The sequence below is a fragment of the Boleophthalmus pectinirostris genome, unplaced genomic scaffold (assembly GCF_026225935.1).
Source record: "Boleophthalmus pectinirostris isolate CB_2022bp ecotype Guang Dong unplaced genomic scaffold, ASM2622593v1 HiC_scaffold_1, whole genome shotgun sequence".
Lineage (NCBI taxonomy): Eukaryota > Metazoa > Chordata > Actinopteri > Gobiiformes > Gobiidae > Boleophthalmus > Boleophthalmus pectinirostris.
The window spans coordinates 7,426,390-7,570,568 of record NW_026570970.1 but is presented as its reverse complement, the minus strand read 5'-3'; the positions used below and the strand labels follow the sequence as shown (position 1 = coordinate 7,570,568).

The 144,179-nt window shown below is 39.7% G+C and overlaps 2 protein-coding genes across 2 annotated transcripts; both read right to left on the bottom strand.

Moving 5' to 3' along the window:
* Window positions 1-31,913: 31,913 nt before the first annotated feature.
* efnb2a (ephrin-B2a) lies at window positions 31,914-94,212 on the bottom strand. The gene is made up of 6 exons (XM_055148644.1): window positions 94,077-94,212; window positions 93,303-93,665; window positions 72,505-72,788; window positions 48,955-49,047; window positions 43,830-43,940; window positions 31,914-36,733 (listed from the first exon to the last, which is right to left on the bottom strand). The coding sequence occupies exons 2-6, from the start codon at window positions 93,413-93,415 to the stop codon at window positions 36,336-36,338; spliced, it is 999 nt and encodes a 332-aa protein (XP_055004619.1). The 5' UTR covers window positions 93,416-93,665; window positions 94,077-94,212; the 3' UTR covers window positions 31,914-36,335.
* An 18,695-nt stretch (window positions 94,213-112,907) lies between these two features.
* On the bottom strand, window positions 112,908-127,411 carry LOC110158771 (arginine and glutamate-rich protein 1-B). Its single transcript, XM_020923290.2, has 4 exons — window positions 126,856-127,411; window positions 123,824-124,049; window positions 121,192-121,275; window positions 112,908-114,129 (listed from the first exon to the last, which is right to left on the bottom strand). The coding sequence occupies exons 1-4, from the start codon at window positions 127,185-127,187 to the stop codon at window positions 113,965-113,967; spliced, it is 807 nt and encodes a 268-aa protein (XP_020778949.1). The 5' UTR covers window positions 127,188-127,411; the 3' UTR covers window positions 112,908-113,964.
* Between the last annotated feature and the right edge of the window lie 16,768 nt (window positions 127,412-144,179).

The window sequence follows — 144,179 nt, the reverse complement described above, 5'->3', positions numbered from 1 at the left end:
TGTTTAATGTCACACTGTGGAACATTCCAGGCAGAGCGGTGAACACATCCGTAGAAACACGCACAAAAGTTACACAATGCAGCTTTAAAGATTGATTCTATTGAAATGAATGAGCAAATTACGTAAGATAACGATAATGAGCGATATGGGAAACTTGATATATTCCCGGAAATGACTGTATTCTAAAAACATTACGCTATATTTAACATTCCGAGTCATCCTCTTGAGTTTGTTTACAACTCACACGCACTCGCTGAATGTATCTCTAAACTCGTCGGACTAGTTAGCGGGGAGCAGTGGTGTGTCCGGACAAAAACCCGGACTTAACAAAGCCCTGAGTCAGGTCTACAGGGACTGCTCCCGATCCCACCAGAGCCAGGCCCGGTTTCACTCTGTCACTCTTCAGTCTCCGGTGACAGTGTGGAAAAGTATCTGTCCCGGGATCGGGGCCCCTCACCTGACCCGGGCTACACCCAGCTGCCCCGGGACGGCTAATGAGGCATGTGGCGGGTTTTCTGTGACGTGTGCGCGCCTGAGACCTGAGAGGGCACGCTCCAGCTGGTTTCTGTTCACCGAGCTGGATAAAACAGGTTTATACAAGTGTTTGATCTTTTATTATTCTATTATTGTTCATTTGTTTATTTATTTTTCTCCCAGTAATACTGTTACTATTTTTATTTATGCATTTATTTTAGTTATGTAACTTTTTTCATTGACTACTCTTTGATTTTTTTATTTACTTATTTATTTTTGGTCATTTTTGAATTTATATAAGCCTTTGTTAATACATGTCTATGTTTATTTATTTATTTTTTTGGTGCAGTAACTTTCTGGAGGTGGTACGTTTATAAAAAAAAAAAAAAAAAAAAAAAAAACATACTTAAAAAATTTTTTAATTTATATTTTATTTTTTGGCTGATAAGTTACTGTGGCTTTAATAAAATAAATTAAATGTTTACGAAAAGGGTGGGGGAAAAAAATCAAAATTTACTTTTTGAAATCTGCCAATCCAGACCAAATTAATAATAATAATAATAATAATAATAATAATAATAATAATAATAATAATAATAATAATAATGAATCTGATCTGATTTTATGCTTTATTTATTTATTTTTATGATTATTTATTCATGTACTCTTTTTTATTATTATTTTAAGGCTTCTGATTTGATCTTTTATTTATATATTATTAATTAATTAATTTATTTATTTATTTATTATTCTCATGATTATTTATTTATGTATTTATTTTTAATTTAATTATAATTTTAAAAATTCAGATTTTATCCTTTATTTATCTATTTATTATTATGATTATTTATTTACATTTTTTTTTATTTATTTTAAGACTTCTGATTTTATCCTTTATTTATTATTATGATTATATATTTATTTATGTATTTATTTATTTATTTATTTATTTTAATTTGAAGGTTTTAAAACAAACACACTAACTAAACTGTCCCACTGCTTGATGACGGACCTGCGCCGTGAAACTGCCCCAGTCCGGCCTCTGCCCCAGCTGCCCCGGGGCGGCTCCGGGTGCTTGTGACTCCTCTTCTGTGATGTGTGGATCCGTCCTCGCGGCAAAAGCACCGGTGGGTTTGTACGAGTTCGGTCTGGGATAACAAACGTGATCCATGAGATATGTATAAGAAGTGCACGGGGACACGCTGGTATTTGGGCCCCGGGGTCTGCGGAGCTTTCCACGCATTAACACCACGAGAACATGAGACGCTCTGAGGGAGTTAGCTCTGTGGAGGAGAGGGTCTGCAGATGTGGAGTGTTAGGGGGTTTGTGCATGTTTTAAAACGTCTCCTGTGGGTGTAAGAATTCATTCAGTTTTACAGTCAATATTATTTTAAAGTTATATGCACCAAAAATAATCAAACCCATTATTTGTGAAACCTAAAGTGCAATGTCCATCCATCCATTTTTTTCCACTTATCCAGGGCCGGGTCTTGGGCGCTGTGGTCTAAGCAGGGACTTCCAGACTTCCTTCACCCCAGACACTTCCTCCAGCTCCTCCACTGGGACCCCAAGATGTTCCCAGGCCAGCCCAGAGACATAGTCCCTTCGGTGTCCTGAATTTTCCCCAGCGCCTCCTTCTGGTCCAGGTAAAGTTCTGGTTCTGGTAAAGTGCAATGTATTATCTGTAAATACTCAAAGACTGTTTAAGATAATTACAAGCCACTACAATTTAAAAGGAACCTACATGTTCATTTAAAAAATAAATAAATACATTTTTTAAAAAGCGATTCAGAACCAAGGTTGTGGAACGAAGCATCACTGTGAAATACGTTAATTTTTGGAATAGTCTTGACAAAGATCTCAAAAGCATCAAGTACAATAATGAGATTTTAAAAATACATAAAAATAAAATCCAGTGTAATGTGTGTATGAAAAAAACAAAAAAAAAAGCTGTTGTGCATAAAAGATTTTTGTTTGCCACTGATTAATATTTGTGATTGAAATAAAATGTATTTTTATTTGTCACTATGTATTTATCAGTTTTTGGACATTTATCTGTCTTTTTTGAAATATATTATTATTGTTATATATATATATTTTATTTTATTTTAGCTATTATTATTATTATTATTATTATTATTATTATTATTTATTTATTTATTTATATTTTTATTTTTTTTTTGCTGGGGTTATTTTTGGGGGAAAAAAATACACAAATATGATGTTTGGTACACACACTTTGTCATTTGCTGTCAAAATGTATAAATAAAATTGTTTAAAAAAAAATAATAATAACATAAAATTTGTAAAAAAATAAAATAAAAAAAAAAAAAAGAAAGAAAGAAATGAAATGTACTGATGTGAAATTGAGTAACTCTCAGTGTTAATGTATTATCTAGAAAAACCAAAATGGGGCAGATAACAAAAGATGACTCTTCTTTTTGCTATTTTTCATTCATTTCTCAAATGTTTAATACTGTATTGGAACACTGTTCATGTCTTTTTATACTTTATGAATGAATAAATAAAGGAATAACATAGTGTCCAATGGGGATGTAACAATATCCAAATTTCTCTGAGCGATATTTTCAGGATACACATCTAACAAACTAATGAATATTCAACTTTCAATTAAAAATGCCTATTGGACTGAAATAGAGCAAAGGATCATGGTCTATGTAGTTCCTTTTGTTTCTTTTAGTTATTGCTGCGCCAAAACAATTAATATAAGTAAAGAGACTTGAGATTCGATATACTGTGATGGCCCAAGATATTATTAAGAGACTTTTGACAATACGATATGATGATTAAGGTTAACTACAATTTATTGTCTCCAGAGGGAAATGTGTCTTCTGTATTTGACCCATTCTTCCGTACTGCTCCATGTCCAGATCTTGAGCTATAGTCTTGGTCAGTACTTCCTTGGCTGGAGGACTGTACATGGGCAAGGCAAGGCAAGGCAAGTTTATTTGTATAGCACAGTTCATACACAAAGTCATTCAAAGTGCTTTACGGAATAAGACAGGCATTAAGCTCACAATGCAAACAAATCAAAACAAATAATCATCATAAAACTAACATTAAAGGAGAAGAGAGAGGAGTCATACGCAGGTAAACAGAACAGCTCTCAGCCTGGATTTAAACATAGTCAGAGTAGAGACTTTAGTAAAGGTTTTAGTGTCATAAAACTATCTACAGTGCAAGTTTTGGGTTAATGGGGTAAACCAGGAGCCAGGCTAGTGCCACCTAGTGCCTCCGCTCAATTTAATTTCTCTCCAGCAATTAGGTCAGGAGTCGGAATACATTAGACGGTTTGAAAGAACCCTGGAATTGTGAGTCCGAGCCCCAGCAAATCAGTGAAGAGCCATACATTCTGTGTACATTTAAAGCCAGAACAAAGAGAATGTTTGGTGAATTTAATCAAGGGGAAAGACGTTATTGTCCTTCTTCTTACGGGATTTGGGAAAAGCTTAATATGCCAGTTAGCCCATTAGAGGCGCATTACATAAGTCACAATCAAATAGCAGCAATTGGTTAAATAAAAAAAGTACCCGCCTACTGTCGAGAGAACGAATTCTAACACTCCACGAAGTGAAACCGGCTGATGAATCAGGCAAACCAGAGCTCCTGGATACAAGGAAAAACTGTGCACAGAAAGGAAGTCAAAATCAGAATCTTTTGGTCTTGTGTGAAACTGAAAACATTTTGGACACATGTTGGATCAACAATTGGACAAATAACTGGTTTCAGTATTAATCAAAATGTGATGACACTATACATTGGAGATGTACCAGATTTACCAAACAATGTCAGATATTTATTCAAAATCCTTTGTGCCTGTGCAAAAAAGGCAATTACACGTAAGTGGCTTCAACCAGATCCACCTACACTAGAAGACTGGTTAAAAATTGTTGAAGAGACTCATAAAATGGAACGTTTGACATACATGCTAAGGCTACAAGCTGATGTTTACTATGCAAGATGGGCTAAGTGGTCTAAATATCAGTGTGTTTAATTTAGTTAATAGATAGGGCTGCCACAGCTAAGTACTTACAAAAAAGAGCATTCCAGGGGAACATGTAAGAGTGTTGTGTGTACATTTATGTGTGTATATCATAAGTATAGGTGTACATATATATATTCCCTCCTTTTATGTAAGTGTGTGTGTATATATATAGTTATATATATGTATTTTCTCCCCATCTAAACATGTGTTAAATTCCTTGCCGACTGTACCTGTTTTGTTTTGTTATAGGAATGTTATTATATAAAATACTTAATAAAAATTAAGTGACAAAAAACAAAATCAGAATCTTTGTTTTGCAAGTCTCAAGTAAGTCTCAAGTCTATGACCACAAGTCCGAGTCAAGTCCCAGGTCAAATACAGGCAAGTCCAAGTTCAGTTGGTAGAGCATTCGACCACTGATCTGAAGGTTGGCGGTTTGATTCCAGCTCTCGACATAAACATCACAGGTTGAGCGGTCAGATCCACTGACCCACAGGTTGGCTGGTGTGATTCCAGCTCCCACAGATGAATGCTGTCGTTGTGTCCTTGGGCAACACACTTAACCCACCTTGCCAACAGTGTCTGCGTACACTGGAGTGTGAATGGGTGAGTGGTTCCTTGTTGTAAAGCGCTTTGAGTGTCTTGAAGGTGGAAAAGCGCTATAGAAAAATGTGACCATTTACCATAAGGTCAAGTCCAAGTCGTCTGCTTTGAGCTTCAAGTCATTTCAAGTCTTTAAACCAAAACACCAAATACGGCTTTGGTTTTCGCAGTTTATATGAATTTTAAGATAAATTGTACTTATAAAATCATTGTATATTTGTATATGAGTATTTATAACATATGTAGTAGTCGTAATAGTAAGAGTTGAATGTTATTTTTTTCTTTCTGTCTTGACCAGATCTTAGAGTGAATCATTACTGTCAGAATAGAAAGAATTCAGATTTAAAAGTGTTTCTCAAGTCTTCTCTAGTCACAGGCCTCAAATCCGAGTCAAGTCCCAAGTCACTGACCTTAAAGTCCAAGTCGAGTCCCAAGTCTTAGTCCATTTTATCAAGTCAAGTCTCAAGTCCTAAAAATAGTGACTCAAGTCTGAATCGAGTCCAAATCACGACCTCTGCCACACGTCTCACACTCTGGGTCACGAGGAAACGAGGTCCTACGTCCAAAATTCCGGACTGTCCCTTTAAGGTTATCTAAAAAAACAACCAAAAGAATCTTAAATCCTTCATACTTCATAAATTCATCCAATTCAAACTTCTCACCATTGCTGGAAGTCTCTCCCCAAACACCTCAGAGACTCATCCACACTCCCCGTGTTTCAAAAAGCCCTTGAAAACCCATTTGTTTACAACCAACTTTTGTTAACTTTCATATTTTTTTTGTTTACCTTTGTTGGTCTCTTCATGTAAAGCGTCTTTGAGTCTTGAAAAACGCTGTACAAGTGTTATGATTATTATTATTATTATTGTTAAAGTAGAGTCAAAATTGTCTTTTTATCCATGTCATAGTTGTTTCCCGTCACCATTTACACTCTCACAGTTGTATCTGGAGTCATTCGCGGAGGTTTGAGCAATCTTTAACCGCTTATTTTTTCACCTCCAATGATATACGCCCATTTTATTTTCTTAATCCATGATCCAACAGCGTCACGTAATCGTGTTTGCCAACTCTTTGAGATGACGTTCACGACGACGTCAGCTCCCATTGGGCACAGGAAAACGCAGAAGCAGAAGTTAACGGATTTATTTCTTTTATTAAGTCGCTTTAGATCGATATTCTGATTTAAAATGTCCATATTATAACATAAAAATCCAGAAATATCATAAATTATAAGCATAAGTTGTGTCTTCTTTAGGGTTATTCAAAGTGAAGTTATTATAGAGTTACCGACTTAAAATAATAAAAACATTTGGAAATAACTTTATGAAACTTGTATTTTGACATAAATCAGCAACATAATTACACAAAGACGAAACAAACCATCGATTACACAAAGAGGTTTTTTGTTTTTGTCAGAGATTCATGATAAAAAAAAAAAGTACAAATTGAATTATGTTCTCCCACCTCCACTGTGTTGTTTGGATTCCAGACTTAAGTGAATAAAGCAATAGAACACTTCACGTCACAGGAGGGACTCTGTGTGTTTGGGGTTACACGAGGTAGAACGGTTACTGCGTCCAAAAGAGTTCAAAGTACTGGACAGTTTATACGTTTGTCTAGAATGTTTCATAATACGGCATTAGACTCATCTGGTTTCTTTTTATTCACTTGTAGGTGTTGCTGCAGCTCAAAAACACCTTAATTGTATTTGTGTTTGACAAGATAATACAAGAGACAAACATGGACTTGTGAATATGCAGGATTGTAGCCAAAGATAATTTACAACCTTAGGCGACGTTTAAATGATGACGGTCTGAACAGAAGACGCAAAGGTGGTGTCGCGTCTTCACTTTTTATTCCGCGTTTAGACGAGTGTTTTCGGGAGGAAATCTGTGTGCATACGGTGACGGAAAAGTGTGTGGAATTCAATTGGGTTTGCATGCCAGGCGACTAGGTGGTGACGTATGTGACGTAAACGTGTACACGACGTGAGCAGACCTGACCAGAGTTTTGCGTCTTGGGCAGCATAGACGGAAACGCTACAGCAGAGCGTATTCAACTTTTCCACTCTGGAGGGTGGTTTCAGATTTTTGCGTTTTTAAATCCCAAAAAGGCCGTCACCGTCTAAACCAGGGGTGTCAAACTCATTTTGGTCCCGGGGCCGTATCCAATCTACTTTGATCCCAAAGGGGCCGGATCAGAAAACTCATGTCATATAAACCCCAAAAATAACAATAAGTTCAAATATTTGTGCAGAGAAACACAAATCTATTACAGAAATCTTTTTTAATTGATGAACTCTTTCTTTTATAAAATATTACAATATTATGAACAACCTGAAACTTTAAGGAAAATGCTATTTCAACACAATGTTTTAAGTTTAACTTATATGCAAATAGGAATAAGACTGTTTTTCTTGTAAAATCCTCCACTTCTCTCATTTTGGACATTTTGTTGATGAGGGTGTCACGGTCAACAGTCAAAACGATCGTCCTTTAAGAGCGTTTGGAAAGAGACAAGTCTTCATTTGTGCTGCTCTGGTGGGAGGGGCCACGTACAGAGACGCTGGAGACGCTGCTGTGCCAAGCAGCGCAGAAAATTAACAATATTTTAATAGAAAATATAATTAAAATATTTTAGTAGAAAATCAACCGAGGGCCAGATTAAAGGTCTTAAAGGGCTGGATCTGGCCCCCGGGCCGGATGTTTGACACCCGTAGTCTAAACGAAAAGCACTTCCGATAAAATATTTTGTCATTTTTACCTGCAAGTGTTCTCGTGTAAACAGGCACTTAGTCCCCAACTGGACCAAGGTCAGACACATGAATTTTTCCAATGATGATCCACCTCTCCACAGATCTGACCTGTAACATGGCTTTGTCCTGTCACTTAATTTTCTACATAATGGGTATGTACGTTTATGTTAAGTTTAATGCCATACTGTAAAAAAAAAATTAAAATCCAGGAAAAGCAATAGCATCTCTATGGAGACAAGCAGGTGGCAGAAAAATCACATAGTGTATCTTTAAATGCGCTGTACCTGATCTGTGAGGGGAAAAAAACCCCCCCAAAAAAACAGAACTAGATAAAAAAAAAACTGTCTGCAGTGGTCCAAAGTTCTTCCTCACTTACCCTGTGCATTCTGAGCATCCTTATTATTCACCGTGATGAGTTTATAAGCGCTTTTTACAACTTTCAGAGACCAGACTGGAGTTTTGCTGTGACTATAAAGCTAACAACTAGCAGGCTAACTCGCACGTCCTGATTATCGGACAATAAAACACCTTCTAATTAGACGTATGAGACATATTTTGACCTCGAGAGTTGCTTTTGAAATATATCTGTACTGGGGCAAGATAGGGCAAATTATCAGGTACACGCTCTTTAAAGTTGCATTGTGTAACTTCTAAGGTTGGAGGATCCGCTACTTGCTTGTTTCCATGGAGATGTGATTTCTTTGCCTGAAATGTTCCACAATAGGGTATTAAAGCTCAAAAATAATACAACATAATAAAAAATCAATGGCTTTTAACATTTGTGTGAAGAATTGTGTGGTTCTCTGACTGTCTTATTGATTTTATTTGCTATTTTTTTATTTTATTATTTTTTTAAAATTTATTTATTTTATATTTTTATGAATTTATTTATTTATTATAATTTTAAAACATTTATATTGTGGCTACTCTGTGCACCACTTTGAAGACCTTGCGTTGATAAAATGTGCTCTACAAATAAAGTTGAATTGGATTGGATAATAACAGGCTTGCTTCTCCATAGATCTGACTATTAACCTGTGTAAACTGCGAAGTTTATTTCCACACGGCGGAATAATTGAGGCAAAAATAGACAGTAATATCTCCATCAAAAGGTTACACAGTTCACATTTAAATTATGGAAATTTCCAAAGAATAAAATCACGTACAAGTTGTTTACGAAGGATTTGGGAGTAGCGTGATTAAAATAAAAACTATGTCCTGCCGTCACCGTGATAAGAAAATGATAATCTTTTCCGTCTTCTGGAGCGTTTCAGTGCGACACCGGTTTATGAGTAATATTGACTAATAAGGCCGAGGCAGAAGTGAGCGCGCCTGGAATGCCTCTCCATAGAAAAGTGCAGATTAGGGGATTTGCACAAGTCTAGTCCTTTGTTTTGGGTTCTGAGTCAACGGAGCGATCCTATTGGCCGACACGAAGCCCGGGGGCGGGGCTAGGAGGGCGAAAAGGAGCGGTGCGATGCAAAAGTAAAAGCTTGGATTAGTTTAGGTTTAGTTATGCTACATTTTACAGACTTGTTCTCAGTGGACTTTTTTTTTATTTATTTCAAGTTTAATTTTAAGATGAAATAATGACTTTTGTTATTACTGTTCTTGAACTTTGTGTTGCAACACTGTAATTTACCCATTGCAGGACAAATAAAGTTTTATCTTATCTTAGTAATAGTAGTAGGAGTAGTTGTAGTAGTATAATAGTAGTAGTAATGGTAGTAGTAGTTGTAGTAGTGGTAGCAGCAAGTAGTAGTAGTAGTAGTAGTAGTAGTAGTTGTTGTTGTTGTTGTAGTTGTAGTTGTAGTTATAGTAGATGTAGTATTAGTATTAGTAGTGGTAGTTGTAGCAGTTGTAGCAGTAGTAATAATAGTAGTAGTTGTAGTTGTAGTGGTAGTAGTAGTAGTTGTAGTAATAGTAACTTTGTAGTAGTAGTAGTAGTAGTAGTAGTAGTAGTAGTAGTAGTAGTAATAGTAATAGTAATTGTAGTAGTATTAGTAGTTGTTGTAGTGGTAGTAGTAGTAGTAGTAGTAATAGTAATTGTAGTAGTATTAGTGGTTGTTGTAGTGGTAGTAGTTGTAGTGTAGTATTAGTAGTAGTAGCAGTAGTAGTAGTAGTAGTAGTAGTAGTAATAGTAATTATAGTAGTATTAGTAGTTATTGTAGTGGTAGTAGTAGTAGTAGTAATAGTAATTGTAGTAGTATTAGTAGTAGTAGTACTAGTAGTAGTGGTAGTAGTTGTAGTGTAGTATTAGTAGTACTAGTAGTAGTAGTAGTAGTAGTAGTAGTAGTAGTAGTAGTAGTAATAGTAATTGTAGTAGTATTAGTAGTTGTTGTAGTGGTAGTAGTAGTAGTTGTTGTAGCAGTAGTTGTAGTAATAGTAATTGTAGTAGTAGTAGTAGTAGTAGTAGTAGTAATAGTAATTGTAGTAGTATTAGTAGTTGTAGTAGTAATAGTAGTAGTGGTAGTTGAAGAAGTAACAGTACAATAGTAGTAGTAGTAATAGTAGTTGTAGTTATAGTTGTAGTAGTAGAAGTAGTAATAATAGTACAGTAGTGTGACTAATAATAGTAGTATAGTACTAGTAGTAGTAGTAGTAGTAGTAGTAGTAGTAGTAGTAGTAGTAGCAATAGTATTTGCAATAGTCAGTTATGATTTGCAGTATTTATAAACCTCTGATTTCTGTTTTTTAGGTCAGATGGGAGTTAAAATATCCACTGATTCTAACACTAATGATCACTGTCGTTTTTCCAAATGATCCTCACAAAATCCAACCAAACACAAGAATTATCACAAAAAATTAACATTAAAAACCAAAAAACTAAAATTAAATCTCTATCCTAGTGTTGTCATGATACTCAAATTTCAGTACTAAGGGATAAACTCGATACTCAATACCGATTCCGATACCACAATAATAATAACAACGCTCTTTATCTCGTTTCAATACCAGTTTAAGTTTCCATTAATATCAGATTTACTTTTGACAAACCAAACCTAACCAAACATCTTATACTAGTTCAGATTTTCACGGTTTTGAGACTGTAAAAAGTCAGGTACATTGCTTTGTTTTTAAGTTATAGATAATTTCCACTGATAAAATCACATTCAAGTTGTTTATGGAGTATTTCAGAATGATTAATATGGAAAACATGTCTTCAAAATAATCCGGAAACTTGGGAGTGCAAAGTTTAGTTAAGTTTCAGTGTGTCACCGGGCGGTTTGTGAGTAATATTGACTAATAACAAAGCAGAAAACAGTCAACTGAAAAAAAAAAAAAAAATCTCTATCTTAGCTTAGTAATATTGATACCTGCTCAAATGAGTATCTAGTTTCGATACTAGTTTTAGTTTCGATTAATAGCTAAATTTACAATACTTTCGACAACCCTACCCTATCCAAACGTCTTATACAAGTTCTGTTTTTCACGTTTTTGAGACTGTAAAAATCAGGTACCGTATTTTTTGGACTATAAGGCGCACTTAAAATTTTGACACTCAAAAATCTGTAAAAATGTTTTAGTACGACTTTGGTAAACTACAAAAATAGACAAAAGAATTCAACATTATTGATATTGCGCCTTATAATCCGGTGCACTTTATAGTCCAAAAAATACGGTACGTTAGAGATAATTTTGTTGTTTATGAAGTATTTTAGCATGATTAATATGAAAAACATGACTTCAAAATATTTGTCTTTTCTGGAAACTTGGGAGTGCGAATTTCAGTTAAGTTTCAGTGTGTCACCATGCGGTTTGTGAGTAATATTGACTAACAACAAGGCAGAAAACAGTCAACAGAAAAAAAATAAAAATTAAAATCTTGATTGTAGTTATAGTTTCGATAGACAACTCTAATAAACATAGTTTCTGCTGAAGTACTCTCCATGTTTTCAAAGTTTATCGTCTTGTTTACTTTTTTCACTGAGGTAGTTTTGGCAGAGCTTGTGACTTGTGTTTTGTAAAGTCTTTTTATGTTTTTTTTTAAACTTTTCACACCTCAACTGATTAATGAAACTGTTCAGTTTTTTACCAAATTTGTACCATTTCACATTGCTCTTCATTGGACTTGCACGACTTGAACTGCAATAAATAACTGGAAAAATGTGGGTGTTCTAAAACTTTTGACGGTAGTGTATTTAAGATCTCCTTGGAGGAAATAAAAAACAAACTTAAATGATCCACCCACATTCACATTCATAATCCACATTAACCAAGACCCGGAGGCAATGCCGGGCGAATTACGCCACCATCTGCTGATGGATCGTCGATGCCTGGGGTTAGAGATCAGTCTCAAGTGTCGTCCGTTTGTTTCGCTTAATGCGCCTTATAATCCAGTGCACCTTATTGTCAGAAAAATATGGTATGTTAAGAGATAATTTAGTTGTTTATGGAGTATTTTGGCGTGATTAAAATGAAAAACTGTCTTCAAAATAATCTGGAAACTTGGGAGTGCGAATTTCCGTTAAGTTTCAGTGTAGGCGGTTTATGAGTAACATTGACTAAAATATTATCCATCTTAGTGTTGTCACGATATTAAATATTTGTGTGACCTTATATCTGTGTAATCCCTTCGTGGTCCAGGCAGGTTCCATCGTGGTCCATGTGCGTAAACAAGTCTATGTGTCTTAAACTTGTTCTGATAAACCTCAAGATCGTTCTAAAGACGTTCAGGAAAGGCTCATTTTTGTCCTCTGAATGTGACTTTTTTAGAGGTGCAAGAAGTACTCAATTGTGTTACTTAAGCAGATAAAAAAATACTGACATGAAAAACTATTTATTAAAAGTATTAAAATGCCTGTTTAAAAATGTATCTAAAGAGTTAAGTAGTGTTGTACTACTCGAGACCGGTCTTGGTCTTGAGACCGGCCTTGAGACTGTTTTTTTGCAGTCTTCGTCTCGTCTCGTACTCAACCGTGTTTGTCTCGGTATTGAACGAGCTTGGACTCGGTCTTGTCTCGGTCTTGAAGGATCTTGGACTCGGTCTTGTCTCAGTCTTGAAAGCACTTGGACTCGGTCTTGAAGAATCTTGGACTCAGTCTTGAAGGAGCTTGGACTCGGTCTTGTCTCGGTCTTGAAGGATCTTGGACTCAGTCTTTTCTGGGTCTTGAAGGGGCTTTGACTTGGTCTAGAAGGTGCTTGGACTTGGTCTTTTCTCAGTCTTGAAAGAACTTGGACTTGGTCTTGTTTCGGTCTTGCAGGCGCTTGGACTCGGTCTTGAAGACTCTTGTACTCAGTCTTATCTCGGTCTTGAAGGCGCTTGGATTCGATCTTGTCTCGGTCTTGAAGGAGTTTGGACTCGGTCTTGTCTCAGTCTCGAGGTCTGACACTGGATTGATATAAATATGGTATGTTAGAGATAATTTTGTTGTTTATGGAGTATTTTGGCATGATTAAAATGAAAAACATGTCTTCAAAATAATCTGGAAACTTGGGAGTGCGAATTTCCGTTAAGTTTCAGCGTAGGTGGTTTATGAGTAACATTGACTAACAAGGCCGAAAAATATCATCCATCTTAGTGTTGTCACGATATTAAATATTTGTGTGACCTTATATCTGTGTAATCCCTTCGTGGTCCAGGCAGGTTCCATCGTGGTCCATGGGCGTAAACGAGTCTATGTGTCTTAAACTTGTTCTGATAAACCTCAAGATCGTTCTAAAGACGTTCAGGAAAGGCTCATTTTTGTCCTCTGAATGTGACTTTTTTAGTGGTGCAAGAAGTACTCAGTTTTGTTACTTAAGCAGATAAAAAAAAAATACTCACATGAAAAACTATTTATTAAAAGTATTAAAATGTCTGTTTAAAAATGTATTTAAAGAGTTAAGTAGTGTGTAATAGTACTCAAGACTGAACTTGATCTCGAGACTGGCCTTAAGACTGTTTTTTTGCAATCTTCATCTCGTCTCGTACTCAACTATGTTTGGACTCGGTCTTGTCTCGATCTTGAAGGCGCTTGGACTCGGTGTTGAAGGCACTTGGACTTGGTCTTATCTTGGTCTTGAAGGAACTTGGACTCAGTCTTGTCTTGGTCTTAAAGGCACTTGGACTCAGTCTAAAAACACTGATGTAAATGTGCTAAAATAACTGTACAATACAAATAAACGTCTAAAAGTACAAAAATAATCTCAATTTGGTCTTGATGGGCTGTGGTCTCGGTCTTGTCTCCGTCTCGGCCTTTAAAAGTCTCGGTCTTGACCCTCAGAGGTCTTGGTCTTGAGACCGGCCTCGAGACTGTTTTTTTGTGATCTTCGTCATGTCTCGGATTCAACTGCATTTGGACTCGGTCTTGTCTCGGTTTTGAAGGATCTGTCTCGGTCTTGAAGGCGCGTGGACTCGGTTTTGTCTCGGTCTTGAAGGCGCTTGGACTCGGTCTTGTCTCGGTCTTAAAGGCGCTCGGACTCAGTCTTCTCTTAGTCTTGAAGGACCTTGGAGTTGGTCTTGTCTCGGTCTCGAGGTCTGACACTCGATAAGTGATAAAATGGAGATAGATTTATAAAAACATTGATAAATATATTTGCCAGAATAAATGTAAGGTCTTGGTCTTGAGACTGGCCTTGTGGTCTCTGTCTTGTCTCGGATTCAACTGTGTTTGGGCTCGGTCTTGTCTTAGTCTTTCAGGCGTTTGGAATCGATTTTGTCTCAGTCTCGAGGTCTGAAGCTTGACAAGTGATAAAACGGAGATAGATTTATAAAAACAGTGATATAAATGTGCCAAAATCACTGTAAAATACAAATAAATGTCTAAAATTACAAAGATGGTCTTGATTTGGTCTTAATGGGCCGTGGTCTCGGTCTTGTCTCGATCTCAGCCTTTAAAAGTCTCGGTCTTGTCTCAATCTTGGCTTTTAAAAGTCTCGGTCTTGTCTCGGTCTCGACCCTCAGAGGTCTCGGACAGGTCTCGGTCTCGATTAGTCCGGTAATACAACACTAGTATCTACTTTTGATCATTTTTAGCATCAGTTAACGCCCAAACTTTATCATTTTACGCCGTCAAATCTCCACAAAACAAGATAAACGTTGTCATTTTTCTCACAGTTTTCACATTCTAACACATTTGTTCCCTCTGGCTCTGCGGCGGGCGGTCGGGAGGGAGGGCGGTCGGGCGGGGTGGGAATGGAAACAGCTTTGTAGCACATTAGCTGAAGGTGTTGGCTGTGTTTACATACCTCCACGGCTCGCCAACGAAGCCCCGCCCCCTTCGCAAAGCCCCGCCCCTTCGCTCCTCCGCACGTCCCCGCCGCTTTTACCCCAGACGCTCAGCTATGTGTGGCCTCGGTCGCGGTGCATCACAGGAAAAAAAAAACCACTCCCGCTTCTTTAACAAACAAGCTACAACAGGAACGCTCAGCTACTGTGACTAAAAGTATTGTAGGATTTAATTAAGAGATTAAGACGAGTTTACGGCCTATTCACTCGTTTATTGAAAGTATTAGCAGGTTTTGTTATTGCAGCTGAATATGAAAAGAAATGATACCGTCTGGAACCAGTTGTGCAATGACCTGGCAGGTGTTTCAGACGAGTCACGTTGGACGCAAGTGTGAATTTTGACAAGAATTCTGAAGGTAGTTTTAGTCTAGATTAAAGCCGCATTGTGTAACTTTTCTGGTGGAGGGCCCGGTGGAGAGGTGATTGCTTTGTCTGGAATGTTTCCCAGTGTGGTATTAAAGATTTTTACATTCACGGAGACCAAATCAAAACAAGTTACAGGTCAGATCTGTGGAGAGGCTACCCCGCTCACAGTCAGAATGCTTGGGTTTTTTTTTTTTTTTTTGTTTTGTTGTTGTTGTTTTTGTTTTGTTTTTTTTGCTATGAAATCACCTAGGCAAAGCTATTTAAAGTCATACTGTGGAACATTCCAGGCAGCGCAATGACGTATCCATAGAAACAAGCAGGTTATATAGTTTTTCAAATTAAAACCAAAAGTAAGAAAACAACAACAACAAAAAATTTAACTTTTGATCCACAGATTTATAATAAAAACTGGAGATGCCGGACTTTTGCATCTCATGGACTGAACCAGGACCAAACCAGGACTAAACCAGGACTGAACCGGGACTAAATCAGGACTGAACCAGAACTAAACCAGGACTGAACCAGGACTAAACCAGGACTAAACCAAGACTAACCCAGGACTAAACCAGAAGGTATAAACCAGGACTGAACCAGGACTAAACCAGAACTGAACCAGGAATAAACCAGGACTAAATCAGGACTGAACCAGGACTAAACCAGGATAAACCAGGACTAAACCAGAACTGAACCAGGACTGAACCAGGTTGAACCAGGACTAAAACCAGGACTAAACCAGACTAACCCAGACTAAACCAGACTAAAACCAGGACTGAACCAGGACTAAACCAGAACTGAACCAGGACTAAACCAGGACTAAATCAGGACTGAACCAGGACTAAACCAGAACTGAGCCAGAACTGAACCAGGACTGAACCAGGACTGAACCAGGATTAAACCAGGACTAAACCAGAACTGAACCAGGACTGAACCAGGATTGAACCAGGACTAAACCAGGACTAAACCTGAACTAAACCTGGACTGAACCAGGACTAAACCAGACTTTAGATTTTAAAATAATCAGAAGCTTCCCCAGTGTTACAAAATATGATTATACCTTTATACAAATGAGCTAGACTCTCTCAGAACATGTGTTAAATAAAGTCAAACACCCTGCAGTCCCTGGAGGGTAACTGTGGGCCCCTCAGATGTTGTCCGGACATGACCCACGGCTCCAGTGACCACAGGCAAAACCATCATTATGGTCTGGAGCCACCAATCAGCCAAAGCCTCTGATAGTACATGTATTGTGTTCTTACTGTCCTCTCAGTACAATAATACACAACTATAAACATTCAGCAGCAGTGAAAGAAACAACCGACTTAGTAAGATAAGATAAGATAAGATATATATGTAAAACTCTTGTGAGCTTTTAACCACATTGTTACTTCCTCAAAAACAGACCTGCAGATGTGTTTTATTTCATTTACCCTTTATTATTATTAGTTTGTTTACATCTTCAACACTCAAAATGCCTTGTTCCACCTTGTGATGTCATGTAGAGGTAGTTTTCAAGTCAACAACTACATATGTTTTACCTTTAATTCAGTAGAGATTTGCAACTCCAGGGCTCCATCCATTTTCTTCCGCTTATCCAGGAGCAGCAGTTTAAGCAGAGACTCCCAAACTTCCTTCACCCCAGACACATCCTCCAGCTCTTCCAGGGGGACCCAGAGGCGTTCCCAGAGACAGAGTCCCTCCATCGTGTCCTGGGTCTTCCCTGGGGCCTCCTCCCAGTGGGACATACCCAGAACACCTCCTGAGGGAGGCGTCCAGGAGGTATCTGGGAACAGATCCCCGAGTCACCTCAACTGGCTCCTCTCGACGTGGAGGAGCAGCGGCTCTACTCGGAGCTCCTCCCTTGTGACTGAGCTCCTCACCCTGTCTCTAAGGGAGCGCCCAGCCACCCTGCGGAGGAAACTCGTTTCGAGCACTTGTATCCGCAATCTTGTCCTTTCGGTCACTACCCAGAGCTCATGACCATAGGTGAGAGTAGGAACGAAGACTGACCGGTAAATCAAGACCTTCGCCTTTAGGCACAACTCTCTCTTCACCACAACGGGCTGATACAGCGACCGCATCACTGCAGACGCTGCACCGATCCACCTGTCAATCTCATGCTCCATCCTCCCCTCACTCGTGAACAAGACCCCGAGATACTTGAACTCCTCCACTTGAGACAAGGACTCTCCACCCACCCAGAGAGGACAAGCCACCTTTTTCCGGTCGGACTTAGAAGAGCTGATCTTCATCCCAACCGCTTCACACTCGGCTGCAAACTGCCCCAGTGCACATTGCAGGTTTTGCTTGATGAAGCCAACAGGACAACATCATCTGCAAACAGCAGAGACGATCCTGTGGTCCCCAAACCGCACCCCCTCCCGCTCCTGACTGCGCCTAGAAATTCTGTCCGTAAATACAACAAACAGAACCAGTGACAAAAGGCAGCCCTTCACAATTCCAGGGCTAAATTATCCAAATTATTCTAGTGAAAAAGAGTTTAAAAACCCAGTGGAGCACATATATTACCACATGACATCACAAGTGTTTTTAAATATTTTAAATCTGCAGGGTTTGTGTGTTAAACTTGTGTGAATGAAACAAAACACAACTCCAGGTTTGTTTGTTTGTTTGTGATGAGAAAACAACATTACAACACAGATCAGAAAACAGAGTAATATGGGCCCTTTAAGTGATACTATTTTGAAGTAACAGTACTATTACTTGAGTACAACCACTGTGATTCACTTATAATTAAACAAGACACAAGTAACGTGACAAAATCTGAACACACGTAATTGGATTTAAATCTCCAAGAGCACATATATTACTCACGAAAATCCCAGCAAATTACTGAATGGAGAGAGCTTGTCCGAACCTGCACGTGAATGTACAGTAAGTGTGTGTTTACATGACAAAGGGCTTCATAAAGGAGGTGTCTTTCACAATAGTATTTAGGCGTGTACTTCGCCCTGAGCCTCTATAGTCTCCCATGTAGAGCGACGAGGAGGAGGAGGAGGAGGAGGCCAGTTCCCACCGTCGGACCCAGAGCTGTCGTAGTATCAGGTCCGGCTGGTATGTCTCATGTTTACACCCGTATGTATCCCAGCGTGCGTGTTTTAGCTGAGCCCAACAATGACGTCTTATGTTCGCCAAACACATATTTCACGAGTCGCGCCACAGGACAGCGGAGTGGAGTGTTTGTTTTGAGAAGGAAACCGATATAGATGGGTCGAGAGGAAAAAACATCTGGTAAAGAGTTTGGTTAGTTTAAAGCCGGTCCTCTCAAACAGTGGGGCAGTGGGGCGCGCCTCGATGCCAGGGCGGCGCGTGGGACTTCGGGGAACATGCTTTTTTTTTGGGCAGTGGCGCTCACATTGTCGCAGGGAGTATACACGCATCAAGAATCTCGGACTTCCGGTCCATCGCGCAATTCATACTGGGAAGGATTTTACGAAAAAGTGAACATCAAACCTCCATGTTTGTTTTCCAGGTGGGATGCGTATATTGTTAAAGCCGATCTTTTCAAGTCTTTTGAACCATATCGCTTTTTTTTCTGGTTCTGATATTGTCATATTTTAGTTTTGGGATTCGGACATCGTAATTGTGTGGTTGTTGGATCCTAACAGTGGAAAACAGCTCGAGAAATTTGTTTGCGAACTCCATAAATGCAAAAGGGAATTCAGATGTGTGTGACTCAAACCTCCGTTCAAACTGTTTCACTTCCCAACGGAATTGAAAAATAGTGAAAAGCGAAAGCAATGGGCAGTATAGACGCATCAAAAATCTTGGACTTCCGGTCATCGTGCAATTCATACTGGGAAGGATTTTCCGAAAAAGTAAACATCAAACCTCCGTGTTTGTTTTCCCAGTGGGATGCGTCTATTGACAAAGCCGATCTTTTCAAGTCTTTTGAACCATATCGCTTATGTTTCTGGGTTCTGATATTGTCATATTTTAGTTTTGGGATTCAGACATCGTAATTGTGTGGTTGTTGGAACAGCGGAAAACGGCTCGAGAAATTTGTTTGCGAACTCAGGGAATCAGATGTGTGCGACTGTAAACCTCTGTTCAAACTGTTTCTCTTCCCAACGGAATTGAAAAATAGTGAAAGGCGAAAGCGATGGGCAGGATTGATCCACAGTACGGACGAAAAAGTAAACTTTTGACTGCCTAAATCATCCCGAGTTTGCAGAGAACATTTTGTATGTGGAGCGACAACAAAGTGGGATCCCGTTTGTTCATCGAGAGGTGCAGAAGACAAACAGACTTCGCGGCACTTTCTTGTTCTTGTGGTTTTACAGCAACGTCACGTCTTGGTCTCTTTGCAGTGGAAGGTGTTTCTTGGTGAACAGCTGGTGCCTTTCGCTTTGGAAACAACATTATTACACACAAACTGCAATATAATGCGCTTTTTAAAGTTAAATTGACATGGTTTTCTCAAATAAAAGAAATTAAAAAGTAAAAGATGCATGAACCAGGACTGAACCAGGACTAAACCAGGGCTAAACCAGTATTAAACCAGGACTATATTAGGTCTAAACCAGGTCTAAACCAGGACTACATCAGGTCTAAACCAGGACTATATCAGGTCTAAACCAGGTCTAAACCAGGTCTAAACAGGTCTAAACCAGGTCTAAACCAGGTCTAAACCAGGCCTAAACCAGGACTATATCAGGTCTAAACCAGGTCTAAACAAGGACTAAACCAGGACTATATCAGGTCTAAACCAGGACTAAACCAGGTCTAAACCAGAACTATATCAGGTCTAAACCAGGTCTAAACCAGGTCTAAACAAGGACTAAACCAGGACTGAACCAGGACTAAACCAGGTCTAAACAAGGAGTAAACCAGGACAATATCAGGTCTAAACCAGGACTAAACCAGGCCTAAACCAGGACTATATCAGGTCTAAACCAGGTCTAAACAAGGACTAAACCAGGACTGAACCAGGACTAAACCAGAACTATATCAGGTCTAAACCAGGCCTAAACCAGGACTATATCAGGTCTAAACCAGGTCTAAACCAGGACTATATCAGGTCTAAACCAGGTCTAAACCAGGACTATATCAGGTCTAAACCAGGCCTAAACCATAACTAAACCAGGACTAAACCAGAACTGAACCAGGACTGAACCAGACCTTAGAATTTCAGATAATCAGAAGCTTCCCCAGTGTTACAAAATATGATTATACGTCTATGCAAATGACTTGGTTTTCTCAAATAAAATAAATTAAAAAGTAAAAGATGCACTGTGTAACTTTTGTGGTTAAGTTGTTCTTTACATGTTTGTCTCCATGGAGATGGTTTTGCTTTAGCCGGAATGTTTCATCTTAAACCTATAATTGAATCAGACACAACTTCAGTCGAGGAAATTCTGGCATTTCGTAACAAAAATTACACCATAAACGTGTTTACAAAATAAGATAAAACACCAGCACAAAGTCCCAAATCTTCTCGTAATGAGCACATGATAATTTAGTGGACTGCAATGTTACTCTAATGTGGTTTTAACTACAAATGGCCAATGAACGTAATCTAACCAAACCTTTCTCATTATTGAACCTGAATCAAGATACAAACCATCAGACAGTGTTGGGAAGGTGACTTTTAAAATGTATTTTAAAAGGTAAATGTTTGCAGTAGAGAAGCAAAGACTAGGAAATATTCTCATAAGATTTTGTCTGCTGAAAGACAATAAAAAAGTCCAGTCTTCACTTAAGCAAATTAAAAATATTATTGATAGAGAAATGTTTTTTATATGAGATCATTCCTTCAATTATGTCAACATTACTGTGAGGTGTCATACTGTTTAGTCCCGGTTTAGTCCTGGTGTTAGTTCTGGTTTAGTCCTGGTTTAGGCCTGGTTTAGTCCTGGTTTAGTCCTGGTTTAGACCTGGTTTAGTCCTGGTGTTAGTTCTGGTTTAGTCCTGGTTTAGTCTTGGTTTAGTCCTGGTTTAGTCCTGGTTTAAACCTGGTTTAGTCCTGGTTTTAGTCCTGGTTTCAGTCCTGCTTTTAGTCCTAGTTTAGTCTTGGTTTATTCCTGGTTTAGTCCTGGTTTAGACCTGGTTTAGTCCTGGTTTTAGTCCTGGTTTCAGTCCTGCTTTTAGTCCTAGTTTAGTCTTGGTTTAGTCCTGGTTTAGTCCTGGTTTAGACCTGGTTTAGTCCTGGTTTTAGTCCTGGTTTTAGTCCTGGTTTTAGTCCTGGTTTTAGTCCTGCTTTTACTCCTGGTTTAATCATGGTTTAGTCCTGGTGTTAGTTCTGGTTTAGTCCTGGTTTAGGCTTGGTTTAGTCCTGGTTTAGTCTTGGTTTAGTCCTGGTTTAGTCCTGGTTTAGACCTGGTTTAGTTCTGGTTTAGTCCTGGTTTAGTCCTGGTTTTAGTCCTGGTTTAGTCCTGGTTTAGTCCTGGTTTTAGTCCTGGTTTAGACCTGGTTTAGTCCTGGTTTTAGTCCTGGTTTTAGTCCTGGTTTTAGTCCTGGTTTTAGTCCTGCTTTTACTCCTGGTTTAATCATGGTTTAGTCCTGGTATAGTCCTGGTGTTAGTTCTGGTTTAGTCCTGGTTTAGGCTTGGTTTAGTCCTGGTTTAGTCCTGGTGTTACTTCTGGTTTAGTTCTGGTTTAGTCCTGGTGTTAGTTCTGGTTTAGACCTGGTTTAGTTCTGGTTTAGTCCTGGTGTCAGTTCTGGTTTAGAGGCGCACAGGAGGAAGCACGGTCTCTCTCTTCTTTAAATACAAAGTGATGTCTGAATTTCAAAAACACAGATGTGTTTTTACCTGTGCACTTCCGGCTCTGTTCTACTGGCTCCTCGACCTCGTCCAGTGTGTGACCGACGCCACCGATGTTAACATGACGTTTACATCGCTCTTATTGTGCGTGTTTTGTTTGGGTTTCCGGCAATGAGTGGAATTACCTAAATAATAATTTTTAAAAATGTGAAAACAGGAAAATACCACTGTGTAATCCATTTATTTCAACAAAGTAACTGTAATCCAATTACCACTCACTAAAACAGTAACTGTAACTGAATACAGTTACTCATAATTTGTACTCTGATTACAGAACTCCAGTACATGTAATCTGTTACTCCCCAACACTGCCAACAAACCAACTTTTTCAGCTTTTTTTATCGTGTTTCCTGGGTATATAAGGTCTGTATTGACTCAAAAAAGATCAATTTGAACTCGCAGAGATCTTTTTAGACACCTTTCGGTTTCGGTCCAGACACGCGATGTTCATTTTCTTCTATCTGTTAAGTTTTCTCTAGCTGTTACATCACCGAAATTTACAGAAAATCTCCATAAAAGGCGAAACAAGTTCAGTAGTAATATTATAATTTAACAAATTACTTTGAAATGACAGTAACAAGTGATAAATAATGCATTACAGTTTTGAAGTCACTTGCCCAACAGCAGTGTTGGGGAGTAACAGATTACATGTACCGGCGTTACTTAATCAGAGTACAAATTATGAGTAACTGTATTCAGTTACAGTTACTGTTTCAGTGAGTGGTAATTGGATTACAGTTGCTTTGTTGAAATAAATGGATTACATAGCGGTATTTTCCTGTTTTCACATTTTGAGCTAAACCAGGACTAAACCAGGACTAAACCAGGTCTAAACAATATGACGCCTAACAGTAGAGTTGACATAATTTAAGGCAGCAGTGATCTCATATAAAAATAATTTCTCTATCAATAATACTTTTAATTTGGTTCAGGAAAGACTGGACTTTTTTATTTTCTTTTAGCACATAAAACATCTTATGTTAAGATCCTCGTCTTTTCTTCTCTACTGTAAACAAATGTCTGTTCATCGAGACTTGGGCTCAACAGACAATTTGAAGAGAACAAACAAATATTTTCAGGATGTGGTCGCTACATTCATGTCGTTTAAAAAGCATGACAACATCAAGTAATCCAAAGTATTCAGATTACGTTACTCACTTTAAGTAATTTAATGAATTACGTTACAAACTACATTTTGGAGTCTGTAACCTGTAATCTGTAGGGGAATACATTTTAAAAGTCACCTTCCCAGCACTGCCCAACAGTGTTTATTATTAGTTTGTGTTCTGTTCCACATTGTGATGTCATGTAGTGGTAGTTTTCAGCTTTTTTTTTGCCTTTAAATCAGTCGAGTTTGCAAATTCCAGGACTGAAATGATCCAAATGATTCTAGTAAAGGTGTGTGGAGTTTATAAACACAATGGAGCACTTCCTGTATTACATTACACATGACATCACAAGGTGGAACAGAGTGTTTTTTTGTTTGAGAGATGAACTCCGCCTAAATCTGCAGGGCTTTTCTGCGTTAAACATTTGTGAATGAAACAAAACACAAGTCCAGGTCTGTTTTTGTGTTTCACCCCTGTGCCCCCACATGACTCTTAACGTAGTAAATGTCGCTCGTGTTTACTCACCTCTGCAAACTTTCAGGCACAAAAGCTGCGAGCCCGACCACGGCCTTTAGCACACGAACACTACGAAGACAAAAAAAAACATCACTAACATTTTCTCAGTTCGAACTATAGACTGTAAATGTATGGAGTAAGAAAGCTTTCCAAAATATCTGTGCGCATAGAATAGAAATCCGTGCATATTTGGCTGTAGTTGCGCATAAAATAAATATATGTAAACTCTCAAGTGAGTCCAGTCGTACATAAAATATATTGTGTGAATTTTATCCATCAGAATATGAATTGAAAAGTTACGACGTCAAGAATTACAATCACGAAATAAAAATTTACAATTACATTTTCATCAGTACGAATACGAATTCACAGACTGGATTTTACTGTCAAAAATACGTCATCACTTCACAGGCAATTCGTACAAGCGTTCAGTTCCCGAATTCAATGTGGCAAGACAAGACATTTTTACAATACATTTTAATTAACCCACATGTTGGTCGCTCTTGTAGCTCCTTGTTTTGCTATTACGCCGTTTTTACCCTCTGCTACAAACTTAAGCAGTGTTGATCTTGATCGATGTTTCTTCTGCTCGATAAATAATGTCTGTGAAGGCTTAAAAATGCAAAAATCTGAAACCACCCTCCAGAGTGGAAAAGTTGAATACACTCCGCCGTAGCGTTTCCGTCTACACTGCCCAAGACGCAAAACTCTGGTCAGATCTGCTCAAGCCACGTATACGTTTACGTCACATACATACAGTACACAGAAGCAAACATGTCGGATCATTTCCAATCGTCGGACCTTCATGGAGGCATCCCAACAACTTCAGCAAATTTTTGAGGAGACTGTGAGGAAGCTCGGCAGGAAGGTGATCAATGACCCAACCCATGTTCTTCACAGTCAGTTTGAGTTGATGCCATCAGGCAGAAGGTTCAGGGTCCCAAACTGTAAACTGAACAGATTCAAACATTCTTTTGTACCACTAGCTGTTAAACTGCTAAACTCAGATAGTGCAGTTAAAAAAATAATTATAAAAGGCTTAGGGATTGTGCAATCAAAACTGCACATAGGTGTAGGGAATGTGCAATTAAAGCTACACATAGGCTTAAGGAATGTGCAATAATTAATCTGCACATAGGCTTAGGGAATGTGCAATCAAAACTGCACATAGGCTTAGGGAATGTGCAATAATTATAACTAAAACTGCACATAGGCTTAGGGAATGTGCAATAATTAATAGAACAGAAGAATGCAAGGGTTTGCCTGTTAAGGATAATTGAAGGGTCCTGTTGGTGCATCACTCGTGGTCATACTGGTCTCATATTTACTTTGTTTTATGGTGTTTGTTTATGTGCTGCTTTGTGTTGTGTTGTCCTGTTTTTTTATCAAACATGTTACCCCCTGTCCCAAGACAAATTTCTCCCATGGGAGACAATAAAGGATTATCTTATCTTATCTTATCTTATCTTAACAAATGTGGAGAATCTGCAGAGATACTATTAGTGAACAGAGAAGGATCTGCAATCACCTCTGTCAAATTCTGGACGCACCAGTTCGTTGCAGGCGAGTCAGACGGATCTGGACGAGACCTGGAGAAGCAGTCGATGGTGGGACTTTGTGGAAGGAGGAGCTGATGAAAATGCGTGTCATGAAAACTTCCGTATGTCCAAAGACGCTATTGTTGCTTTAAGTAAAAACATACCCAATCGGTTCCTTTCGTTTCGGTTGCGTTATTCATACCCGTAGGTAAATTTGTTTTGCAGATTTAAGAAGCAGGTTCCACATTTCACATTTCATTCATTCACATTATGTGCAAAAAACACGTATAAAAACACAATTACAAAATAAAGTGTTACAGTGCTCCAGTGCAGAATGTTTTTTTCCATAAACCGAACCAATCGAATTCCACACACTTTTGCGTCACCGTATGCACGCAGATTTCCTCCAGAAAACGCTCGTCTAAACGCGGAAAAAAAAGTGAAGACGCGACGCCACTTTTTGCGTCTTCTCTTCAGACCGTCATCATATAAACGTACCCTTAAAATCTTCATGATACTGGTGTTTTTTTTCCACTATTCCGCTATTTCTAATATGGAACTAGACTTCAAATCCTTCTCTATAACTTCAGCCTCGATGAGCTTCATTTGACTGGCGCGAACTCTACGGGCGACGTCACACTCCCTTAGCCCACTTCTTCTTCTTGTATCTCTTCAAATTCCGCAACTATCCACTCTAGTTACACATTTCTCGTCATTTCTTCCGCTTCTCTGCTAAAAACCTGTGGCGAAGACGAGCCGCGATCCCCCCGCTCTTCCTCACAAACAATACAACGCAGTTAGCGATGATGAATATATGGCCACTGGGCGTAATATCTGCGATGCCAGCGCCGCGCCACGAACCCGGTAATGACAAAAAAATAAAATAAAATGTCGGATCTGGCAGGGTTTGTGGATTTCTAGTCGCAGCGTGGTCGGGTTACATCACTGCTGCCTTCAATTATGTCCACCCTACTGTTAGGTGTCATATTGTATTAGTTTTAGTCTTAGTTTAGTCCTGGTTTTAGACCTGGTTTTAGTTCTTGTTTTAGTCCTGGTTTAGTCCTGGTTTCAGTTCTCGTTTTAGTCCTAGTTTAGTCCTGGTTTTAGTTCTGGTTTTAGTTCTGGTTTTAATTCTAGTTTTAGTTCTGGTTTTAGTTTTGGTTTTAGTCCTAGTTTAGTCCGGGTTTAGTCCTGGTTTAATCCTGGTTTTAGTTCTAGTTTTAGTTCTAGTTTTAGTTCTGGTTTTAGTTCTGGTTTTAGTTTTGGTTTTAGTCCTGGTTTAGCCCTGCTTTAGTCCTGGTTTTAGTTCTGGTTTTAGTCCTAGGGTTTAGTCCGGGTTTAGTCCTGCTTTAGTCCTGGTTTTAGTTCTTGTTTTAGTCCTAGTTTAGTCCTGGTTTTAGTTCTTGTTTTAGTCCTGGTTTAGTCCTGGTTTAGTTCTGGTTTTAGTTCTGGTTTTAGTTTTGGTTTTAGTCCTAGTTTAGTCCGGGTTTAGTTCTGGTTTAGTCCTGGTTTAGTCCTGGTTTAGTCCTTGTTTAGTCCTTGTTTAGTCCTGGTTTAGTCCTGTTTTAGTCCTGGTTTAGTCCTGTTTAGTCCTGGTTCAGTCCTGTTTTAGTCCTGGTTTAGTCCTTGTTTAGTCTGGGTTTAGTCTTGGTTTAGTCTTGCTTTAGTCCTGGTTTTAGTTCTGGTTTTAGTCCTAATTTAGTCTGGGTTTAGTCCTGTTTTAGAGCTTGTTTAGACCTGGTTTAGTCCTGATTTAGTCCTGGTTTTAGTTCTGGTTTTAGTCCTAGTTTAGTCCAGGTTTAGTCCTGGTTTATCCCAAAATGAAACACTAAAACAGTAACTGTAGCTGAATACAGTTACTCTTGATTTGTACTCTGATTACTTAACTCCGGTACATGTAATCTGTTACTCCCCAACACTGACGGTGAGTAATGTCCAGAGAAAGCAGGTGTTGAGTTGAGTGAATGAGGTTTAAGAGGCGGAGAGTACAGGCCGGCGAGGTAAATTCTAGGGTGTGCTTGGTTTAAAAGCTGCAGTCTGTCATCGCAAAAGAGCCTCAAAGGTGTAATTTAAGTGCTAACCGCGAGCAACACCGCCGCCAGACAATAGACAGTGAGTGCTGCATACTTGGGTTCAGCTAATGTGGGAAAAGGTGGATTTATGCCGCAGTGTTAATGATGTCGTGGTGTCAGTACTTGTATTTGTAGAGTAAATTATTATTATAAATACTCCTGGTACTGTAATTGAGTAGATTGTGGGGGCAAATGTAGTTTTTTTTTTTTTGGTATAATTTAAACTTTTGCTGCTCTCTAAATCCCTAAAAACGCACTTTTACTCAACTACAATTTTGGTAGCAGTACTTGTACTTGTAATGGAGTATTTTAGTATTAATAGCCATGTAACTGTACTTTTACTGTAGTACAAACAGGGTGCAGTGGGCGTGGTACACAGGGGTACGCCGTCCACTTCTCCCGACATGAGATGTTGTTTGTTGTTGTTTGATAGCATTTATATAGCGCCTTTCAAGATACCCAAAGTGCTTTGCAGTTCATTATTCAGTCACTCCACACTCAGTGGTGGTAAACTACTACTGTAGCCACAGCTGCCCTGGGGCAGGCTGGCGGATGTATAAAAAAAATAACAAATGTAAAACTACAAGTTAAATGTCAAACTGGAGCTATTGGCAGTAATGAAAACAAACTGCATAGACTCATGAAATCTGCAGGGGTGTCCTATAGTGACCTGAGACATGAGGGACCAGGACTGAACCAGGACTGAACCAGGACTGGATCAGGGCTAAACCAGGACGGAGTGTTGGGTGACTGCAGGCAAAAGGACTAAGCTGCCGTGGCCCGATCAGGCTTTGCAGACACCCTGCTCCGCGGGCTCGGGGTTCTCTCTCTCTCTCAGTTCCAAGATTATTCCTGGTTGAGATCTGGTTTAGACCTGGTTTAGTCCTGGTCTAGTCTTGGTTTAGTCATGGTTCAGTCCTGGTTTAGTCCTGGTTCAGTCCTGGCTGAGTCTTGGTTTAGACCTGGTTTAGACCTGGTTTAGTCCTGGTTCAGTGCTAGTTTAGACCTGGATTAGTCCTGGTTCAGTGCTAGTTTAGACCTGGTTTAGTCCTGGTTTAGACCTGGTTCAGTCCTTGTTTAGTCCTGGTTTAGACCTGGATTAGTCCTGGTTTAGACGTGCTTGAGGGGGCACTAACCTCCCCTAGACTGGCCAATACACCCTCATAGCTCCTCCAGTGATATTTAACCCACTTTCATAGCACATCCAATTTTGACTAAAAATGGTCAAATGGCAACCAGAGTGTTCAAAAATCACAACAGGCCGCTGACTATACTTAAAACAGTGACTCAAACACGACAGGGGGTGGGGGGCACCCTCCTCTTTGCTCCCCCAAACAAAAATATCCGTCACCGCCCCTGGTTTTTGTCTCTTTCCAACACTGGATATTTAGTTTTAGTTTATATCAATGCAACACATGTAGAACGTAGCTTTGCAAAGCATAATTTACAATGTTTTGTTGGTTTAATTATGCAAATGGGGCTCGTAGTCGTCGCTCTCCTCGACTATCGATCAGTTTTGTTTGTACTGGTACAGACTGGAGGCTGTAGGTCACTTTTCTGCCGTACGCGCCGGTGTGCTGGGGCCAAAAACGCTGCTGTAAAAACAGGTGCGTGGTATTTTCTGTGGAGCGTCGTCCTGTACAACACTTTATCCTGTTTAAACACTGTGGCTGTGATGGTTGAGTGGCTCTCTCCGCCGTTAGCGTGTTAGCATTAGCTCTCGTGCCGCGGTGGTTGTGTTTGGCAGGTGGATCCGGGCCGGGTGCCTGCGTAAACGGGCCAGGCCGAGGGGCGAGGTCGGGCTACGGTTTCACTGTATCCCTGCCTGGGTGAAAGTAGATCCTTGAGCCAGAGTGTGAGAGGAACGCCCCGGTCTTTGTTCTGTTGGGCGTTCGGTGTTGTGCTCGTTTCACTTGTAAACTTCTGCTGTGCGCTGGTTTGACACGCTGTAAATTTGCAGATTTACCATATTTTCATACTATAGAGCGCTCTGGATTATAAGGTGCACTGTCATTGAACGGTCTATTTTCAAACTTTTTTCACAAATAAACCACCTGATTTTTAACGAAACACAACAGTTAGATAAGTCAGTCAAACTGTATTTAAGGCGTTCACAATAACTCTCAACTTTGTTCAATTGTAACAAGTAAAAAAAAACACTGTCTGAGACCCTAAATTGTTAGTGTATTTACAATAAGTCGTAATTGTTCAAACAGTTGGGCGATTACGGCGTCCAGCACGCCCACATCCCTCTCGTCATTATCCGAGTCAGTGTGGTTACTGTTCCCTGGCAGTTCAGTGATGATTCGGGTCTTGGTGAAAGCTCGGACCACAGTTGATACTGATCCTTTGCCCGGGCGTCCACGATCTGTCAGCAGATCGTGGCGTAAGTCGCTCGACGCTGTCTCTCTGTCTTGGTGAATGTGTGTTCTTCTTTCATCCACTGCTCCCACGCAGCTCACAATTTCACTTTATAACAGCCTTGAGTTTAAAGTTGGCGTTGTAAACGTGTCTCTTGACAGGTGCATTTTGATATTAAAAGGAATCACGGTATGTATTACTCCGCGATGCTCCTGACTACGGAAGCTGTAATGCTGCAAGTGGTGCGGCTTTGTAGTTTACTAAAGTCGTACTAAGACACCCCAATCATATATAAAGCGCTCTGGATTATAAGGCTCGCAGTTGCTTTTTGATGAAATTAAACGCTTTTAAGTGCGCCCTATAGTGCGGAAAATACGGAAATAAGGGTTAATACCACATAGTTATAATTCTTCTATACAGACTATTCCAAGTCTTTCCTCACTCTGAGCTGAGTTTAGCACATCAATCTGGATCCACTCACACGATCAGGAATGTCACGGAATGTCATGGTGAATACTTGAATCTTAGCAGAACAAGAGGAGAAATCTAACTTTTTTATATTCAAATGCAGAAAAGCTCAGACCTCTTTCCTGTCCACAAACACACAAATCGCTTCTGCACATTTTTCAAAAACAAAAGATGGATTCTCGTGAGTTTATGAACTCAGCGATTTACAGATGCACCAATCCAGGTGTTTCAATTCTAATACAGATGTTTATACTTTGGCTTGAAGTGTCTGAAGTATCTGCTGATACCTGATATCAGTGATACCAGGGCAGAGAGTGAAAATAGGATTTATTTCCTTTAAACACAAACAAATATTTTGAGATGTTTTGGGTCAGTAAATATTATTACACCAGTATATTGACCAAAATAGGAACTTGGCTGAACCGATCTCAGAAGCTGATATCTAAGGTTACCAACCAACCCTTGAAAAACCAAATCGTCCTGTATTCAGAAACAAAAATACGCGTCCCGTATTGAGCTGAAACGGGACGCACTTTGTCCTATATTACCATGAGAATCAAAGTAGTGTGTAGTTAATGAAATGGCACTTTTTAAGAAAGTTTACAGTAAACGGCTGTGGGGATTGGACTCCGAGCTCCACCTGGCCACAGGCTCCGAGCTCCGGTCTCTTTCTTCTCCTTCTTTCAGACGTCCCTGAGGTGTCCAGGTAGAGGCACCAATTTACCCAGATACCACTCGAAGAAAAATTGTGATTGGTCCATTTCATTCCATTATATTAACCCTTTGTTTCCCAAGAAATATTAGTCCAAGTTTATAACAATGATCTAGAAATTATTACTAGTGTTGTGTTTATTACTCACTGCATAAAAAATATTAAAACATATATTAGTAGTACAAAAATGTATTCTATATTTTTTGTGGGCCTTCACTGAACACCTTGAAAACTAAGGGTTCCCCTCTGTAACAAAGCAGCATGGACGACAGTGGCGCCGACTTTATGGTGTTTGAAATGGGATGCCCCGTCGAAATGAGCTACCTGCAGCCTAACGTAGGTATTCTGCCGCAAATCTAACACGCACATGTCCATGCTTACATGCTTACAAAACATACAACAAAACCAAAACACTTTTAAAACGTGACTTGTTACTCCACTTCTGCCTCCGGAGCTCAAATCAACAGCATTTAAACTGGAAGAGCACTTGGGGGGGTGCGAGTGCGCAGTAGCACTATGTAGCTCAAATCGACAGGACACCGGCCCTGCCAATGACGTGTACCTTATTTATTTTTCAGGGAGTTGGCAACCCCACCGATATCTGACCCACCAAAATGATCACTATCGCTCCAATATCCGATACCAGTGTTGCATCGCTGCATCTCTACTCATGATATTGTGAGAATTCATCTTTAAGGCCAAGTTGCATAAATACTGCAAACTTTACATCTTTATAATCTCTCTCTCGTCTTCTTTTCTCTTCATTATGATCACAGTTGTCAAAGTGAACTCGTGCAGTGATTCTGTATCTTTAAACCTATCCTACCTTGACTTACAGAAAAGCAGCTGTGACAAAAATAATAAAAACCCAGAGACAGTGGGTCCATAGGAAAAACATTTTATTGAAAAACATTTTTCAGTTTGTAACAGACTGGTGGAATGTGTGTCACTTTAGTTGAAACGAGCTGAATGACCAAACCATGTTCATGGTGTACAGCGGAGGGATGAGTGAAGGGGCGGGGCTACAGTCACCCGGCAACCAGAGCGGACCAATCAGAAAAAAAGAAAAACCCAAATGGACAAACAATGCAATTATAATACTGTGTTACTTACAAACTGGACTGAAATTAAAATAATGAATATAACAAACAAAAAGAAACTAATTTAATAAATATTTATGGTACACACTTATGGCACAAATATGCAGCAGTCGGCTTGGCAACTTTTCTCTCCATTTTTTAAACCAAATTACCATGGAAACAGTGCAAAAGGAAGGGGGCGTGGGAGGACACAAGCTTTCCATCGAGCGCTAGCTAAAATACATAGCAAAAAATTCAAATTTATACAAAACATCTTACCTTTAAGAGTTTATAAAAATGTTTTATTGGGTTCTGGTCAATATTTACATAAGCTATTTACCAAAAAAGTAGTTTATGCTCTGCTTTGAAGTGTAGTACTCCATTTTTCAGATTTTTTTGTTCAGCTTTCCTAAAAAGGTGAATAAGGCTATTGTAACAACCCAGGATCCATATACAATACAAACATTAATGTATTTACAGTCTCTTACCTACAGAAGTACGGTGCAAAATTACTGAGTCAAGTGACGAGGGCTGACCATACGAACAAGGCATTTTACCGAGGCCTGGGGTGCTTCTCCTAGCGCCGAGATTACACCCGCACGCCGCACTCTAAAAGTCGGTGGACGCAGCGGAAAGTGAAGCCAAAAGTCACACGTTTATCTTATCTTGGTGACGTTTTATGGTCCAGGTTACGTTAAAAGATTCTCGGCTGCCATCGCGAACCAGTCGCTTTAAAATTTCGCTTCGATTTTCAAGCCAGAGGTCGTTTTTGTCGTAACCGCATGCAGATTTGTTGATGGGGATGTAGCGTCTGATGCGGAATTCACCTCCAACGTGATTTACACTCAAAAAAATAAAATCATGCAGCTTCGACTCAAAACGTGCAGCTTCGTCTAAACGTTTCGCTGCGTCCACCGTCGTACAGCTGTCGGCGTCGCGGGGCGAGCTGACCAGCGGCTAAGAAAAGGACGCCAGATTCAAAGAAACTAATAAGATTGTCATATTCTGCCGCAGCAACTAAACAGCCATTTTGTTTTTTACCTTTTCAAAACCTGTTCACTTTTTCACAGTTTGAACTACGGCACGTTTTCCCAACAGAAGTACAGAAACCAAAACCAAGAAAAGAGTTAAATAAAACGACAAGACTGTGGCGTTCTTTGCTAGCTGTGTGAAGTTGTTACATCTTTCAGTGGTTAAGAACACTTTTCCATAGGTGTTTTTTTCTTAGAATTGATTACAAAAATAAATAAGAATTGCATATTTGCAGATTTTGTAACCTCTTAGAGGCACAAACCTCAGATCATACAAGGCTTGGCTTTTCGGTGATGCTCTTTATGAAGTAGATCTATGAGTAGGCGATTTCTGCTCGGGGCGCGGTGCAGGGACCCAAGCCGAAACGATGGGGGCGGAGACATGCACATATGAGTGAGGATGAGGAGAGGGGCATGATGGGAAATCCTTTGGGAGATGCTACACTGAGTGGGAGCGACCCTGCCCCAAGAAAAGAGTCCCGACTACTTCAGAGGGCTCAGTGGTGAAGAGATCAAATCGTCCAAGTTTGCATAATGTGCACTTATAATATAATATCCTTATTTCCTCCTCCACGCTGCCTGTGCTCTATGTGTCTATCATAAATAGAATCTGCTTGTTTTTTAGTATTTTTTTTTTCATCTTTGTAATGTTTTAAATGTACAACTATAAAAACGTAAAAGTCACAAATGGAGAAACGGTGAGGGGTGCGGTGCGGGCGGTGACATGTCCCTGTGCTTATTTCTTACAGAGCAGGAGGACACCAGTGTGAGGGGCCCCCGGGAGCCCTTTTTTCATCCCGTGTGGGGAGCAGTACCTCGGCTGGTTCTTCATCGCTTCATCACAAGAGAGTGCATGAGCAAAACTTCATGAATCCACACTGTATCACTGTAACTTCAAAACTATAAAATTACTCCATTGGTTTAAAAACACCCACATGTTGATCTAATCTGTGCTGATTGAAAATCTAATGTGTCAAAATAAGATTAGAACAATAAAAAGCTGTAGAAAGCAAGCTAAATTAATAAATGTTACAGATTAATTTGGAAACTCAAGATAGAATAGTTTTTGAAGCTCTAGGAAAACTCAATAAGGCAACATTTTACAATATATTTTTACGATAATGCGTCTATAATTGCAAGTTCTTATACATTTTTATTGTCTTTTTTTTTAATAATTTAATTTCAAAGCTAGTATTTGATTATCTACCAACAAATAATTTAAAAACAGAGTTAATAGTCTACACCAAAATGTTGATTTGATCGTGGTAAAACTAGCATTGTGAAATTACCGTATTTTTCGGACAAGAAGTCGCACTTTTTTCATGGTTTGGGTGTTTCCTGCGACTTATACTCCGGTGTGACTTATATATTAAAATTTTTCTGACTGACAGCCGCGAGAGGGTGCTCTGTATTGTGCTCCTGTACTACTGTCACTTCGCTCTACTGCGCATGTCTCCTGTAGAAAAAGCCGCTGTCCTGCTGCAAATGGTGAAATATTCAGCCGAAAACGGTAATCGAGCAGCAGAAAGAAAGTTTGGAGTGAGCGAGAAACTTGTGAGGGACTGACTGGAAGCGGGGATGGAGAACACAGTTTTACGCAACTTTCCTGGAAGTCACTGGATGGATGGACAAAGCCTGAACTTCAGTGACACAGAAGAGGAAGTGGCACTTTGTTTGGATCTATGATTCATCTACAGAGGTCGCGCAGAAGTGACACCGAGGATCAAGAATTCATTGGATTTAGTGATTTGGAGTGAGATCGTGAGTTTGGTAAACTTATGTTCTGTTGTTTATGCTATAATTATCTGAAGAACTGTTCATATTTTACATTAACATTTTAACGTCTATTCAGCCTGTTGTTCTCTGTTCTATTGTTTTTACTATAACTTGCCTTTCCAGATAAAATGTTGGTTCCTGGTCTCTGATTTTACAAAATGCATTTCCCCAAAAAGTGCGACTTATATATGTTTTTTTCCCTCTTCATTGCGCATTTTTTGGCTGATGCGACTTATAGTCCGGAAAATACGGTAATAAAAAGTGCGACTCCAGGACATAGTTTCGAGCATTGACTTAAAATAGCAATAATTTATTTAAAAATGTGAAAAAACGTCAAAATACAAATTATTACAAAATTTATCCGCAGATCATTTCAAAATCTGGGTGTCTTTACACAATAGAGTAAACATTAGTTACAATGTGGAGCTGTTACATAATACAGTGTTTTTATTTTATTTATTTTACATGCGTTGGTACTCCTCAGTAAGGCGAAATGACTTTTTGTCCCAGAACGTCGCCCCGTCGGGGAGTTTGACCCAGCCGGCTTTCCGTAGAGAGTGGGGGTACCGAAAAAGGGATTCAAAGTGCTGCTCTATGTTTAGTTCTAACCCCCGACTCGTCCTCGAAACCGCCTGGGCCGACCCTGACCTGCTTTCTTCCTCCGCCTCGTCCCCTCGTCCTAGCCACTGTTGGGTCATTTGTAGTTTTCTTAATGATATGACATAAAGGAAAACAAAATCAAAAAGTTGAACTACCGTGGAATATGGAAAGAGGAAAAAAAACAAACGACAAAATTAGTAAAATCCTGCTGCTAGAAAGTACAAAAGAGAGGGTTCTCAAAGTCCATGAACTTTCAAGTAACTTTTGGGAACAGATGCGTGGGAATGAGACGGTGAACTCCACGTTGAGATGCTGTTTATGAGTTTTTAAGGTGAGCGAATGGGTGGGCGAAGTGAATGGGTGAGTCAGTAAGGAAAGTCCCAGAGAGGATGGGGTGCGTGGGGTTCTCCTCTCCTCCGTTTTTAGCGAGAAAAATCCACAAAGTCTCTGGCTAGTGGGCTTTTTCGAAAGTAAGGAGGGCGGTCCATCCTCCTGTTTTTTTTTTTTTGCCAACCTCCTCCTCGATCCGTTTTGAGTCCCTTTTCCAAACAGTAGTCTCTCCGAAAACGTTCCAAACATTCTATAAAAATCCCGTTCCGTGTGTCCATCTACGCCACTTCCTGATAAAGCTCCTCCAAAATCGGCAGCCGCGGCGCACTAAAACCAAAAACGGGCTCGCGGTATGGGAAAAGAACATCAATCCCTGTCCTGCAATTCCCAAAAGCCCTACAGAGCAGCGTCGGAGGCGGCCTCAGCGACCGCCTTTTCGGACCTCGCCGAGACCAAATTTTGACGAGAAGAAGAGAAACATCAGGAGGAGAGGAGGAGGAGGAGTCGACTGAAGCTTTTCTTTTTTTCCCCCGTTTCGAGTTCTCGCTTCAGACTTTGTAGTAGATGTTCGCTGGGCTCTGCGGGGGCATCTCTTGGACTATGTAGACCGGATGCCCGTAATCCCCGCTGACCTTCTCGTAGTGCGGGCAGAACACGCTATCGGCAGTCCTGAGCGGTATGATGATGTCGCTGGGCTCCGAGCCGTTGTTGTTGCCGCCGCCGCGTTTGGGCGTGGGCAGGTTGCTGAGGGAGACGGTGGTGCCGTGCTGCGGCGAGTGCTTCCGGTGCCGCCGCCGGTACTTGAGCAGCAGCAGGACCAGCATGATGATGATGATGATGAAGATGACGCTGCCCGAGGCGATGCTGACCACGATGGCCACCTCCGAGCCCATGGTGCCGGACGATTTGCCGCCTGTCTCCACGTCACTCTCATGCGGTGCGGAATCTGGGGAACAAAGAGCGGTGAAACGTTAGAATACTGGTTTAGATCGTTCAATGTAAACCAACAGGTAAGAAAATGCCAGAAAATTAAAGGTGCACTGTAGTATTGTAATGAAGACCGCACTAATCGAGACCAAGACGTGTCCGCGACCACAGGGTCCCGAGGCCGAGACAAGACCAAGACTTTTTAAGGCTGAGACCGAGACAAGACCGACACCACCACGGCCCATCAAGATCAAATCGAGACCAAATCGAGACCATCTTTGTAATTTTTGACATTTATTCGTATTTTACAGTTATTTTGGCACATGCGTATCAATGTTTTTATAAATCTGTCTCCATTTTATCACTCGTCAGACCTCGAAACCGAGACGAGACCGAGTCCAAGCACCTTCAAAACCGAGACAAGACCGAGTCCAAACACGGTTGAGTTCAAGACGAGACCAAGACCTCAAAAAAACAGTCTCAAGGCCAGTCTCAAGACCAAGACCTATCTCGAATACTACGACTAGTGGACTGTGTAACTTTTCCGTGTAGATTTTAATGCTTTGCCTTGGATATTCCACTGTGTGGCATTAAACAAATTATCTCTCCAAAGAGGCAAGCGAATTTACAGGTCATATCTGAGGAAAAGTGACCCCGCTAACAAAAGGGCTATATGTTTGAGCACTACAAACCCCTATAATAAAAGGAATTCATGTTAGATAAGTTTAATACCACTCATGGAAACACTCCAGACAGTGAAATAACATCTTCATGGTAGCGGACCTCCAGAAAAGTTACACAGTGCACCTTTAACTCACGCAACAGTCCCAGAACATTGCTTCTCTGTTCACATTTAACCTAGAATTTGTCTCTTTGCACTTTCTCACACTGTATAATACTTCTTTGAATATTCCTGGAAATTTACCACATAAAAATGACACGGAAATCACTTTGGGCTTCATTCACACCTAACCCTTTTCTGGCAAAATGCAGGTAAATTATCAGGTCAGAGGGCGTGTGTACCTTCTACTTTCTTCACCACCACCAGCCGCTTGATCTCAAACGAAGATATTTTCACAAACAAACTCAGAATTCCCTTCGTTTTGAACCTGTATCCAGTCGCCAAAAGTTTACTCATTACTGGTCGACTGGTTTCACTTTATCAACACAACCAGACAAGGAGTAGAGAGTAAATAGTGAGATGTTTACGGTAACGGGGGTGGGAAAAAAAAAGAAAAAAGACACACGACTACTGAAAGAAGTGACGGAGTGAGATGTGACCGGGGTTTGTAATGCGGCGGGTGAATGAGCGGAGAAGAGGCACCCTTTTCCTTATTGGCTGGCGGTAAAAAAAGCAAAGGTGCATTGAACTGTGAGGAGCGCCAGAGTGAGACCTCCCCATTCAGAGCCGGTCTATAAAAGGTCAGGTTCGATCGGAGTCTATTCACATGCAGCCCGCGCCGAGAATCACCTTGACAAGGGCGATAGACAAAATGGCTTCTACTTGAATGAGACTTTTGAATGATTGAAAATAGAACTTCGGAGATTGTAATTAGGAACGCCGCGGAGAATGGATATTGTAGTCATATTTCTTTCTTTTTTTTTTTTTTTTTGTAATGTTTTTTTGCGATAAGAATGAAATTTTGACATTGTAAAAAGGTGTGGGAAGATGATTGAAAAGCAGATCATGAATGCTGTTTTGAAGATATGCAAAATTTTTATATTGTTTATACAAAAAAATGAAAATTGGAAACTGAAAATGGGATAAAGTTGTTGTAAACTTCCGAATAATGTGACATTTCTGTACATAATAATCCGTGTATCATTTGTTCATTCGTTTTTCAAAGTAAAACCAAAAATAAGAAAACGAAAAAACAACTATTTTCTTCATTATTTGTCTCCAAAACCAACTAAACCAGGACTAAACCGTTTTCAGCCCTGGTCTGGTGCCCAGTCTCAGTCCTGGTCCCAGTCCTGGTCTGGTCCCTGTCTGATCCCGGTCTCAATCACGGTCCGGTTCTGGTCTGATCCCGGCCTCCATCTTGGTATGGTCCTGGTCTGGTCCCGGTCTCAGTCCCGATCACAAAACAGTGTACGCGGGTGCACATCCCAACACTTAGTTCTGGTTTAGTCCTGTTTTAGTTCTATTTCAGTCCTGGTTCAGTCCTCTTTTAGTCCTGGTTCAATTGTGGTATAGTCTTGGGTTAGTCCTGGTTTAGTCCTTTATTAGTCCTGGTTTAGTCCTGTTTTCGTTCTGGTTCAGTCCTGGTTCAGTCCTGGTTTAGACCTGTTTTAGTCCTAATTTAGTCCTGGTTTAGTCCTGTTTCAGTCCTGTTTTAGTCCTGTTTTAGTCCTGGTTCAGTCTGACATCACAGTTTAAGTCACAGAACCAGGAAACATCTGTTATCCGTATTTTTCCCATTATTAATTTTAACACATAATCAAAAAATGAAAAAATGAATCATTATCCATTTTTTAATTTTGGTTTTGGAGACAAATAATGAAGAAAATTGTTGGTTTTATACAGAAAAACGAATCAATGAATGATACATGGACTCATAATATTATCTGAATATTTTACAAAAACACAGACAAGATATTAATTTTGGTCAATTAATTAAGCGGATTAATAAAAAATAGACGGGTTTGGCACGAGTTACGGCGGTGAATCTGACAGAAGGTATGTTTTGACCGGATTACAAGAGCAGCGAGATGGCAGGGCGCCGAAAATGGAAAACTATTTTGGTTGTTTACAAGGGGATTATGCAGCCTCAGACTCGGACCCCATATGCTCTCGCTACGGGCCCAAAATGAAGCCACAAATTGGGGGATAAAGATTAAATGAGAAAAAAGATCTGGACCAATCAAAACCTTGTCGCCGGGCAGATTAGAAAGAGTCAAATGAGCGACGTAAATTGGGACATTATCACTTTAAAACACGGTGAAATGCTTATTATTTTTTCTTCCACAGACTAGTTGGGGGTCCGTTATGCGCTTGTTTCTATGGATACGTAATTGCTCTGTCTGGAATGTTCCACAGTATGACTTTAAACAGCTCTACCTAATTATTTTAGGTAGTTTTATCGGTCGAAAATACCTACACAAAAGTTAAAACTTTCCAGAAAGATCAACAACATCTTCATGGAGAAAAGCATTTAACGGACCCTTCACCAGAAAAGTTACACAATGCATCTTTAAATGTAAAATTACTGTACCTAAACATGAAATTTCTTGTCGCGACCAATTGGGGGATAAAGATTAAATGAGAAAAAAGATCTGGACCAATCAAAACCTTGTCGCCGGGCAGATTAGAAAGAGTCAAATGAGCGACGTAAATTGGGACATTATCACTTTAAAACACGGTGAAATGCTTATTATTTTTTATTCTTTTGTGCTCACAGTCTCGTTGGGGGTCCGTTACTTGCTTGTTTCTACGGATACGTAATTGCTCTGTCTGAAATGTTCCACAGTATGACTTTAAACAGCTCTACCTAATTATTTTAGGTAGTTTTATCGGTCGAAAATACCTACACAAAAGTTAAAACTTTCCAGAAAGATCAACAACATCTTCATGGAGAAAAGCATTTAACGGACCCTTCACCAGAAAAGTTACACAATGCATCTTTAAATGTAAAATTACTGTACCTAAACCTGAAATTTCTTGTCGCGACCAATTGGGGGATAAAGATTAAATGAGAAAAAAGATCTGGACCAATCAAAACCTTGTCGCCGGGCAGATTAGAAAGAGTCAAATGAGCGACGTAAATTGGGACATTATCACTTTTAAAACACGGTGAAATGCTTATTATTTTTTCTTCTTTCATGCTCACAGACTAGTTGGGGGTCCGTTATGCGCTTGTTTCTATGGATACGTAATTGCTCTGTCTAGAATGTTCCACAGTATGACTTTAAACAGCTCTACCTTATAGTTATTCAATTAATTATCACTCAAAAATACCTATACAAAAGTTTAAACATTTCAGACAAATCAACAACATCTTCGTGGAGAAAAGCATTTGACGGACCCTCCACTAGAAAAGTTACACAATGCATCTTTAAATGTAAAACTACCTAAACCTGAAGTTTCTTGTCATGACCAATGCACGTTGTTGTGTTTTCGAGTACAGAAAATTGTGGAAAATGTTAACATTTTAACTCGTAATGACTGTAATGACGCACTATTTAAAAACCCACTACATTTTAAACTTTTCCTACTTGTCAACGTCTTTTTCGTTCAACGGTTTTCCATAAAAACGTGGGAACCGGTCACCGCTTTACTCAGGTCTGTGTGGTTAAGTTTATGGTGGTACAACTGTTTTTTCACTTGAATTTTAATCTAAAGTAATTTGTGGAGTATGTATTTAGTCAATCCGTGTGTCATTCGTTCATTTGTTTTTCAATATAAAACCGAAAATAAGAAAATGAAAAAACAACTATTTTCTTCATTATTTGTCTCCAAAACCAAAATGAAAAAAAAAAAAACGGACAATGATTCTTTTTTTTCAGTTTTTGATTTTGTGATTTTGAACTGTGATGCCAGACTTTTGCGCCGCATACGGACTGAACCAGGACTAAATCGTTTTCAGTCCTGGTCTGGTCTCAGTTTAAGTCCTGGTCTGGTCCAGATCTCAATCCTGGTCTGAGTCCTGGTCTCAGTCTCGGACCTGGTTTACTCCTGGTTTAGTCCTGGTTCAGATCTTGCAGACTTTTGCTCCACATACGGACTGAACCAGGACTGAACCAGGTCCGGGACCAGACCAGAACCAGACCGTGACTGAGACCAGGACTTAGACCGGGACCAGGACCAGGACTGAGACCGGGACTAAGATTGGGAACAGGACTAGGACTGAAACCGGGACCAGACCTGGACTGAGACCGGGACTGAGATTGGGAACAGGACTAGGACTGAAACCGGGACTGAGACCGGGACTGATGCTGGGACCATTCCAAGACCAGACCGTGATTGCGACCAGGACTGAGACCGGGACCAGACCGGGACTGAGACTGAGATCAGACCGTGACTGAGGCCAGGACATAGATCAGGACTGAGACCGGGAACAGGACTAGGACTGAGACTGGGACCAGACTAGGACTGAGACTGGGAGTGAGATCGGGACCAGACCAGGACTGAAAACAGTTTAGTCCTGGTTTAGCCCTGGTTCAGTCCGGCATCACAGTTTAAGTCACAGAAACGGGAAATGGCCATTATCCATTTTTTCCATTATTCATTTAAACACAAAATTGAAAAATGAAAAAAATGAACCATCTGTTTTTTTGTTTTTCTATTTTTGGTTTTATTTTGAAAAACGAATGAACGAACGATACAGGGATTGTAGTCATTTATAAGTCTAATTTTGTTATGCTGTAAGTAAATATAGTCCAGTTATTTATCTTTTTTGGTCGAGGGAAACCACTACTCACTTCTCCCCGGTGCCAAATTAGAAACCGGGAATCTAAAATCCGAGATAAGACCCTGTGTATCGTGGGTGGGTTGTGATTCTAGTGGAGGGGAGTCAGAACAAGTGGCTTTCTGTCCTGAGAGCGGCTCGTTAAAGAAAGATGGCGGACAGCGATCGGATCATTTTCCTGAAAATGTCACTTAAAGCGCCGCGTCGGGCCTGGAGCCGAGCCAGCGTCCTTGAGCTGAGCTGGAGATGCCTATCAGTTTTATGGGCAACATTCAATTACCTCCTTGATGAATCATGGACTCGCTGGCGATCCTGAATATTACACCTTACTGTTTTTTTATCTGGCTTTTTTTCAGTTTGAAAATTGTGAAAATGTTTTTAATATTAACTGCATTCTATATATAATTTTTTTGTATTATCATTTTTTTTTCCAACCTCTGTTATGTTTACCAATAAATGTGATCAAATCGAACCACATAATTTGTTTATTAAAGAGTATATAAAGAGTATTATTGTGGAAAATCTGACATTATATATTCTTTTTAGACATTTTGGTTTAATAATAGGACTGTTGTTGTTTTAACAGGTGTTTTAGCGTGTGTTTTAAAGTTTAAATATGACTAAAAGACGGTTACTTATTTTTTAAATTTTTAATTTTTTTCTTCAAAAGTTTAAATACGACTAAATACGAGTACTATTTTATTTATTTATTTATTTTTTTCTTCAAAAGATTAAATATGACTAAAATATGGTTACTTATTTATTTTTTTTCTTTATTTTTTTTCTTCAAAAGTTTAAATATGACTAAAATACGATTACATATTTATTTATTTTTATTTTTTTTTCTTCAAAAGATTAAATATGACTAAAATACAGTTACTTATTTATTTATTTTTATTTTTTTTCTTCAAAAGTTTAAATACGACTAAAATACAGTTACTTTTTTTTTTTTTTCCTTCAATTTTTTCTTCAAAAGTTTAAATACAACAAAATTACGGTTACTTACTTATTTATTTATTTTATCTTCAAAAGTTTAAATACGACTAAAATACGGTTACTTATTTATTGTTTTTCTTCAATTAATTATTGTAGCCCTACTTAGCAGTAACATTAATTCGATTTGCAAAACTATGAATACTGATTTTGTTAAATTTTAAAATTTTGTGACAGGCTTTATTACGTTTACCAATAAATGTGATCAAAACGTACGACATAATTTGTTTATTACAGAGTATATAAAGAGTATTGTTGTGGAAAATCTGAAATTATATATTCTTTTTTGACATTTTGGTTTAATAATGACAGTTTTTGTTTTAACACGTCTTTTAGAGTGTGTTTTAGAGTTTGTAGAGTCCAGTTAACGACTAAAATACGCTTTTTAATGTATTTTTTCTTCAATTAATTACTGTAGCCCTACTTGACAGTAACATAAATATCGATCAGGCGTTATAATTCCTTTGCAAAACTATGAATACTGATTTTCTGACAGACCCGAGTCCTTGAGCTGTTCAGTTTTATGGGCAACATTCAATTACCTCCTTGATGATTCACTGACTTTTTTTTCCTTATAACCACACACACACACACAGAGACAACCACCTCCTCACTGCAACAATGCTTTTCCAAAACAGCTTCCATAAATTCTGCTTCCAATTAGCTCGTTCCCAGGCTTTCTCGCGGTTGTAAATAGCAGGCGGCTGAGCTCACCTGGCTTCTCCAGCACGTCGTTGGTGTTTTTATGGGAAGTCTTGCCGTCCGTCTTGGGTGGGTACGGTACTCTGGTGGGGTTGTCTTTGGGTGAAATTGGGTCTGAGGGACCTGGAAGAGAAAGCAAAGTATTTTTATTTATTTATTTATTTATAAGGGAAGCCTCTTGAGCTGTAGCATCTCGTTTGTGAGGGGGTCCTAATACATTAACAAAAGCAGGATTTACAGAAGAGAAAGAAAAAACTAAACAGAACAAAAAACAAACAGACTAAGGCTACGTTCAGGCTGCAGGGCTTAACGCTCAATTCAGATTTTTTTGTGAAATCCGATGTTTTTGCAAGGTCGTTCACATTTCCAATTAAATGCGACTTGTATGTGACTCCAGTGTGAACGTTAAATGGCCCGAAAGTGTCCCACATGTGCAATGGAGGACATGATGACGTCAACCGCAGCGAGCGTGCTCTGTGTTTACGGAAGTTGTCCAAACATGGACGCAGCATCGAGCACCTGGAGATTTTAAAGTTCCTTTTGTACCGGAGCCAGAACATGAACAACTTACTTGTTTTAAGGAGGAGATTGAGAAGGACGAGGTTTTAAACCAGGACTAAAACCAGGTCTAAACCAGGACTAAAACCAGGTCTAAACCAGGACTAAACCAAGACTAAAACCAGGAATAAACCAGGACTAAACCCAGGTCTAAACTAGGTCTAAACCAAGACTAAACCAGGAATAAACCAGGACTAAACCAGGTCTAAAACACTTTTAAACCAAAACTAACCAGTCTAAAGTCTAACCAAGACTAAACCAGGAATAAACCAGACTAAACCAGGTCTAAACCAGTTTTAAACCAAGTCTAACCCAGTTCTAAACTAGGTCTAAACCAAGACTAAACCAGGACTAAACGAAAACTAAACCAGGACTAAACCAGGTCTGAACCAGGTCCAAACCAGGTCTAAACCAGGACTAAACCATGACTAAACCAAGACTAAAACCAGGTCTAAACCAGGACTAAATCACGCTGCATGGACCGTGTTTCCTCCTTTTCTATCAATAATATTTTTAATTTGTTTAAGTAAAGTCTGGGCTTTTTTATTGTCTTTTATCAGACAAAACATCTTATGTTACGATATCCTCATCTTTGTTTCTCTACAGCAAATCAAGTAATCCAAAGTATCCAGATTACTTTACTCACTTTAAGTAATTTAATGGATTCCGTTTGTAATCTGTAGGGGATTACATTTTAAAAGTCACCTTCCCAACACCGTTTGTAACACATGAATCTATGTGTAAGTTAAAATTTAATTGTGAGTCTAAAACAAGACCAAGATATTTAAATTGGTCAACTTTTACCACTGGGATTCCATCAATAAAGTGAATTACATAGTTGTTGCTATCACATTAAGGAAACCATTTTTGAATCAGAATAAAATCTGACTGCAGTATCCCAAATAAGTCTTTTTTTGTTTTATATACTTTTACTAAGCATGAGAATGGATTCGACAAATAACAATTGGGGATTTGGTTAAACTTCCCCAGAGAGAATGCGTCGGCGTTAACCACATCTTTTTACAATCGCTGCATGTTTTCATTGTTTTACGCTCGGGTTTTGTTTACGTTGCCTCAAAGTTCACAGCGCAACTTTACAGCCGTCTCACAATTGTTTATTGTTTCGGCTACTTCGCTAAACAGGGGATTTACAATAAGACAGGAAGCTTACGCGCAAGTCCTTTCTTGCTAAATTGCTTGAGATTTCTTTCAATCTGAAAAGTGGTGTCTGACCCGGGCTTTTCCTTCAGCGATTCAATTAATTTCTTCACCTTGAAAACCATTTAGCGAACGGAGCTATAGAAACAACCGTATAACCTTGGGAATTTCCCTCTGTATCATAATAACTGTAATTAATCGAGGCAACATTGACGAGCGCGGCGTTTACAGAGCTGAATGGTTTGCTTAGACATGTCTGTGTTAGTGAAAGGGCACTGAGGGAGCTAATAGCGAATGGCAATCTTGCGGTTTACCGTAATCTTGTGGTTTTACAGAAATGTTTAATGAAATGTAAAAAAATGAGTGGGAGTACAAGATGAATACCACGGATATTTTTAAATGTTTTAAATATCTGCAACAAATCGTAAAGTTTGCTGGTTTTTCCGGTAACTTTTCTGGTACAGGGCCTGTCAAATGCTTATTTTACTGCTTTGTCTGGAATGTTTCACAGTATGGCATTAATTAAACCTTTCTATCTCCATGGAAACCAAACCAGACCAAATTACAGGTCAGATTTGTGGAGAGTTGATCCGCTCAAGTTAGAATTTTTCTTGGCATTTTTGAGCTATAAAAGCACCTGTAATTGAATAAATGTAAGGTAGGTATCCATAGAAACAAGCAGGTGACAGACCTCAAACCAAAAAATTACATAGTACACCTTTAATGCCATAGATATTTTTGAAAGTAATAAATGTTTGCCAAATTGTAAATTTTGCTGTTATTTCTGGTAAAAAAGTGTCCAAAGTGGAAAATCTTTAAGGTGAATAGTGTCATTTTTCCTGTCAAATGTTTTTCTATTGCTTTATCTGGCATGTTTCACAGTATGGCATTAATTAAACCTTTCTATCTCCATGGAAACCAAACCAGACCAAGTTACAAATCAGATTTATGGAGAGCTCAAGTGAGACGCGCTCAAGTCAGAATTTTTCTAGGCATTTTTGAGCTATAAAAGCACCTGTAATTGAATAAATGTAAGGCAGGTATCCATAGAAACAAGCAAGTGACCAAAAAATTACATAGTACACCTTTAATACCATAGATATTTTTGAAAGTAAGAAATGTTTGTAATATCTGTAACCTCCAAATCATAAATGTTGCCGTTATTTCCAGTAATAAAGTGTCGAAAATGGAAAATCTTCATGGCTTTGTCTGGAATGTTTCACAGTATAGTATTAATTAAACCTTTCTATCTCCATGGAAACCAAACCAGATCAAGTTACAGGTCAGATTTATGAAGAGGCGACACCGCTCACAGTCAGAATACATGTTTTCTAAGCATTTTTGAGCTATAAAAGCACCTGTAATTGAATAAATGTAAAGGCAGGTATCCATAGAAACAAGAAAGTGACCAAAAAATTACATAATACACCTTTAATGCCATAGATATTTTTGGAAATAATAAATGTTTGTAATATCTGTAACTGCCAAATCATAAATTTTGCTGTTATTTCCGGTAATAAAGTGTCAAAAGTGGAAAATCTTCATGGCTTTGTCTGGAATGTTTCATAGTATATAGCAGTATAGTATTAATTAAACCTTTCTATCTCCATGGAAACCAAACCAGATCAAGTTACAGGTCAGATTTATGGAGAAGCGACCCCACTCAAAGTCAGAATGCCTGTTTTTCTTGGCATTTTTGAGCTATAAAAGCACCTGTAATTGAATAAACGTAAGGCAGGTATCCATAGAAACAAGGAGGTGTTGGACCCCAAACCAAAAAATTACATAATACACCTTTAATACAATAGATATTTTTGAAAATAATAAATGTTTGTAATATCTGTAACTGCCAAATCATAAATTTTGCTGTTATTTCCGGTAATAAAGTGTCAAAAGTGGAAAATCTTTAAGGTGAATAGTGTAACTTTTCCTGTCAAATGCTTTTCTATTGCTTTGTCTGGAATGTTTCACAGTATTAATTAATCCTTTCTATCTCCATGGAGACCAAACCAGGCCAAGTTACAGGTCAGATTTATGGAGAGGCGACTCCGCTCATGGTCAGTATAAATGTTTTTCTAGGCATTTTTGAGCTATAAATCCACCTGTCACTTAATAAATGTCAAGTAGGTATTAGGGTTCATGATTTACTCAAGTTTTTGAAATATTTTTGAAAATCAATCTGTAACTAGTATCAGTTTTTTACACTTGCCAAAGTAAACTTCCGTGAGTAATTTCATGAAATTCTCTTGATGTTTACTGGGTCCACCAAGCCTCTGGAGTTTAGTTCCTGCAGAATCTTTAAATCTGAGCTGAAAAATCTGTTTTTCTTTAATAACATCAAAAATAATTAATTTAGCCCAATAGTACCAATGGAAGTTGAATATAAATATGGAGATTGCGGATCATTTTGTACCAGATTTGTGTCTGTATCATCATTAGTTTCTGAGATATGGCAAAAGTGTCATTTCTTGAATAAGCAATATTATTAAAAAATACTATAATAATAACAAAAAATATTATATATAAAAAAAAAAAAACATTATTTTTAAAGTTATTTGAGAACATAATGATTTTTCTGACAGAGCCTCATGGACACCGTTAGGATGGAACTTAACAGTCTTGGTGGACCCTGTAGATTTTATTCAATTGAGCAAATAATATTCCAAAAATTTTCTTTTATTTGGTTTTGTCACATTTTAAAATTGGGTACAAGTTGAATTTCTGACATTGGGGCAAATGATGCATCCTGGTAGAAACATAGAAACACAGAAACAAGCAGGTGATAGACCCCAAACCAGAAAGTTACATAGCGCACCTTTAATGCCACAGCTATTTTTGGACATAATTCTGTTTGTGAAGTTTGTAATTGCCAAATCATAAAGTCTGCGGTTATTTCCGATGATATAATAACACCGAAAGTGGAAAAACTCTTAAAATAAACGTGCTAATTTTGTACTTTGAAAGGCGTGGGATCTCGGTACTAATTTGATACTTAAAATATTTACATCTTCACTCAAATGCCAACGGTTCTGGATTAAAACCGAGCACTATACATCAACCTTGGCTCCTACCGTTTTATTGCTCTGTATTTGTGCACGATCCCGGGCATTCGAAGCACATTTCCACCGCACAAGTTTTCGGCCGAGGGAGCATGCACAGCAGATGCTCGGTGTGTGCGTGCGGCCCCTTCTAATGTCTATGTGTGTGTGTGCAATGGGCCTTCCGCTACATTACTCCTGGATCTGGATCTCGGCCCCTCGGAGCCCCAGGTGTCATGGAGACGATGGAGCTGTTCGCGGTGCGGCCTCCCCTGACCTTATTAGGGCATGCGCGGAGCTTCGAGGGGGAAGGAACCGGGGCCCCCTTCTGGTAGGTACCCGGAGGCGTTGTAAATTCAATAACGCTCGTATACGGTACTCACTTTGCCCCACTTTCATGACGATCTTCATGGACTTGGTCTTGCAAACGCCGCCGTCCTGGTTGTCGATGCCCTCCATGGTGCCGTTAGATGTAGCTGGAGGAAATAAAGGAAAATATGAGGTTAGTTTTAGCAAATTTGAAAGAGGAAATCTGAACTTTTGAAGGAATGTGCCAGGAAGTTATAACGTTTACATGAAATTTAATATATACAAGGAAAAACAGCACATTTTGGTAGCTATGTAAATGTATTTTGTTTGATTTTTGTCTCCTAAATGTTACACCAGAGTATTTTTTTATCTTGGTTTTTGTTCTGTTTTAAAATTGTGAACATTTAAAACATATTTTAGTTAAACCAGGTCTGAACCAGGACTAAACCAGGACTGAAATATGACAAAAATAGAATTGAACCAGGACTAAACCAGGACTAAACCAGGAATGAACCAGAATTGAAACACAACAAAACTAGGACTGAATGAGGACTGAACCAGGACTAAACCAGGAATACATTAGGACTGAAACACAACATAACCAGGACTATACCAGGACTGAACCAGGAATGAACCAGGACTGAACCAGGACTGAAACACGACAAAACTAGGACTGAACTAGGACCAAACCAGAATTAAACCAGCATTAAAACAGGGTTGAACCAGTACTAAATCAGGACTGGAAAAGAGGACTGAACCAGGACTGAAACAGGACTGAAGAAGAACTGAACAAGGATTAAACCAGGACTAAATCAGGACTGAAAAAAGATAAAACTAGGACTGAACCAAGACTAAACCAGGACTGAAACACAACAAAACCAGGACTGAACCACGACTAAACCAGGAATAAAACAAGACTGAAACATAAAAAAAATAGGACTGAATCAGGACTAAATCAGGACTAAACCAAGCCTAAATTAGGACTAAAACACAACAAAACTAGGACTGACCCAGGACTAAATCAGGAATAGAACAGGACTAAACCACAACAAAATTAGGACTGAACCAGGACTGAAGCAGGATTAAACCAGGACTGAGTTAGGACAAAAAGAGGACTGAACCAGGACTGAAACAGCTTTTTGAAATTACTCAATCCTTACACTAACATTGATCATTTAATATAATTCCTTTACAAACCCGTACACTTAATCCCCTCATGTTGAACCCTCGCGTTTACTTCCTTCCTTTTACCCAGGAAGGACATGACTCATCTACTCGTTCACAACAACACAATTCATCCCGTCGTCACCTCCGCCACCCGCCACCGGAGGAGCACTTCCGTCAAAAAAAGTCAATTATCTTGAGTAATCGTGACCGTAATGTCCCTTAACTGCGCCGATGGATCTTTGTGGAGAAAGCAGTTAAAGGGGAAAGAGGATTCGAAGACAGCAGCCATGTTGGCACGCCGCAGGTAAAACTGTCAGATCATCTTATATTAGCGCTAACTACACTCCCGAGACGGATCACCGGTTATTAAAAACACGGTTAAGGATTTTAAAAGGCTTCGAGGTAAGGAGAAAACTGACAAAAGCGTAAACCCGCCTCGAAAAATGGACGCTTTCCAGGAGGGAGGGAGTCAAATAGAAGTGATGAATGGCTCAAATAAAACGCTATTTGAAGATCTGAGCAAGAACGCAAGCATGTGCTCTAAATACTAAAATCGGGAGACGGTTTTGGCAGATGCCGGGAGTCGGATCTGCGGAGGAGGAGGAGGAGGAGGAGCGCGACGTCGTCCCGCTTGTGACAGGGAGGAACAGCTCAGCCCCTGTTAGCAGATGTGTATTAAGCCGAAGCTGCACTTTCGGTAAATAAACAGATGTAGACAAGAACTTGAAATCGACCCAAGGGGAAAGGACTCGACTGTGAATCAAAGCGCTGTTATTGTTACCAGAATCTAGTGGCCATCTGTGGTATCGCAAGTCACTGCTGTCAATTAGCCTCCTAGTGTAATTCCCAAAGTTATTTATTGAAGAGTTTGGGGGGGAAAATGAAAAAGAAATTGATGAAGACGATGTAGAGACAATGAAACCTAGAATACTAATACTATTGCTACTACTACTAATAATAATACTAACAGGCCTGTTGACAAAATTTTTAGTCTCACAGGGGCCATCCTCTAAAATAAATTAATGGTTAGATCAGGGGTGTCAAACATACGGCCCAGGGACCAGATCCGTCCCTCCAAGACCTTTAATCTGGCCCTCGGCTGATTTCCTACTAAAATATTTTAATTATACTTTCTATTAAAATACTTGTAACTGTCTGCGCCGCTTAGCAGAGCAGTGTCAGAAATATATTTGTATACAAGTTACTGTTAAAACATTCTGTTGAAATTGCATTTTTCTTAAAGTTTCAGGTTGTTCATAATATTATATTGAATTAAAATAGATTTGCGTTTCTCTGCACAAATATTTGAACTTTCTTATCCGGCCCCGCTGGGTTGGTAGTAGGTTGGATACGGCCCCCGGACCAAAATGAGTTTGACACTCCTGGGTTAGGTATCATTAAGAAGTTGAATACACACCTCGATATTTAGGCCACGATACGATACATACCTCGATACAGTGCACTTTTGGTACAATATGATATATTTCAAATCAATTCGATACGGTTCAATAAAAAATAACGTCTAAATCATGGCTGTGATACTAAAAGTTTTTGTTAAACCATTTTTCTTTTGCAGAGTTAATAGGAAACACGCCAATTTTAATCATCAAAACAGTGAAAATGTCAAATTTGTTGCATAAATGTGTTTCCTTCCACTGAACAAGCAACAAAACCGTAGCACTGTAACAAAATACTTCAGTAAAATATACCAAAAAATACTCTTGCAGATATATCAATACAGCAGGCCCTGATATCAATACAGTATCATGACATGCTTAAGATGCTGGGGCCAAATGGCAAGGTAACTAGGGGTATGCAAAAATATTGAAATATCAATATACTGTATCGTTTAATGTGATGATACAGTATGGATATCATGGGCTGCTGTATCGATATATCGGCAAGAGTATTTTTTGGTATGTTTTACTAAATTATTTTGTTACGGAGCTACTGTTTTGTTGCTTGTTTAGAGGAAGGAAACTTATTCATGCAACACATTTGACATTTTCACTGTTTTGATGATTAAAATGTTGAACTTTGCACAAGAAATGGTTTAACAAAGACTTTTAGTATCACAGCCATGATTTAGCCTTTATTTTTAATGAACCGTATCGAATCGATTTGAAATATGCAAGTGAAAATAGAGTAAGTGAGTAAGTGTAAGTGAAATAATAATAATAATGATCGGGTGCTCTTCGATCCAACTGGGCGAATGACTTACTGGGAGAAAAAACAAGGGAGATCCGAGGCACTCCGATATATTTTGCTTTTATTTTACGTTTTTATTACAAAGTCAGAAGCGTTTGACATGAAATAAAATCATAGCAAAGTATATCGGCGCGCCTCGGATCTTCCTTTTTTCATCCTGTAAGTCGATTTGAAATATATCGTGTCAAGTCGAAAGTGCGCCGGATCGAGATATGTATCGTATCGGCAATTTCTTAAAGATATCCCGCCCTACAAATAACCAATCTTAACCTATTCTACTTCAAAAATGGACGTTAATATTTAAAGATGTGCACAAGTAAACACACATAATTTGCTCTTCTTCGAACCAAATTATTGATGAAGTAAAGACAGTTCCAGTAAATATACCAACTACTACTAGACTACAAGGCAAAGGACACGAAATTCTTCTGAAACTTATCAAAGCCTTCCCTTGTTTGCTTGTTTGGGCCTCGCTAGCCAACACCGAAGCCACTAAGCCATGCCAGCCCCAGTCTAGGGACAATAACCAACCCTTTGATTTGATAAAAGAGCTCGCCCCGTGTGTAGAACAAATGACAGAGTACATAAAAGCTATATTTGTTGTGGCCGGCGTCTAGTGGCCATCAGCGGTAATAGACTTCAGCGCTGACCGGAATAACAAGGGCCTTTGATTTGATAAATTGCGTCTCTGTGCTGTGTGCGCCACGTCTCGGTGCGGGCTAGAGGCCAAAGCTCAATCAAGCTTTCGAAGCCGAAAGCTCCGAAAGCTCATTAGCTGCTCCGTGGTGCTCCGTGCTGCCCCCCTCAGGTCATCTGGAGTAATTGCAATAGCGGGATAGGCAAAAATGTCCACAGAAATAGTTATAAACACATTATAGCTGCTCTGTGACGCTCCGTGCTGCCCCCTTCAGGCCGTCTGGAGTAATTGCAACAGTGGGGATAGGCAAGAAATGTCCACAGAAATAGTTATAACCAAATTACAGCTGCTCAGTGCTGCCCTCCTCAGGCCGTCTGGAGTAATTGCAACAGTGGGATAAAGTAAATGCAAACGTAAATACTTCATAAACATATTAGTAGGAAAGTTATGTATAATTTAGTGTTGTTACAATACAAAAAATTCTAAAGTGATCATTTCAGTAGCTATTTTTTAAGATAATAATGTAATTTTTTTGTTTTAGTGGCAATTCGCATCAGATTTTTAATACTTTTGACAAGCCTAATCCAATTAACATTATTTTTTTTTACAGCAAAATGAATATTAGGAGTGTTCAAAAATTTAAATATCGATATATCGCATCGTTTAATGTGATATGGGCTGCTGTATTGATATATCGACAAGAGTATATACGTGGCTTTTACTTATCCCACTGTTCCACTTACTCCAGACAGCGCCTAATTTGTAATTTTCAGGACGAAATATTTTAGTATTTAGTTTCAGTAGTTTTGCTGTCGATTAGTATCAGATTTTTGATAGTTTCGACAAGCCTAATCCAATTAACATTATTTTTAACAGCAAAATGAATATTAGGGGTGTGCAAAAATATCAAAATATCGATATATTGTATTGGTTAATGTGATGTTACAGTATAAATATCATGGGCTGCTGTAATGATATATCACCAAGAGTATTTTTTTGTATATTTTACTAAATTATTTTGTTACAGCACTACAGTTTTGTTGCTTGACATCGATATTTTCACTGTTTTTAAGATTAAAACTGGCATGTTGTGGTGGTTTAACAAAGACTTTTAGTATCACAGCCATGATTTAGCCTTTATTTTTATTGAACCGTATTGAATCGTTGCAATATATCAAATCGAAAGCTCACTTTATCAAGATATGTATCGAATCGTGGCCTCTGTATCAAGGTATGTAACGTATTGACAACTTCTTAATGATACCCGGCCCTAATGAATATGCTGTACATTTTTAACAAAACCGATAATGCTGTTTTTGTCTAAAATTAAAAGCAAATTTAGATTAATCCCGCAATATTTATCCAACCACTTTACAAAATCAGTATATTAACAATTGAAAACTAAACGTATGCTATGTAGTGAAGCTCATTAGCAGCTCCGCACCGCCATACTGCCCCCCAAGGACGCCGGGAGCAAGTGCCCGCCATCGAACAGCGGGATAGTCAAAAAAAAAAAAAAAAGAGAGAGAGACGAGAGGAGGGAGGGAGGGAGCGGGGCTTGTGGTCTATCAGGTCAGTAACACAGAGGCTAACGAGCTGCCAGGGCTTAGCGGCTTGGCCCGTCTCCAGCGCCCAGTGTCCCGCATTCAGTTCACTCCCCCCGGCCTCCTCCCTGTTGCTTCTGGTTGGGGACCGCCGCCGCCGCCGCCGCTGCTGCCACTGCTGCCACCGCCGCCGCACCTTCCCCCTAACCTTTGCTTGTCTCGTTGCATTCCCATCATCAAAACAAAACAAAAAAAAACACAAAAAATGGTCGCCACGTTGCCACAATTCATTCTCGATTATTGATTCATCCTTGCCAGCGAGCACAGAACGAACGCGACAGTCCCTCCCTCCATCCCGGTTCAAGTCCCGACCATTGGCTATTTTTCAGAGGAGAGTCAAAAGCACATTACAGATAAAGCTTCTTAAAGGCTTGGGCTCACGTTCTGACTCGCTCATTGTGTGTGTGTGTGTTTGTGCTTTCGGATGCATCTGTTCGCACAAAACACAGGAGTTTTACAACCAACCAGACGCCTTTAAAACGATTTTCGGAAGGTTCTGCGCCGAGATTGGAACAGTAAGAACTTGGACAAGCGTTTTCTGGGAGGTAAACTGAGGTCGTGTTTGAAGACCTCAGCGAAATTTTGATGTGAAATGTCTCCCAAATGATTCGTAGCTCACAAAGCACGTTAATGTTCACGGCACAAAAAAACCCCTAACCCGCCCTACTCAAACATCAAATTCCTCTTCTCCTTTAAATGCCGGCGTACAACCCTCTCTCTCGCTCTGGCAGACGCAAAAGGCTCACAGTCCAGTAAAAGCCTGACTTGGATTTCAACAGAATGCGATTGTTGAATGGGCTAAAGCGGACTGAATGGCCGGGCCCTCTGAGGTTGGCGAGCAGGACAGCGTTAACGGGCTAATCCATGACGCTGGAGGGGAGGGAAGGGAAGGGGAAGGCGAGGGAAGGCGAGGGAAGGGGCCGGGATGCAAAACGTTTTCATACAAGAGCCCCGCGAATGGACTGGACCATAGAAATGCAAACAGATAAGACTCGCCGCTAATGGGGCTAAACGTATGACCTTGGCCGGCAAAACAAAGCATGGAAACCTATAGCCTATTAAGAGGAGCGCTTGAATAGACTGACAACATTTGACATTAGAATAGGCGAACATTATACATTTTTTGTAGTATTGTTCTCGTTGACGCCATGAATGACAACGAAATCCATCATTCAAGATTCAGTGGTTTATAGGCTGAAACTTTCTACCTTTTTGCTTCTAAAATTCCATAAAATCTTCCATAAAAATATCTATATTATAGCAACTAGGGCACGGAAATGTACTGAAATCGATAAATCGAGAATCATTAAAAAGACATCGTCTAATCGTCAAAGAAAAGATCGATTCTCTGTGTTTTGGAGCGAAGTTTAGACTCTGTGCGAGGAAAATTTTGAGTATTTTTGGTGTCAAATGACTCAAATTCAAAGTCTAAATGTGAATAAAATTTGCACCAAGAGACACTGTTATTCACTGACAAAATTTTAAAACTGTGTCATAAAAATATCTATATTACAGCAACTAGGGTTGAGAAATTTACTGAAATCGTTAAATCGAAAATCGTTAAAAAGACATCATCTAATCGTCAAAAAAAAGGTTGTTTCTCTGACAGTTAAAGCAAGTGGTTTAGAGCAAAGTTTACACTCTGTGCGAGGAAAATTTTGAGCATTTTTGGTGTCAAATGACTCAAATTAAAAGTCTAAATGTGAATAAAATTTGCACCAAGAGCCACTTTTTTTCACCGACAAAATTTCCAAACTTTCCCATGACTTTTTCAATGACCTAAAGTGAATTTTCCGTGACTTTACAGCACCCTACAGCGCTAAATAAAAAAATGTTAACCCTTTCCACTCACTTTATGGTTTGGTATTTTAGTTTTTTAACATTTCAAAATACTTTCAGTGGATTTATTGTCGTCTTTTTTAAACATAAGACGCAAATGTTCGGAAATAATCATAATAGTCTAACGAGAACTTCATAGAACGCCGTAGATGCGTGAAAGCGCTGACTTTTCCAGGATCTCCATGACTGCTGAAACCGCGCATTTTAATTTTGTTTTTAAAAAGACGATAAATAAACCCAAAAATAAATGTGATTCAGCCCTAATAGCAGCTATAATAACTCTCCTATGGATCGATCTCGACAAATATCCTGACAAATCGCTTATAAATTTACCGTCAGCTTCTCCGAAAAAGAGCTCGCCGGGAAACAAAATACGGAAAACGCAAATCCGGGCTTCGAAGACAGAAGAAGACCATCAGGCGAGATCACTCAGTGGGCTGTGACAAGGCAGGGGACCAACCTGACAGCTTGAGTGGCAAAAACACACCTCCACCTCCACACACGCTCGCCCAAACCGAGGCCAAATCACAAGCCGGTCCTAACAAACGCGTCTCCGGACCATTAGTGTGACCTCAGTGTGTGAACGCCACCTGTAAACCTCGCGCCGAATCAACGCTGCCACCACCCCCGCCACCTCCAGACACCTTAACTTAATTTTAGCCTGTTTATCGAATCACGGGAGTGGAAAATCAGCCCCATGTCTAAACACAGACAGTCAATTGTGGGCTGTGGCACGGGGAACAACACCCTGAGCTTTTAACTTGATTAGCCCTGGAGTTCTCGTGGAGGTGGAAAATTGCTATTGCCACGGTTAACTTGTTTACGGTTGAGCAGTCCGGTTCGTTCAAGCTGATTCAAAAGTGTACACTATAAACACTGTATTTTCTTTCGACGAAAAGCGCGCGACATAACAAGAATCAACACACAAGTTAAAATAGCGACAAGTTCCCCGTAATTTTCTGACTTCGGGCAACGTTCTGTTCCAGTGGAGTGAGAAAAAAGTCGTATTTTTACTCAAAATGTGCACTGGGCAGCTTTTCGGAGACGTTACTGCGTTGCCGGGAATGTCCCATGGTATGATATTATTATTTTGACAACATTACAAGTGTTTCTGTTGCTCAAAAATACAATGAATCCTTCTTTGGATAGGGGCGACTCTCCACGGATCTGAACTGTAATGTGGCGTAGTGTTGTAAACTGCTCAATCATTCATTCATTTGTTTTTCAAAATAAAACTAAAAATAAGAATTGAAAAAACAATTTTCTTCATTATTTGTCTCTAAAACCAAAATGAAAAAGCGGGACTGAACCAGGACTAAACCAGGTCTAAAACAGGACTAAACCAGGTCTAAACCAGGTCTAAACCAGGACTAAACCAGGAGTGCCAGGACGGCCTGGAGTTGCGCCCGTGTAGACTGTCGGGTGCTCAGGACTGAGACCGGGACCAGACTGGGACAAGATCAAGACTGAGGCCAGGACCAGACCTTGACAAGATGAGGACTGAGACCAGAACTGAGACCAGGACAAGATCAGGACTGAGACCGGGACCAGACCGACACTGAGACCGGGACTGAGACCAGGACCAGACTGGGACTTACACCAGGACTGAGACCGGTTTAGTCCTGGTTTAGACCTGGTTTACTGCTGATTCAGTTCTGATTTATTCTTGGCTTAGACCTGGTTTAGTCCTGGTTTAGTCCTGGTTCAGTCCGGCATCGCAATTTAAGTGACGGAAACAGGAAATGAAAAACTGAAAAAAAAAAAAAACACAAAACGAATCATTATTCATTTTTTCATTTTGGTTTTGGAGACAAAAAATGAATAAATTAATGTTTTTTCATTTTCTTATTTTTGTATTTTGAAAAACAAATGAAGAAATTACTCTACTCGCCTCCCTCGCGATAGGTAAGTTTAATCAATACTGTGGAACATTCTAGACAAAGCAATAACATCTCTATGGAGAAAAGCAGGTAGCGGACCCACTCTCCACCAGAAAAAACTAACTTTAACACAAGAGAAGTCCGAAATATCTTGTCAAAAAACCCCTAGAATTTCAAAATTTGGTCAACGCTTACAAAACAAACCTCCAATTTAGCTGCGGTAACATTACGGCCCATAAATCAAAGCGGTGAGATGACTCGAAAATTGTATAAAATGACGGATAAATGATAATGAGGCAATTATGTAATGAAAATTGCGGCGGGGACTCCTAACTAAACCGTGCATCTGTCCTCTCGCGTATGAAAGAGCCTTTGAAATGTCCAAAACAATACTTTGGATGTGGTTTCACTTAAGATTGCCAGAACTCTACGCGTATAATTACACCACGCTGAAAGAGGGAGCTGTAACGGAGCGAGGACACATCCCTGACACAGAAGAGATATGAAGGGAACAGATGGACGGGAAAAAAAAAAAAAAGAAAGGGGAAAAAAAAAAATTGGGGAAGAGAGATGAGGACGGACAAAGACGGGCTATGAGCTAAACACACGGCGTCATTTTGCTCCATGAACTTTCCGTGGAGCGTGAACTCATCGCCATAGCGCCGTGCCTCGTCGCCGTTTGTTCGCCGTAACGAGGTGTGACAGCGTTGTAGGTTCGGCGCTGACCCCGAGAAGCGGGCCGGGGCACGGGGAGGTCAGCGACGCGAATCAAGCTAATGGACGAACGTTTAAGGCGCCGTTGAGTTTTCTTTAGGGAGGTTTTTAATCGGTGACCTTTTCTACGTGTACGCAACTGTAGGTTTTATTCGCGGCGATGCAAGCGGTTAACATGTTGACCTGGACAACTTATATCGATTCGCAAAATTTCTCAAAAAATTCAAAATTCTGTGTTTTATAGGTTGAAACTTTCCACCTTTTTGCTTCTAAAATTCCATAAAACGTTTCCATAAAAATATCTATATTACAGCAACTAGGGCTGAGAAATTTATTGAAATCGTTAAATCGAAAATCGTTAAAAAGACACCGTGTAATCGTCAAAGAAAAGGTCGATTCTCTGTGTTTTGGAGCGAAGTTTTAGACTCTGTGCGAGGAGTATTTTTGATGTCAAATAGCTCAAATTAAGTCTAAATGTGAATAAAATTTGCACTAACATCCACTCTTTTTCACTGACAAAATTTCAGAAATCTTCCGTGACTTTTTCATGACCTAAAGTGAATTTTCCATGATTTTACAGCACCTACATGTAGAACTGATCAGACTTTTAGGATTAAATATGAAATGTTAACTCTTTCCACTCACCTTATGGTTTGGGATGATAGTTTTTTAACATTCAAAATACTGTCAGTGCATTTATTGTCGTCTTTTTTAAACAAAAGGCGTAGTCTCACGATACGATATCATCACGGTATGAACCTCACGATACGGTACGATATTTATTGCGATATCGTGGGAAAACTCACGATTAGGGATGTACCAATATCCAAATCTCTCAGTACGATGTTTTCAGGATATATATATCTCACGGTACGATATTTATTGCGATATTTTGTGGAAACAAACAGCTAAAACTGTTAATATGCCTTTGACAAGACTCAATCCAAAGAACTTAAAAGTGCTTAGAACTATTATTTCATGTAGTTTGCACTGAAATGGAGCAAAGGATTATGGTCTATGTAGTTCCCTCTATCTTTTTTGCACTATTTCTTCACCATAACTCTTAATTTAAGCAAAGAGACTTAATTCGATATATTGTGATGGTCCACGATATTATTGTGAGAACTTTGACGATACGATATCACGATATTTCGGTTACTGTTACATCCCTACTTTCCACTCACTTTACGGTTTGGGATTATAGTTTTTTTAACGTTCAAAATACTGTCAGTGCATTTATTGTCGTCTCTTTTAAATAAAAAAAAAAAGGTGCAGACGTTCAGAAATAATCAAAATAGCTTCATGAGAACTGCACAGAACAATGTAGTTGCGTGAAAGAGATACTAAAATTCCATGATTTTTCCCAAATTTTCATTGAAGTTACAGAATTCCATGACGTTTCCAGAATTTCCATGACCGTGGGAACCCTCACCGTATACAACAATCGAAACATTTCACGCAAAGTTAAAAGAGATCTAGATAAAAAAGGTTAGTGAGATTTACATTAAAGTTATAATGTGTAACTTTTCTGGTGGAGGGTCTGTCAATGTGTGTGGAAATGTGTGTGTGTGTGTGTGTCTGGAATGTCCCGCTATGGCATTAAAGTATTAAAGTATTAAATCTTGCATTTACTCAATAATAATTAGGTCAATGGGTTTTTATTGACCTAAAAAAAAAATAAAAAATCAGTGAGTACACTCGCCTCTCCACGGATCTGTAGTTTTACCTGCTGTCTCCGTAGAGATAAATAAGTGTAATGCCATATTTTGGAACATTTCCGGCAATATCTCCATGGAGAAAAGCAGAAGACAGACTCTCCACCTGAAAAGTTACACAGTGCAGCTTTAAGACCGAGCTGTGGAAGTCCAACCTGAATCATTGCGAACGTTTTCCTAATCGTGGCACATGTCGAATTTGATTTAATTCCGAATTTCAATCGATTTAAAGGCGCATTGTGTAACTTTTCGGGTGGACGGTCCGCCACCTGCTCCTCTCCGTGGACATGTTACTATTATTTGGTCTAGAATGTTTCGCAGTGTGGCATTAAACCTTTCTATCATCATGGAGACCAAACCAGGCCGAGTTATAGGTCAAATATTGAAATATCGATATATCGTATCGTTTAATGTGATGATACAGTATCGATATCATGGGCTGCTGTATCGATATATCGCCAAGAGTATTTTTTTGGTATTTTTTACTAAATAATTTTGTTACAGCTACAGTTTTGTTGCTTGTTTAGAAGAAGTTTGATGTTTTGATGATTAAAATTGGTGTGTTTTAGAGCTGGGTATCATTAAGAAGTTGCCGATACGATACATAGGCCACGATACGATACATATCTCGATACAGTGAGCTTTCGATTCAATACGATATATTTCAAAACGATTCGATACGATTCAATAAAAATAAAGGCTAAATCGTAGCTGTGATACTAAAAGTCTTTGTTAAACCACTTCTTGTGAAAAGTGAATAAGAAACACAAAATTTAAATCAACAAAACTATGAAAATGACAAATGTGTCGCATAAACAAGTTTTCTTCCTCTAAACAAGCAACAAAACTGTCGCTCCGTGACAAAATAGCTATGAAAACGTATCAAATTACAAGTCTCTTTGCTTAAATTAAGAGTGACGGTGCAGCAATAGCTAAAAAACACATAAGGAACTACATAGACCATGATCCTTTGCTCCGTTTCAGTGCAGACTGCATGAAGAAATAACAGTTTTAAACACTTTTAAGTCTTAGTTCTTTGGGTTAAGTCTTGTCAAGGCATTTAAGAGGAAAAAGAAACATATTCACACGTTATTTATATCGTGAAAGTATCGTACCGAGAGATTTGAATATCATTACATCCCTAGTGTATTCTATAAATAAACTGCGACAATTGAGGACTGTCTGAATTACATTTTTCCCCATTTCTCATAATTTACATTTGAGCACTTCGACAGTAACACCTGCTCCACATGACAAGCCCAACCTCGGACATTTTCAGCAGTTAAATCCTTAATGAAACCTCCCCGGTGCGTCCTTTAAACGCCCTGATTCTGTTCTACTTTTTTTTTTCCCGTCCTTTTCCCCCGGTTTCTGCCCTATCCTTTCTGCCATCTCTTCCGCTGCCCTTCTTTCCCTCTTTAGCTCACATAATCATCTCGCTCGCTGGCTTCTCGGCTCCGGGCCATGCTGCCTACAACAATCACATCAAACTCATCTGCTCTTTAAACTGGAGCAGTATTGTGCACTACCAGTCCATTACATACATACACAGACACACACACACACACGCACACGGACTCTTATGTGGCTGGGAAAACTGCTGAAGAACTACAAAAAATGCTATGCTTGGTTGACAAAAGAAGCTAATGGACCCCTAGTGTGCTTTCTCTAAAGTGCAGCCTTTGATTGAGCTCAAAGAAGCCAAAGCGAGTTTCACTGTCAAGCAGAGCTACGACGCCAACAGTTGAATGAGATGACAGCTCGCAGGTTATTTTCAAATCAGGTCCAGAGTGGATTTTTGTTGAAAAGTAGAGTTAAATGTAGAGTTCGTGACAGAAAATGTGCTGCTCGATTGTGGAAAAAAAATCATTATCGCGATTGTTTTGGTCGATATTGAAATCACGATTATTTTTTAGTTACACGATGCATTTATCAGCATTTTTCTCACTTCATTATTGATAATTTTCGCAAAATTTTCACATTGATGAGAAATATAGACTACAAATATGAACCTTAGAGCAGTTTTGCGATAATAAAATACACTTTGAACATGAAATAAGGCATAGAAAAACATAAAAGTATCCAAAATAAATGATATATCCAGCTGTTCTACAATCTCTTTATATAAAAAATTAAATAAATATACTTATTTATATAAAAAATATCACAAAATAAACTCATTTCAACTTGATTATATGAGTTTGGAGATCGTTTGACGCACAAATCGAAATTGCGAACAAAATTATCTTAGAAAATGTTATATTCGTGATGTTGCAACAGCATTTTTGCTCATTTACAAACAAAAACATGAAAAATTCTGACTGAAACTTGGCTTTTAGCAAGTATTACAATGTACATTTTTATTTTAAATTCAAGGCAAGTTTATTTGTAAAGCACAATTCATACTAAAAAAGTGCTTTACAGAATAAGAAATACATTAAAATTCTACTTTTCTGGTAAGAGTCCAGCACCTGGTTGTGTCCATGGAGATATGCTTATTATTAAATTATAGGTGCTTTTTACAATGAAACAATACCTTGGAAAATACAGCACTGGAAAAAAATAAGAGACCACTGCAAAATTATCAGTTTCTCTGGTTTTATGTGTTTGAGTAAAATGAAAATTTTTGTTTCATTCTATAAACGACTGACAAAACTTCTCCCAAATTCCAACTAAAAATATTGTCATTTAGAGCATTTATTTGCAGAAAATGACAAATGGTCAAAATATGATGCATGATCTCCACCAAGATAAAGACGACCTTACTCCAGTCCTCGACGGTCCAGTCCTTATGGTCTTTTGCAAACCTCAGCCTGGCTCTTCTTTGCTTCTCATTGATGAAAGTTTTTTTTTTTTTTTTGCTTTACACGACTTGAGCCCTGCCCCTAGGAGCCTGTTTCGAACTGTTTCAGACAAAAAAATGCAGCGGTCTTTTATTTTTTTCCAGAGCTGCAAGTAATCTACTATAATCTGCATAATTTCTCCACAAATCGGACCTGTAAGTTGACTCGGCGCTTGTCTCCATGGAAGTAAATAAGTTTAAAACCAGACTGAGAAAAAAATCCAGGCAAAGCAGCAACATTTTCATCCACCCGGAAAGTTACACAGTCAAAAAACCATCTTATTATTGCAGTTTGTATTTTAAAAAACAGTAAAACAGCTGTCTTCAAAACTGTAAATCTAAAAACACTGTAGACTAATCAGGACCGGGTTTGGCACCGTGCTCCACACAAGCCACTCCTAATCCAATTGGTGGGCCCCGAGATCCGCGGCATTGATGCGGCGGCCTCTGCGATTGTGAGAAGAAATGGAGGATTAAACGGCGGTTAATTAATTACGTATCGAGTGGTCTCTCCAAAAGACTAATGCAATCTGCGCGGTGAACTTTTTTGTCACAGTCTGATGGATCTTGGACAGGGCTACAGTGGGACACGGAGGACGGCGGGTGGAAATAAGTGAGTAACGACGGGGACGAGGGGACCAGCAGCAGGAAGTAGAATGGAGAGGCTTTCGAAACGAGAGCAAACGGCAAATTTATAGGCATTATTGTTAACCACTAAAGCAGGAACCAATGACACTTTCCCTTCATTAATTTGACAGATGTTTTTCCCTTACTATATTAAAATAGTAATGCGTCTTTAATTATTCAATGCTTAATTAAGCTCGCGTCAGTCTCCTTTCCGTCTGTTTATTTGCTTGACTAATTTCACAAAAGGTTTAAAGCCTCATTGTGTAACTTTTCGGGTGGACGGTCCGCCACCTGCTCCTCTCCATGGACATGTTATTATTATTATTATTATTTGGTCTAGAATGTTTCGCAGTGTGGCATTAAACGTTTCTATCATCATGGAGACCAAACCAGGCCCAGTCAAATATCGAAATATCGATGTATCCTATCGTTTAATGTGATGATACAGTATCGATATCGTGGGCTGCTGTATCGATATATCAGCAAGAGTATTTTTTTGGGTATGTTTTACTAAATAATTTTGTTACAGCTACAGTTTTGTTGCTTGTTTAGAAGAAGTTTGATGTTTTGTTGATTAAAATGGGTGTGTTTTAGGGCTGGGTATCATTAAGAAGTTGCCGATACGATACATACGCCACGATACGATACATATCTCGATACAGTTCACTTTCGATTCAATACGATTCAATAAAAATGAAGGCTAAATCAAGGCTGTGATACTAAAAGTCTTTGTTAAACCACTTCTTGTGCAAAGTTCATATGAAACATGCCCATGTTTAATCATCAAAACCGTGAAAATGTCAAATGTGTCGCATAAACGAGTTTTCTTCCTCTAAACAAGCAACAAAACTGTAGCTCTGTAACAAAATAATTTAGTAAAATACACCAAAAAATACTCTTGGTGATATATCGATACAGCAGCCCATGATATTGATACCGTATCATTAGAGTAAACAATACGATATAGTGTGTTTCATATGAACTTTGCTCAAGAAGTGGTTTAACAAAGCTTTTTAAAAAGTTTACAAACTTTTAGTATCACAGCCATGATTTAGCCATTATTCTTTATTGAACTGTATCGAATTGATTTGAAATATATCATATCGAATCGTATCAAATCGAAAACTCACTGTATCGAGGTACATATCGTGGCATATGTATCAAGGTATTGGCAACTTCAGCACAGACAACAGATCTGCTTGTTTTTCTAAGGTATTATAGAGCAATAAAACCACCTTTAAAAAAATATATAATATATATATATATATATATATATATATATATATATATATATATATATATAATAATATAAGGTAGAGCTGTTTAATGCAGAGCAATGACATCTGAGTAGAAACAAGAAGGTGACGGACCCACAACCTAAAAGTTACATAGCACACTAACTGAACTTAATATGTCAAAAAAGTAGAGCTGGGTATCATTAAGAAGCTGCCGATACGATACATATCTCGATACAGTACACTTTCGATTAGATACGATATATTTAAAATCGATTCGAGACAATTCAATAAAAAATAAAACCACTTCTTGTGCAAAGTTAATCATCAAAACAGCGAAAACGTTAAATGTGCTCTGAACAAACAACAAAACTGTAGCTGTAACAAAATAATTTAGTAAAATATACCAAAAAATACTCAATATTTTTGCACACGCCTACAAAACAGCAGTATTATATTTATATCCCCTCACATCCGCGTCTCCTGTTTACTACGCTGTGACAAAATATGCAAATTTAAACTTTAACCCTTCAAGGTAAACTGTCGAGACTGCACCTCCGCCTACATACTTGACTTAACCTCGTCCTTGTGTCTATTTTAACGCCTGTCTGTGCCGTTCGGCCTGTTACAGTTTACACATGAAACGCCGGGCCCGTGTGTCACACAATGAGCCGACGAGCACACGGATGCGTAAGCCAGGGTGACGAGACTTAAATATACACCCGGGGACTAATCAACCCGAAAGGCGTGAGACAGTTCATCGGAATTAGCCGCTCTATTGACACTGCGCTTGTAGGTAGATTAGCCGTCGACTTCCTTTAACTCTTTTGTGCGGTGAGAAGGAATGTTGCTCGGAGGTGCCTGAGCTGGCGCGTCTTTACACAACTGGGCGTGACGCGGTTGTATGTTATCGTTATTTACTCACGTGTACCTAAGTGTTGGCGCACCTGGACGGCCCCGCTGCCACCTTCGTGAACCCGAATTTAACCCCTTTTTTTTTTTTTTGTTGTTGTGATCTCTTCCTCGAAACCAACAAGCGAGTCGGGGTTGGGTAAGTAAACACGCAGGATAGGGCCATGAATTATTAAGTGTGGCGTTTGGAGAAGGAGGAGAGGAGGAGGAAGAAGAAGAAGAAGAGGAGAAGAGGAGGAGGGGGATGTCTGCTTCGACGTAAAGGCTTTGTAGTCCCGCAGCAAAGTCACACAAACCATGTCTAATGTGGTTGCGTGTGTCGTTATCAACACAAGGGCTGCCACAAAGGAGATGGGACTGTAATGCAAATTCATTTTCCACCTAATATGAACAATGTGATTTTTCAAATGGAGGCATGTGACTGGGATTAAGAATTAGCTGTAGCTTTTTTACACATTCCTAATGCCTTTTAAATTCTGCGTAGATGTAATGTTATTTTATTGGGTGCTTTTTAGTTCTCAGAGCTCGTGTTTGTCGCTTTGTGTTTTTACTGCTCCAATTAATTAATAAAGTTGTGTGAATCTGGTGTAACTTCACTAGTGGAAGGTGTATGAATATCAAAATATCGATATATCGTATCATTTAATACGTGATGAAACAGTATTGATATAGTTTTTGGTATATTTTACTAAATTATTTTGTTACAGAGCTACAGTTTTGTTGCTTGTTTAGAGAAAAGAAACTCGTTTGTGCGACACATTTGACATTTTCACTGTGTTGAGGATTAAAATGTTTGTGTTTCATATGAACTTTGCACAAGAAGTGGTTTAACAAAGACTTTTTAGTAACACAGCCATGATTTACCCTTCATTTGTTATTAAACTGTATCCAATCGATTTGAAATATATATCGTATCGAATCGAAAGCAGACTGTATCGAGATATGTTTCGTATCCTGGCCTATGTATCGAGATATGTATTGTATCGTGGCCTACGTATCGAGGTACGTATCATACCGTGGCCTATGTTTCGAGATATGTATCGTATCGTTGCCTATGTAACAAGATATGTATCGTATCGTGGCCTACGTATCGAGTATATGATCGTATCGTGGCCTACGTATCGAGATATGTATCGTATCATGGCCTATGTATCGAGGTATTTATGATACCGTGGCCTATGTATCGAGATATGTATCGTATCGTGGCCTATGTATCGAGATACGTATCGTATCATGGCCTATGTATCGAGGTATTTATGATACCGTGGCCTATGTATCGAGATACGTATCGCACCGTGGTCTACGTATCGAGATATGCATCGTATCGTGGCCTACGTATCGAGATATGTATCGTATCATGGCCTATGTATCGAGGTATTTATGATACCGTGGCCTACGTATCGAGATATGTATCGTATCGTGGCCTATGTATCGAGATACGTATCGCACCGTGGTCTACGTATCGAGATATGTATCGTATCGTGGCCTATGTATCGAGGTATGTATCGTACCGTGGCCTATGTATCGCGATATGAATCGTACCGTGGCCTACGTATCGAGGTATGTATCGCGTCGGCCACTTCTTAATCATACCCAGCCCTCCCTAAACGATGTTATTGTTCTGCCTAGAATGTTCCACGGTATGGCATTGAACGAACAGGTTTCCATGGAGATTGGCAGGCCAGAAATGCGGAGAGGTGACCCAGCTCACAGTAATAATAATGCGTGTTTTTCTGCATCGTTTTGAGCCACAGGAACACCAGTAATTAAATAAATGCGAGATAAATAGGCGTAATTCAAGTCAGAAAAGTTGCACAGTGCACCTTTAAAACACGCCTTAAACTACTAAACCGGCTTTCAACAGCGAGTATTAAAGAGAAAGCGTTTTATTTCAACAATACGACTGCCTAATAGGCTGTTTCCCAACTTCTACATGGACCTATTACGCCTAAACACGCCTAACAGCACCAAAAATAATGCATTATCACGGCCCATTACCTTTGTGAATAATCCGATCTGCTAAACCTGCATCATATTTACAAAAAGGCAAGCTTTCATTGACTTAATTTGCTCAGTGTGCGTCCAGCCTCACACCTGTTAGACACGAGCTCGGCGGGATGTGCAGCAGCATGCAAATATCCTGCAGCTATGACACATTAGCCACAGAGAAGCCACTGTTTGGGAACCTGTTTCGGGGGAAAAACACATCTGGTACACGGGTCTCGCAGTGGCGCTTCTTATTCACGTAGAGTTCATTTACTGAGTTATGAAAAAGTTTGTAAATTTGCGGAATCTGTCGACGAAATATGGTTCAAATATTTCGATTTTTGGAAGCGAAGACTGACCGCACGTCCGTCGCAAGGGTCTCGCAGTGGCGTTTCTCATCCGTGCAGAGTTTAATTTACTGATTTATGAAAAAGTTTGTAAATTTGTGGACTCTATCTATGAAACATGATTCACCATATTTAGGTTTACAGAAGCAGAGATTGCCCAATGTGTACTTTGTGGTCGGCTTTAGGAGATTAGGAACTTGATTTAAAGCCTAAACTTTCTAACATGATTCAACTGTTCCCTTTGTGGCAATTCTGTTATTTTTATGATGGATGCCCTTTCCCTGGCAACCGCATAAAGTTACTATAACAAGTAGGGATGCAACGGTATCGAAATCTCTCTGGACGATACTTTCACAAGATCCATCTCATGGTACGATGTTCAGGAGCCTAACAAAACCGTCAATACGCACATTTTTCCTCTAAAAATGCCTTGACAAAACTTAAAAGTGCTTAGAACTGTTATTTCTTCTTGTAGACTACACTGAAATGGAGCAAAGGATCATGGTCTATGTAGTTCCTTATGTTGTTTTAGCTTTTGCTGCACCATAACAATGAATTTAGGCAGATTAACTTGTAATTCGATAAATTGTGAGACTTTTGACGATACGATATCACAGGTATTTCGGTTATTGTTACATCACCAGCAACAAGTAATGGGGTGTAAGTAAAATCAAATCAACTATTCTGCTACATACTATTTTTTTTATCTTCTTGTCAACCAATCATGTGACAATTCTGTGATTTTTATGCTGTATGCCCTTCTTCTGGCAACGAGATAGAATACCATAACAAGCAGGGACGTAACAGTAATCGAAATATTGTGATATCATATCGTCAAAAGTCTCTCAATAATATCGTGGACCGTCACAATATATAGAATCCCAAGTCTCTTCGCTTAAATTCATTCTTTTGGTGCAGCAATAGTTAAAAAATAGTGAGAACTACATAGACCATGATCCTTTGCTCTGTTTCAGTCCAATCTACTGCTGAAATACCTGTTATGAAGCACTTTAAAATCGTAATTTTCTGGATTTCTGGATGAAAAGTAGCATACTCACAATTTTGTATTATTATTATATTATTATATTATGATTATTTTTTTGTCTACACGAAATATCGCAATAAATATCGTACCGTGGGATGGATATCGATTGAGAGATTTGGATATCGTCATTTTTTTGTGAGCTTTTTAGTCCTCAGAGCTCGAGTTTGAATGTTCGTTTGTCACTAAGTGTTTTTTTACTGCTCCATTTAATTAATAAAGTTTGTGTCAATCTGACATAACTTTACTAGTGGAAGGTTCCCTAAATTAGAGGTGTGTAAAATATCAAAATATCGATATATCGTATCATTGTTTTGGTGCAAAAACAACAAAAAATTTGTGAAAACTACATAGACCATGATCCTTTGCTCTGTTTCAGTCCAATGTACATGCTGAAATAACTGTTATGAAGCACTTTAAAATCGTAATTTTGGGGGATTTTTGGATGACGAGAGGAAAATAGCATACTCACAGTTTTGTATTATTATTATTTTTTTGCCTCCACAAAATATCGTACTGAGAGATTTGGATATTTTTACATTCTTAATGACAAGTAATGGGGCTTAAGTTGTAAATAAACAACATTACTGTAAATATAGGAGCTAACAAGACTTGAACCAACTCCCTTCTGGTTCATACTGGCCCACTTCTTAACTTTTTTAATCTCAGTCCTCCATTGTGAACCAATCATGTGACAATTATATGATTTTTATGCTGGATGCCCTTCCTCTGGCAACCATCCAGATTACAAGAACAAGAATGGGCAGGTGTTCAAGCAAGATTCAACCCAACTACCTTCTGGTTCATTCATACTACAAAAATCCCTAACTTACTGCACCACTTCCGGCCCAAATTGGTTTTAACTTGTTAAAAAAATCCACAGATTATTCCCAACTTCTCTCCTTGTCGGGTTGCGCAGTCACTATGAGGCCTCCCTGTGCAGTGACAGCTCACAGATGGCAGTGCCAGAGCGTCACAGATGGCACCCCCCGTCTACACCGCGCAGATGGTTCGGTCCACCACCCGCGTTTCAAACTTGGGGGGGGCCGTCACTAAAATCCTCATCTCCGCTTCCTCCGAGGACGCCATTCCACGCGGCACCACCGGCGATACCTGCGCCGCTCTGAAACGGTTCGGTCGATCGGTAAACGCCACACACATCGAAAACGAAAGACTCTGCCAGAATCACAGAAACCGCGCGCTCCTTTGAGGCATTCGGAGTCCTACAGATACACATCGCTCCTCTCACCTCGAACGCTTAGTAACGCAGTTGCTACATTAAGTGGGTGGACTGACACCTTTTCAAGCATTCCTTCTTTCCATGTCTCAACAACTTTTGGCGCAGATATTCGACTTTACAACCCAGCGAGAGGTTTAAAATCAAATTGCATGCGTGGCGTTCTGTTTTCGAACATTTTGCCGGCGCCACCTGAACTCACCTCGGAGTTTGGGACGCATAATAACAGCTTTGGGATTGTAAAAATGCCTTTCCAAATTGATTGAAGGCGTTTAGTTTTTGCACCGAGTCGCGCCTTGCTATGTGAGGTATGTTGCAGACAGCTGGTCCTCTCCAGCTCCTAAATTATGTAACAGCTAATTTATTATACCTTTGGGGAGAGTACTTGCGATTACTAATAGTAGTGGGGTCACCTTGCCAAAAAAATAATGGCAGAATTGTGGTTGTGAGTATATGGAAAAACTTAGCAACTTAAGAAACTGGTAAAAGGAGTAAAAGTTTGAGTAAAAGTTGACTCTAGTGAGCTTTTAGTCATGTTAGAATGTTCTTACGTCATCAAAAACAGACCCAAAGTTGTGTTTTGTTTCATTCACACATGAGTAATTATTTATTATTAGTCTGTGGACATCTCCAAAGCTCAGAATGACCTGTTCCGCCTTGCAATGTCATGAATTGGCATGAATCGATGCGATATCGTCACGGTATGAACCTCACGGTACGATATTTAACTTTTAGGGCTAAATATGAAGTGTTAACCCTTTCAACTCACCTTATGGTTTGGGATTATAGTTTTTTAACTTTCAAAATACTGTCAGTGCATTTATTGTCGTCCCTTTAAACACAAAGCGCATATGTTCGGAAATAATTAGGGGTGTAAATGATATCCAAGTTTCACGATACGATATCGTAATGGTATGAACCTCACGGTATGATATTTACTGTGATATCGTGGGAAAGCTCACGATTAGGGATGTAACGATATCCAAATCTCTCAGTATGATATTTTCACCATATAAATCTCAGGGTTCGATATTTATTGTGATATTTTGTAGAGCTATAACTGACAAGACTTAATCCAAAGAACTAAGACTTATAAGTGCTTAGAACTGTTATTCCTTCTTGTAGTCTGCACTGAAATGGAGCAAAGGATCATGGTCTATGTAGTTCCTTCTGTTTTTTTAGCTACTGCTGCACCATAACCCTTAATTTAAGCAAAGAGACTTGTAATTCGATATATTGTCATGATATTATCCACGATATTATTGTGAGAACTTTGACGATACGATGTCATGATATTTTGGTTATTGTTACATCCCTAGTTAACAGCTCCCTTTTGTTCAGTAGAAATTTGCATTTCCAGGCCTGACATTATACAAATGATTCAAGTGAAAGTGTACGGACTGGAGCACTTCCTGTATCAACACATGACTTCACAAGTTGGAAGAGCGTGTTTTTGTTTGAGAGAAGCTTAAATACGCTGGGTCTGTGCGTTAAACATGTGTAAATAAAACAAAACACAACTTGAGGTCTGTTTTTCTTGAGGAAAATTACAACATAGATCTGAAAATACTGTAATACTGGTCTTTTAAAATGCTTATAATCTCAAATAAATAACTCCATTCGTATACTTACAGATGATATAGTAGTCTTTCCCTCTGAAGAACTCCAGCCCCCACAAGTTGGGACTGAACTCCTGAAATTTGAGGGTGAATTTGACGTCCTGGTCGGGCTTGACACAGTTCAGGAGGGGCGTGTCGGCTTTTGTGATGGTGCAGCTTTCCAGTTGGTCCCTTGGCACCATGTACACTTTGTAATACTCCACGCCTTCGCCAATCCCGCCATCCACCCGCGGGCAAACAATGTCCAACTTATCCCCGATTTGAGGGTACAATACCACGCCCTGGCCTGGGATGAATCTGCGGAAAAAAAAAGAGAAGACGGTGAGAAAAAAACCACAAAGTTACACAAAATTGGCGTTTGTGAGTTTTAAGACGTGTTATAATGTTGTTACTTCCTTAAAAACAGACCTGGAGCGGCGTTTTATTTCACTCGCACGCTAAAAACGCTTTGTTACGTCATGAAAAACGTGAACGAAACAAAACTCCAGGTAAGTTTTTGATAAATTCGTCAGAAAATAACACAATATGGGTCCTTTAAGAGATGCAAAGTCATTCATTATGTAAGTGTTTGCCGCCATATCTTTCAAATTCGAGCAGCCGGGTTAATTATTGATGCGGTAATTACTGATTGTGTTCATTAATTTTTCAAGGGGTGGTGATGGAGGAGGGAGGGGGGAGGTGGCGTATATGTGCGGATTTTGAAAGTTGAGATAATGAGGCAGACGGAAACAGCCAGCTCGCTTGCGTTTGGTGGGAAAATGTCAGAACAGCTACGGCATACAAAACAGGGGAGTGGAGAAACAATGCGAGAGAGGGGAACAGCGGTAGACGGGTAGACGTAGAGCCCCCGAGGCGGTTTCTCTCCAAGTGTACTTTCATTTTCCCCAAATCATTCCCCAAAACGTACAATGATGTTGCCATTTAGTCTCATGGTGGCGTTGAGCTCCCTGCAGCATTCCAGACACACACACACACACATTTACACTCACGTACACTCACACGCACGTTTGTGGTCAGGAGTTGGAAGTGAAAACATGTACTTATCAGCTAAATGAATTTGCCTCATGCCTGAAACGGTTAGCAATTACTTCACATTCAGAATGCCTTTGTGGCTCAAAGCAAAACAACAATCAAAACGTACGGAAATATACGTACAGTTTATCTCATATTTCAGTCACGATTACAGGTTTTTGAAGTGCTATATATGGCTGAGTGAGGCTGTACAATCTCACGGTACGATATTTATTGCGATATTTTGTCGAGGCAATCCAAAAATCCCCCAAATTACGATTTTAAACACTTATTTCAGCAGTAGATTGGACAAAAACAGAGCAAAGGATCATGGTCTATGTAGTTCTCACTGTTTTTTAACTATTGCTGCACCAAAACAGTCAATTTAAGCAAAGAGACTTTTGACGATACGATATCATGATATTTTTGTTATTGTTACATCCCTACTGTTCAATTGCCGATTAAGGCTGTGCAACAGGGATGTAACGATATCCAAGTCTCTCAATACGATATTCTGACGATATCCATCTCACGGTACGATATTTATTGCGATATTTTGTCGAGGCAATCCAAAAATCCCCAAAATTACGATTTTAAACACTTATTTCAGCAGTAGATTGGACTAAAACAGAGCAAAGGATCATGGTCTATGTAGTTCTCACTGTTTTTTAACTATTGCTGCACCAAAACAATGAATTTAAGTGAAGAGACTTGAGATTCGATATCTTGTGACGGGCCACGATATTATTGTGAGACTTTTGGCGATACGATATCACGATATTTCGATTATTGTTACATCCCTACTGTGCAATTAATTGAATTTTGTGTCAAACGATCTCCAAACTCATATCATCAAGTTCAAACGAAAGCTTAACAATGTTTATTTTGGGATATTTTTTTATTTTAATAAGTATATTTATTTTATTTTTTGTAGAACGGATGGATATATAGCTTATTTTGGATACATTTATGTTTTTCTATGTATAAATTTCAAGTATATTTTATTCATTTTTTGTTTTATACATCTCAAAACTGCTCAAAGGTTCATATTTGTAGCCTGAATTTATTTTCAATTTGAAAGTTTTGCGTAAATTATCAATAACAAAGTGGGTTTTTTGAGAGAGAAATGCTGAATAAATGCATTGTGTAACTAAAAATGTATCGTTTCAATAATCGTGATTTCAGTACTGACCAAAATAATCGTGATAATGATTTTTTTCTGTAATTGAGCAGCCCTATTGCTGATGCAAACATAAACCAAAACATGAAGCAAAATTATCCTCCCGAAAGTGTTTTAAATGTACAATATTGTTAAAAATAACCAAAAATTACCCAAGATAAATAATGACACTCCAAAATGCAAAAGTCGATATAGTAATTATCACGACGGGCCTATTCACACGCAGAATTATCCCGTTAATAAAAAGTGAAAGCGGACATTTTAAAGTGTACATTACGCGCAGCTTGACGTGTGCTTTTCTGATTACATAAATGGCGTATTTTCTTTCATTTCTCGACGCCACAGAGACGCGGAGGGCGCAGGGGAACGTTCACACTGGGGACTGATGAAGAGAGGCGACCGATTCATAATTAACAAAGTGAGCTAAATGAAACAGCGACGGTGGGTGGGTGTGTGTGTGGGGGGGGCGAGGCGTGTGCTAATCAGCTTTCATGGCAATAATGGCGCGGTTACTTGAGATACTGTGGTTTTTCTGTCGTTTGTGGTCGCGGATTGAAATGTGCCAAAGAGTCGCTTGGCGGTCAACTCGGCGCGTTTTTTTATGAGATGACGGATAATTAGATCGAGTTTTGAAACGTCAACAAAGGGTATTTTTTGTGGAACTTTGACGCAATAAAGTAGCAAAAAACGGGAAAACCTTGGCGCTGTTTGCTTCCGCGCCTGTATACATAGCTGTTTTTATGAAATTTATGAAAAAAAAAAAGTCTTTATTGATTACCGCTGTAAAACCTTTAACCTTTCTGTACAAATCGTGCTCTGTCATTACGTTTTCCTCCGTCTACAGAACGTGGACGGTGTGAGATGCGACGAGGTGAAGGCCTAATGGACGTGAACGCTGTCGACGGTTCATATGCTCTTCTGCCTTTGTAAAGGAACTGATAGAAAGAGAAAGAGAAGAGAGAATGAGAGAGAAAAAGAGGGAGAGAGAGAGAAAAAGGGTGAGTGTTTGTGTGTCAGAGAGAAAGAGTGAAAGAGAGAGAGAGGAAGGGAGAAAGGGAGTGTGAGTCAGAGAGTGAAAAAGAAAGCCAGAGAGAGAGAGAAAAGAGTGAAAGAAAGCAATAGAGAGAGAGAGAGAAAGAAAGAGAGAGTGGGAGACAGAGAGAGAGGAAGGGAGAAAGAGGGTAAGAGAGAGAGAGAAAAAAGGAATAGAAAGTGAGAGACAAAGCAAGAGAGAGAGAGAGAAAGAGGGAAAGAAAGAGAGGCAGAGTGTGTGTGTGAGAGAGAGAGAGAGAGAGAGAGAGAGAGAGAGCGAGAGGAAGGCAGAAAGAAGGTGAGAGTGAGAGAGAGAAAAAGAGGACGGAGCGTGAGAGAGTGAAATAGAAAGCCAGAGACAGACGGAATGCAAGGGAGAGAGAGAGAAAGAGAGGCAGTGTGAGAGTGTCAGAAAAAGAAAGCAAGAGAGAGAGGGAGGGAAAGAGCGACAGAGTGTGTGTCTATGTGAGAGAGAGAGAAAGCAAGAGAGAGAGGGAAAGAGGGGCAGAGAGTGTGTCTATGTGAGAGAGTGAGAAAGAGAAAGCAAGTGTAAGAGAGAAAAAGCAAGAGAAAGAAGGAGAGAAAGAGAGGGAGAGTGTGTGTCTCTGTCTGTGTGTGTGAGAGAGAGAGAGACAGAGAGAGAGCAAAGACAGCAAAAAAGAGGGAGAGAAAGAGAGGCAGAGTGTGTACGTGTGTGTGTGTGAGAGAGATAGAAAGACGGAGAGAAAGAGAGGCAACGTGTGCGTGTGAGAGAGAAAGCAAGAGAGAGAGGGAAAGAGGGGCAGAGTGTACGTCTATGCGAGAGAGAGAGAAAGAGAAAGCAAGTGTAAGAGAGAAAAAGCAAGAGAAAGAAGGAGAGAAAGAGAGGGAGAGTGTGTATCTGTGTGAGAGAGCGACAAAGAGGGACAGAAAGAGAGGCAGAGTGTGTGTGTGTGAGAGAGAGAAAGAGAGAAAGAAAAAGCAAGTGTAAGAGAAAAAGCAAGAGAAAGAAGGAGAGAAAGAGAGGGAGAGTGTGTGTCTGCGTGTGAGAAAGAGAGAGAGCAAAGAAAGCACAGAAAGAGGGAGAGAAAGAGAGGCAGAATGTGTATCTGTGTGAGAGAGCGACAAAGAGGGACAGAAAGAGAGCCAGAGTGTGTGTGTGTGAGAGAGAAAGAGAGAAAGAAAAAGCAAGTGTAAGAGAAAAAGCAAGAGAGAGAAAGAGAGGGAGAGTGTGTGTCTGTGTGAGAGAAAGAGAGAAAGCTTCCAACACACAGGCATCATCAGCAGCGGCAGCAGCAGAACTAGGACGAGCGAACACTCTCTGGCCCTCGGGGACAACACTCAGCGGTGGCAGAGCGCGGCCAGCGACGGGCCGATACGGAGGCTACGTCAATGCATCACAGCGCCATCTGGCATCGAACTGGAGCGGCGAGAAGAGAGGAAACGAGAGAGAGGAGACGAGAGAGGTCCTCCATAAAGCCCGCGGGGTGGTGGATCGACTCCCCCCTCCCCCGTACGCCATACGCATTAACCGTATACATGCGCGTCGGTGCGGTCGGGAGCGCCCAGTCATGCGTGTGGCCCGGGCATGTGTGTTTACCCAGCGAGGGGGAAGCATGAACGCGTCCATGTGCTTGCGATAAAAACCGTGTGCGGCTCGTGGTGGCCATTATTTATCTAAAGAGGCTCATGTGGAAGTGTTCACTATAATAAGAGCGGGGGAGAGAGGGGGCCGACTTCAAGCCCGAGCGGTGGATGTGTCAAGCTGGGAAAATTGCATGTGTCATTAAAGTTGGCAATGAGTCAGGCCTGGTCTTAAATTGACAACAGTTACAAATTTTGATGGTTGAAATGTGCCGAAACTGTAATTACTGCAGCGTGGTTAAGAATAGCAATGTACTGCGGAGAGTTTGTTAGTTAAAGGGGCGATGTGGAGCTTCTCAGATCGCCGTCTGTACCGTATTTTTAGGATTATAAGGCGCAATATCAGTCATGTTGAATTCTCTCGTCTATTTTCATACATAATTATAACGCAAAACAAACGGACGACACTTGAGACTGATCCCTTAGCCCAGGCGTCCATGATCCATCGGCAGATCGTTGCGTAATTAGCCTAGTGGATAATTTAAGATTGTTTTTTTTTTTTTATTTCCTACGAGGACGACTAAAATATACATTGGGTAATAATGTGTTTGATGCAGTTTTGCGCACATTTGTTTACGTTTTACAGAAATGAAACTTAAAACCACATGGCTCATTTGCACAAACTATAAGCGCTGAAAAAAACAGCTCGCTCGCTCTTACTTCGTGAGGCTCCTGACTACGGTAGCCGTAATGCGCCGACAATCCATCAAGTGGTGCGGCTTCGTAGCTTACCGAAGTCGTACTAAAACATTTTGACAGATTTTTGAGCGTCGTGTATCACATAGAATCAGTTCGAAGTCAGTAAACACAACCAGAATTAATACATACAACAAGGCACATCGGATTATAAGGTGCACTGTTGATTTATGAGAAAATTAAAGGATTTTAAATGTGCCTTATAGTCTGAAAAATACGGTATATTAACGTTTTAGCTGGAATGTTTCACAGTATGGCTTTAAGACTACATCAGGTCACGTTACAGGTGAAGTTTGTGGAGATTTGACCTCACTCGCTGTAAGAATGCATGTTTTTAAAGATTACTGAGCAATAAAAACACTTAAAATTGAATAAATGCGTGTTAGATCAGTTCAGTGCCACTGTGGAACATTCCAGACAAAGCCATAACAACAAAGTATTTAATTCCTCCCTCCGTTTAACATCGCACTGCAGCCCGGTTGAATATACAAAAAAATAGGCAAATGAAATTTAAGACCTTTGTGAAAAAATAAGACTTAGACAATATAATTTAAGACTTTTTAAGGCCTTAATTCAGGAACATGAAATTTAAGACCTTTTAAAGACTTGTAAGACCTCACAGCTACTCTGTAATTAATGAGGCGCACCGGATTATAAGGCGCACTGTCAAATTTTTGAGAAAATTAAAGGATTTTAAGTGCGCTTTAGTCCTAAAAATACGTTAATATGTTAATGTTTTGGCTGGAATGTTTCACAGTATGGCTTTAAACTTATCCTTCTCCATTGAGACTACAGTTACAGGTGAAGTCTGTGGAAATTTGACCCCGTTCGCTGTAAGAATGCAAGTTTTTAAAGATTTTTTGAGCAATAAAAACACTTCAAATTGAATAAATGCGAGTGAGATCAGTTCAGTGCCACTGTGGAACATTCCAGACAAAGCCATAACAACAAAGTATTTAGTTCAAAATCCCAAATGTGGACAAACAGCTTACAGATATAGCCTGAAATTTCAAAAACTCAAAAGAGGTGACTAATTTCCATTGTTTTGAAGCGCTGGCATCGATGCTATCATCAAAGGAAATGGGCAAAGCTAACACAAACAGCACTAACTCCAGATAAAATTCCTCATCTTTTCACAGCGCATCTCCTGTCTCATTTGCTTTTGTTTTCAGCTAAAAGAACACAAGATAAGCCGGTATCATAAAGAAGGTTTGTATCCTGTTCTCTCGGTGTCTTCAGCCGTTCAAAATGAGCCAGAGGGGCGAGAGCAGAAACAGGCCGAACGCGCTCCGTCGTCTCCATTTCACTGCCAGCGCCGCATAATGAATGTATTCAATAAATGCTGACAAAGAAGGGAAACTGTTTGAATGTGGTTTTAAGATAAGCTCGCCAAAAGAAGGCTGATTAAGGGCAAAAATGAGCTACTTTGGAAGGAACAAAAGACAAAAAGGCTCAGGGGAGGGAGCGATTGTGGCGTCGGACAGTGATTCGATTGTCGCTTCGTCCCCACAGCGCCGGCTTCTGTGACAGGTGAATGCCGAGTACGGGACGCCTGGATATAAAAGCGGACGTCGAGGCAAAACAATGGCAGTACAACAACGAAGACGGGATGCAAACAAAGAATAAACAGAAGTGGAAAAGCGAGACAGTTTTCCTTAAAGGTGCACGATGTCACTTTTTGGTTAAGGGTCCGTCGCCGAACAGCTTCACCTTACATTTTTAAGATTTTAGAGCTCGAAAATACCCAGAAAAACAACATTCTGACTGTCAGCGGCGTCGCCTCTCCACGGATCTGACCTGTAACCTAGTCCGGTTTGGTCTCCCTGAAGATAGAAAGTAAAGTTGTGCAATTGTAGTTTGATTGCGATTTCAATTTGGTGCGTCAAACGATCTCCAAACTCATATAATCGAGTTTATTTTGGGATGTTTTTTATATGAATGAGTAAATTCTAAATATAGACATTGTAGAACAGCTTATTTTGGATAAATTTGTGTTTTTCTATGCCTTATGTCATGCTCAAAGTGTATTTTATTCATTTTATACATTACAAAACTGCTTTAATGTAGCTTATATTGATTAATTATCAATAACAAAGTGTTTTTTGAAAGAGAAATGCTGAATAAAGGCATCGTGTAACAAAAAATAATCGTTTGAGTCATCGTGATTTCAATATTGACCAAAATAATCCCGATTTTTTTTTTTTCCATACTCGAGCAGCCCTAATAGAGAGGTTTAATGCCATACTGTGAAATATTCCAGACAAATGGACCCTCCACCCTGCAGAAAAGTTACACAATGCACCAAACACTACAGATACGACTTCCTGCACTTCAGATTATAGAAATAAGTAATGACGTTTGAGAGTAAGAACTGTTCAAAGTGTATGGTACTGCAGTTTTAAACCTACTATAGAATCCGTCATTTCATATTTTATTAACATTACCTAAGGGAGCGCCAGTAAACATGTTCAAACCAGCTTCAGTTTTTACTTTTTGACAGTCGTGCCGAGGAATAATGCATAATTAATGACAAAATACACCATGATGCAAAAGTTGTTTACATTCTTATTCGGTTCTGAAGCTGACTTTGGGGGTGTATAAAATAAACTACTAACTCTCGGCGTTGGCAGCGTTGTATATTTTTAAGAACATAAACGTTTGAATTGCCGAATTTTGCCAATTTTGGGTGAAGTTACCAAATTCCAAGCGACTCACTCAACCCGTAATTAAAACGATTGCTTCACTCGCAGGCAAAGTTTGCGTTTTCGGTCTAGTTTTTTGAACAGAGGCACTTGAGAAAAAGCAGGAAAACAAGACAAGAGCAGGAAGTGAAGACAAATAAAAAATCCCGCCCAGACATCTCATGATTGTAAATGCGTTTGACCCCCCGCCCCTCGTCCCTAAAACACAGGGCCCCCCCACTAGCAGCTCTGAGGCACACTTGGCCATTCAGCTCCCCCCCGCTCCTCTCCTCTCCTCTCTTCTTCCCCGATTCTCTTTCTTCTCCCCTTCTTTAAAGTCCTTCTCCTCCTCCTCCGGGACATAAATATTCCAAAGAGCGGCCGTATTTTATCGACTACGGCCCCGGCTCAGCAAATCAGGCGTTAAAAGCATTACAGGCAGTTAAAGCCGAGCGTAAACAGTGTGTAAAGACATAAGCAGGTTACAGTTGTAAGAATGTGGACATCAATGGGGACGGCTTGACTAAACACAACAGAGAGGGCCTCCATTTTGTGATGGAGAGAGTGAGGTAATGTTACTGAAGTTACTAAAATGGTTTACGAGGATTTTAGCAGTGTTCGGCGCAAGGTTTTGACAACTATCTAGCTGCAATTTTTACTTTTCACTAATTATGGTTAGATTTAGGTTGGGTATGAAGTTACGAAAATAGTTTTTAGCTTCTGTGTTTGCTTCTAATGGACACACTTTTCTTTTTTTTTAATTTAATTTAACTGTAGGGATGTTACAGTAACCGAAATATCGTGATATATCGTGAAAAGCCTCGCAATAACAGCCGTGGAGGTCACAAAATATATCGAATCTGAAGTTTCTCAGTTTAAAATCATTGTTAAAAACAGCAAAAACTACATAGACCATGATCCTTTGCTCTGTTTCAAGCCAATATACATGCTGAAATAACTTATTAAGCACTTTTAAATCTTAATTATTTGAATTTTATGATGGGAGAAAGTAGCATATTCAAAATTTCACAATAAATATCGTACCAGTTAGATTTTATGTAGGCTTATTTGAAATTTTCTCATATAAAGTTACTAGAATAGTTTTTTAGCTTCTGCGTTTGCTTCTAATGACACACTTTTCTTTTTTTTTAAATTTAATTTAACTGTAGGGATGTTACAGTAACCGAAATATCGTGATATCATATCGTCAAAAGTCTCTCAATAATACTGTGGAGCGTCACAAAATATATCGAATCTCAAGTTTCTCATCTTAAAAAACAAAATCAGCTAAAAAAACAGTAAGAACTACATAGACCATGATCCTTTGCTCTGTTTCAAACCAATATACATGCTGAAATAACTTATTAAGCACTTTTAAATCTTAATTATTTGGGTTACGACGAGAAAAAAGCAGCATCTTCAAAATATCGCAATAAATATCGTACCGTGAGATTATCATATCAAGAGATTTGGATTGGATCGTGGTTAGATTTTAGTTTCTAGTCAACATAACAGAATTTAATACAAAAATTATAAATAAAAACTGAAATATGAACTGACATACATATGTTGTTACTAGTGATGTAACAATATCCAAATCTCTCTATAGCATATTATCACGATATACATCTCACGGTACGATATTTATTGCGATATTATGGAGATGCTGACATAATTGTAATTGTAGGACACTTTTTTTGCTTTTAAAATACCCTGAAATGAATTTGGCGTGAATTATTACCGTTATAATCTCAAGAATTCAAGTAAAAAACAGATTTCTTCATGTTGTCTGCGCTGAAATGAATCATGGGATATGTAGTTCCCGATGTTTATGAGCTATTTCTACTATAAATCCATGTATTTACGCAAAGGAACTTGTAATTTGATATATTGTGAGACTTTTGACAATACGATATCACGATATTTTGGTTATTGTTACACATATATGATCAAATTATCATTTACTGACGGAATATTTTGTTGTTTGAGTTCGTATAATAACTAAATAAGAGCATAAATTAAATAAAGGTTGTTCAAAAACTGACACTATTTCAACTTTCAACAAAGAATTCCTCAAGAAGCGATAGCCTTTTCAAGTGTAACCTAAGCTAAACTCCAACTTGATTAAATTCTCCTGCGCAAAAATCATATTTGACTTTTCCCAATGTCATAACTGCACGACTGACAACAACTGATCCCATTCACGGCGGACTCATTATTTTCTGGCCTTTTGAAGAACTTTCAAGTGTGTTTTTTTCTTTTCCTTTTTTTTTTTTTTTTTCCCCGCTGTCAGTTTTCTATCACGTCACACGCCATTTGTCCTGGCCGGCGATGAGGGCTCACACGTACATAATCAGAGGAGGTGACAGCAGCCCGCGGGAGAAGACAGACGAAATCGCTCCGAGCTTTTTTGATCGCGCTCCGACCCTCCGCGAACGCACGCCAACTGCTCGGAGGAGACCGAAAACTTCCCCCCCCCGCTCACTCGTTTTCTGCGCGCGAACGTGACGACAGCCGCAGGTGCCTCGAGCGCTGGGGAAATTTGTGTATTTGGAAGAAACTACAAAGTCACCCGGCCGCAGAAGCTAACGAGCTAATGCCGTGGGCTTCCTGTGTAGGAGAAAGAGAAAAGATAGCAACGCAGGAGGGGAAACGGAGACGGCAGAATTAGAGCTTGTTAGTGCATAGTTTTAAGACAGTTGGGAAAAGAAGTGAAGTTATGGTTTTCAAAACGCTTCATTAAACACATTTGCTTTAAGAATTTGACTTAATTTCGCTTTCTTTGGCTTTGTTAAGTTCAGAAGTTGTCAGTTTTTTATCTATTGTTTTTTTTTTTTGAGAATAAAGTTGACAAGATTTCAGTTTTATACACAACTGTAACACCACCAATGACTTCAAATTTTCCAGATATTAAGTATTACAAGCAAATGGGATCAAAAAGCTTCATTAAACACATTTGCTTTAAGAATTTCGGACTTAATTTCGCTTTCTTTGGCTTTGTAAAGTTCAGAAGATTTTATATTTTTACGGATTTAAAGATTCTATTGTGTTTTTTTTGGTGAATAAAGTTGACAAGTTTTCAATTTTATACACAATTGTAACACCACCAATGACTTCAAATTTTCCAGATATAAAGTATTACAAGCAAATGGGATCAAAAAGCTTCTTTAACCACATTTGCTTTAAGAATCGGACTTAATTTCTCTTTCTTTGGCTTTGTAAAGTTCAGAAGATTTTATATTTTATGGATTTAAAGATTCTATTGTGTTTTTTTTTGGTGAATAAGGTTGACAAGTTTTCAATTTTATATAGCAAAAGGGATTAAGTAGGGATTAGGTACACAAAAATGTTTACTTCTTGTTAGTGCATAGTTTTAAGACAGTTGGGAAAAGAAGTGAAGTTATGGTTTACAAAAAGCTTCATTAAACACATTTGCTTTAAGAATCTGACTTAATTTCCCTTTCTTTGGCTTTGTTAAGTTCAGAAGTTGTCAGTTTTATAGATTTAAAGATTTTGTTGTTATTTTTGGAGAATAAAGTTGACAAGATTTCAATTTTATATACAATTGTAACACCACCAATGACTTCAAATTTTCCAGATGTAAAGTATTACAAGCAAATGGGATCAAAAAGCTTCATTAAACACATTTGCTTTAAGAATCTGACTTAATTTCTCTTTCTTTGGCTTTGTAAAGTTCAGAAGTTGTCAGTTTTATAGATTTAAAGATTCTGTTGTTTTTTTTGGAGAATAAAGTTGACAAGTTTTCAATTTTATATTGAATTCTTAAATCACCGATGACTTCAAAAGGGATTAGGTAAACAAAAAAATGTACTTCTCGTTAGTGCATAGCTTTAAGACAGTTGGGAAAAGAAGTGAAGTTATGGTTTTCAAATAGTTTCATTAAACACATTTGCTTTAAGAATCTGACTTATTTGACTTAATTTCTCTTTCTTTGGCTTTGTAAAGTTCAGAAGTTGTCGGTTTTATTTTTAAAGATTTAAAGATTCTACTGTGTTTTTTTTAGAGAATAAAATTGAAAAGTTTTCAATTTTTTTCATTTTTATATACAATTCTTACATGACCAATAACTTCAAAAGAGATTAGGTAAACAAAAAAAATTTACCTCTTGTTAGTGCATAGTTTTAAGGCAGTTGAGAAAAGAAGTTATGGTTTTCAAAAAGCTTCATTAAAGACATTTGCTTTAAGAATCTGAATATATTTCTCTTTCTAAGTTCAGAAGTTGTCAGTTTTATAGATTTAAAGATTCTATTACTTTTTGGAGAATAAAGTTGACAAGTTTTCAATTTTATACACAACTGTAACACCACCAATGACTTCAAATTTTCCAGATATAAAGTATTACAAGCAAAAGGGGGATTAGGTAAACAAAAAAATTAACTTGAACCACTGTGAATGCAAAGTTTACAGTAGCCTAGGCGCTAATTACATTAACGGCTGGGGAAAGCAAAAGGTGCCAAATGGTTGTGAATCAGAGCCACAGGTGCTTGACACGGGAGTAAACTTTGAGTGTGACATCTGTTTTGGTCGTTTATCTTCGGACCGGCCTTCGTCACGACTGAGCGAGCTTTTGGTCGGGGTGTTTGTGTGAACGGGGGAACATCTGACACGTTTGAACGCTCAACTTGGCTTGTTTTAGTTTGCGAGCGATTATTTTTTGGGTTTTCAAACTGGTTACATTTAGTTTCCAAGTTGACCACAATCAAATATTCAACATAATTCCCAGTAGTGAAGATTTTCGCAGTCTAAGAACCATAAAAGTTCAAGAATTTTCCGAAGTCTACCTTAACATTAACCTAAAAAAACAAACTCTTTTTCACTGTGGTAACTTTTAACAACTAGTTTTAATGTACGCAGTAGTTCTAGTTCCAATGATTAAAGATTTTCGCAGCCTAAAAATCTCAAAAGTCCAAGAATTTTCCAAAGTCTACCTTGACATTATCCTAAAAAAACAAACTCTTTTTCACTGTGGTAACTTTTAACAGCTAGTTTTTGATTAAATGTACGCAGTAGTACGGTGTACTTCTACTTCCAATGATTATAAAGAATTTTTGGAGCCAAAAAACCTTAAAAGTTCAAGAATTTTCCAAAGTCTACCTTGACATTAACCTAAAAAAACAAACTCTTTCACTGTGGTAACTTTTAACAACTAGTTTTAATGTACACAGTAGTTCGATGTAGTTCTAGTTCCAAAGATTAAAGATTTCCGAAGCCTAAAACCTTAAAAGTTCAAGAATTTTCCGAAGTCTACCTTGACATTAACCTAAAAAAACAAACTCTTTTTCACTGTGGTAACTTTTAAGAGCCAGTTTTCAATTTAATGTACGCAGTAGTTCAATGTAGTTCTAGTTCCGATGATTTTAACTTCCTAAAAAGCTGAAAAATGTAAGAATTTTCCAAAAGTGTACCTTAACCTAACCCTCTTTCAGTGTTTTTAATAGATACTTTGTAGTACGATGTAGTTCTAGTTCCAATGATTAAAGATTTTCGCAGCCTAAAAATCTCAAAAGTTCAAGAATTTTCCGAAGTCTACCTTGACATTAAGCAGTAGTACGATGTAGTTCTAGTTCCAATGACCTAAAAAGCTGAAAAATGTAAGAATTTTTCAAAAGTGTACCTTAACCTAACCCTCTTTCAGGATTTTTAATAGATACTTTGCAATTTAATGTACGCAGTAGTACCATGTAGTTCTAGTTCCAATGATTAAAGATTTTCGCAGCCTAAAATACTCAAAAGTTCAAGAATTTTTCAAAGTCTACCTTGACATTAAGCAGTAGTACAATGTAGCTCTAGTTCCAATGACCTAAAAAGCTGAAAAATCTAAGAATTTTCCTAAAGTGCACCGTAATCTAACGAAAAACCAACCCTATTTCAGTGTGTTTTGAGCTTCTTTTCAATTTAATGTCCACAGTTACACAGTTCCAACGATTTTCACTACCCCCAGAACAGTTTAAAAGTTGCCATCAGATGTGAAAAATACGCTCTTTCATTGCAGTGACTTTTACAAACTAGTATTTTCCAGCTATTGCACCGTTCCAACCTCTGTCACTGCACGTCTCAATATAGCCCCACTCCGCTGGCCCTGTATTTAGACCTCCAGCCTGCTGCCTTTGTGTGGGCCTCCCCGCTGTAATCCCCGTCCTATAATGTTGTCCCCTCTTTCTCTTCCTGTGGCCCTGAAGTTATGAGCAAACATGGACGAACGCGGGGAGGAAAGGGGGGGGGGGGCTTGTGGATGGTTCGCTTTAGCCCCGGAGAGCAACTGTTTTGGATGTGAGGATTCATTAAGGCGGGCGGACAAAGGAGGCCAAGCCCAGTCTAGTGAGGGTTAATCCCGGGACAATTCGGTGCAGCTTTCGCCCTCTGCTGGCTGTCGGGACGGGGGCTTTATCAGACCCCGTCACCCTACCCCTCCTCCCCCCCCCGTGCGTTCGCGCCGCTTCGGGGTGACACTATCTGCCCCCTGTCCCCGGGCCTAGAGCTTTCATCTCGTCGAAATCCCGGGCCTATGGGATCTGAGCGGGACCAGGCGTAATTACCCCCCCCCCTTCCCTCCTCGCCCCCCCAGAGACGCCCGCTTTATGCTCCGCTCATTTAACGTTGGTTCACTTCCCTTTCTTTCATCGCAATATCTTAATCGTCGACCTGGCAGTTGGCGGTGATCAAAAAGCTCAAGGCGTTGGGGTCAAACGTGCGGTGATTCGACGCATGTTCGGATCTGACTATTATGATTCAGAATATGTTGAAAGGGTTAAAGACGTGTTGTCAAAAACGTACAATTTATTCAAAAAGATCATTTCAGACATGCCTCGTAGGCGTAGAATCTGCTAGACATATTGTCTGGAACTGACCTTGACATTTTTACAAAGCCGATGAACTCGTATGTTGCAATTTATGTTAAAATTTCTCATCTCAAGTCCAAATTTTTCACAGATCTTTCAATCGTAAGTCAATTTGGACATTTTTCCAAATTCGCACGGCTCTGCTTCACTGCTAAACCCCACGTTAACTTGGCCAGAAGCTGTTCACTGTTGTCAAAACGTCCACAAATATCTAATTACAACCACAATATCTGTCAAAAAGAATACACAATTTGACATTTTCGCCAAATTCGCTCAGCTCTACTTCACTGCTAACCGCCGCCGCCACGCTGACTTGAAACAAAGCTGCAACCGGCCAGTTAACTTTTTTTTATCAAAAATCGACGAAACCCCGTGTGAGAACAACAACTGCCGCCATGTTCGGTGCCATGTTGTCTCCCCCCCAAACCTTCACCTCTACCTCGGCCCCTTCGCTGCGCCCGATGTCTCCGAATTAAAGCGAGCTATTTTTCTTTCTGTCACGGAGAAAAGTGGCTAAATTAGAAGCACTCCGGGAGGTTTTCAGCCTGACGGGAGGAGAAGAGGAGAGGAGAACGGGGGAACAGAGCCTCGTCAGTAATTCACGACGAACCTGCGTCTCTATCTGCGCCCCCCCCGAGCATCTCCCCCCTCCGAGCTCAGAGAAAAGACCCGGAGTGGTGCCCCCGTCGCTGCCCGGTCACAAAGGCCCTTTGGGTTTGCTGTGTGTAATCTCTTAATGAACTGCAGTGGAGGAGAGGGGAGCGCTCCTTTTTTACATAGAGCATGTAAAGCAGGCTCTGGCTTTTGTTTCTCCCTCCCAACTACAAAATGGATTAGCGGTGGACCAATGCAAAAAAGAGGGGTAAGGAGAATTTGGGGAGATTTGAGCAGGAGTTAGGGTCATTGACTACCTTAAGTTTAAGTAAAGGCGGTAAAGTAGTAAGGGGGTAATCGACAATGAAGTCTAATCGACAGCAGGGGTAGCCAAACGGTGCAGTTTTTTTTTTTTTTCCTTTTCCTTTTTTTTTTTTAGCTTTTTTCTGGCCGTTTCTTTATCCGCTACCCCCTGTCTGCACACAAAGACATTAGGCTGCCCCGGAGCCTGGAGCCGCCATGAATAGTCAAGCTACAGCAAACTAGTTGAACCGAGAGAAAGTGCAGTAACTTCACAACATACACTTTCTTAACCTCTGAAACTACAGAATTTAAACTTAGACTGGCATGTGTGCACTAAAAACAGGTCAAAGTTAAGTTAAAACAGCTTGATTTGAGGACTTTATCTTAAATTGAGCAGATTTTGACAAGATATGATAAGATTTTGCCAACTGAGTAAAGTTTTTATTTCAAGCGCAGTTCGATTTTTGTTATTTTAAGTGAAATATGACTTTACATTTTACGTTACGTGTAAAAAAAATCGACTCAAATTAAGATAAACATTCTTAAACCAAGACATTTTAACTTTTTGAAGATTATAGAATTAGAAGAGAGTTACAGAAGAAACTATAGAATTTAAAGTTCGACTAAACCATTAAAAATTGGTATGTGTGCGCTAAAAACTGGTCAAAGTTAAGTTAAAACAGCTTGAACAGAGAATTTTATCTTAATTTGAGCAGATTTTGACAAGATTTGATAAGATTTTGCCAACTGAGTAAAGTTTTTATTTCAAGCGCAGTTCAATTTTTGTTATTTTAAGTGAAATATGAACTTTACATTTTCCATTACTTGTAAAAAAATTGACTCAAATTAAGAACTTAAGATAAACATTCTTAAACCAAGCCATTTTAACTTTTTGAAGATTACAGAATTAGAATAGAACTATAGAAGAAACTATAGAATTTAAAGTTCGACTAAACCATTGCAAATTGGTATGTGTGCGCTAAAAACTGGTAAAAGTTGAGTTAAAACAGCTTGGAATGAGAATTTTATCTTTATTTGAGCAGATTTTGACAAGATTTGATCAGATTTTGACTGGTCATTTGCCAACAGAGTTAAGTTTTTATTCAAGCGCAGTTCGATTTTTGTTATTTTAAGTGAAATATGAACTTTACATCTTCCTTAACTTGTAAAAAATCGACTCAAATTAAGATAAACATTCTTAAACCAAGCCATTTTAACTTTTTGAAGACTATAGAATTAGAACAGAAGTTCGACTAAACCATTGTAAATTGGTATGTGTGCGCTAAAAACAGGTCAAAATTACATTAAAACAGCTTGGATTGAGAATTTTATCTTCATTTGAGCAGATTTTGACGAGATTTGACAAGATTTTGCCAACTGAACAGCAGGCCTAGTTAAGTTTTTATTTCAAGCGCAGTTCGAAGTGAAATACGACTCTACATTTTCCCTTACTTGTAAAAAATCGTCTCAAATGAAGATAAACATTCTTAAATCAAGCCATTTTAACTTTTTGGAGATTATCGTAGAGCGCTCTTTTGTCAAAACTGTTTAACTTAAGCTTAACTACATTACTTATCATTGTTCAAAGTCTTTTCCGAGCTCTCCACTTCTCAAAACAGACATGAGTGCCCATTTTCGTCCGCGACTTCAACGGCATACCACCTGAAGTCCCCCCATTCACCGGACAATGCCGAGGTATTCCCCTAAAATAAAAGAGGCGTCCCGTCCCCAAACAGGCTCCCACTGTGGCCTATTGGCTCTGAACTCCTAACCCACACCAAGAATGCGCACACACAGGCTAATTCCAGTCCCCACAGCCCTGGTAGTGTTGCGTTTGCGGCCGTCTATACTTGGTGCGAGGGTGGACGCGGTTTGTCCCGGGGCGAAATGGCAAACGAGGAGGCAAACTGAAGGCTCATTCAAATCGAGTATTTTAAAAAAGCAAATTGCGTGTCAGCCTGTACTGCGAACCTACAAAATGGTTCCAGGGAGTAGCGCAAGTAGGCGTGCACAGAAATACTAATCTCCTGTTAATATAGAGCACAAAGAAGTAGGACTATGCATTAATCTGTACATTTTTGTTCAGTAGAAGCTAGAAATAACATTTATATTCCAAAAAAATCACTAAATAGATCATATAAACTTGGATTCCTTGTAATCCTATAGTCTCAGTGTAAAAGAATCGATAGTTTTAAGTAGTTTGTAACAAAAACAAAAATCTGCTTTGCTCTTGTTGGACTTAAAATTAACATTTCTAACTTCAACGTTTGTCTTCACCAAAAGGTCACCACTTCACAACGCAATCCTGATGCGACAAAGAGCCGTGTAAAGCAACTGCCAACAACAATTTGACAATTTAAACTAGTTTGTAAAGAAAATCGCAATCTGCTTTGCTCTAGTTCGACTTCAGATTAACATTTCTAACTTCTGCGTTTGTCTTCTCCCCAAAAGGTCACCAGATAGCGCCTCCTCGACAACGCTGGCCTGATCTACAGAAGCGATAAGAGCCATTTGGGGCAGACTGCGAGTGAAAGCGAAGGGCTAATTGTAGCGTCTTCAAAATGGTGTCATCACAAAAGGCGTCAGATGGCCTTGGCATTAAGGACCTTTGCTACATTTCGAGGCAGAGGCTCTCTTCGAATCCCTGCGCACACAAGCAGGTCTGGAAACACCGAGCACAGTCAACACGAAGACCCAGGTGCTTGGAATTAAAAGTAAATACAGATTAGACGCGATAATGTGTACGCAAATAACCAAAAAGCAGGTTTATCTCCAAAAATCTATCCGAAATGTACAATCTAGTTGCAAAAAAAAGTAAGAGTTGCAAAAAATAAGCAGCAGAATGAAAGTTTTGTAGTTCGGACACATCTAGAATCAACCCTCGTGAGCTGAAATCTAAAGTAGCATAGAAAAATAACAAAACCACACAAAGAAAAGGTGCCCACGATAAATTCTGACCCCCAAAATAATCGTTCCATCTTCCATATATTGAACGATAAGTCAATATTTTAATTATCGTGGTAGGGCTCCTTGGAACCCTGAGTTTGGGAGCACAATGGGCACCTGTTGGACGTCACAATCTGGCTTATGTGTGGAAAAAAATGGGGGTAAAAATGAAAAGATCTGGGGTAGCTCTGGTGCCAAAAGCTGAGTTATTGAGGAGCCAGGCGTGACGAAGCGGTCCACAAAGAGGAGCGCCCCCTGCCAGGCTCGGGCCAGGGGCAGAGCAGCGGAGAGACAGGCTGTTTTATCAACCAAAGAAGAGAAGGGTTCAACCGCGCATGAAGCACCATAAGAATATTTATGAGTGGAATTCACATCGCAAAAAAAAAAAAAAAGGGGGTATTTAGATTTTCGGGCAGTTTTCGGTCAGGAAGCGGGGCGAGTTTTCTATGGGACGTCCTGTGTGTGACGGGGCATTGGGTGAGCACTGTACGGCAGGGCAGACAGTCTGGAAACTATGGACAATGCTCTATTCAAAACCTTCCATAAAGTATTAGAGGAGTCATGTTTTAAAAATAAACCGCTCGGTGGCTACCAGTTCCAATTGTGGATTCTGAGGACGGTTTTAGTTTTGACCCTATATAAGTGCCAACAACTAAAATTAAACGACATTCAGAGTAATAAAGGTGCGCCAAAACTTAAGTTGGAAAAAAAATGGTTGAAATTAGGTTGGGTTTTTTCATATTTTTCCAATGTTTGCCAAGAAAATTCAACTATAAGTAACCTATCCAAGAATACTGTGTGGGAAATTAATAATTAATGGATTACAAGCACGTTCAAAAGACTGGGGCCAAGACTATTTTGTCAAAACACGCACAGCAATTAAGCAAATAGGAACTTGTTTAAAAGTTTTGCATTATCAGTATCCTCAATTAAGAAATAGTTGGGTCTATAACTTAAACTACACTGTCAAACAAACTTATAATCGTAATTTTGCGTAATTTTAACTTGGTTACTTTGACTGATTCATGGTTTAGGTTGAAAATAACTTTTGGAAACTTTTGGTTACTTCATAAATACCGACTATAAACTAAGAAAAAAATAATTCCCGTGTAATTTGTTTGGAAAGTTGACAGTATATTGTGCAAAATGCAAAACTATCAGCGCGTAAATGGCTGACCGTGCGCCTACACGACGTTCCCAGTGTCCAGTTTTGGGCCTGCCCCGCACTAAACCCAGCTCCACGGAGCCCACAGACCTGTCCCACAGCGAGATACATTATCCACGTCTACGCACTGAAACCAGACGTGAACCTGAGCCGCAAACAATCCTCGTATTTTCACCGAACGCTCATTTCACGAACTAAATGACACTGTACTGTTTTACTAGTGTCTCTGGAGCTCGCAGTGGAGTGGCACAATGGGGGGAAAAAACGCGTTCAAAGCGGGCCCACGGCGTCAACATCATCCACTGCTGCGCGTAAAAACCAACCGCACTCCAAAGACAAGAGGGGGGGATCTATTCGACACCAGGCACCAGGCTGCAGCTCCAGATCCAGACTGGGACACGGGGCCTGGACGTTTACGCGCATAACAATGTGGAGAAATGTTCCTCCAGCACCGCAGTGGATATTATAGCTCTCCATTACGCACATCTACCGAGTATAAAGGCTGGTCTCATTTCGGCAAACGCAGAAAAAGAAGGCGAGGCTGAATAAACGCACGATCACACCGAGGTTTCACTGCAGATTGTTGAAAACCAGACACTAAATTGCTATAATTTTGGTGTTTTGCGCAGAGCGGGACTCAATTCGGTGTCTAAAATCGTGTTTGGTGTGTGTTGGGGAGCGCGTAAGGCTGCGGGGTGCGTGCGCTCGCCGTGCACTTACTTGGTGTTTGTTGTGTTCCAGTATATGGACTCGAGGATGAGCGCCCGGGACAAGTCCAATTTGAAGGCAATAAACAAAACTCCAAGGTAATATCTCCACGTCGAGTCCCCCATGGTGGTTCCGCGTGCGTGCAATCCGTGCCAGAGATGTGTCCAGAAAAAAAAAAACTGTGGCAAAACAGAAAGACTCCTCCTCGTGCGGGTCGCGTCTGCTTGCCGTTCAGCGTATATCCCGGTACGGAGACGGCTAGAGCATCTCCAGGAGCCCAAAGGCGCACGGCCGAGGTTGGAACAAGAGAGCGCGTCTATCTATATTCTCCCCTTGTTCAGAGCGCACACTTCTTCACCTCGCTCCCGTACATCCCTAGGAGAGAGAACAAGTGGCCGAGGCAGGAAAAAATTAATAAAAAAATAAAGAAAAACTGAGCAAACCAACTGCAGCAAGTAAATCCCTTTGCGTTTTTATAGTCCACAACAATCCACCGGACGCGTGAGCAAAGAGGATAAAGCAGAAATAGACAAACAACGAGGAAAAAAAAAAAAAAAAAAAGAAAAGCGAGATGGCTGCTGGTGGTGGAATGACTTCGGAGAGAATTCAGCTGGTGAGCATAAAAATGACCAAAACAAACGGATGATCAAAATGGAGCAAATGGATCAAATATGAAAATGGGAGAAATCAAACGAGCTGGAATGGAAGTTCTCATTACATAGAGGTCCACCAGAAGAAGTCCAGGAGAGGAGAAAGAAAAAAAAAGGCGCGGATAAAAAGTGCAACCTGTGCCCGCGGCTCAAGTCCTGCTTATCCGCATAGAAACTGCACACAGCGCCGTGGTGGGGTTGAAGGAGCTGGTTTCTGCTGCTGCTGCTGCTGCTGCTGCTGCTGCTGACTCCCAACCTGGACGCGAAGTAACTGCGAGTGACCGCGACTGACTGGGAATATTTGCTTGAGCAGTGTTCGGCGCGCTGGCTCCGCCTCCTCCGCGGCTCCTGATTGGTGCGCGCCGCGGGATAGACGTTGGGGAGCTGTGCTGTCAATCAAGCCAGGGGGGGTCAGCACGGGAGTCACAGCGAAGAGGGAAAAAGACATATAAAGAGGTTATATTATTTACTTTTACGCACAAATATACGCGTAAATATCACCGGATTTAACATAAAAATCACGTTGTACTCTAAAGGAACAGACACAGCGCGTTCATTTGCGCGACAAAACAAATATTAGCACTGTAAAATAGCTCATCACTTTGTTTGATTATGCTTTTTTATTATTTACTTTCAAGCTAATTTCCCTAAAAAAAAAAAAAAAAAAAAAAGTGTCCCCCCCAAAAGCGCGCACAACAACAGTAGCCCGGTAAGGAATGCATGGAGCTTACCTTGCAGCGCGCGGAGCAGCACAGCCAGTTTTTCCAAAGACCACGAGCGCCCACTAGCGGATGCGCGCGGAAGGAAATGCAAGTTCAAAGAGAGGGGCATTGATTTAGATGTTTCTGCGTTTTGACAGAGAAATGCAACTTGTGGAAATGTGGAAATGCGTTTTTAAATATGATATGAATGTTGACCGATTACAAAAAGTACAAAAACAGACCATTTTGACATTATTACATTTAGAAAAGTGGCTCTGAAAGTTGGTTTCTTGAGGCTGTCTAACACACTCCTAATATTTTAGATTTTGTGAATTATTATTGGTAATAGTGGTATGGTAATGGTAATGCAACTTGTGTAAATGTGTTTTAAATCTGGTATAAATGTTGACTGATTACAAAAAGTACAAAACAGACCATTTTTACATTATTACATTTAGAAAAATAGCTCTAAAAGTTGGTTTCTTGTTAGATTAAGACTGTCTAACAAAACTATTGATATTTTAGAACAGACATGTCAAACTCAGGCCCGGGCACCAAATTTGGCCCATAATATAATTATATTTGGCCTGTGAGATCATATTAAATATGTATTAGAGCTGCCCACTGACTACAGATAGACTATAGACACATTATTAATAAAAATAATTGGTTATTATTTTATATTCTGCTTGGTCTGGATTCAATGTTTAAGCAAAACTATTATTAAACATTCATTTTAATAAGAAAAGGTTTAACATTACAGATCTTGAAAGAAGAGGAAACATGCAGATGTTGTTGAACTTTTTCATTAACGTTTGTCCCACGACTTAGTTCCAGTTTTTAATTTTGGCCTCTGATTTAGATGTTTCTGCATTTTGACAGAGAAATGCAACTTGGGTAAACGTATAAATGTGTTTTAAATCTGATATGAATAGTGACCGATTACAAACGTACAAAAAACAGACTATTTTGACATTATTACACTTAGAAAAGTGGCTCTAAAAGCTGGTTTCTTGTTAGATTAAGGCTGTCTATCAAAACACTACTGATATTTTTTAGACTTTGTGAATTATTATTGGTAATATTGATATGGTAATGGTAATGCAACTTGTGTAAATGTGTTTTAAATCTGATAATAAATATTGACTGATTACAAAAAGTTGCAAACAGAGAATTTTTAACTAATTAATTACCTTTATTACATTTATAAAAGTGGCTCTAAAAGTTGGTTTCTTGTTAGATTAAGCCTGTCTAATAAAACACTGTTGATATTTTAGACTTTGTGAATTATTATGGTAACAGTCTAACATAAAATTAAAGAAAGATTGTCATTTTAATTGTTTAGGTCAGTATTTAAAACCTTCATTGCTCATTAAACATGGCAAGTGTGTATTAAAACAGAGTTGTAACGTCTGAATTGTGATTACTTTTAATAATAATGTAAGAAAAGTACTTAAATATTTGTAAGCAATACATTATTTTCACAGATTAATCGAACACGTTAGGCAAAATGTATTTATTTTTAATGTAAAGTTTGTAAGAATTCTGCATTTTTCAGTATTGCGTCGCAACTTTTTGTCGCATTCTTTTAAAATTTCTGACTCTGTTGTGTTTTTTTTAACCATTTGGCATAAGAATTTGTCAAATATTGTATCTTAACTAAGCATGGGTTAAAAAAAAAAAAGAATAATAATGTGACTGAGCACAACTTTTTTGCTTTTGACGATGTATGTTTGGTTTAATAAAACGTGTTAGAACCTAAAAGTAGACAGAATTCAGACATACAAAAACACAATTGTCGAAACCCGGACAAAGTCTAAACAGGGACTGAGTCAGGACCAGACAAGCCTGGATTAAACCAAGCCTAAACCAGGACTAAAAATAGGCACAGTTCTCTAACAACCTCATGAACTCTAATAATTTTAAGACTTTCCCAAACCTTTTTTACTTCCAATATACATTTCTCTCTACACACTTGACACGCGGATCTTTTGTGTGTGAAATAACGCTCGCAGGAAGTTAATGCCGCTCTTTTAATCTGCGCTAATAAACGTTTCCTTACCTTTGGCTGAGCTCGGGTCCGCGCCGCCTGAATACGCATCCGGACGACCTCCTCCTGTTCACACAAGCCCAGAGTGTGGATTCCTGCTCGGCTTCTCACTGGAAAGACACAGGGGCTTTTCAATTAGGGTCGGCTTGTTAACTGCAATGCAAATTTTCAGATAATGATTCAAGAATGTTTTTACAGATAAGAACTATATCACTGTAATCGTTGAATAAACATACTCTTAATGTATTTTAATAGATAAGCTGTTGGTTAGAGTAGGGCAATTTCAGTAACCAAATTAAAAGGCACAGTATGAAGCCAAACTATCTGGAAGAGGAAAGTTAAAACCATTCTCCATGAAGTTATATAAATGTAATGCCATACTGTGGAACATTATAGATAAATGTGGTAAAATCTCTCAGTCGTCCAGGTAGAATCCAAGCCAGGCTGGTGCCACCTAGCGCCTCCGCTCATTTTAATTTCTCTCCAGTGACTTAGTCAGGAATCGGAATACACTAGATGGTTTGCGAAAACCCCAGAAGTGAGAGCCAATCAGCAAAGAGCCATATATTCAGTGTTGTCAACGATTCCTGAGATCGAGGATTTAAAGCCGGAACAAAGAGAATGTTTGGTGAATTTTGTCAAGGGGAAAGACGTTATTGTCCTTCTTCCTACGGGATTTGGGAAAAGCTTAATATACCAGTTATCCCCGTTAGCGGCGCATTACATACGTGACTACCAAATATCAGCGATTGGTTAAATGATAAAAAGTACCCGCCTACTGTCGAGCGAACGAAATCTAATGCTGCGAGGTCAGACGGTTTGTATGAAGTGAAATGAAGTGAAACCGGCTGATGAATCAGGCTTGTAGAATCCATGGCAAAAGGAGAAATTCAAATGGTTAACTGGACAAAAGTTTTTTGGTCGAAAGTTTATTTTGGTTTATTCGACCAAATAAATTTCAGTCCAGTTGATAAATTTCTCAAACATTGGAAAAACATTTCCATGGAAACAAGCAAGAAGACACTCTCCTCAAGAGTCAGGTTTGTGGAGATGCAAGCTCGCGCCGAGTTAGGAGGCATGAAGTTTTTCACACAATCAAACTACCATATTTTTATTTTAAGCTTTTTTGGTTAAAAAGTAACATTCTGTGGCTTTAGGGAGCATGTTTTTTTTTATAGATATATATATATATATATATATATATATATATATATATATATATAAGCTCAGAGTCTTACCTTTTAAATGCAATTTATTTTATGTTTTTGTGTGCTTCAGAGGCTGAGATATTAAGGCTTTTTAGGCATTGACAGTTGACCTTCAGGAGATAAGGACCTTTACCTTAGAATAGCAGGTTTTTAAAGGTGTTTTTTGCAGGAGTTTTAGATGTAAATGGGTTAAATAAATCTAAACGAAAAATAAAAATAAGGGACGATGAGAACAAGATCAAAACTCAAGTGAAGATAGCCTGATTTTAGGAAGGGCTATTCATTTTTACTTGACAAGACACATAACATTTATGCCACAACTAAAACGTTAAGGTCTTCTCCTTTGTATTTATAAAACAGTATCATTCAAATATAGGCAATGTGGAAAGCTTAACAACAATTCTTGATATTAGGGATGTAACAATAACCAAAATATCATGATATCGTATTGTCAAAAGTGTCACAATAATATCGTGGACTTTGTTCTTTGCTTAAATGCAGGTTTTATAGCAGCAACAGCTTATAAACATCGGAAACTACATATCCCATGATTCATTTCAGTGCAGACAACATGAAGAAATGTGTTTTTTACTTGAATTCTTGGGATTATGACGGTAATAATCCACACCAAAATCTTGTCAAGGTATTTTAAAAGGAAAAAAGTGTCCCATCTACGATAATATTAGAGTCTCCAAAATATAATAAATATCGTACTGTGAAAAACATATCCGTGAAAATACTGTACAGAGAGATTTGGATATCGTTACATCCCTGCTTGATATGCGTAATTATCTAGGCTAATACAAAGGAGTCATCTAAAAATAAAACTAAATAACTCTCCCAAAAATAGACTAACCAATAAACAAAATCAGAATTCGCCGTCAAAATCATCACTTCCAACCAGGTGAGCTTCCCCTCTCAGCAAACGCACAAGCCCTGATCAAATTAAACCGTTAAAAAGTGTGAAATCTCGACACCTCTCACTGTGGAGGTCACATTATGAGCCCGTTCACAAAAAGCATGAGTTTGTTTAAGGTGCGACATTTCAATGAGCGTCAAATGGCTTTTTAAAGTGAAAAGGCTCAAAGGGTTTATAGCTACAGCGGAATGAAAATGTGTTGATTGGGAAAGCATAATGGTTGAATCATTTATGCAAGTTGGTGAAATTAACTTAAAACTTACCGTGTATATGTGGGAAATTGAGTTATTCTTTATGTCAGGATCTGAAAAAGAGTTTACCATATTTTTCGAACTATAAGCCGCACTTTTTTCTCGGTTTGGGTGTTTCGTGTGACTTATGCTCTTATAGTCTTGTGTGTCAATATCTGCTGCTTCTATTACTCCTGTACCACTGTTACGTCGCTCTACTGCGCATGTCTCCTGTAGAAATAGCCGCTGTCTCGCTGCAAATAGTGAAATATTCAGCTGTAAATGGTAATTGAGCAGCAGAAAGAAAGTTTGGAGTGAGCGAGAAACTTGTGAGGGACTGGCGGATGTTACGAACCAGTGCTGGGGACAAAGGAAAGTAACGCAAACAAGATGTGAAGGAAGGTAAGTGGCTTTTATAAAGTAAATGTATGTAAGTATAATAACAAAAAAAAAAAAAAACATACTACAAATCTGAATTTCCAAATACAACTAAACAATACCTCTATTGTTAATCTTCATGATTATTTATGTTTTGATTTGTTTTTATTATGATTTTAATGTATTTCTTATTCTGTAAAGCACTTTGAATTACTTTGTGTACGAATATACAAATAAACTTGCCTTGCCAAGGCCTAAGCCGAGCCAAACGATCAATAGCGACCCATAGAGTCTCAAAATTCTCAGTAGCAAAGGGATGTGACAAACACACGTCTAGCAACGACTGAAACCGACATCCAGCCGCTCGGAGGAACAGGAGCACAGCACTTTTATTGGACGAGGTGATGGGATGTGTAGGAAGGGGATTGGAGGAGCGGGACGTCAATCCTCCAACCAGGCACGAGGAACATCGGAACCCGCCCAACAGCGACGGGACCACGCCCCACCAATCAGGCGCCAGGTACCACACAGGACATGTAAATATGGAAGGCACACGTGGTAAAACAAACGGGGAGCGGCGTGGCGAGGCGGAGCCGGGCCGCGAGCTGTAACAGTGGAAAACGTGGATGGAGAACACAGTTTCACGGTAACCGAGCGGGTGCACCATGTAACTTTCCTGAAGTCACTGGATGAATCGACAAAACCTGGACTTCAGTGACACCAAAACCATCCTGTCGGGATTCAGAAAGACCGGAATAATTCTAACTGGAACTGATGCTGAGTCTGACGACAGCGACACAGAAGAGGAAGCAGCGCTCTGTTTACATCATGGATCTACGGTTTATCCACAGAGGTTGTGCATAAATGACACCAAGGACGAAGAATTGAATGGATTTAGTGATTTGGAGTGAGATGGAGAGTTTGGTAAACTTGTTCTGTTCTGTTGTTTATGCTATAGTTATCTGGAAAAATGTTCATATGTGACATTAACATATTCTGTTGCTGAATTTCAAGATGAAATGTCGGTTCCTGGTCTCTGATTTTACAAAATAAATTTCCTCAAAAAGTGCGACTTATATGTTTTTTTCTTCTTCATTGTGCATTTTTTGGCTGGTGCGACTTATGCTCCGGAGCGACTTACAGTCCTGAAAATACAGTATTTTATTATTAATATTACTTTAGAAAGATGACAAACTTGGGGTGACCAGTTTGTTGTGGTTAGTAATAAAAAAAAATTGTGAAATGAGAGCATTTAAGGAAAAATGTTACGCACGTGGCCCATTCATGACGAACGTATCAGTATAGAAACATTTTCTTTGTGTTGTGGTTGTTTTTAAGCAACTTTTCTTTATTTTACCTAAACAAATGACAGTTTTTGCCTCACGAGATCAAGTTTTCATGGTTGAATATGCAAGCTGGCTAAATTACCCTAAAACTTACCGTATATGTGGGAAATTGAATCATTCTTTATGTCAGCATCTGAATTTTTTATAATTTTTTTATTTTATTATTAATATTACTTTAGAAACATGACAGAATTAGGGTGACCAGTTTGTTTTGGTTGGTGATAATAAAACTGTGACGAAAATGTGTCAGTATAGTCACATTTTCTTTGTGTTTTGGTTGTTTTTAACAACTTTTCTGACAACAAATGACAGTTTATGCCTCTCTTTACTGTTGGCAAGGGATCAGATTGGTCAAAAAAAGGGAACAACAATAACATTTCTTAAATAAAACTGGGATAAAATGAGTGGTTTTGGATAAATCTGCTTGGACAGGGGACACATGGCTCAAACCTGGGACTGTTCTGGGTAAATTAGTCTATTTTGTCTGGTCACAATACAGAAAATAAACTAGATTTTTTTTTTTTTTTTAGCTTTAGCCTGCTAGCCAGTGTTTCGGGTTAAAATATCTTTCTTTTATTGCGCGCATTTTAGCTCCATTCACTGTATTTTATTTTATTTTTTTAACAAACTCTTTTCACAGCTTCGTCTGACTGAATTCCTCTGAAAAGGAAACGTCGTGTTACTTGTTTTTCGACCTTTCGCTTCCTCCGTGCCCCCCTCCGGTCCGCGGGGCTCGGTGCGGTCCCGAAGCCGGCGGGCAGTGCGCTCTCCGCGGCGTAGCTGTGCCCCCGAGGTCCGCTAAAGAAAAGCCCCAGCGGCGGCGCGGAGGAGCTCCACACGAACCCGCCTCTGCGCTCCGGACCCCCGAGTTTCTGTGGAAGAGCCGTGAATACCGGGGATGTGAGGGTAAAACTATGATCAAAACCAGGACCGGAACAGGACTAAACCAGGTCTAGACCCGGACTCAAACAGGGGAATTGTAAAGCCCAGTTGGAATCATAACAAATGTACAATGGCAAAAGACGAATGTAAAATGGACTAAACCAATTGGCTAAGAGGACAAACCAGGACTAAACTAGGGCTAAACTAATCAAAATAGACTTGTGGGTCTAAGGATCAAATCAGAGTAGGGACAACCAGTCAGATCTAAACCAGGATTATTTCAAACCCAGGACTAAACCAGGAATCCATGTATCATTTGTTCAATCGTTTTTCAATATAAAACCAAAAATAAGAAAATAAAAAAACAACTATTTTCTTCATTATCTGTCTCCAAAACCAAAATGAAAAAATCAGATAATGATTTGTTTTTTCAGTTTAGATTTTGTGTTTAAATGAATAATGGAAAAAATGGATAAAAGCCATTTCTCGTGTCCATGACTTAAACTGTAATGCTGGACTTTTGCGAAGCATATGGACTGAACCAGGACTGAACCAGGTCTGGGACCAGACGGGAAACAGACTGGGACTGAGACCAGGACTTAGGCCGGGACCAGACTAGGAACAGGACGAGGACTTACACCGGGACTGAGACTGGGAACAGGACCAGGACTGAGACCGGGACTGAGACTGGGACCAGACCAGGACTGAAAACAGTTTAGTCCTGGTTTAGTCCTGGTTTAGTCCTGGTTTAGGCCTGGTTCAGTCCATATGTGGCGAAAAAATCCAGCATCGCAGTTTAGGTCACGGAAACGGGAAAATGCAGTTTTTCATTTTGGTTTTGGACACAAATAATGAAGAAAATAGTTGTTTTTTTGTTTTCTTATTTCTGGTTTTATATTGAAAAAAGAATGAACGAATGATACACAGATTACCAGGCCTAAACTAGGACTAAATCCAGACCTAATCAAAAGGGACTTATGTGTCAAAGAAAAGCAACAAAAGTCTATGTAGGCAACCTTTATATTCAGAAAATAGACAAAAATTAAAGCTTATTATATAAGGATGTAACAATAACCGAAATAACATGATATTGTATCTTCAAAGTTCTCACAATAATATCACGTACCATCATAATATTTCAAATTACAAGTCTCTTTGCTTAAATTAAAAGTTATGTTGCAACAATAGCTAAAAAAAAGACAGAGGAGGGTCTTCTGCTGCTTGTCCAAAAACAAAAGAAATGTGGTTCTTTGGCAATATCATGCAGGTGACTTTGTATATAAATAAAAAGTATATAAGTAGATAAAAGTTACATAATGTCCCTTTAACTAGTACAACCAGGTCTTCAGAATCAGGTCTATACCAGGACTTAACTAGAACTAAACCAGGACTTAATCAAAATGGTATTGTGGATATAAATAACTATTAAACAAAAGCAGGAACTTACAAACAGGATTTTGGCGACATTTCACACCCAGGAGGACAAACCCGGTTCCAAACTGAATCCACAAACTCAGGTCCGGGAAGTGTGAGGAGGAATGCACTTCAGACAAGAAAACCTCCAGCTCTGTCGTCGTCCAATGATAAAAGATCAAGTCGATTACACTAAAAAGGTGATGAAACATGACAGGCAGCTGATGTGGGCTGTTGCTCGTGTTTGCAGAAAGTTGCATGAGTGTTTTTATTGTAAAGTTTCCGAATGCCTGGAAGGTCACACGACTTGGTGAGATAGAACCAGTGCTAAATATTTATCATAGTTTTACATCAGTTAAGAGAAAGTTTGTGACAGAAACTATAAAATACAGGAAGTGGTGCTAAGTTTTAAAACGGAAAACCTCTACAACAGAGAAAATTCCAGCAAAAACACAGGAATAATATACATACTTGTATCTATATTATACATACTTGTCACTATAAAATAAATAAATACATAATTATGAATAACTAGCAGGGATGTAACAATATACAAATCTCTTGGTGCGATATTTATTGCGATATTTTGGAGAGGATAGGACACTTTTTTGCTTTTAAAATACCTTGACAAGATTTTGGTGTGGATTATTACCATCATAATCCCAAGAATTCAAGATAAAAACATATTTCTGCATGTTGCTGCGCTGAAATGAATCATGGGATATGTAGTCCCCTATGTTTATAAGCTGTTGCTACTATAAAACCATGTATTTAAGCAAAGAAACTTGTAATTCGATATATTGTGACCATCGTTATGGTTCTGAATGTCAGGACAGGCCTGTGTAGACCGTCGGGTGACCAAGGGTGAAAGGACCGGCGAAGAGTAGTCCTGGTTTAGTCCTGGTTCAGTCCTTGTTTGGTCTTGGTTTAGTCCTGGTTTAGACCTGGTTTGGTCCTGGTTTAGACCTGGTTTAGTCCTGATTTATTCCTGGTTTAGACCTGGTTTAGCCCTGGTTTAGTCCTGGTTTAGTCCTGGTTTAGACCTGGTTTAGTCCTGGTTTAGCCCTGGTTTAGACCTGGTTTACTCCTGGTTTAGACCTGGTTTAGTCCTGGTTTAGTCCTGATTTAGTCCTGGTTTAGCCCTGGTTTAGACCTGCTTTAGTCCTGGTTTAGACCTGGTTTAGTCCTGGTTCAGTCCTGGTTTGGCCCTTGTTTGGTCTTGGATTAGTACTGGTTTAGACCTGGTTTAGACCTATCTCAGTTCTGGTTTAGTCCTGGTTTAGACCTGGTTTAGACCTGGTTTAGTCCTGGTTTAATCCTGGTTTAGTCCTGGTTTAGACCTGGTTTAGTCCTGGTTTAGTCCTGGTTTAATCCTGGTTTAGTCCTGGTTTTAGTCCTGGTTTAGTCCTGGTTTAGTCCTGGTTTAACCTGGTTTAGTCCTGGTTTAGACCTGGTTTAGTCCTGGTTTAGGCCTGGTTTAGTCCTGGTTTAATCCTGGTTTAGTCCTGGTTTAGTCCTGGTTTAGTCCTGGTTTTAGTCCTGGTTTAGTCCTGGTTTAGACCTGGTTTAGTCCCTGGTTTAGTCCTGGTTTAGTCCTGGTTTAATCCTGGTTTAGTCCTGGTTTAGTCCTGATTTAGTCCTAGTTTAGACCTGGTTTAGTCCTGGTTCAGTCCTGGTTCAGTCCTGGTTCCTGGTTCAGTCCATACACGGCACAAAAGTTCAGCAGTTCAGTTTTCATTATTTTGTTGAACTTAAAGTCATAAATAACACATTACAGTTACACTTGCCCAACAGTGGTAATAACTGGTATAATTTAGACAAGTTTTGGCCCTTTTTGACATTATAGTTTCTTGGTAACAGTTTTGGAATTACCCCGACGTCATATTTAACTTCATAAACCTCAGCAACATTTCTTTCTGAGTGTTGTAGTGAAGTGAGTAGTCTAACCTGGCACGTACAGCTCGCCAGAAACAAAACATAGTTAAACGTGGTTCCCAAATGAGTCTATCTGTGCTTCCTTGATTGCAGGAAACATGGTGGTGGAGAGCCCGGGAGAGCCTGGCACCCGGGAGAGCCTGGCACCCGGGAGAGCCTGGCACCCGGGAGAGCCTGGCACCGAGCGCAGTCCAAGCCGCAGAAGAGGTGCGTCCCCCGGAGAGGAGACGGAGGAGGACGCTGGGCCGGCTGGAGGGAAGAAGAGGGGCTGGAGCTACGTGACCTGTGGCCGGGCGGCGAGCTGGGGGCGACGGGGCCTCAGTCTGACTCCGTGTGGGAAGTACACGAACAACTCAACTTTTACAAACAAAGTAAGTTTACGTTTTTTTTTCAGAGTTAGACGTAGTGTGAGGATTTGAGTTAAAGGACTTGTATTACACTATTTTCTTATCTGTTACCAGTGTTGGGGAGTAACAGATTACATGTACCGGAGTTATGTAATCAGAGTACAAGTTAGGAGTAACTGTATTTAGTTACAGTTACTGTTTCAGTGAGTGGTAATTGGATTACAGTTACTTTGTTGAAATAAATGGATTACACAGCGGTATTTTCCTCTTTACACATTTTGGGCTATTCCCTTTTTTTTTTGTTCGGTAATTCCACTCATTGCCAGACACTAAACCAGGTCTAAAACCGGGTCCAAACCAGTTCTAAACCAGGTCTAAACTAGGACTAAACCAGAAATAAACCAGGACTAAACCAGGACTAAAACCAGGGCTAAAACCAGGTCTAAACTAGGTCTAAACCAGGACTAAACCTCTAAACTAGGACTAAACCAGGACTAAACCAGGTCTAAACTAGGACTAAACCAGGAACTAAACCAGGTCTAAACTAGGTCTAAAACCAGGACAGGTCTAAACCAGGACTAAACTAGGACTAAACCAGGACTAAACCAGGTCTCAACTAGGACTAAAACAGGATTTAACAGAACTAAATCATGCTGGGCGGACGTGTCTCCTCTTCTTTTATCAATAATACTTTTAATTTGGTTCAGTAAAGTCTGGGCTTTTTATTTTCTTTTATCAGACAAAACATCTTATGTTAAGATTTCCTCATCTTTGTTCCTCTACAACAAACCAAGTAATCCAAAGTATCCATATTACGTTACTCACTTTAAGTAATTTAATGAATTCCATTACAAACTATATTTTGAGGGTGTGTAATCTGTAATCTGTAGGGGAATACATTTTAAAAGTCACCTTCCCAACACTGTCTGTTACCATGTTGTTTCCTCTTTAAAAATATGCCTGGAGTTGTGTTTTGTTTCATTCATATGTTTAAGTAACCCTTTATTATTAGTCTGTCTACATTCCCAAAGCTCAAAATGCTCTGTTCCAACTTGTGATGTCATGTGGTAATGCGGTAATACAGGAAGTGCTCCATTGCGCCTTACCTCACACTAGAATCATTTGGAGATTTGCAGCCCTGCCCATCTCTACTGGACTAAGGCTACGTTTAGACATAGTCGGGTATTTTAAGAAACAAATATTTCCCTCTCTTTGTTTTCCAAAATAACATTGTGCACACAGCATCATTTTCAAAAAAGTTTTCTTTTACATCAGTCCGCATAAATATGCCATCAACTAAGGTCGTAACGTCGTAACTACACGAAGCCTCTGGGCGGAGCCTGGATTAGATTCAAACTTGTAACATTTATTTCATTAGAGTTGTAAGTTTTACTCAAAAGTATCTTGAAAAACATGCATTATTGAGCGGGCTCGCCTCTCCACAGATGTGTTAAAGATGTGGCAAAATCGCTGACCTCATTCGTCTCTGGTCATGGATATGAAACATCAGCTGTGTGCAAATGCAAACATGTGAAAAGTGTTTCAGCAGAAGAAATGTGACTGCTGCTCTGATGCTTCATCATCATCATCATCATCATCATCAGAGCAAAAGAGAAACACTGGTTGCACTTCTGGCGTCAGCTCCTAAAACTCTGTTTATCTCACTTTACACACAAACACGAAACTGTAGTTTTTCAGAATCTCCACTGTAGAGTTTTTAGAAAGATTGTTTTCATTGGTGAGTTTGCCGTTTGAGTGTAAAAAATACAAACGAAGGGAAATGTCTTCATTTAAAAAAAATACCCATGTACGTGTAAACGGGGCCTAAAGGTAAAAATAAAACTACTACATGACATCACAAGGTGGAACAGAGCATTTTGAGCTTTGGAGATGTGAACAGACTAAACATAAAGGGTTACACAAACATGTGTGAATGAACGAAAACACAAGAGTTTTTATGTAATAAAAAAAACACTGCTGACACAAGTGACGTGTTGTTGTTTTAAAAAATCATTATCATGATTTTTTTTTTTTATTGTTTTAGAGTGACGACATTTCGCTGCTCATCGCCGCCCTGGATCGTACCTGGACGACTGAGAGCCTGCAGACATCAAAATGATGTGATTATTTCAGCACATTTGAACAGACTATCAACAGACCTTTTCATCATTTTGGTTTCATTCAAAGTATTCGTGGGTTTCTGGCAAATTATTCCTTCCTGATTTGAAAGATTTTGAGAGGACCTTTCCCCATTGAAAAGACAGTCTATAATATTTAGATTTTTCAGTTGTTTAGAAGATGTGATCATTATTTCAATTGTGTTATTACTTTAACTAAATAATAAATCAGGAGGGAATTCTTCTGTGTGAAATCCATGAAGAGTCGACCCTGTGACAGACGAGTGAAGAGTCTATCAAATACTTTTTCCACTTTTTCCTTTGTCTGGAATGTTTCACAGTATGGCATTAAACCTTTCTATCTTCATGGAGACCAAACCAGACAAAGTTACAGGTCAGATCTGTGGAGAGGCGACTCTGCTCAATCTGTGTATCACTCGTTCATTCGTTTTTCAATATAAAACCAAAAATTAAAAAAAGAAAAAATAACTGTTTTCTTCATTATTTGTCTCCAAAACCAAAATGAAAAAACGGATAACGGCTGTTTCCCGTTTACGTGACTTCGGTGACTGCAATGCTGGACTGAACCAGGACTGATCCAGGTCTGGGACAAGAGCGGACTCTGAGTTTTGACTCCGAGCCTCAGCTTCGAGCTCCAGCCTTGCCATGGGCTCTGAGTCTCCGGTCAGGTCCCAGCCTGGTCTCGGTCTCAGTCTCGGTCTGGTCCCAGTTTGGTCTTGGTCTCAGTCCTGCTTTGGTCAGGGTCTGGTCTCAGTCTCGGTCTGGTCCCAGTTTGGTCTTGGTCTCAGTCCTGCTTTGGTCCTGGTCTGGTCTCAGTCTCGGTCTGGTCCCGGTCTCAGTTCTGATCTCAGTCTCGGTCTGGTCCCAGTCTGGTCCCGGTCTCAGTCCCGGTCTGGTCCCAGACCTGGTTCAGGTCTGGTTCATTCCTGGTTCAGGCATCGCGGTCACGGAAATCACGTAAACAGGAAACAACCGTTATCCATTTTTTCCATTCTTCATTTAAACACAAAATCAAAAAAATGAAAAAACGAATCGTTACCTGTTTTTTTCATTTTCTTATTTTTGGTTTTATATTGAAAAACGAATGAACCAGTGACACACGGATTCCGCTCACAGTCAGAATGTTTGTTTTTCTCTGTATTTTTGAGCAATAAAACCACCTGTAACTGAATAAATCATGACTTTTTTATATAAAAGGAACAGATATCCTCATTCCTTTTCAATTGTGTAACCGGCGTGTAAATGTATTGTATCCGAAATACTGCAATAACTGCCAAATAATCACATACAAGCTTGAATGCCAAAGACACAAAAGTGATATTCCTGTTCTCCCAATTGCTGCGTTTCAGATGATCTCATAACGTTCTATAGGCCAATATTATTTCATACAGATGCTGTAATCAATATTGTTCAACTACAGGTTTTTGTTGTAATAGACTCTATTCGCGCCTACCACAAGATGTTTGGATTCGGAAGCATGCAGATGACGACCCTTAAAAACCCTTAAAAATAAAAAATTGAAGGAGCCTCATAAAATACATATGTTTGGTACCATATGAAAGCTCTTTTTCTGGTCTTTCAAAGAAAAAATATTCAAAATTTTTTCATCACTACCCACATGCCATAAATTACATGTGAAAATTGGACCATGTTGTATTTTCTTGTTTTTAACAGGACCCTCACACAAAACCTATTTCAAATTTTCAGCATTTGGTGATTTCTTTTAACAGTCCTAGTACAAATCTTGATTCTCAAAAAAGTTTAAGGGTCTCCTACACCTACAAGCAGGTTTAAAAGGGGGCTAAAAAAAGGTACGCCATGGAAATGAACAATTTTTTTTTTTTTTCATTTTTAAGTTCATATAAAATGACAATGAGTTGAGATACCGAGCTTTCGATAGATGTTATTTGAACACAGAGTAGAGGAGCACAAGTCTACAAAATTTCAGCCTCTGTGTGTGATACTTACGGAGATATCGACCTGTGAAAACGGCCGAGAAAAAATGATGCGATTTTGGGCCCATAAATTGACACATACTCCCCTGAATAAATGAGCCGTAACTTGAAAAGTAATGATTGAAATAATAATAATAATAATGAAATGAAAATCACTAAAACTTCACAGGGTTGGTACATGATAGTAAGGGACTATTTGTTTTTAAGATCGAAGTGCGTGGGCCATTTGGTGAAATGGCGTGGAATGACCCTATTGCCAACAGAGCCCAAAGGAAGTCGTCATCCGCATGTTCGGTTTTGTGACGTAAGCGTGAATAGAGCCTATATAACATCGTCTTGGGTCTAGATCAGGGGTGCTCACACTTTTTCAGCATGTGAGCTACTTACAAAATGACCAAGTCAAAATGATCTACCTAATACAAAGCCAAGCAAACTGCACTGAAACACTGCGTGCCTTTTTTTGGACCCTCACCCACAGTTTGAGAACCTCTTCTTTAAGAGAACTTCCTCTGGCACTTTACACAAAACTGTGAAAAAAGTGAAGGAAGATTTTTAAACCCGTTTTTTTTAAAGTTCCAAACTGGAGTTGCATTCTTTTCTGGTTTTGCAGTGATATTTACCAGCCTCTGCACGTTTACCAAACCAAACGCACATCGTGACAAACACAGATGCATTTGTGCACTTTTGTTAGACAAAATGTGGCAGTAGGTCTGTTCTGTAGATCTACTCTATGCTGTAGACCTGCTTTGTGCCAACACTGGAACACAAATTTAGACTGGTTTTTGCTTCACGTTTGGTCTTGCTCTTCTAATCAGCCGCACTGTGGGAGGGGCTTGTGTTCGCTGTACGCAGGAAGGAGCGAGAGCGTGAAAAGGCGAGGGGCGGCGTGCTGACGTGAGGCAGATGGACAGGTAGGATGTTTAGGAAGTTGAATCTGCCCTGTGATGCACGCTGGTACACGAGGGCACACGCTGTCGCAGACGAGCCGTGCATAGGGAGCGTGTGTGTTTGTGATGCGCCGTAGAGTCTCTGCGGGTTTCAAATGAGCGCACAGGCTGCACTGAGACGCCCCACACGCTCCTGCACCCGCTACAAGTTTATTACCAACAGCAGCGGCCGTAATGAAATATGATCGCACTTGTTGAGTGTCAGACCTCGAGTGAGAGACAAGACCGAGTCCAAACGCGAGTCCGAGACGAGACACGGTGATCTACCCACACGACCTTGGCGATCGACTGGTAGATCGCGATCGACGTATTGAGCACCCCTGGTCTAGACAGTAATAGAAATGATGAGGTTCCATATTTGGGAATTTACCTTTCCAATATTCCATGGTAAAGTACAACATAATTACTAGGAAAAACTGGTTCTTGCCCCCCGTCTGGCACAGTCACATCTTAGAATCTGAAAACCGTCCACACACACACAGGCCAAAAAGTCTTCAGATCCTCACTGACATTGAGTTACCTCCATGTTTTGCAATAAGCAGAGTTTAAGTGCATTTAACAAGCTCGGAGAATGTACAGTGTAATCCCCCATCAACTTTAACAGCAAAGAGAGTGGAATAATTAACTCCAAACATTGTAACACTGCGGAATGTCTAAGCTAATGCGACTTTAATTCACTGTTAGAGCCTGCTTTTGTCATTTCAGCTTTCTTTGGCTCAAAACAAACGCGGTAATGCCAGATGATTAGTGCTGCGTTCTGTTTTTACTGGGATTTCGTCTTTAAAGGGACGTTGATATATGGACCTCAAGGACACACGGCGATGGCAGCGCAATAAACCCCCCCGACGAAGAGCCCGGCCGGTGCCAGTAATGCTATTAAAATCTATTAAAGACAATGTGAGTCGACATGTCAATTTGTATTCAAGAAAGGCAGCGCAAATAAAAGTCTGATCTGATGGAAAACCAAATACACCACGAGGCAAAGGTTTAACAGACATTTTTTTCATGACGGTTTACGTTGTAGATTCTCACTGAACAGGGCTGGGAATCATTAAGAAGTTGTCGATACGATACATACCTCGATACGTAGGCCACAATACAATACCTCAGTTCCCCAGGGCTCCATATTAGGTCCTTTATTATTTTTATTGTACATAAACGACTTATGTTATATATCTCAAGATCTTACCCCAGTAATGTTTGCTGATGATACGACTTTATTTATATCCAGTGTTGGGAAGGTTACTTTTAAAATGTATTCTCCTACAGATTACAGATTACATACTCCAAAATGTAGTTTGTAACGGAATCCATTAAATTACTTCAAGTGAGTAACGTAATCTGAATACTTTGGATTACTTGATATTGTCATGCTTTTTAAAACTACATGAATGTACCAACCACATCTGGAAAATTCTTGTTTGTTCTCTTTAAATTCTCTGTTTAAATAAAACAAAAATTAAAAAAAACTAAAAAAAAATATTTGAACACTTGAGTAGCAGTGTACAGGGATTGTCACTTTTTTTTTTTTTGTTCGGGTGTTAATAAAGTCTTTCCATGGTTTCCAGCTTTCCTCATACCTGTCGTATTCCAATCTTTGTGTGAGCATCAGTCTTTCCATTTGTGAAATGTCTTCAACAATGTTAATCCAGTCCTCCAAGTTCGGTAGTTTGTCACTCATCCATTTTTTGGTTATTGCTTTCTTGCTTTCAACCAGCAGAAAGTTCCACATAGTTTTTTATTCCTTTGATGTCATCTGTCCATTTGCCCAAAAACAGTTTCAAAATTCAAAGGAATCTTTACTTTAAATATTTCATCAATGTTTTGTTTAATTTTCTCCCAATATTGATTCAATTTGGGGCAACTCCAAAAAACATGATAATGCCCAGCCTTTATATTCCCAAATAATCTCCAACGTGATGGATCCACCTTTGAATCTCTTTGTGCCGGCGTTTTAAAAAAGTGTACCATGCATTTCCACAGGTATGGGAAATTTAAGACCTTTGTGGAAAAAAATACGACTTTGACAACATAATTTAAGACATTTTAAGGCCTTTTAAGCCCCCGCGGCGACCCTGATGTTAAATATGACTGTGAATTAATGTCATATTAGAATATACCTGTGACCGAAATCACTAAATCAATCAAAATAACCTATATTATTGACTCAAAAAAAGACTAGTTAATTCATTAGTTCACTTTTATTCACATTATCCAACACATATAGTCATACCTCAAGTGTATCATGTGACCAGCTTTATGAAAATGAAAGAAAACATTCCGAAACAAACAAAAAACTCTTAATATTTTTATTGAATGAATGAAATAAAGTACACATCTGTAAGCTTCTAAAAACGCTCAGGTTCTACTGTACCCCTAACAATTTGGACTTAATTTTGACATGCTTAAGAAAACATTTAGCTGATCTCCAATTCGCCAAATTTTGTGCTTTAAGAGAAATCCAAAATGTTAAAACTTGTGTAACTTTACCGTAAATTTGAATAATATTAGACAAGCGTTGAGGCATTCAGTGGGTTTATTCAGTCCCTTGACAACTTGGGAAAATTACACGACAAAATCCCACAACAAGGACAGTTTCAGTACACCGGCCTGAGGTCATATATTACACACACGCACGCGCGCACACACGTTCACACACACAAATACGCAACTATTCGTTTCATTCGCTCATCCTTCCATTCATGACCCCAAGCTTCTTACCTGGACCTGTGCATCCAACACTTACCAAGCGAAGACGCCATATTCCATTACTACATCAAATTTTCAGGGACAGAAAAAACACAACTTTCGTATTTTGACTTGATTTTTGTACCAAATTGAACCTCTTAAAAATGAAAATAGTTAGCATTCATGTTCTAGGATCTAAACCCTGTGACAAGGAGGAGGAGATTTGTGGTTTCTGACAGTTACAGCATGACATACAAAGAAAGTCCGTTCTCTTTCGAATACGTTCGGCAGGTTGGGAGTTGGGTTGGCGTTTTTTTGTCGACTTTTGGAGCCGTGCCGTAACGAAAAATGCGCTTTTAAAAACCAAGAAAAGCAGCAGCGACTGTTAAAGGAAGAGATTTGAAGTGTGCTTTTGAACATATCGTCACCGATCTAGGAGCTCTTATTTTGAAAAGAAGCGAAAAACAGGAAACCCACGGGCCAACTCCCAAGCTGACCATGAAAACCGCTAACTGACAGCAAGCCTATGCACATTTTCGCGTCCTACATCTCCTAAAAATAAAGGACCGATTTTTTTTAAAGTTCACGCTGGCTGCAGAGACATGTAAAAAGGCATACAGTTCGCTTTTGTTAAGACTCAAAATCGGACAAGCTTTCTACACGGAAAAAAAACAAGTTCATCCCTAAAAAATGAAAAATAAAACCGCTGCGATGTGGAGGTCGGCGGAGAAGGGTGGCCTTTCCTTTTTTTTGTTTTCCTTTTTCGTTTTTACTCGGTAACACTTCCAAGAACGAAGCGTGCGGTCCACAGAGGAGGAGAGCTGGAGGAGGGCTGGAGGGAGGAGGGGGGGTTACGCGTCACTTTTTTTTGGGGCGCAGGTTAGCGGTCACTCGGTGGCTTTGAGCGAGAAGGAGAGCTTGGGCCTGGACTTGCCTTTGCCCAGGATGATTTTCTGCTCCTCCTTCTGCTGCCGTTGCCGGTCCTGCTCCAGCTTCATGCGCTCCTCGTGGATCTTTCTCTGCTCCTCCACAATTCGCAATTGGTCCTCGGCCTGTGGATGAAAAAAAAACAGGAGAAAAGGACAAATTATTACACGTAACGCACTACATTTTTGGTTTGAAAATGTATGATCAGAAGAGGTTTTATTGCCATTGTCGGAACATAAGAATGTGCATGTAAAAAGAGCACCTGGACTAGATCATTAAATGGTCTATTTTTGAACTTTTTTCACAAATAAACCGCACCGAACTTTAAAGGAAACAACAGTTGGATGGGTCAGTGGGACTTTGTTTGTGGCGTTCACGGTGACTCTGGGTTTTGTTCAGTTGTGGCGTGTAGGGAGGGTGCTGTTTGGCAGCGCTGGATTGTCAGCGCGTTCGCAGTGACTCAGTTGTTCAGTTGTGTCTAGAAGTGGCACATTGCTCCCGCTTTTTCGGTTCGTTCCTCCGTTCCGTTCCTCGTCGGCGTGGAGTGATGAGTGTAGCTGTGGGTGTTTTTCACTGAGCGGTCTCTCTGCTCCGTGTGTGTTTGTGTGCGCTGCGGGTGGTGCGGCTTTGTAGTTTACTGAAGTCGTGCTGGGACACCCGAGTGGATTCGTGTATAGGGCGCTCTGGATTGTGGCGCGCGCAGTCGTTTTTTGATGCGGTTAAAGGCTTAAGAGCGTGTCTAATAGTCCGAAAAGTACAGCAAGTGTTCTTTCTGTGACAGAGGATGAGCAGCTGATAGTGAGTCTGTTCTGTGTTTCTATCGCGTTGGAGATGGTCCGTGTGAAACTTTTCAGAGATTATACGTCTGCAGTTCATACAGACTGTGTAGCTTTAAAGGTTGTATGGAGGATTTTTTTTTTGTTTTTTTTGTTTCAAGTTGTCAATGATAGCATTATAGAGGTGCAGTAGCCTTGTAATTATGATGACCAAAAAAAAGAGAATAAAAATTCATCAACTCTGGACGTGGTGGGGCCAGCTAAACATTTGCCAATAGATAACGACATTGCCTCGTTATCTGTTTCTAGCGTTTCTAGCGTAACTGACCTGCCTGCGCGCCGCCGGTACGTGGTTTACGTACGACTGTCACGCAGTCCACAGACGCAAGACGCACAGACGCTGTTTACTCCACCAACGCAACAGTTCTTAGCGGCTTTTTTTGACCTATATCTTCCTCGCAGTTAGCACAAAGTTTGTTGCAATGGCGACAAGAATCCAGGAGCAGTTCGCCGCAAAAGAAAGTCCGTTTTTGAGGTCGCTGAAAGAAGAAGACAAGGGGAAAAGCAGCGAAGCCAAACTAAGGTGATTCTTGTAGATTCATTCCAGCGATGGCGCGACTGAAGCAGACGCAGGGTCTAAAGACTGACGCACTGGTCGCCAAATTACTCCTGGACAGGTCAACTTCTGCTTATTATGAAAACATACTTTATTTCCAAGAGCTAGTCAAACGTTTTTCAGGACACGAAAGCGATATCCTATGTCTGAAAACGTAATTTTCAAGGCAAAGAAAGAGTCCGCTTGCTGCTGCGTGTTGTAGCTAGTTCATTCGCACTGAATCTCCGCGCAACCTTCTCTGCTCCCCTTTCCTACTCCTCTCCCCGCTGCCCGTTCCGCTCTTCTCCCTTCTCCTCACTTCTACGGGCACGGAATCTCCGCGCACCGCACCGCTCCCCTCTCCTCTCTCCTCTCTCCTCTCTCCCTGCTCCGCTCTTCTCCCTGCTCCTCACTTCTCGTCCGCGAACGAAATGTCCGCACACCCGCTCCCCCCGCTCCTCACTTCTCCGCCTTGCCTAACCAACACTGTAGTTAGTTGTTTACAAGTCATGTGCAGCTCACCGGCTGTAAACAAACCTGTTTCTGGCGTAGTGAGGAGGCGGGAGAAGGCGTTTCTACGTAGGGAGCTGTAGGGGAGGGGGGGTGGTTTCACGCATGCACAACATTTGAAAAAGGACAAACAGTCGCTGGATTTCTCGTTCCTTGGAAAATCCTCTATACAACCTTTAAGTTGTACTAAAACATTTTGGTAATACAGTAATACTGTATGTCCCGGTAAAATCCTGAGAGGGTTTAATGATAACAAAATTTACCACCCAACCCTACTACTGTATTTTCTGCGCTCTTAAGCCTCCAACCCCATCAAAAAACGACCGCGCACCACAATCCAGAGCGCCCCATACACGAATCCACTCGGGTGTCCCAGCACGACCTCAGTAAACTACAAAGTCGCACCAACCACGCCGACGAGGACCAGAACGGAGGAACGAACCAAAAAAGCGAGTGCAATGTGCTACTTCTAGACACAACTGAACAACCGAGTCACTGCGAACACGCCGACAATCCGTTGGTCCCAGACAGCACCCTCCCTACACGCCACAACTGAACAAAACCCAGAGTCACCGTGAACGAACAAACAAAGTCCCACTGACCCATCCAACTGTTGTGTTTCGTTTAAAGTCCGGTGCGGTTTATTTGTGAAAAAAGTTTGAAAATAGACCATTTAATGACAGTGCGTCTTATAATCCAGAGCGCCTAATAGCCCGGAAAATAGGGTACATTTGTTTCCTGTCCATTGTTGTGATGGTTTTAAGTCACCATTTAATTATTAAGTACTTGAATTTGAATTTATTCATGGAAAACCCCGTGAGACGCAGCATCTCCTTTTCAAGAGGGACAAAAGTGAAAAAATGCATAACACAAAAATATCCGGCGAAGGCTTTTTTTTTTTTTTTTTGCCGAGACGTTATTTAAAAATAAAAAAGCTTTTGGACATCGCCCGTCTAAGTGTGCTAAGCATTATTTCTAGGGATGCAACAATAACTGAAATATCGTGATATCATATTGTCAAAGTTCTCATGGACCATCACAATATATCGAATTACAAGTATCTTTGCTTAAATGAAAAGTGCTTATAAACTCAGAGGTGAATAGTTAGTACCCCCGAAACGCTTTAAGAAAGAGGAATAACTTTGGTCCACTGCAAACCAGAGTGAACTAGTTCTGTTTTTCACATTTTTAAGACTAAAAATCAGGTACAGCACGTTTAAGATTATACTGGTTATGCAATTTACCACATTTTGAAATTCCCCATTTATAAACGCAGTAACAGTAGCCTTATAATGTTTACAATAAAATCAAACTTTTCGTAAACCTGGCCGCGCCGTCGTGAGGTCAAACCGGGACAAACCGGAGTTCTCCTGAAGCCAGCTCCTACAAAAACTGGCTCGTCCTCTCAATCTGTGGCAACTTTGTTTTCTATTAGCGCTTAAGCCCAAGTTTGTCTACACGGGGAATGAATCAAATAAACACCACTTTACAAATGAGTCAGACTTGGCCCCTCGGAGCAGAGAGAGGGACGTGGTTAGCCATGGCAGAACATGCTCCGATAACTATCACCTCACATCCACTCAGCTCGGGGACCGGGGCCAGAGGACTTGATCTTATTGGGTCTTGTTGTGGACGGGTTTATCGCAGGAAGAGCAGATGGAGCAGATGTGGAGGCCTGACTCATCTGCCTGTGTTCGGGGCCTGTTTGGGTTCCAGTGGCTAATCAGGATCACTTTACACTAGCCACGGGGTTTTTAAAAAAGAGCCCATATTGTGCTATTTTTTCTGATTTATGTTTTAGAGTTGTTTCCTCATCGCAAACAGACCTGGAGTTGTGTTTTGTTTCATTCACACATGTTTGGTTAACTCTCTATTATTAGTCTGTCTGCATCTCCAAAGCTCAAAATGTTAACGGTAAAATTTTGCCCAGCAGAGATTGGCAATTCCAGGGCTGAAATTATCCGAATGATTCTAGTGAGTGGAGTTTTAATCACAGTGGAGCTTCCTGTACATCACAAAGTGGAGCAGAGTTTCTGTTTGAGAGAAAAACTCAGTCTAAATCTGCAGGGTTTGTGTTTTAAACATGTGAAGGAAACAAAACACAACTCCAGGTCTGTTTGAGATGAGGAAATGACATTATAACAGATCAGAAATGGTGTAATTTCGGCCTAATCCGTGTATCATTAGTTCATTCGTTTTTCAAAATAAAATCAAAATTAAGAAAATGAAAAACTAACAATTTTATTCATTATTTGTCTCCAAAGCCAAAATGAAAAAACTGAAAATGATTTGTTTTTTTCAGTTTTTGGAAAAAACAGATAACGGCTGTTTCCCGTTTCCGTGATTTAAACTGCAAACCCGGACTTTTACGCCGCATACGGACTGAACCAGGACTAAACCAGGACTACAGCAAGTCTAAACCAGGGCTAAACCAGGTCTAAACCAGGTCTAAGCCAGGTCTAAGCCAGGTCTAAGCCAGGTCTAAGCCAGGTCTAAGCCAGGTCTAAACCAGGACTAAGCCAGGTCTAAACCAGGACTAAGCCAGGACTAAACCAGGTCTACACCAGGACTACACCAGGACTACACCAGGACTACACCAAGACTACACCAAGACTAGGCCAGGTCTAAACCAGGTCTAAACCAGAACTAAACCAGGACTATAGAAGGACTACAGCAGGTCTAAACCAGGTCTAATCTTGGACTAGTCTTGGACTAATCTTGGACTTGAGAGAGAGAGAGAGAGGAGGAGAGACGGAACCCTGAGCCTATGGAGCAGTGTCCATAAAATGCGATCGGGTGACCACTGAGTCCTGCGGAGCGCCGGTCCTTTCACCTGCAGTCACCCGACAGTCTCCACAGGTGCACCTCTGGGCCTGTCCCAACACTCAGTCCTGGTTCAGTCCATATGCAGCGCAAAAGTCCAGCATCACAGTTTAAGTCATGGAATCGGGAAACGGCCGTTATCGGTTTTTTCCATTATTAATTGAAACACAAAATCAAAAACTGAAAAAAAAAAATGAGTCGTTATCCGTTTCTTCATTTTGGTTTTGGAGACAAATAATGAAGAAAATAGTTGTTTTTTTTTCGTTTTCTTACTTTTGGTTTTATTTTCAAAAACAAATGAATGAATGATACATGGATTCCTTTAAAATATAACTTCTGTTTTCTAATTTTGTGAAAAACAAAACTAGTACATATTAGGGATGGGCATGATTAATCGATAATTGATCATTAAGAATTTCATCGATTACGTTAATTTTAATCGACAAACCGAATGTAGGTTGCTGTGCGTAGCGTGACCAAACAGGGGTCTGTACATGTGTGTCTCTGCTCTCAGAAGGAGCGAGACACAAACAGAAACATTCGGTGAGTCTGCAACGTCCCGAAGCACAAATATGTATTTAACGATGATTTGTACAAGAAATTCCACGCTTTCCGTTGCGTTCGGGACAAGTGTGAGTCCATGTGCACAGTGAACAAAGCAGCACATATGTTTCAGTGTCCAGTGGGAAAGTTTTACCAGGTGAGAGTCGCGCAATGTCGATGACGAGTCCCCACCTCCCTCCCCCCGTACGGTGTCCTGGTTTTGACAAACGCAAATCTGGTCACACTAACCTGTATTCACCTGAGTCATGTCTTTTAATCCGACAGAAATTGACAGCATCAGCGACACAAGAGCTGTAGTTTTATCTTCACTGAGTTTATGCAAATTAGCGATGCGGTTTTAAGTTTTGTGAGAGTTGCGCAAAACTGAATTAAACACATTATAATGTCAAATGGATTGATGTGGCTCTAGAGTCGTTACGGTTTATATGTCGTAAAGTTGAATTTATTTATGCAGATTAGTAGTGCAGATAGTAATAATAATGATGATAATTTTAATATAAAAACGTTAATGATTAATCGATAATCGATCGTTAATTCTTCCAACGATCGATTAAGAAAATTTCATCGAATGCCCATCCCTAGTACATATGACTGTTTGCAGGTCCACACTTATTCCTCACTTTCCCAACGCATTCCAAGGATCATAATCACGAGCCAAGTTTACGAGCACTTTTTACAAGCACCGTGTTCAGAGTTTGCAGTCATAGTAATGCAAACAACTACTAGTATGCAAACAGTGCACCAGTCTTACTTCCCGATTTGGAGACAATAAAACACAGACAGCACACAGCGGACTTTTATTTTGAGCTGTGCAGTTGTATAACATTAGAAGGTTTAGAGTGTTTTTTTTGTTGTTGTTTTTTTTTTGCTCTAGGGGAGGTCAAATTTTAAATCCAAATGTCTCAGAACTATTTCGAAGAACCCTTTTTTTTTTTTTTAAAGGGGAGAATTTGTTGAAAATCCAAACTTAAAAGTGTTGAAAACATTAAGATGAAGTACCTATAACTGTCCAATTAATCAAATTTTGATCAGGATTTCGATTTGTGTGTCAAACAATTAAAGCGTATCAACATTTATTTTGGGATTTTTTTTATATAAATTATAAATAAAGGATATTTATTAAATTTTTTAAGTATAGAGATTGTAGAACAGCTGGATATATAGTTTATTTTGGATATATTTATGTTTTTATATGCCTTATTTCATGTTCAAAGTATATTTTCTTCATTTTATGTTTTATAAATCACAAAACTGCTCTAAGATTCATATTTATAGCCTTTCTATTTGAAAGTTTTGCGTAAATTATCAATAACAAAATGTTTTTAAGAGAGAGAAATGCTGAATAAACGCATCGTGTAACTAAAAAATAATCATTTGAATAGCCGTGATTTCAATATTGACCAAAACAATCGTGATAATGATTTTTTCCATAATCGAGCTGCCCTAGAAGTACCCCTAAAATTTTATGGAAAAGGCCTCTTACGCGAAGTAGTTTTTGTTCCCTATAATATATTACACGAATAAGTGACAGTAAAGTAAGCTATACATGTTCTCCAAGTTGGGTTTGCTTCAGAGGAATGGGAAAAAAAAAGGTTATTTCAAAAGAAAACCCTGAACGATTGGGTTTTATGTGTTCTGCGCTCTTAATATAAAAATATAACAGTTATAAATGGCCTTTTCCTGCTTTAATGTTATGTAAACCTACTTCGTCTTTGGATTCTGACAGGCTGATATTTGTGTATTTGGTTACATGGGGATTAATGATGGCCTGGTGGTTCAAAATGAGCAGTGCTATAAATTGCGGGCGGTAAAATTGACAGTAGTGAAGAGGCGAGTGCCCAGAGAAGGGGGCACGGAGCGAGGGATCGGCCCGGGTCGTGTTGTGTAGTGTAGCGTGTGTGTGTGTGTGGGGAACGTACCAGTTTGGCCTGAGCTTCTGCGATCTTGCGGTTATTCTCTTCCAGGATTTTTTCCAACTCCTCCCGCTTGGATTTTTCTTCCTCCTAGACGGGAGACACGGTGCCACGTTAGCGCACGAACGGGCTCAGGTATGCTCGCATTCACACACAAACCTCTATTGGACCCACACACTCCGGTTTCACAGCCTTCACTGGTTTACAGGCAAACGGCACTCACTCCACACAGAAGCTGCTCCAGTCTCACACACACGTGCCACTCTCCACTCATCCCAAATGCTTTTAAATACAAAACTGCAGGGGAGAATTGAGCCCTGTTCATGTTTTAAGCCCTCCCTCTAGTGCTGCTCTGAAATTATTTAAAACAAACAAAAAAAATCAAACCTAGGCCACATTGCTTTGCACTGCATTCTAAGAGGAGGACCCCACTCATCACACTCATAAGACATTTAAAAATGACAGACAGTACACTCTAAAGGTAACATCATTAATAAAAAGCAGAGAAAGTTACAAATAAATAAAGTAGGGAATAGTTTTGGCTCACCAATGCACGTATACCTACGCTTTTCCTTTTACGCTTTGCCTGTGTACCTACACAACTGATGAAAGAGTCAGCGTTAAACGGTTGTATTTACTGTCTGGTCCGGAGTGCGCCCCCTGCTGACAGAAGCGCTCCTGGTGGGTGGGTGCGGAGGAGGTAGATGTAGGTATGGGCCAAACCGTGCCCTCAGCATTCCTCTGTATTTATCGGGCACTCAGGGTACTCAGTACCACGCTCAGCCACACCAGCTCAGCCCACAGAGTTTAACTCTCAGTCTGAATTCAAGGCTAAACCATCCTCCACTCTGCACAAAGGTGTCCTTCTGCAGAACTGACTCAAAGGGCTGGGTCTGAAGAGGGAAACAGTTTACAAAGAAAGTTGGGGAGTTTTAAAATGCTACTCAGGATGTTTGGGTATATTTCTACTTCTCAGATAAGTTAAGTAGCATGTGAGTGTTTCTTTTGTTACCTACATTCAAAGGCGAGGTGTACAAAGGCCACACTTTGAAATATGCATGAGTGTTTCATCCACTGACTGGACTGAATAGAAGGTCAATTTAAACAAAGTAGAAACATATAAAGAAAACAGGCGAGGACCCAAAATAAAGCCCTGTGGAACCCCACTGGTGAGGAGCTGTACCTGAAGAGTGGGGGGCCAAAAACGCTGAACACACTTCAGCAACTGTTACTCAGCTCCTTTTCTACTCCTGAGTGCAAACGAGAGAGTTGTATCTGAAAGCTACCGTGGCTCTCACAGGAGTTTCTATGGACAAGAAGCAGAGGGGCACCTTTGGCGAGGGTTCAGGACGCGATGGGCCTGAGCAGACATGAGCGCGTCACAGCTGGAGCGAGCAGCGGTCAGAGCGGTGGCTGTGTAATATTAATAGTCTGTGTAAGTCTGAGTGCAGTGTCTGTGTGTGTGGGGAGGACGCACCACGGCGCACTTACAGTACAGGACACGCTGCCGTCTGCTCGCTCAACGCTAGTTAGGAGGGACATAAGTCGTGTGTCCAGAGTCAAAACAACATGTTTACACAGATTTAAAACAGTATCAGAACTTAGCAGCACCCTATAGGAGAACAAGGCATGAGAACACAACACAGTACATTTGATTGGCTTCCAAAATGTTTTCAAATTAAAGTGTAAAAAATACTTGGACAGATAAAAGACCAAAGACAGTTGGAAACAGGATGTGGATTACTATGAGTCCCACTGCAGCTAAGAAAACATTTGAACATGCATTTCAAAGTGAGAGGGGGGAGGGGATAAAAAGGCAAACTGGACTTATCAAAAATGTACTTTTCAGACTGAAGAGCACAGAAAGAAAGAGTTTTAAAGAAGTTTAAAATAGGTCTTTGGACAAATAACCCTGTGTATGGATTTATTTTCTAATTTAGTACTGTGTTTTAACAGATTGACGACTTTCTAACTTTAATTAATTTATTTTAAATGTGGGTAGATGAGGATGTAGCAGGAGGGGTAAGTCGGGTCACTGGGCTTTGGCTCGCCCTCTCACTCACTACAACTAAGAAGTGTAATGCCAACAGAAGCGTGGGACAAGGGGGAGCCTACAAGAGTCCACAGGAAGACAAGACTAGGGCGCCGTGGGTTACTGCAGTTTCTAATCCAGTTTACTACCTTCTCTAGTAAATGTGCAGATTAAAGTAAAGTTAAAGTTAGTTGGATAAAGGCTAATATTGACTCAAATGTTCTAAAAAGCTCTTTGCACAGGAATGTCACCAAACATGTGGGAAGCCCTGTTTGCAGTCGTGTGGTACGTCTATAGTGGGATTCTTTTCCAAATTCATAGATAACTAAAGAGATTAAACATTAAACTATAATAAAAACTATAAACTATACTAGGGATATAATGACTTTGAGAATTTCAACAGGACTGAAAACTGGGTACCAAGCAGTTTGGTGAACAGGAACTAGCCAGATGTTCTTGTGCACAGAACTCATTGCTTTGAATAAACAGTGAGATCAGATTTGTTGGTGGACCATGAGGGGTACTGGGGTCCCTGTGCGAGCCCAGGGCATAAGGGGGGAGCACATGGGGCAGTGAGGGGCTCCATTCCCAACGACCGAGCGTTACCTCTCTGGCCTTCTGCGCGGCCAGCTCGGCCTGCCTCTGCCTCTCCAGCTCCTCCAGCAGCTGCCGCTCCATGATGCGCTTGGCCTCCTCCACGCGCCGCAGAACCTCGCGCTCGATCTCGTCTTTGCGTTTCTCCAGCTCCTCCTCCACACGTTTGGCCACCAGCTCCTCCACACGCCGCGCCGTCTCCTCCTCAATCAGCTTCTCCTCGATCTCCTGCTGCCGACTGCACAGAAAACCATAAAAAAGGGGCAGGTCAGAATGGGTCAGATGAACACTTCTAGATGAACACCAGCCACGACTCCAGATTATAGAATGTGATTTGTAAGAAATAACCAATAGGAAAATTGACAAAAATAGACACCCCCCCAATTGGTATTTAGTTCTACTGCTTTTGCATTTGAAACCAAGCAGTATATATTTAAAAAAAATGTGTTAACGATATAATTACTGTATGTTTACAATGTAATTGATGCTAGATCAGATACTCAGCGATGGTGTTTGTCCACACTTGTTTAAGGATATTTAAATCATAGCTGTGCTTTCACTCATTATCACCCTAACCCTAACCTGAACCCTTTTCAGTCGTTATTGCCGTTTTTAGCCTCAGCCTCCACAGTGAGTGTTTCATGTGTCTCTGGGTGTTTCCATGAACAATATGATATGGGCGCTGCCCCAACTATGAATGCATTCTGTTCAATCATGAAAGTCACATGAACCAGGAGCGTTAAGTGTCTTGCTCAAGGACACAATCTGAATAGGACTTGAGCCACCGTCCTTTTGGATATAATGACATTTTACCAGGTCACCCACTGTCGATTAATACTTCTGTTGCCGTTTGTGATGCACCATTATTTTGAATATTTTGACAGTGGGTTGACTGCATTCCCCAAACCAGAGGATATCAGCGTCAAAGCTCCCCACTCACATAATATCAACACTGTAACTGCGCCTCGAGACACTGAAAACCTCACGGCAGGAGCAGAGCACATTTTTATTAGACTCTGACCACTCAAAGTGAGAAATGTGGCTGACAGGACAAACAGCCTGGTTTGCTGGTGCACTCTTCCAGTTAATAAAGCCACATGAGGCGCTGTGCTGCACTTGTTATTATGGCTAGAGCAGTTTTCCACAGACCACTGCTGCTGCTCATGTTCTGCTCTGGGGCCATTTCCATGGGGCCCTGAGCGCGTGCAGCCACAGGGCCCCAACGCTGAGGGCCAGGGCAGTGCCATTACTCCAACACTTACAGTCAGCAATAAAGAGCCCTTTATGGTTTAGACATTTGTGCATGACATTTTGTTTAGTTTTCATTAGGGGACAGATCTAATGTTACAGATGGCTTCACACTGCAGCAGGTCTGAAGGTACAAAAGGCTGCCTACAACCGTGTAAGATGCAAATGGACCAAACATGCATGCTATTCTTTTTATAGTTCAGCAGTTCCTCATTCAGCAGTGTTTTCCCAAATGGACGTGACAGAGACACAGACAGATGCAATATTTGTTAGAAAAGTTGCAATGAATCAAAACGTATTGATATGAATTATTTGGGCTTGATCTTTTTATCTGATATTTTCGGTATAATTTCTTGGGTTTAAGTGAATGCATAATTTAGAGGGACATTTTAAATGCATCCAAAATAAAGGCTATTGTCTTTTTGGGTATTACATTGTTTGTCAACAATCTTCTCATAGTGTTGTCATTGTGTTTCTTTAAATAGAGCTGAGATAATCCAAGCCGACGGCCAGCACAACAGTTCCTTTCCTTTTATTAAACTGGTATTGTCCAGAGTGACTCCAAACAGGAAGCCGTTGGAGGCCAGGAGGGTTGCTTGTGTCACAACACGGGCTGCCTCCTCAGATCTAATTTCACTGGGTCAGCTCAACTCTGAGAAACCAGAGCCTGGCCTGTCCTTATCTGCACGGTCCCAGTGGCTCCACATTAGCATCTCTATGTGACGCTGAGTGGCCCTGTGGCTATTAGCGCTGAGGAGAGCAGCGCTGGGCACAGCAGGTGTGGGACAGTCCTGTTCTCAGGTGTGTACAGCCTCAGGCTAAAACACAAAGTTCACAAAGAGCAATGCCCATTTGACAGACCTCATCACACCAGAGCAGGGTCAGAGCTGCAGGCTCAGGGCTGGACTTTAAGTGTTCCAGGAGCCCGGAGTGACAGGCTGTTGACCTCAGCTCGTCCTACAGCGTTTCACTGACGCTACAGCTGCTCTGCCTTTTGTCATAAATCAGCCAGTAGTTTGAGAGAAAGTCTACCAATACCACACTAATGAAATTATACCTTTTACATGTGTCATTTCACCTTTTACAAGCCTCTGGCTTGTTTCAAAAAGTCAAATTATAATGTGTAGTGATGGGTCTATTATTAAATTATTGACCTTATCAAGTTTTACATCTCAGGCCTTATCACAGACTCCTGCTGTGTTTTCTCCTGCTCAAGGAGCAGCTCTTCCTTTTCCAAAGTGCCTCAGTGTGAGGCCAGAGCAGCACTAATGTCCAAAAGTGCCAAAGTCAGCACAATTTACACAGTTTTGATGCAGTTGTTTAGTGGAGACTATTTAAAGTCTTACACACCTTAAAAATAACCACATCACTGTTAGAAAAACTATATTTAAAATAATAAAACTGAAGCACTGACATTAAGAGTTGTATTGTTGGCTTAAATGTGCATTGACGTGCACAACAGATCATGTTACGGTTTGATCATTTACATGAGTCACGCAATCATGCATCATCAGTAACATGAGAAATGCAAGAATATTTAGTAATAAGTTGGCAAATCAAATATGGCACCACATAATCACAATGGCCTTAGTCTGAACTCTGCGCACTGGTGAAACATGATGAGTGACAGTTCTCCTCTAGAGCCGGGCCTGTCCAGAGCTAACATTAGCACGGTCTTAGCTTAGCATTAGCCTGCGCACAGCAAACCCAATGGGAACGGATGCTAAAACTCAGGCTAACTAGCATAGCATGAAGGCTGCGACAAGTTCCTGCAAAAACAACAGAAAAGCGCTCACATTTTCCTCTGTCGCTCCATCTCCGCCTTCCTCTCCTCTTCCTCCTTCTTCTGCTTCTCGTCCAGGGCGTTCCTCTTGCTCAGGGTCCGGCCGAAGATGTCGATGCGCTCGGGCGGTGAGGCGGCTCTCTCTCTGCGGGACGAGGCGGTGTTGGAGCGGGATCGGGAGCGCGATTCCCGGCGGCGGTTCCTCTTCGACTCCCGGGACTTGGACCTCTTCTTGGAGCGCTCCCGGTCCCTGGATCTGGACCGTGATCGGCTGCGCTTCTTGCTGTGTTTGCTGCTCTTGGAGGGTTTGGACCGGGACGTGCTGCGGCTTCGCGAGCGGCCCATGTTGACGGGCTCCGGGCGCCGCTGTTCACAAGACTCTGAGCGGCTCACGACCGAGATAACCCGCTGATCCTTGTCTACAGCTGCCGTGAATTCAATCGGGCCAGTTTACTAAGCAAATAACTTTATTCTGTTAAGAGAATCATTAAAATGTGCTTGTTATTTTGCCCTCCTAGCTTCGGTGAGAAGAAAGATGGCGGACAGTCGACGGTTGTAATTTCCCAGCATGCACCACGAGCTTCGGGATTTTCCGTCAGTCTTCGGAATTTTTTTATTTCGGAATTTTATTTTCTTTAATTAAAAAAAAAAGCAAAGTATCAATATTTTATTTACAGTCTGCTTCTGCACCAAGTCTTATGATACCCCGCAATTTCACTTTATTATAATGCAAAAAAAAAAAAAAAAGTTGAAATAGAGTTTTAATTTAGCAAAAAATGTAATAAAATATGCTACTACTACTACTACTACTACTAATAATAATAATTAATAATAATAATATAATAATAAAATAATAATAATAATGAAACAAACACAACAGTAACAATATTATTATATTATTATTATTATTATTATTATTATTATTATTGTTGTTGTTGTTGTTGTTGTTTTATTGCTAAATTAAAACGATAATATTTTAACTTTTTTTTTTTTTTTTTTTTTTTGCATTATAATAAAGTTCAACTTTGTATCACTTCCTCGGGGGTGTAGTGCTAACTGTAGGTGCTGCTCTGTGTCTGAGGCTCTTTTAGACTTTAATCTGAGTTTGTTTCATTTCAACACAATCTGACCAGAATGAATGTACTTAGTTGGAACTACAACAGCTCATTTGCCCCTCTCAAATAGCATTACAGTTACAAACTAGGAGTATTCTTTTTTCTTTTTTTTTAATTTCATTTCATTTGCAACACACAACATGCACACAGACATTAGACAGAACAACAGAACAAGTACAATACAATACAAATGCATACACCGCCACAGCAAGACAAGTAACCCAGGGGTCTCCAACCTTTTTCTTTCAGTGAGCTACCTCTACAAAACAAAAATTCTAGAGAGCTACACATTTTAGCAGTTGCAGAAATTTTTGCACATATAACAGCCATGATAATCCTTAGATGGGGAACAGGTTAGATCTCTATAAAACAATTATGCACAAAGTTAGGCATCAAAATCATACATTTACAAAGGTAATTAATTCAATTTTACTTATTCAGCACAGTATGTATAATTCAGAACTCATTTGGCGAGCTACTAGGAAGGAGGTGGAGAGCTACTGGTATCTCCCGAGCTACAGGTTGGAGACTCCTGGTGTAAAGTGTGTGCGTGTGTGTGTGTGTGTGTGTGTATGTACGAGTAAGAGTGTGAGGTTTCAGCGTCAGTAAATATAAATGTCTAATTGTGTACAGTTTTGTAAAGGTTCTTAACAGTTTATTAGAGGGATAAGCTCAGTGTTGAGAACAATGACAACTGTGGAAATAAAAACAGTACAAGTAGGAAGAGGAAGAGGTGGGGGAACCTAGTTATGTTTGTTAAAGAGTTTTTTGGATTGGTGTTTAAGCCTCGACATTTTTTCATGTGCCCCCATTTGCATTTGTGAATTATCTTTTTGAATATTTCTCATGAATTTTGAATCATCAATTTAGAAGTTTTACCCTACATTTTAAAATAAGAAAACCACAAATTGTAATCAGTGTAAAAGGTTATAATTTAAAATTTATTTGAATAGGCTCTGTGTAACGATAGGCATAGGACTACAAAGATACCAATCAACTTTATTATTGCTATTTCGTCATTAATAGTATACAACTGTGCAGACGTAAGACAATAATTACATTTCTGATCAAACTATAGCCTAAATGTTGTGATAAATTTAAAGGATTCTACTCACACAGCCTAATAATAATAATCTAAAAATGCAACTGTCTGTAGAGTGTCAGTGGTTTAAAAACATTCAAATCAATAATTGCTAATCAGTTTGTCTTTAACACATTCTCCTATAATTCCCACGTGTAAAGATCTAATTGTTATGGGGTCTAAGCTCTACAAATGTACCGCTTTTGTCACAGAATTTCCTTATTAACACTTAGCCTACCGCTTTCTAATGTAATAGGCTGCAAGTGGAGCCTGTTTCTAAGGCCTATAATCCCTTGGCCTTTTTAGACACGGGTCACTCGGGTCAATAAAATGGTCAGGTTGCAGGCTTCGTTTGACTGTAATATGTTAAATGTTCTAAATTGGTCTACTGCAAGAAATACAATATAGTTAGTGCTTAATCCTATTTTAAAGATGCAACATGTAACTTTTCAAGTGAGAACCACCTGTTTGTAATCATGGACATATTTAATTTTTCTTTTAAGGTCATACTTTGCCTGGAAGTATGGCCATTAAACTTCACAATCTTGCATTTAGTCAGATACATGTTTGTATGTTAAACCTACAAAGTACATTGGAAAACTTGCATTCTCACTGGGCTTGCCTTTCCACAGATATGACCTGTAGCTTGACGGTCAATGTGTTTTAAAGTTGTTTTCTTATCAGAACCATAGCCCACCTAGAGTTGTGTTTTGTTTCATTCACACAAACCCTGATGATGATGATGATATTTAAGCTGAGTTCTTCTCTCAAACTGAAAAGGCTCTGTTCCTTCTGATGTCATGTGGTAATACAGGAAGTGCTCCACTGTGTTTTTAAACTCCATACACCTTCACCAGCATAATTTAAGCTATGTTTACACTGAAACGAATCACCGTATCACTGTATCGTAAACGATTTGCCTCCAGACACGTCATTTCTGTGTCCACAAGTCTTCCCTATCCACACAGCCTTGAGCATATCTGTTTACGTTTTACAGAAATGAAACTTAAAACCACATGGCTCATTTGCATAAACAAAGGCTCAAAACACAGCTCTCTCCTTGTGCGCTGATGCTTTTCAGCTTCTAAAGGACACGACTCAGTGGAATATGAGTGTTCTTTCTGTGACAGAGGGGTGTTCTGCTGATGGTGAGTCTGTTCTGTGTTTCTATCGCGTTCGAGATGGTTCATGTTAAACTTTTCAGAGATTATACGTCTGCAGGTCGTACGCGTAGACCTATAGAACTATACTTCGCCCTTTGACGCGTAACCGCCTGAAATGCAAGTAAGTTGCAGCAGCTGAATTCCAGCTGAGAAAAACAGTCTTTTCGTGGACCGTGTACTAGCAAGTAGTTCTAGCTACGCTGTTTCCCGTTTTCCGCAATAGCGCCACATGACAGAGGAAGGAGGCGCAAGTCACAGTGACGTGGTCCAATAAGGACGGCAACTAGAGCTTCTACATCAGCGTATCAACGTTTTCAGGCATCCAAACAGTGCAGGTTCAGATCTGTACTCAGATGAATTCGTGGGAGCTGGCAGTACCTGATCGTTCCATCTCTGAAGCCATTTTCCACCGGATTAATGTTGACAAACACTGCATCCACAACGAAAACGACTCGAATATGTCTAGTGTGGATGGGGCCTTAGATAATTTCTGTCTTGGATTTGTCAATCTCTACTGAACAAAAGGTGAAAAGTAGCTGTTAACTTGAAAAGTACTGCTTAATCACGTCACAATGTGGAATTAAGCGTTTTGAGCTTTGAAAATGTAGAAAGAGTAATAATAAAGTGTTACTGCAAACCTGTGTGAATGAAACAAAACATAACTCCAGGTCTGTTTTTGAGAAGTAAACAACATTCTAACATGACTTAAAGCTCACAAGTCAGTTTTGCATAATATAAAGCCTTTAAAAGCTTAAAAACTGTAGAACATTACAAAGCAAAGCAACAGAACTGAAGCAAGAACATCTCCATGAACCTATGAAACCAGCAGCCAGCGTGTTCTTTTTACGCCAAAGAAAAAGAAATATGTTGACTGCTACTTTTTATTTATGTGATCTACTTTCAATAGAACCACTTTAAGTTCAAAAATAGAGCGAATCACAATGAATTCAGAGCGGTATGTTGAAGAAACAGCACATTTTGTCCCAGTTTAACCTATATTTAACTGCTCATTTTTCACGCCTATCTGACGCTCTATCTGCTGCGCAAACCCGCCTTTTATCTCAGCCGTAAAATATAGCGACGAGGCCATCAGATAACAGGCAAAACACAACGAAGCAGAGAAGACAAACTTAAAAACTGTCGCTGCTCGGCTAAATCAGGCTATTGTGAACCTTCTCCCCAGAGGCTCGGCCCAAAATAGCCCTCCGCGGTTATATTTAAAAGCACATAATTCACAAAAGTCGGGCGTTAGATCCATTCAATTTGTCATTTTGCTTTAATTTTAGAGTTTGTAATTGCGTTTTTAAAAAGTTGTCAGGTTTTGTGGAATAAAAGGAGGCACTGTCAATGTAAAAAAAAAAAAAAAAAAGAACTGATAAAATGTTTACTCAGACGGTTGGTAGTAACATTCCTGGTCACAGACTGGAGAAAGAAGCGGATATTGTGAGATTAATAGATCGTGAGTTCACCCACAGCGTTCTGCTCCAGTCAAATGAAGCTCATCGAGATAGGCAGTTATAGGGGTGAATTTGGAGCCAAGTTCCGTATTTGAAATTCCAACCATGGGTATCGTAGCAACCAAAAAGTAAATCCGGAGAGAGGTGGTGGAAGGTAACACCTGTCCTGTCTTCGCCGCTGGTATAATATGATGAAAATATTGTGAAATAAAAACACCAGGATCGTTGTAGAGTGGGTTAATACAAACATTTTAGGACCAAAATAGCGAGGCTCACATTCTCCAGACGTGAGATATATATATAAAAAAAAAGAAATATAAAATAGCTACAACGTAAATATCAAACCGGAGCTACTGGCAACGGTGAAAACAAACTGCAAAGGCTCATGAAATCTGCAGTACTGTCCTATAGTGACCTGACACATGAGGGACCAGGACTAAACCAGGACTAAAACAGGACTAAAATAGGACTGAACCAGAACTGAAACAGGACTGAACCAGGACTGAAATAGGACTGAACCAGGACTAAACCAATCGCGCTTTGTGGACACTCTGCTCTGCGGACTCGGGGCTCTCCCTCTCTCTCTAGTCCAAGATTAGTCCTGGTTTAGATCTGGTTTAGTCCTGTTTTAATCCTGGTTTAGTCCTGGTTTATTCCTGGTTTAGTCCTGGTATAGACCTGGTATAGACCTGGTTTAGACCTGGTTAAGTCCTGGTTAATTCCTGTTTTAGTCCTGGTTCAATCCTGTTTAGTCCTGATTCAGTTCTGGTTCAGTCCTGGTGTAGTTCTGGTTTAGTCATGGTTCAGTTCTGGTGTAGTCCTGGTTCAGTTCTGGTTCAGTTCTGGTGTAGTCCTGGTTCAGTTCTGGTATAGACCTGGTATAGTCCTGGTTTATTTCTGGTTTAGTTCTAGTTCAGTCCTATTTTAGTTCTGGTGTAGTCCTGGTTTAATCCTGGTTCAGTTCGGGTTCAGTCCTGGTGTAGTTCTGGTTTAGACCTGTTTTAGTCCTGGTTCATGTGCTGTAGTCTGTGTTTTATGTTCTGTAAATGACTATGAACGGCATTAAAGTTAATAACATGATTCTGCATCATTTTGAGTAAAAAAACATCGAATATGATTGATGATTTTTACTGGGCTGTCACCTTCATGTTTGTACTAAAAGTGAGTTTTTTGAGTTTTTTTTTCGTTAATGAACAAACAATCTACATGACGCTTGTGTGTATTTTGACATGTCAAGTTGAGTATTTGGTTTTTGGGGTGGAAGTATTTGGGCAGGATTCATCACATTGACGAATCACGTACCCCCACTTTAAAAAATCCCCACTCCACCACTGATAGAAAGTGAATTGGAGCCAGAGTTAATGGAGCTGAACGCCCGCCCATGTTCACTTCCTATTTGGAATGTGGCGACTAGTGCTTTAGCTATGTCCATTTATATATACAGTCTACGTTCTTGATAGACTGTGGTGCTCTTGTGTCACTGGGCAAAACAATTCAACGTTTAACCAAAAACTGTATTTCCGTTAATGGGCTACCGTCACGTCGTAGAATTTGAGATGGATGTATAACTCGCTGTTTTTGGGAGAAATATCAAAGCATCCACAAATGTTAAACCTTCTCGTTATTTGTTCGGGATCGGCTCCACAGACTTGTCATATCAGTCTCCGGGTTTAAAGTATTTTCAGCTGACAACAATGGCGTCTTTGGGGTTGAGTAATGGCACCACTTTTCATCGTTTCTCTGAAGCTATTGTGAACACATTTTTCACCTTATTTTATCCTTGCTGACAGATGACGTTGAATTTGGCGCCAGTTTTTGTGTCATGTGAATAGGCCCAGTGTTTACACGAGTATTAACCATAAACCAGGTCCACAAATCTGCAGTCTGACAGTTAAACAGAAAATTTTACCGTAGAATTCCTAAAGAGCCTAAATTACTCTACGATCTATGTTATAAATGTAGTTTCCTCGTCGCAAACAGACCTGGAGCTGTGTTTTGTTTCATTCACACATGTTAACACACAAACCCTGCAGATTTAGGCTGAGTTCCACCTTGTGATGTCACGTAGTAATACGGGAATACTGTGTTAAACTCCGTACACCTTCACTAGAATCATTTGGATTATTTCATGGAATTGCCGATCTCTACTAAAAGGTGTTTGAAAACTACCACAACATGACATCAGTGGTGGAGTTAACAATTTGGGGGCACTAGGCGAATTTGTGTTTAGGGCCCTGACTATAATGTATTGTTTTGTTGTTTTTTTTTAAATATTTATTATCTGTTTTTCCTCATTGTTCATGAGACAAGCACATCTTTATTTGAATTATGGTGGACTGGAAACTTTTCTCATTAGTTCGTAGCCAGGTTGGCGCGACCTAGTGCCTCCGCTCAATTTCATTTCTCTCCAGCGACTAGGTCAGGAATCCGAATACACTAGATGATTCGCAAAAACCCTGGAAGTGTGAGTTCGGGCACGAGCCAATCAGCGAAGAGTCATACATTCTGTGTTGACAACGATTCCCAAGATTGAGGATTTAAAGCCGGAACGAAGAGAATGTTTGGTGAATTTTATCAAGGGGAAAGACATTATTGGTCTTCTTCCTAACACCTAACACAAACAGTGAACAACACCACAGGTCACAGGAAACAGTTGTGGGATTAATTTCAGCATTAAGGTTGAAATTAATTGACAAATATCTGTTGGATATTAATTAAAAAATGTGATAGTAATCAAATATGGAAATGTCATTAACTGAAAAAGTAGAAATAACTAAACAACATAACTTTATTGATTAATGTGGAGAAATTCAAAATAAAGTGTAAACCAAAATATATGTGATCCAAGTTAAGATACAAGGAATAATCCATGTTCATTTGTTTTTCAAAATAAAACTAAAAATAAGAAAACAAAAAAACAACTATTTGTCTCTAAAACCAAAATGAAGAAACAGATAACGATTTGTTTTTTTCAGTTTTCGATTTTGTGTTTAACTGAATAATGGAAAAAACAAATAACGTCCGTTTCCGTCCGTTTCCGTTTCCGGACTTTTACGCCGCATACGGACTAAACCAGGACCCTTTAAACACATATCCAAATATATTATAAAACATTGCTCCTGCTCCCAATTTCTATTTCTCTCTTGAAGGCAAACACAATTTTTCTGTTACCACGACTCGACTTCCATAACAGCTCACGGTTCTCGCTCCGTTCTAAAGATGAGAGAAGCCACCGTTACACTTCTGTGATCTGTACAGACGTTCGATGAATAATCCAGAGTAGTTCTCGGAGGTCTACGCCGGCCCCTGTGGGAACCCTAGCCGCGTGTTAATGGGGGAATTTGCCGTCTGACTTGCCCGTGTCGTGGGTGGCTCTGGAAGGCTGTTAGAAAGAGTTTCAAAAGATCCAAAATGGCGGTTTCGTGTTACTCTAATCCCCGTTTGAAAGGCGGATATGTCGTGGAAAACTGCCTTTGATAATCTGCTGTCAATCACGGCTTAGAGGGGCGGGGTTAAAATGAATTAAGTCGTATCAGGAAATCCCGCTAAGTGAATGTAAATTGAACGTAATAGTCGTAAACGTGATAGAGTAGATTTAGTTAACAAGAGTGGTGTTAGATCTGAGCCCCCCTCCCACTTCTCCCCGTGCTAAGTCACTCCCCATTCAGAGCACTATCACAATACAGTATGCATACCACTAATGAAACTACTGCACATCGCATCAGGTTTGTGAAGCTGTAGTGTATTGTTTTGTATCATGTTTTTGTATTTGTGGGCGAAGTACAGTGGAAAAAAACAATATAGAGCTAAATTAAAAGGACTTAAATTAAGAACATTTCACTTTATTTGAGTAGATTCAACTTGTCAAGTTAAATTATCTACTGATGGAATAAGTGTGTTTTTCTTAATTCAAGCACCATTTGATTTTGTTTCTTATTTTAAGTGCAAAAATTTGTTGTTGTTGTGCTTTTTATTTTAAGTGTAGCAAGATGTATTTTTATATTTTAAGTACAAAAAGCTTGTTCCACTGGCAGAAATTTTTATTCATGTATTTAATAGACTGTTACAAACATTTCACATAAAACTATGACCAAAGTGAAATCCTTATGAATGCCCGACCCTGTTTACAAAATTTCGATGCCAAGAATCCAGCAGTCAGCAAACAACAAGCAACAATTTGGAAAGCATAGAGAGAGAAAAACAGATACAGTACAGCAGTTCTTTTGAGTAAAATCAATTCCACTTCCTACACCTAAGAAAAAGAATGTATGTATTTATTCCTTCAATATCATCAACATTTATCCTATACATGAACCTGCTTCTGTTGCCTAGTCTTATTATTTCTCTGTGTAATAAAAATGTGTCTTTAAATCATTCTAGCACTCTGTGACCCCGTAAACACTAGTACGTATTCGAGTCGTTTTCGTTGTAGATGCAGTGTTCGTTCACACTAATCCGATGGAAAACGACTCCAGAGACAAAACGATCTGGTGCCTGCAGCTCCCACAAATTCATTTGAGTACAGATCTGATCCGGCACTGTGTGGACACCTGAAAACGCTGATACTGCTGATGTAGGTCTATGCGCCGCGAAGTAATTCACTGCCAAAACGCTGAGACACTAGAATATATGTCCATTCATATAAACGGTCTGTGTGTACGACCTGCAGACGAATAATCTCTGAAAAGTTTAACATGAACCATCTCCAACGCGATAGAAGCACAGAAGAGACTCACCATCAGCAGAACACCCCTCTGTCACAGAGAGAACACTCATAATCCACTGAGTCATGTCCTTTAGTCCGACAGAAGCTGAACCGCATCAGTGCACAAGGAGCGAGCTGTTTTTTGAGCCCCAGTTTATGCAAATTAGCGGTTTTAAATTTAGTTTCTGTAAAACCTAAACAAATATGCTCAAAGCTGTGTGGATAGGGAAGGCTCATGGACACAGAAACGACGTGTCTGGACTCAGATTATTTCCGATACGGTGATACGGTGATACTGTGATTCGTTTCAGTGTAAATGTAGCCTGTATTTGTCTATAGAATTAAATCTGTTTTTTTTTTTAAATGCCTGTATTAATGTCGATCCTTTTAACTTGTCATCCAGACTATTCCACAGATCTACTCCTCTAACTGATAAACATCGACTCTTGGTGTTAGTCCTCACCTTATTTTTTTGATATACTCCTGCTCCTCTCAAGTTATAACAAGTCTCTCTGGATTTGAATCTCACCTGAACCCAGCCAGGGAGCGTGTGATTATGAACTTACATAGCTGTGTTTAGGTCAACTCTGTCCTGTAACTTTAAGGTATTTAACTGAATAAATAACGAGTTTGTTGGGAACTTTTAAGTAAAAATATTCAATTACAGGCAGTTTTATAGCTCAAAAAATGAGAAAAACAAGCATTCTGACTGTGAACGGGGTTTCCTCTCCACAGATCTGACCTGTAACTTTATCTGGCTTGGTCCCTATAAAGATAGAAAGGTTTAATATCATACTGTGAAACGTTCCAGACAAAACCATAACATCTCAACAGAGAAAAGTTACACAATGCACCTTTAAGTAACTAAATGCAACTGGTAACATTACACAACATCTTCCTGGAATAAGATGAAGAGGATTGAAGGAAGAGGATGAAGAAGAAGTGATTCAGCAGTGTCCAGTGTCTGTCTTTAATAGAGAAAGTAACCAAAATAGACGTCTCTTCCTCTGTTCCCACACTCCTGTTTAAGATAACACATCCTCTGCGGGGTCAAACCGGGTCAAGGAGTTGGGGATTTCAGCGTAATTCATATTCATATTTAATTTAAAAGTCAAATTTTAAGGAACTAAAATCCGCCGTCCTCACCTCGCACGACCCCGAAAGCCCAGACGTATTTGAGCACAGTTTGTATAGAGAAAGGTGCAGCGTTTTATGACAATGTTTATGAAGGCGCGTGATGTCACTTCCTGTTTCCATGTATTCAATAAAACGAACAAATGCGGCAATGAAAAAGAAGTGGGAAACCTTGTGGCGGCGGGAAAGGTGTGTGTGTCTGTTTGTGTGTTTGTGGGAAAACACGGAACAATTTTATTATAATTTCTGAAGTTAAAGGGCTAGTTGTTTCCCTTCTCATTTACTCAATCGAAAGCTGTACAGTATTTAGATTCATGTATGTTTAAGTACTGTATTTTTCGGACTATAAGGCGCACTTAAAATCAATGAAATGCTACAGAGAATATATGTCCATTCATATACCGTATTTTCTGCACTATAGGGTGCTCTGGATTTTAAGACGCACTGTCATTAATGGTCTATTTTCAAACTTTTTTCACATATAAACCGCACCGGACTTTAAATGAAAAACAACACTTGGATGGGTCAGTGGGACTTTGTTTGGTGCGTTCTCGGTGACTCTGGGCTTTGTTCAGTTGTGGCGTGTAGGGAGGGTGCTGTCTGGGACCGCTGGATTGTCGGCGTGTTCGCAGTGACTCAGTTGTTCAGTTGTGTCTAGAAGCGGCACATTGCACTCACTTTTTCGGTTCGTTAATCCATTCCGTTCCTCGTCGGAGTGGAGTGATGAGTTTGTCTGCGAGTGTTTTTCGCCGCGCGGTCGTTGTCTGCTCCGTGTGTGTTTGCGTGTTCTGCGGGTGGTGCGGCTTTGTAGTTTACTGAAGTCGTGCTGGGACACCCGAGTGGATTCGTGTATGGGGCGCTCTGGATTGTGGGGCGTGCAGTCGTTTTTTGATGGGGTTGGAGTCTTAAGAGTGCGAACTATGGTGCGGAAAATACGGTAATCAGTCTACATGTTTGTTTTACATGAACCATCTCCAATGTGATATATGCGAAGACTCAGACTCACCATCAGCAGCACATCCTCTGTCACAGAAAGAACATAATATATCATATTCCACTGAGTCGAGTCCTTTAGTCTGACAGAAGCTGAACCCCATCAGTGCCCAAGGTGCGAGCTGTGTTTTTTTTTCAGCGTTTATATAAATTAGTCATGTGGTTTTAAGTTTTGTTACTGTAAAACGTAAACAAATGTGCACAAAGCTGAATTAAACACATTATTACTCAATGTATATTTGAGTCTTGGTTCAGTGTAGATTACATGAAGAAACAGTTCTAAGCTCTTGTAAGTCTTAGTTCTTTGGATTAAGTCTTGTCGAGGCATTTTAAGTATTTTAAATATCATCCCGTGAGGTTCATACTGTGCCAATATCATATCATGAGATTTTGGATATCGTAACGATATCCAAATCTCACCCCTAGTCAAAACTGATTTTGTAGTTTCAACCATGAATACACTGTTTGCATTCTTGCTTTATTATCGCTGCAAAACTCCGCTCTGGTCTCTGAGAGCTGAGAAAAGCACTTATAAACTCATTATAGTGAATAATTAGGATGCCCAGAATACATAAGGGAAGTGAGGAATAACTTTGGACCACTGCAAAATTAACCTGTTTTGTTTTTAAATTTTTTTAAAAGAGTAAAAATCCTGCCTTTTTCTTTTTTTTGTCTGTAATAAAAAGTGTGCAGTGTAATGTATTATAAAAGTAACAAATTACTGTAATGCAGTCCTTTTTGCTTTTGATTAGTCCTGGTCTAGACCTGATTTAGTCCTGGTTTATTCCTGGTTTAGTCCTGGTTTAATCCTGGTTCAGTCCTCAGTTCAGTCCTGGTTGAGACCTATTTTAGACCTGGTTTAGACCTGGTTTAGTCCTGGTTTAGTCCTGGTTTACACCTGGTTTAGTCCTGGTTTAGACCTGGTTTAGTCCCAGTTCGTTCCTGGTTTAGACCTGGTTTGATCCTGGTTTAGACCTGGTTCAGTCCTGGTTTAGACCTGGTTTAGACCTGGTTTAGTCCTGGTTTAGACCTGGTTTAGTCCTGGTTTAGACCTGGTTTAGACCTGGTGGTTCAGTCCTGGTTTAGTCTTGATTTAGTCCTGCTTTAGACCTGGTTTAGTCCTGGTTTAGACCTGGTTTAGACCTGGTTTAGACCTGGTTCAGTCCTGGTTTAGTCTTGATTTAGTCCTGGTTTAGACCTGGTTTCGACCTAGTTTCGACCTGGTTCAGTAATGGTTTAGTCTTGATTTAGTCCTGGTTTAGTCTTGATTTAGTCCTGGTTTAGTCCTGGTTTAGACCTGGTTTAGACCTGGTTCAGTCCTCAGTTCAGTCCTGGTTCAGTCCTGGTTTAGTCCTGGTTTAGACCTGGTTTAGTCCTGGTTTAGACCTGGTTTAGACCTGGTTCAGTCCTGGTTTAGTCCTGGTTCAGTCCTGGTTTAGTCCTGGTTTAGACCAGGTTTAGACCTGGTTAAGCTAAACTGCTGCAGTAGTCATATAATGTTTTACATTTAAAAGCAGTAATACTGTAATGTAATTACTTTGAAAATGACAATAACAAGTCGTAAATAACACATTACAGTGTTGAAGTAACTTGCCCAACAGTGTTAAAAAAATAAATAAATAAAAGTAATGTTGATTCAGATTGTGATTAAGAGAATATATAATGCATTTTGAACCTAACAGTATTTCACATGGTTAAACTTTTGCCTGAATAAATACAAAATACTTCTCGGATACTATCATTTTCATCTTAAGATCATCCCCAAGAAGAGCCAGCCCCGTCCCTATTGTGTGATCAAAGTCGTCCATCCATTCTCCAGCCCTCACCCCCTCCACCCTCCACCTCTCCAGGGCCCGAAAACACTCAACAAACACAGGATCTGCCTCCGAAGAGCTCCGGCGCATTCTGCTATTGTCATGTTGATGGTCCCAGCCTCTCCCCAAAGAACCACCAAAGAGCCGGGGGAGGAGGGGGGTCTGAAAGCCACTCTCCCCGTCGACGGGCCTTTCTCCTGGGCAGAGGTGGGGGCAGGGTGCTGGAGGTGGGACAAATGGAGGAAGTGGCAAACATCGGGTCATCATTCAAAGAGATTTATGGAGTTACCCCGTCGACTGACAAAGATCTGTGTTGGGGTTAAGCGTGGCTTGAATGTGATCTGGTTAAATATAGTCAGTTGTTAAAAGGGCACATATGATGCAAATACGACTTCATCTCGAAAACAAACCTCGTGTCATTCAGGTATATTAGAGTAATGCAGATTCCCAGTGAGTCCCAGTGTTCTCCCAACCTGACAGCAGCAGACAGAAACATGCAGAGTGTCATGATTAATATCTGAATCTGATTGTTCGAAGCGTCGCAACAGCAGAACAAGCAGAAAAATCACACTTTTGTTATGTCGAGGTGAAAGAAAAGAACCAATATCTTCCCTGTCCACAAATTCAGAAAGTGCAAGAGTCTGTATTTTCACTAAATTAAGTCTGTTAACGTCGTTATGTTTGTTTTGGTTCGTTTGGATGCTTCACTTTTGGCTCTCAGTCAAACCACAGTGCCAGAGAATGCCAAACCACAAAGTCAGTTTGTGAGCTCCCAAATATTGTGACAATTCTCCTCCACCAGCTGATGTTTTAACATTGGGAACTCTGCAGGTGATACAGGAAAGAATGAAAGGAAAAATGTATTACAAGTTTTTCATTATGTTAGTTTTTATTTTTAAAAAGGCATTTTAGGTGTAAACTAAAACTATTTGAGATTAAGCTTAGGAGGCAAGAGAGGCCAAAAGGTTAGGAACCAAAACTTGATGTACTTTATTTTTTGGGCTATAAGTCACATTTTTTTTCATGGTTTGGGTGTTTCCTGCAACTTATACTTCGGTTCGACTTATATATTAAAATTTTCACACTCACAGCCGCGAGAGGACACTTTAGGATTGTGTGTCAGTATCTGCTGCTCCTGTTCCTCCTGTACCACTGTCACTTCACTCTACTGCATATCTCCTGCAGAAAAAGCCTCTGTCCTGCTGCAAGTAGTGATCGCACCATTATTCTGCACCACTGAAAATTTTACATTTTAACAAACTTATAAAGACGACTGAGAAAACTGAACACAAATGCCTCCAAAAAGAAAATCATATTTTGCAGATTACAAACTGTAAGTCGTGAAATCTGCAGCTGAAAACTGTAATCGAGCAGCAGAAAGAAAATTTGGAGTGAGTGAGAAACTTGTGACACCAGGAGAGTGTGCACCATGCAACTTTCCTGAAGTCACTGGATGGATGGACAAAGCCTGGACTTCAGTGACATCCTGTCAAGATTCAGAAAGGCCGGAATAATTCTAACTGAAAGAACAAAAATGATGCTCAGAGTCTGGACAAAGACAGCGACACAGAAGAGGAAGCGGCGCTCTGTTTACCTCCGGAGGTCTGAGGAGTTGCTCAGAAGTGACATCGAGGATGAAGAATTGATTTCTGAAGATTTAGTGATTTGGAGTGAGATGGAGAGTTTGGTAAACTTGTTCTGTTCTGTTGTTTATGTTATAGTTTATCTGAAGAACTGTTCATATGTGACGTTAACAGTCTTTTTGTTCTCTGTTCTATTGTTATTACTTTAACTTGCCTTTCAAGTTTAAAAGTCAGTTCCTGGTCTCTGACTTTACAAAATAAATTTCCCCAAAAAAGTGCAACTTATATATGTTTTTTCATCTTCATTATGCATTTTTTGGCTGGTGCGACTTATACTCCGGAGCGACTTATAGTCCGAAAAATACGGTAATTACTTTTGGATATTGGAGTAGGTACTAATAATTTTTCAAACTATCAAGCAAACTAAAATGAATAAATAATTATAAACAGGTTCCACACACTTTAGTACATGTTTCTGTGTTCCAAACCCCAGAGCAGATGTCCACTCTCCTCTGTCTCACTCATTTCTCTAAACTTGACTTCTCATTTCTCCACATGTGACTGTCCATTTCTCACTCACGGTTTGACCCAATTCAGGATGTCTCCCCTCAAAAGCCTTCCTCCCATTCAACCCTGTCAACCATATGTCCCCCGTCGTCCCCCCGGCCATTAGTCTGCTCCGGCGTCACGCGATAGTCCCCTCCGCTGTAATTAAGTGTTAGGGGAGCTTCAGAGCTGACCCCTCGTACAAAGACTGCCAAGCGACCGTGGGCTGTCAGCGCCATCTTGGATCATCTTTCTCCCCGGACTGGACAACGGAGGGCGGACAGGTGAATGAGTCAGGTCAAACGCAGGGGTCGGAGGTCGGGTTTGAAGTGCCGGGGTCTTGAGACGATCGGTCTGCGGGGTTGGGAGGTTTATGGCGGTAATTGGAAGATCGTATGAAGAACGGAGATCGGGCGTTGAGAGACGGTTCGCGTTTGGTCGATGGATTGAGAAAAGATGAAATGAGAAATATAATATGGTGGAGGGGTCTTGTTGGTTAACCAAAGCTATAAGGTCTTTCAATAAACCAGCTCGGTCTAATCTGGTCCATGTACGGTTCCAAAGCTGTTTCGTTTTCAGGACTTTGGAGAGTGGTGTTAGAAAGAGAGATACTTTATCGATCCCGAGGGAATTTCAAGTTTTGCTGCAGCAACTAATTTTAGCTTTTAGCAGTCTTCTCATTATATTTAACAGATTTAACACCTGATTCACTTAAAGTGCAGCCAATGAGTCAGTGCACATGAGGCCTGATAACTAAGAATGACTGAAACTGAAACTGAATGAGGTTCAGTTCCTTTTTATAACAGTAAAACAGCAGGATACATGCAGTTCTTTTAATAAAAAACTAAATGCAAGAATTTTACAAGCAAGTACCATATTTTTTAGGACTATAAGGCGCATTTAAAATCAGATTTTCTCAATTCTGGTTGTGCTTACTGACCTCGAATCGATTTTATGTGGTACACGGTGCTCAAAAATGTGTCAAAATGTTTTAGTACGACTTTGGTAAGCTTGTCGGAGCATTACGGCTACCATAGTCAGGAGCCTCATGGAGTAAAGCCCAATTTACAGTCCTTAGTCCAACAGAAGTTGACCGAGGACTGAGCTGTTTTTCAGAGCTTATAGTTTATGCAAATGAGCCATGTGGTTTTAAGTTTTGTTTCTGTAAAACATAAGCAAATGTGCACAAAGCTGCGTTAAACACAATTACTCAATGTATATTTGAGTCATTCTCGTAGGGAAAAAAAAAAAAAAGATCCACCCACATTCACATTCATAATCCATGTTCACCAAGACAGGGAGGCATCTCTGCCGATGGATCGTGGACACCTGGGCTAAAGCATCAGTCTCAAATGTTTTCTGTTTGTTTCGCTTAATGTGTTTTATAATCTGATGCACCTTATAATTCGAAAAATACTGTACTTTATTAATCCTGATGGAAATTCAAGTTTTGCTGCAGCAACTACTTTTTAGCAGTCTTCTCAGTATATTTAACAGATTCACTTAAAGAAGCACCTGCACCCAGTCATGAGTCAGTGCTAGTGCAGCCTCTGAACCTGACTTCTGGAGGTTCTAAGCTTTCACTTGAGGCCTGTCCATTTACTAAGAATGACAAAAATCTGCAGCTGATCTGGCAAACGAGGTTCAGTTCCTTTTTATAACAGTAAGACAGCAGGATACATGCAGTTCTTTTAATAAAAAAAAAAAAAAAATGTAAGAATTTTACAAGCAAGTAGCTGAAATCTA

Excerpts from the sequence above, each read along its gene's own strand:
- efnb2a (XM_055148644.1), bottom strand. The coding sequence starts at position 93,415 with ATGGGGGACTCGACGTGGAGATATTACCTTGGAGTTTTGTTTATTGCC. Across the intron at positions 72,789-93,302 it reads TGGAACACAACAAACACCAA|ATTCATCCCAGGCCAGGGCG; the intron begins GTAAGTGCACGG and ends TTTTTTCCGCAG. Across the intron at positions 43,941-48,954 it reads CGTCATGAAAGTGGGGCAAA|GTCCCTCAGACCCAATTTCA; the intron begins GTGAGTACCGTA and ends TTTCTCTTCCAG.
- LOC110158771 (XM_020923290.2), bottom strand. The coding sequence starts at position 127,187 with ATGGGCCGCTCGCGAAGCCGCAGCACGTCCCGGTCCAAACCCTCCAAG. Across the intron at positions 124,050-126,855 it reads ATGGAGCGACAGAGGAAAAT|TCGGCAGCAGGAGATCGAGG; the intron begins GTGAGCGCTTTT and ends TTTTCTGTGCAG. Across the intron at positions 121,276-123,823 it reads CCGCGCAGAAGGCCAGAGAG|GAGGAAGAAAAATCCAAGCG; the intron begins GTAACGCTCGGT and ends TCTCCCGTCTAG.